Here is a 130784-nt window from a genome sequence, read left to right on the forward strand (position 1 = left end):
CCAAAGAATCCAAGGCAAGTGATCAATTATCTGTCCTCATCTTCTTGGACCAACCAGTAACATTTGATCCATTTTAAACCACTCTTTTTTGGGGGCGCCTGGGTGGCTCAGTGGGTTAAGCCGCTGCCTTTGGCTCAGGTCGTGATCTCGGGGTCCTGGGATCGAGTCCCGCATCGGGCTCTCTGCTCAGTGGGGAGCCTGCTTCCTCCTCTCTGCCTCTCTGCCTGCTTGTGATCTCTCTCTGTCTAATAAATAAATAAATAAATCTAAAAAAACAAAAACCACTCTTTTTTTTTTTTTTTAAGATTTTATTTGTTTATTTGACAGACAGAGATCACAAGTAGGCAGAGAGGCAGGCAGAGAGAGAGAGAGAGGGAAGCAGGCTCCCCACTGAGCAGAGAGCCCGATGCGGGACTCGATCCCAGGACCCCGAGATCACGACCTGAGCCAAAGGCAGCGGCTTAACCCACTGAGCCACCCAGGCGCCCCTAAACCACTCTTTTCTTGAAATGATTTGTTTTTAATTGGCTCTAAGATAGCACATGCTCTGCATTTTCCTTCTTCCTTCATGCCCACTCCTTAAGTTTTTTTCTGCATGTTTGTGCTGGTTCTTGGCTCCTCCTCCACTCTCTAGCCTTTCTGGGAAAGTGCCTCGGGCTTTGCTGCTCTAACTGGCTTTCCCACTCTGTCCAGTTTCACCTTTTAAAATGCCATGCCAGGGGCGCCTGGGTGGCTCAGTGGATTAAGCCGCTGCCTTCGGCTCAGGTCATGATCTCAGAGTCCTGGGATCGAGCCCCGCATCGGGCTCTCTGCTCAGCAGGGAGCCTGCTTCCCCCTCTGTCTCTGCCTGCCTCTCTGCCTACTTGTGATCTCTCTCTGTCAAATAAAATAAATAAAATCTTTAAAAAAAAAAAAAAAAAATAAAATGCCATGCCAGCTTGAAGACTCCCAGATTTGTATTTCTAGCCCTGACCTCTACCTTGAGTTCTATTCTCATATATCAAACTGCCTGCTGGCTGTCTGTAGTTGTCCAGAGTAAGCATCTCACTAATAAATTTCCTAAAGAACTCTTGATTTTTGCCCCACTAACTTCTCTTTAGCTTTTTCCCAACTCAATTAATGACATTTTAATCCACCCTGCCATCAGGTCAAAACCCTAGGAGCCATTCTTAATGACTCTTTTCACACCCAACATCCAATCTGTCAAGTTTTGTCTGTTCTGTCTCCAGAATCCATTCTCTGAATTGTTCTCACCCACTCTACTGCCACTACCCTAGTCCAATCTACTATGATCTCACTCCCTGATTGCTGCCGTAGCCTCCTCAGTGGGCTTCCTGGTTCTGCTCTTGTCCCCTACAGGCCATTCTCCAAATAGGAGAAAAGTCGTCTTTTAAAAACATCTATCAGGGGTGCCTGGGTGGTTTAGTTGGTTAGGCGTCTGCCTTTGGCCCAGGTCATGATCCCCAGGGTCCTGGGATCCAGCCCCACATCCGGCTCCCTGCTCTGAGGAGAGCCTGCTTCTCCCTCTCCCCCTGCCTGCTACTCTGCCTACTTGTGCTCTCTCTCCTCTCTGTCAAATAAATAAATAAAATCTTTAAAAATATATATTTAAAAATGTGTATACACACACCATTCATTTACTTAAATATACTTTCATTGCACTTAGAATGAATTCCAAATTCCTTCCAATGGCCTAATATGATCTATCTCCTTCCACCTCTCCTAATTGAGTTCTCACCACTTTTCCCTTTGTCAGTGCACTTGTATTGTTATGTAGCACACACATGTACCTGCTTCAGAGCTCTTTTCTCATTGTTCAGGGCTCTGCCTGGCTGCCTTCCCATCGTTCAAGTCTCAGCCACGTGGTCATATCCTTGTCACATTCCTGAGCAGCCCCCATGCCCTATTACTGTGGAACTACTCCATTCCATGAAAATTATTTGGAATGTACGCATGTGTTACTTGCCTATTATCTACTCCCTGCTCTGTTTTTCCTCCCCTGATGTGGTCTGTAAGCTCCAACAGAGTAGGGACTTAATTTTTGTTTGCCACAGAATAGGGGCTCAGCAAATACGTCATGAATGAATATCCTAAATTGCCATTTTGCTGAAGTATAAATACTTTAAATTAGAGAGGATATTGACACATCATGATGTAAAGTGGCTAACTGCCCAGGTTGGCTGGAACTGAGGGGCTCCTGGGATACAGAACTTTTAGGGCCAAAACCAAGACAAGTTGGTCTACCCTTAGATGTGCACCCTTAGATATGTCACTAACAAAACTTAAGTTGGAAAACAACACTGAGTACTGTTTAAGGGCTCCTAACTGGTTAACATTTTTTCTTAGTAAACATTTATTGAATGAGATTGAGCATAGTAGAGGAAAAGGAGTAAGAATGATGAAAGATACATTAAGCAACACTACCTATTGTGAAAACTGGAAAGATTCCATGTAATACAAGGGAGTAAGCCAAACTGGTTGGGGGGTAAAGCTGGATGGAATAAATCAAGTGATAACAGACCTCAAATTTCCACGAGAATAATGTTTTGGCTTTGACAAAAAAAAAACCTCAAGAGACCAGGGGCGCCTGGGTTTGGCTGCCAAAGCGTCTGCCTTTGGCTTGGGTCATGATCCCAGAGTCCTGGGATCAAGCCTCGCATTGGGCTCCCTGCTCTGCAGGAAGCCTGCTTCTCGCTCTCCCACTCCCCCTGCTTGTGTTCCCTCTCTTGCTATGTCTCTCTCTGTTAAATAAATAAAATCTTAAAAAAAAAAAAAAAAAAAAAGAATCCATTCTCCGCTTTAGAACCTACAAGTCTGTGTACTCTGAGGAAAATGAAAAGTAAGAACTGAGTTGGGCAATCAGATTTTTGAAATATAAACTGTCAGTTTCCTCCTTCCTTCTGCCCATCCCAAGCAAAAAATTTTACTTGTTTCACTTCCTCAGCATAAAGTGACAGAGCTAAACAAAAAAATAATAAAATAATAATAAAAGATAAAACACACACACAAAAGAAGAGACAGCTGAAAGCCCCTAGTCTCTCATTTCAGGATTCCAAAAGCCTAAACCCTTTAAAGTGATAATGTTAGGTACTTCTGACAAAATATGTGTGAGCTAGCAGTGCTCATTCAACCAACAAACATTTATTGAACACCCACTAAGAGCCCTACCCAGCCTTGGGTGCCGTATATATAGCAATGAACGGACCAAGTCCCATCTCGTGGAGCTTTTTAATGGATGTATAGAGGGACAAACAAATACATCAGGTAGTGACAATGGCATAAAAACAAGTCAAGATAACAGAGTTACAGGGACAACTCCCTGGGTGGCAGGGTAGGAGATGGGTACCAGTATAGAGGATGTCCTGATAAGGCTGCATATGCGAGATGTAAGTGGAGAGGAAAGAAGCCACGAGGCTCTCTGGGGGAGAGAGTGATCCAGACAGAGGACGATGTTCGATGTTCGTGTCAACTCTGAGGCTAAAAAGTTCTAGGCAAATGCGTACAATTTATATGACCATTCCAACAAATGGTGATACCAACAAAACCTCATCTGAAATAAAGTCATTTTTGTTCAATTCCTTTCGTTAAGCGAGGAAGGTAGTGCAGGTGGGCCCAGATGAGCAAGGATGAGAGAGGCAGGTGATGGTCCCAAGGAGCACAGAGCATGCCCAGTGGACAGAGAGGGGACCAGACCAGTAGTAGCAAAGTGAGCAGAAGGTGATGCTGAAGGAAACGGGAAACATTCAGGTTCTGGATATATTCTGAAGGTTGAACCAGCAGGACTCATTGGATAAATTGGATGTGGGGTGTGGAAAAAAGAGTAGGCAGGGTGAGTCCGTGGTTATTTAACTGAGTAACCAAGAACAGAGCTGTCGTTTAAGGTGTTAGGAAGACCGCAAAGAACAAGTTTGGGAGGGAAAAATTAGGAGTTGACTTTTGGAATGTGAGATGCATATCTAGTTGACAATCCTGAAGAGACAGTGGATATATTATCCTGGGGTTCAAGAGAGATCTGAGCTGGAGGTATAGATTTTGTTTTTTGGGTTTTTTTTTAAGATTTTATTTATTTCACAGAGAGAGAGAGAGAGAGCACACGAACATAAGCAGGGGGAGCAGAAGGCAGAGGGAGAGGGAGAAGCAGGCTGATGGATGCGGGGCTTCATCCCAGGGCCCTTAACCACTGAGCCACCCAGGCGCCCCTGGCAGTATAATTTTGAAACCATCAGCATCCGTATGGTATTTAAAACCATGAGGCAGGAATAAATTGCTTTTAAGGAGTAAGGCTAGATTAGAGAACTCCCTGTGTGTGTGTGTGTGTGTGTGTAGTGGGAAGGGGGAGATGGGGGTGCAGCTAGTTCAGAGGTCAGGGAGAGGTCACAGAATCAGCCAGAAATAGGAAGAGCCACCCGTGAGGATGAACAGGATGAGGTTAGGCGAGGCATGTAAAAAAAAAAACTTTTCACAGAGAAGAAAGAGTAGGGTATATATTGGGAAAATTGAGCACCGCATAGAAGTTGGTGGAGTACAAGGTTAGAAATGAAGGTGAGTGTCTGCTGGACTGAGGAGATCAGACATTAGTCTTTGGTGCTGGAGAGTCCCAGAGGGTTTCAAGCAGCCAAATGACATTTTCCAATTTTCACTCTAACAGCGCTGTAGAGGATGAATTCTTGTTAAGTGGGAGATGTTAGAATCAGGGAGACTGTTTAAGAACCTAAGGCAGGAGAGTGTGAGAGGAAAATGTGGGTTTTTTTGTTTTTTGTTTTTTAAATTAAGAGGTGAAGAATAGGCAGGTCTTGGAGGAGAGGAGTGAGGACAAGTCTAGCATGGTCACTCATCTCTGCCTGTAGCACTTGGTGGATGGCAGTGTTGTCACCTGAGCTCATAGTGATACAAATGACAGGTTTGGGGGATGGGAAGAGAATCAGTTCCGTATTTTTGAGGTATTTAGGTATGTTTACCACAAAGGTAAAGCTACATATTTGAAGGCTAGGGATATAGATATAGCCATCAACATAAACATGATAGGTAAGGCCATGAGCATCAGCCATGGAAAAAGTCAGCACTTCCATTCAGTTTCATAGAAGACATATTCTATTTTGCATGCCCATCAGGAAAGCATAGGGTCATTTCAGATATGAAAATAAATGTAAACATCTCAAATAAAATATTAAGTAATTGAATTTTAAAATGTTTTTATTTTTAATTTAATATAATTTAATTTTAGAGCAAGAGAGACTATAGTGGGGGGAGGGGCAGAGGGAAAGGGAGAGAGAGAGAATCTTTTTTTTTTTTTTTTTTTTTTAAAGATTTTATTTATTTATTTGACAGAGAGAAATCACAAGTAGATAGAGAAGCAGGCAGAGAGAGAGAGGGGGAAGCAGGCTCCCTGCTGAGCAGAGAGCCCGATGCGGGACTCGATCCCAGGACCCTGAGATCATGACCTGAGCCGAAGGCAGCGGCTTAACCCACTGAGCCACCCAGGCGCCCGAGAGAGAGAATCTTAAGCAGGCTCCACACCCAGTTCGATCTCACCACCTGAGCTGAAATTAAGAGTTGGACGCTTAACAGACTGAACTACCCAGGTGCCCCTGGATGACTGAATTTAAAAACAATTATAGAGCAATGAAACCATTCTGTATGATACTATCTATAATGATGGATACATGTCATTATAAATTTGTCCAAATCCATAGAATGTACAACACAAAGCTGAACTCTAATGTGAACTATGGACTCTGGTTGATGATCATGTGTCAATGTAGGTTCATCAGGTGTCAATAATGCATCATTCTGCTGGGGGATATGGATGGTGGGGGTGGATATGAACTTGTGAGCGCATGGGGTGTATGGGAAATCTCTGTACCTTCTACTCAATTTTACTGTGGTCCTAAAACTGCTTTGTTTGTTTTTTTAAGATTTTATTTATTTATTTGACAGAGAGAGAGGGAACCCAAGGAGAATGAGTGGGAGAGGAAGAAACAGGCTTCCGGCCGAGTGGGGATCCCAATGCTGGGCTCAATCCCAGGACTCTGGGATCATGACCTGAGCCAAAGGCAGAGGCTTAACGACTGAGCCACCCAGGCGCCCCCTAAATCCGCTTAAAAAAAAAATAAAGTCTATTGGGGCACATGGGTGGCTCAGTTGGTTAAGCGTCTGTCTTTGACTCAGGTCATGATCCCAGGGTCCTGGGATCAAACCCCTGGGATCAAGTCCTGCGTCGGGCTCCTTGCTCAGCAGGGAGTCGGCTTCTCCCTTTCCCTCTGCTCCTCACCCCTGCTTATTCTCTCTTTTCCTATCTCTCTCAAATAAATGAATAAAATCTTTAAAAAAATAAAGTTTGGGACGCCTGGGTGGCTCAGTTGGTTGGACGACTGCCTTCGGCTCAGGTCATGATCCCGGAGTCCTGGGATCAAGTCCCGCATCGGGCTCCCAGCTCCACGGGGAGTCTGCTTCTCCCTCTGACCTTCTCCTCGTTCATGCTCTCTCTCACTGTCTCTCTCTCAAATAAATAAATAAATAATCTTAAAAAAAAAAGTTTATTTAAAAAATCATGAGCATTTAGAGTTTATTCTATCAATGCAAGAACAGTTTAACATCAGGAAAATCTAAAAAGATTCCTCACAGTAACAGGAGAAAGGAAAAAATATATCACATTATCTCAGTATACAAATAAAAAGGCATTTGACAAGTTCAAACCAATTTGTAATTTGATTTGACTTGATTTTTTATTTTTTTTAAGATTTTATTTATTTGTCAGAGACAGAGGAAGAGAGAGTGCGCAAGCACAGGCAGACAGAGAGGCAGGCAGAGGCAGAGGGAGAAGCAGGCTCCCTGCCGAGCAAGGAGCCGGATGTGGGACTCGATCCCAGGACCCTGGGATCATGACCTGAGCCGAAGGCAGCTGCTTAACCAACTGAGCCACCCAGGCGTCCCTGACTTGATTTTTTAAAAAGTAATCTCTACACTCAACGTGGGACTTGAACTCATGACCTGGGGGTCAAGAGTCACACGCTCTTTCAAATGACCCAGCCAGGTGTCCCCCAATTTGTATTTTTTAGGGCTCAGGAAACTGAATAGTAGAAAATATCCTTTACTTCATAAAGACGCTGCTAGAAGCCCACAGGAAACATAATTTTTGTCAGAGGGGGGTGCCTGAGTGATTCATTTCATTAAGCCTCTGCCTTCTGCTCAGGTCATGATACCAGGGTCCTGGGATCCAGCCCCATCTCTGGCTCCATGCTCAGCAGGGAACCTGCTTCTCCCTCTCCTTTTGCCCCTCCCCTTGCTCAGGCTCTCTCTCTCTCTCTCTCTTTCTTCAAATAGATAAATCTTTAAAAAGTTTTTTTGACAGAGAAACGTTAGTCTCAAAAGAAAGCAAGGATGTCTGCTATTAACACAATTGTGCAAACAGTAAAGGCATTAGTATTAGAAATGACAAAACCATAATTATGTGCAGCAGAGTAACTCATACAGGCAGTGCAATAGAATCAAGATAAACTGTTGGAACTAATAGATGTTCAGTAAGGTTCCCAGACACATGATTGACTTACAAACATTAATTCTTCTCTACCAGTAACAACCAGTGAAAAAGAAACTGTAGAGATAAAACATATTGAAACAATGACTTAAGGGACGCCTGGGTGGCTCAGTTGGTTGGACGACTGCCTTCGACTCAGGTCATGATCCTGGAGTCTCGGGATTGAGTCCCGCATCGGACTCCCAGCTCCATGGGGAGTCTGCTTCTCTCTCTGACCTTCTCCTCGTTCATGCTCTCTCTCACTATCTCTCTCTCAAGTAAATAAATAAAATCTTTAGAAAAAAAAAAAACAAAAAACAATGACTTAAGTAATAATATAGGAAGGTCAAAGAAGTAAAGCAAGTAAATGTCAAAGAAGTAAAGTAAAATTCCTGGATGGTCAGGAACTTGTAGAGAATAGGCTTGGAAGACTGCCAGCAGGGAGGATCAGAGAAGAGGCATGGGGATGAGCCTCTCACAAAGGACGCAAGACTGAAGACACCTGCGTCTCACGTGACTGCCCACCAAAGGATGTCCACTGTCCCGGAGGCTCTTGATAATAAGACTGACAGCGTTACACGGTGTGTGGATATCAGTCAGTCTTTTGGCCCCATCATCTCACTGTTTGCTCCATAGGCTATGACCACAGTGGCCGTGGTGACGGGGAGGGAGGCTCAACAACGCACAGGCTCAACAACAAGGTTCAACGTCCTCTTACGAAGTCTGACCTGGTAATGCTACCGTTGACCTGCCAACTGAGACTAACACTAGCCCCCAAGATGGCACAACTGCCCTGGGAAACAAGGCAGCCAATTAATGGCAGTTGAATGAATTAGAAGCAGCAGATTTTCATTCTTACTGTGATTTCTTGCTGGAATAGATACATAGTCTGCACGTGGAGTCGCCTTCCCTGTCTGCTTCTGCTTGCACCACCGTCTGTGGCCTCAAAAGAACTGCGATCCCTAAAGCATTGCTTCTGATCAAAGAACTGATTGCACAGCAAAGCCATATACCCATCATGCAAAAGTGCCTGGGATACCTGAAATTGGACTAGTTTAATGGAAGATATGGTTATGAGACCAGCTGGCCACAACATCCGATCGAGGTGGAGTTCTGTTTCACAGGATGCAGTCTGTACATTGAATCAGAAAGCATTACATGATGCTATCTCCTTAGAGTGAGAATGCATAGGTCTGGGATTCAAAGGGTGAAAAGTAGGAGGGACTTCCCTCACTGCATATATAAAAACCCACTTGCAAAACTTGGGCTTCCCACATTGGCAATCTTGATGTCTTCTTGTCTAGAGCTCTTAATGCCCAAGGACAGGGAGTACTTCAACCAGCAGCACCACAATGATTCCATTGAATTGGGAAATTTCGGGTTCCTATGCCATTGAACCAAAAGAGGTTACTACTGATTAGAATGTTGATCCTGATTGCCAAGGAGAAATTGAGTGATTGCTACACAGTCAGGGAAGTGGGGACTATGGCTGGAACCAGGGGGTTTTCTGGGGCTTCTCTTGATACATTTCACATGCAATAGTTAAGATTAATGCAAAATTATGGCAAAAAAAAAAAAAAAGAGTCTGTATGATTTTGGACTTGGATCCTTTAGGATCACTACACCTGACAAAGATTCCTGACTAGCTGAGGCTGTGGCTGGGGGCAGGGGAAATACAGGATGAGGAGTGGGAAAATAAACCTATAGCCATCGGTTCCAGGCTCACGGAAGACAGAACCACTTGTAGATGCAAGGACTGCTGTAGCTTTGTGTATTTCTTCTCTTACGTGTGCTTTTTTGCATGTGCTGCCCGTTTTCTTCTCTCTCCTTCGCAATACAATTTTATACACAAGCTTGTCGCGGCCGGCACGACAAATTGACCAGGAACGTGAGGGTAAGAGGATGGTGAAAAGAAATTAAGAGACAAAGAGATGGGGGCAGGAGGAGAACCAAGGAGGATGTCCAACAGTGCCGAGTTTATTCAAGGCTGTGAGGCATTATAGAGCTAAAAGAAACAATCATATGAAAAGTATCTAATTTTAGCTGATTACTAAAGAGTTTGCAACAAGCACAGAAAATCCTTCAAGCTTTCCCATATCTATTTCCTAAACATCAATAGCAGACCTTCTAGCGCCAGATGTACTGACTTCAAGGCCACTCAAGACATAGTTTGTGTAAGCACAGCTCAGTCTTACAGCGGTGTAGTCTATAGCCCGTGCAAGGACCAGCCAAGAATTTCTGGCCCCAGCCAAATCGTCTCTATCTGACTAGCAAACGTGTGGGAAGTCACGTAGGCGAGGACCCAACACATAGCACACACCCTTTCTCAGGGCTACTCGACTTTATTGACCTAAGCCTTTTGTTCGGCTATTCAGCCTTTAAAGGAGGCACAAGTTCAGGGCCTGGTTTGGTTCTCGTCTCAAGCCTTACCATGGCCTCCCACACAAGCTATTCAAGATACACTGTACAGCTTAGTGTGATGGAATTTGGGGAGCAATTTATATGGCTAGTGAGAGATACAGTGATTGTTGGGTCTGTGCATCTTTTGCTCTGGGGGGAAAGGTGAGAGGGTTTTATGAAGGATACCTGTATCCTGGTAGGTGGAAACAGAGTTATTTAGTTCTTGCATGGAGGTTTCAATGTACGGAGAAGGATGCATATGGAAGCTGACAAGTCAGCGGGGCGGACATGCTGATTACCGATCTATTGCTGCTTCATTCCAAATCCATCCTTCATTGTCTCATTTTTGCTACTGGGACCTCTCTCTCTTGCCAACTGGCACAATTTCAAACTCCGTCATAAGGGACATTAGAGGAACGCTGGAAGAGGAAGGGGCTCTTCTTTCTGGTTCCGGTGGGCTCCTACCGGCAGCTCCCAGTGTGTGTGGCAATCCGCAGGAAGATTCCCGTTGCACCTCAAAGGTGCCATACCACCCCTGTTGGCAGTTTCTCGGTGAGTTGTGCGGTGCAGCTCCTCCCAATGGACAGCTTTCTATAGCGCCTGGACAGCAGCGTCCCAGTGAGTTTGGCCAACTCAGCACCAAACTCCCTCATCACCCAGTGGCAAGCCACAGCCACACCCCCTCCATGCAGTCTGAATCTCAGCTGGGGCGGGGGACAGGGAGGTTGGGGGGTGTGCAGTGGAGCTTTTTTAGCTATTGGGGTTATGGCTACTCTCTTTTTCTGCTATGCCTGCATTCTTAGTTTTCCTTACCCTTTAGAAACCAATTTTATAATTGGCTTCAATAAAATCTTTAAGATTCTATAAAATATTTTTTAAAAAAGATTATTTATTTGACAGAAAGAGAGAAACAAAGCAGGAATACAAGCAGAGGGAGTGGGAGAGGGAGAAGCAGGCTTCCCGCAGAGCAGGGTGTCCAATGCAGGGCTTGAGCCCAGGACCCTGGGATCATGACCTGAGCTGAAGGCAGACACTTGACGACAGAGCCACCCAGGAGCCTCAGGAGTCCATAAAATCTTAAAAAAAAAAGGGGGGGGGGAGGGTGGCACCTGGACGGCTCAGTTGGTTAAGAAGCCAATTCCCTGTTACATTAAATTTTCCTTGTTAAATCTGCTGTGTAGTTTCATTCCCTTGACTGGACCCTGAATGAAAGAATTATGATAATAGTATTGTAGTTATGATGAAAACAAACAAAAAAAAAGGGCTACACTTTTAGAAATGCATGCTGAAAAGCATATGGGTGAAATGTTTTAATGTCTGAAATTTTCTTCACTAATAGAGCAGCTGGTGAAGAGATAAGATGATTGTCCAGTATTGATAAATTTGAATTTGGGTGACTAGAATACAGAAGTTTATTACACTACTCTGTGTATCTGTATATTTGCCAAATCTTCACAGAACAAGTTTTTTAAAAAACTCTGAACATCCTGATGTTAGGGCACAGTAACTAAACAACATTCCAACCAACTGGGAGGCAGTTTGTGTTGAGAAAAATTGGACTTCTGCCCATTCCTCAACACCTCCAAGAAAGAAAGTCACTGTTGAGACACCTCTTAGCCCTCTCAAGGTCAGATTTAATTTAACCTTAGTAGAACTCTCCATGCCTCAGTTTCCTCATGGATGAAATGAAGATAATGAAAGGACTTACCTCATTAGAATTGTGAGGACTGCAGGCGACTACATTTTTAACAGTCATAAATCCACTGAATTGTAAGAAACACCCTCATTTTATGTACCACTAAGGAAAAAAATGCTATCAATTAAACTGTGGCACAATGTCTTCACTGTAATCCTGGATGACAAATGGATTAGTCACACCAGCCTCTTGTTGTTTTGAAATTTTCTAGCTCTTCTGAGGGATTTGGCAATTTCTCTTGCCTTCCGTGGCATTGCTTGACACGTGATAAACAGTCTTTTTCCTTGTAGTTTGGTGACAAACGGACAGCCTCTCCTACTTTGAGGTATATTCTTTTCTTAGGACCGATAAAAATTAGACTGTTAACTTTGAAAGAAAATATGGAATGACAGCCATGTATCCTCAAGAAGTATTTATTTGGCCAATATCAGATTTATGTTCACTGCTTTGTTTTTATGCCTTTCTGGGTACAGTAGATTTCTGTCTCAAATCAAACCAAAAGGGTCATATTTCTGAAGAGATTTTAAAAGGCAATTAAACTCAACATGGGTGGTACCAAACGGATACAGCTCCATTGAGTGACGGCCATGACCGAGTTCATGCGTATAATTCACAACTGACACCAATCCCTATAACTGTGACCTGCCATTGATTAAAGATATAGCCCACTGAGGAAAAAAATGTGTGGTAGGGTTGATGAAACACGCATTTCAAGCAAAGTTAGTTCATTGTCTGGCAATTCATACATGCTGGTCTTATTCCAAACACGTCTTGTAAAGACAGTGTTTTTCCTCTCAAACTGCCCTGTCTTATATAGTAGTTACTTGTCACATGTGACTATAAATATTTAAAAGGAGCGGCGCCTGGGTGGCTCAGATGGTTTCACATCTATCTTCAGCTCAGGTCGTGATCTCCAGGTCATTGGATGGAGCCCCACGTCAGGCTCCCAGCTCAATGGGGAGTCTGCTTCTCCCTCTCCCTTTGCCTCTCCCCCTGCTTGTGCTCTGTCTCTCTCTCTCTCAAATAAATAAAATCTTTTAAAAAAACATTTAAAATGAAATTAAATAAAATAAAAATTCAGTTCCTTAGCTGCCCTAGCCACATTTTAAATGCTCAACAGTCATATGTAACTAGTAGCTACCTACAGGCCAGAACGGATAACATTCTCGTCATCACACAAAGTTCTATTGAACAACGGTTTTCTAGGAAATTCTATCAATTATAATATCAAATTATATGTCATAATATCTTTATTTAAAGTTTTGAATCTTGCTTAAATTGGGATCAAGATGACATAGGGGAAGAAGGAAGCACTACCTCATTTATTCATCAGGATGGGTCTAGAATAAAGGATAAAGATAAAATTAGCCTTGCTGACTAGCAAATAGATTGCTGTCAATTTGCAAAATTCCCTATAACAGGTGAGTGGTTCAACAAGCTGTGATAAATCCAGAGCCAGGAGTACCACTTGGTGTAAAAAGGACACAACTTAGATGGAAACAAGAGTGTTACACTGAGTGAAAAGAAGCTAATTTCAAATGTCATACACAATCTGGCTCCATTTGTATGACATTCCCAAAAGATTATTATAGAGATGGAGAATGAAGAGAAATTCGTAATTTCGAGGGATCAGGAGTCTTGGAGGGGAGGACGGTGGGTGTTTAAAGGGAGAACATTAGGGAGACCCGCGTGCTGACAGGACAGTTCCGTATCGGGATTCTAGTGGAGTCCCACAAATCACGCGTGAAAAAATGGTGAAGAACTATAGGCACTCAGTGAACCGGCATCACTAACCTGCTTTTAATATTGTAGTGTTGTTACATAAGATGTAACCACTAAGAAAAACCAGGTGAAGGAGAATATTTGCAACTTCCTGTACATCTGTAATTATTTGTAACTTCCTGTAAATCTATAATTATATTAAAAGAAATTTAAAAGAACTTAAAAGAAATTGTTTTGAAAGAAAAAGCTAAAACAAAACAACAACAAAAAAACCCAAAAAACCAAGAATAAAGAAATCCCTGGAGGGAGAAGCCCAGTTTTGTGGATGGGTACCATATTGGGGGGGGGGGTGGGCACCAGGTTACGTTGGATTATCCAGATCAGCCCCAAACTGAGTCACAAGGGTTCTAATATTAGGGCACACGGGGAGGATTTGACAGAAGACAGAAGGGCAACAGGACCCTGGAGGCAGAGATGCAGCGGCAAGGGAAGGATCATCTGGACTCCCCAGAAGCGAGAGCAAGCAAGGAAGACTCTCTCCTGCAGCCTTCCGAGGAAGCGCTGTCCTGTCAGCACCTCAGCCCAGACTTCTGGCCTCCAGAACTGAGAAAGAACAAACAGGTCGTGGCTGTGGTAAGCCACACAGTGGGTGGGAATTTGCTCCAGCGGCCCTGGGAGTCTAACACCACTAGAGGGAGTAGCTCTGCAGTTGGGCCTGTGGGTTGGCCTCTCCCCATCCAGCCGGGGGCAGATGAGGAGAAAGGAAAACCCAGGGAACTCACCACCCGTCACTGCTTGGGTCCAAGTTCTCGAGCCAGTCTTTGGCCTTCTACCTTTCAGCGACTACTTGTACTTGTGTAGATAACGTGGAAGGATTTTAGTTATACTCAAAGGGAGGACTGGGGAAAGTACATCTACTTCATGTTTTTGGGAGCCGGAGTCCTACCTTGAGTTTTCACCCAATTTGCATATTCCAGTCACATTCGTCTTTTTAAACCATTCCACTGGTGATGTCATTTTCTTGATCAGAATTCTTCAGTGACTCCTGAGTGCCCATAAAATAAGCCCATAAACCCTTAGCCCAACATTCATTCCCTCCCCAGGCTGGCCCCATCCCAGCCTGTCTTTGTGGTCTGACTTCCTACTATGCTCCTCACCGGTGTTTCCGAAACCATGCTGTCTCCAATTCCAGCTCTTCGGGATGTTAAGAAATGTGACACTCACATGGGGCGGAGAGGAGAAAGGCTCTATTGTCCGATGTGTCCCGTGAACAGATCGACACAGTTGAGGCTGTTTATAATCACAGGACTCTCAAGAACTTTAATATGCTAGTGTACAGTGTGACTCTCCAAGAGACAATTAAAGCCTGAAGTGTCTCCCAAACCTCCTTGACCTTGACCATGAAACCCTTGGTACTGCTTCCATGGAAGCCAGTTTGTGAAACTCCTCTATTCCAACTTCCTTCTCTGATCAAACTCACCTATTTGTGATCATCTGGACTCGTTTTGCTTTCCTGCTTTGATGCACAGAAGTCTGGTGAAATCTCGAAGAAGCTGTCCTAAGTGCGGACCCACAACACATGACCCACGTGCTACTCAATTTTATGACATTTTGTGTTAAGTTGGTTTTTGAGTTCCCAAGTCCTAACCACAAACATTGTAAAAATAGATTGTTTGAGTTCTGTTACAAAATATAGAAACTATTTTTTAAGTAAGTCAATTTAATAATACTGCTAGATGACAGAAGCAGGAGCTCCCCTGGCCCAACGCCGCCCCACGCAGCTGCGTCTGAGCAAGGGCAGGAGTGGGCACAGTGTCCGCAGATGTGGGGTTGACAGGTCCCCTCTTCTTCTTTCCTTCCCCATGATGACTCACCCCCAGGTGGTCTCGGGGACCCGAGGGAAGGAAGCTGCTCATCTGCGCTGGCTCTCGCGAGCAACCCTGTGGTGGAAAGGACAGTGGCCGGGGAGAGCTAGCGTGTACCTACGAGGGAGCACGACCACTAAAGTCGCTGGGGAAAGGGACGTTTTAGCAGCAGTGAAATGAAAAGAGGAAGAGAGAGAATGGGGCCAGGCAAGTCTACCGTTTAAATCTGTCTGGTTCCGAATCCAGATGGAACACTGGCTGTGAGGACAGGTGGATCAGGGCCTTTGGAGATCGGGAGGGTCAGGAGAGGACAGGCTGACATCGAGTGTCATTCATACTTTGTCCTGAAAGAGTCCCGTTAGACATTTGTCCAGCGGTCTGTGGGCAAGTACCTTGAGCACATTTCCAGAGCAGGGGAAGCAGCCCATGCCTGGCCTCAGTGTTTGCTGAGCCTCTGTGATGGAGGACTTTTCCAGTGTGCAGACGACGTTGCTGGTAGTGCCCACGGAGGGCCACACCCCTGGCCTGCGGTGAATGTCACAACTCCCAGGGAAAGTGAGAGGAGCCTTTGTCTGGGTGCCGATGACTTCTGAGATGTCGTTAGAACAGGGGGCCAGCATGGGAGGACCTCAGGCCAGGCAGCCCCATCAGGTGGTCAAGGCCACCCACACAGTCAAGAGGCCTGTTCCAGGCTGTTCTGTTCTTCTTCCTCTGTCTGTAGCCAGCTCCAGTCTAGAGACTGAAAGTCAACAGGCACGTTAAAAATACAGGGGCTACCACTACACCCCGGGTTGTTTGTCTTCCTTGGGACAGCACAGTTTAGATCAGCATAATTTACAAGGAAATTTCAATCCTCTCATTAAGAGTAATTTTGTTATTAACGGCTACTCTTGGGCTAAACCTACGTTTTCAAAACCATACAGGAACTTTCCCTTGGCCTAGTGAGAAGTCCCTCAGATGCTGTGACCACGGAAACTAGACGGGGAGTTTCAGTATTACCGGCGGCTCACAGCACTTACTTATGCTCACTGTGGGTAGGTGGTTCTCAGAGCTACCTCAGCCACCCATTTCCAACGCTACCAGATGAAACGGCCGGATGAGACTTCCCTTTCCTCTGGCAGAAGTGCCCCTTGGCCATGAAATGCTCAAAATACGCCCTGTCAGGAGGAGGACACACAGCGACGCAGAACAGAGAAAGCCCCTCACCGGAGATGGACACCCGAATAAGTAAGAAGTGATTACAATCACCAGTGGTGTCCCGTCTGATTCCTCTGACAACTGAGAAGTCAGGGGGAAGCTAGCAGGTCACGGTCTTGGCAGGAAAGGGCCTTTCAAAAGCTGAGGAATGACTTCGGGTTCTCTCAGCAACGTAAGCTTTGCCTTAAAATGTACTTGTGTCTTGACTCACTTTTTGTCAGGCTGGCTTCCCTGTAACTAGTACTACCTACCGCTAAGCCCCCTAAGAGGGGGTGCTGTGACAGGGTCTGGCCCTGTCCCCCGAGTCTCGCATAGTACTCCCCACCCAGAGACACTCAGCAGGGAGAGAAAGACGTTCTCAGAATGACATCACCTCCCTTATAAAAATGGAGCATTGCAAGGGTTAAATGAAATACTGCACATCAAGTCCCTGTCCCCCTTCAGTAATTGTTAGCATGGCTGTGAGTAATAACATGTACTAGGAAATTGTTAAGCGTAGACTGAGACGGAAGACACGCTGGATTGCCTTTCCGTTTTCTTTTTCTGGTTTGCCAGGGAAAAGACGGACACGGAATAGTGGGGATTTACGCAGCCGGTTACCCTCAAACTCTGGTCCTGTTCTTTGATGGTGTCTTGCATTGCATGTTCTAGCTGCGAACACAGGGTGTGCGCTTCAGTCACCAGCTCTCCACTGGAGAAAAGGATCACAGTATTAGAAAATGCTTGTCGTGGTTTTTCCGAGATAACACTATTGTTTAGAAAACAGGCTACAGGGGCGCCTGGGTGGCTCAGTGGGTTAGGCCGCTGCCTTCGGCTCAGGTCATTATCTCAGAGTCCTGGGATCGGGTCCCGCATCGGGCTCTCTGCTCAGCGGGGAGCCTGCTTCCTCCTCTCTCTCTGCTTGCCTCTCTGCCTACTTGTGATCTCTCTCTGTCAAATAAATAAATAAAATCTTTAAAAAAAAGAAAACAGGCTACAGAGCTTTGGATAAGATTTTAAAAATTAAATTCCAATTACTTTGACCCCGAGGGTCTTCAAGTGCCAGGTCCTGACGAGTCATCTCACTGACCTTGCTAAGCACTTTTCAGAAGCCCACACCCAGCCATAAGTCAGCATTACCGTTCACAGTGGGAAAAAGAAAATCTCTTTTTAATTTAGAAGTTAGAAGTCAGTGAGCGCCCTCTGACTTAACTAGATAGTTGAATTTAATTCTCTCCAAACTGCCAAAATCTGAAGATATCCCATAAATCACCTGTTTTCCAATTTTTGAAATAGAACAAAAAAATTATGTAGACCAAGTAATTCCACCATTTCCACAGTTCCTTGAGATCTGTGAAAAAGTAAGTCCTGGGAACTGATTGAATTTGATCCATTCTCTCTTCTCTAGGATTAGAAATGCACCTGTCAGTTCAAGAACCTCGGTGGGGAGAGAGGGGAGAGTACAATAAGCCGCTGTCCTGTTCCAACCTCGGCTCCATGACACATACAGACAACCTGTGCTCCTGGAACGACTTCTCCAGAGCCTCCAGGATATCATGGGGGCACTATGGCCAGTGCAGGGAGACAGTGCCCTGGAACTGCTCACCTTGCAAAGCCTGACACTCTGCTGCAAGGAACACAGGCCACGTTTTTGCTCAGCCCCTTCCACGTGGCTCCTAACTAGGTTGAAGATTCAATGCCAGCTCCAGAGGGCAATGGGAGGGACACATGACCTGGTTACCATCCTTAAGCTCACTGTGGGTTGGGGAGAGTTAAGAATCTAAGGCCACGTGTTAGTACCACAACACACAGGCTAGGAACTCCCCCAAGCACAGGAATAGGACTTTTAAAACAGCTTTATTGAGATGTAATTTACATGCCATAAAGTTCACCCATCTAAGCTGTATTAATTGGATAGTTTTAGTATATTTACAGAATGACACAATCTTTACAATCTAGTTTTAAAACATTTTTATCATTTAGAAGGAAACTTTGTACCCGTTATCAGCTCTTTCCCATCGCCCCCCTCCACCTGCCCTAGGCAATCATTAATCTATTTTCCATGTCTGAAGACTGGGTCCCGGGAATGATTTTAACTGGGAATGATTTTAACCGAGAATGATTTTAACCATCGCCAGTGCCTAAGGCCAAACGCGAGTAGAAGGTGTTGAGGAAACTGCAGGGGGCTGAACTAGAAACAAAAACCCGCACAGGCGGTCCAAGAAGAGAGAGCTCTGTGTGTGTGAATGGTCAGGGCACTGGAGGAGGGGGAACCAGATATGGACAGCAGATATGTGCTGCAGATAGGAGGAAGTTGGCCAGAGGTTCTGGAACCTCAGTGAGCATCAGCAACCAGCTCAGGCTTCTGAAAAGCTGCCTGCTGGGCCCACCCCTGAGCCATTGACCCAGCATCTACATCTAACAAGTGTCCAGATATGGCGGCCGCTGCTGGTCTGGGTCAGATTTCCAGAACCAGCCGGCTAGGCCAAGAGTTTGTACGGGAACAGCAGATCAACCTGGAGAGTGGCTCCGAGGTGGCCGTGTAAGTCTGAAAAAGCTCAGCTTGGATCCTCTAGGGGAATGGGAAGCTGCTACTAGTTACCGGCCAAAACAGTAACTTGATCCAATGGCATTCTGTGAAGATTCACTCCAACAGAAAGGGCTTGGAGGTGGTACTCGACAGGAAGCAGGGAGGGGAAACATGCTGTTCACCACCTCGTGGCTATGGCCCAGGAGACTGGAGAGGAAAGCAAGGGAGTGGGGGTTGAGGACAGGCAGAAGGAGGCAAACTGTAGGTTGGTAACTCAGAGTGGTGGGGGGTGAGGAAGAGGCAAGATGACAGTGGCGTGGCCACCAGAGCATGCCCTGTGGGGAATACAGTTTTGAACAACAGATGATGGCTGACATGACTAGCACTTTCCATATCTTTATTAAGCAATTCGAAATCCAGGCCTCAGACAAGAAAAGTACTTAGCTAGCAAATTACACGGGAAAAGGAGAGTAAAATACCACATCTGCCTGGCATATGAACCAACACAAAGAAAAACATGCATGAAATCGTTAGATAGATGAAATGATCTCTCAATGATAAACAAGTATTTCGATTCCCATGCTCTCCCGATGTACCCGTGGCTATCACGCCTGGCAAGGAAGAGTGACCCACCTTTTCTTGATGGCCTCGGGTAAGCTGTTGGGGGCAGCAGAAGGCTGAGACAGCAGCTGACCCGAGTGACTGAGGCGAGAAGCATTCATGCTGTCTGGGCTTCCACTGACAGGACCACGGACTTTGCTCTGAAGGACAAAACCAAAAGAAAATCAACAGAATTTTGGAGCAAATGATCCCAACTTTGCATTCCCACCATGGTATTTTCTCATGAAATAACTGGTCACAAGACACTAGCTAGTCCTATAAATTATGACTCAACATCCCTTCTCATGACCACAGTTTACATTTCGGCTTAGAAAATCTTTGTCTATAGGTGTACTTTTAAAAATGATTTTATTTATTCGACAGAGAGTGCACACATGTGCAGAAGCAGAGGAAGAAGCAAACTCCCTGCTGAGCAAAGAGCCAGAACGCTGAGATTATGACCTGAGCCAAAGGTAGACACTATAGGTGTACTTTTTCTTTTTCTTTTTTTTAAAGATTTTATTTATTTATTTGTCAGAGAGAGAGGGAGAGCCAGCGAGCACAGGCAGACAGAATGGCAGGCAGAGGCAGAGGGAGAAGCAGGCTCCCTGCCGAGCAAGGAGCCGGATGTGGGACTCGATCCCAGGACGCTGGGATCATGACCTGAGCCGAAGGCAGCCGCCCAACCAACTGAGCCACCCAGGCGTCCCAGGTGTACTTTTTGATAAAAGATTCTAAATATAGGGAAATTTGAGTACCCGTATTCACAGGTTTAATTCATTAGTTTGACTGCTTAACAAACTCTAACAAAAGAAATTTAGACAGGGATGGTTTTGTTTTTCCAAGTAGAAGACTGAGACACACAAAAAGCTTCTAAGAGGCTTTCTGTGAATCGCATCATCTGTGGGACAGCCGAGAAGAAAAGCACAACGTTCTGGCCAACCCCCCAGGGCCCGCTGGCTGCTGCAGCCACTCTCCCTCAGTCAAGGTTAAACTAGGGCTCTGGCTGCTTGCAGTCCGCAGACGCGACCTACTGTCAACTTTCCCAGCACCTCATGTCCCTCCCCTCTCTGAGTCTCCAGCCAGTCGCTCATCTGGCGGGGGTCTCGCGATCTTCTCGTGGACCTGGTGCTGCCCTTGCTGCAGCCCATGTGACTTCAATCCCACTCAGCCCTGCGAAGTGGAGGACCAGCCCTGGTTCCACATCCTTCCTTCCAGCTGAATGTCAAGGTCCAGCTTTCACCTGTCAGTCAAGCACCCAGTTTCGCCCTGCGGCTTGTCGCCTATTGAGAGAACCAGCCGTCTGCTTCCTCTGCTCTGCCTGGGCCTGCGAGTATGGCGGAGGGCAGCCCTTCCACTGCCCTGTCCCTTGCAGCACAGGGGCTCTGTGACTCCAGGACCCACCCCCAGAGCGGTCCCTCCCTCTTGGGGGCTGAGGTCTGTCCAAGCCTCAAATCCGTTCTCCAGCTGCCATGAGGGATTTCTCTAGAGCCCAAATGTGATCATACCGTTCCCATACTTAACTTCCTGCAGCACGAAAGGTGCGAAGATGAATTCTGGGGTGTTTTCTATGCCTTCAGAACAAAGTGGGCCTGCATATGTGCGGCCCCTGCCTGCCTCCCCATTTCGTTCCACACGACAGCCTGCCCCCCGCCCCCACCAGAACACTCTGCGTGTAGCACCCAGAACACAGCCACTCTTTTAGGCCAACGTCCTGGGCCTCGGATAGAGCCAAGTCTTCGCTCTGGAAGGTCCTCTCCACCTACCCACCTAATTCCTACTCATTCTTCAGCCGAAGCAACACCTCCTTGTGGATGTTCCCCGTGCCTCCCTCCCCTCCAAGAGGCTCTTTTTGTTCATGTTACAGCCCAGCTTACAGCACTCGAGCTGCTGAACAATATTTCCTGCCCCCCAATTCAAATTCACTTCCCCGTGCATGTCCCTCCCCAGACTAGGAGCTGCCGGCTCAGGGCCCATGCCGCTTTCCCCCTTTACCTCCCATCTTCATCACATTCCTAGGCTCCGGGCACATGGTCAGGGCTCAGTAAACGTCACACGAATGCAGAAAGCAGATCAGGCCATCCCCGGGAGTACCTCAACTTCCCTCTCCTTCCTCAATCTTCTTTCCTTATCATCTTTCCTTTTTTTTTTCTTCCTTTCTTACAGGAGTAAACATCACCCACCCCTTCTCAAGGCCGAGGCATCCATGCATGTTCATCTCGCTGATACCCTGTTGTTCTCATGACTTGCAGACTCCACTGTCTCCTGCCCTTTGACACTGTGACTGTCCCGGCGCAATGTCCCCTTCTGCCTGGCCTACAGATCCAGCCCATGATCTTAGAAATACCACCCTTGCATCCTGCTTCCACCTTACGTGACTGTCGCCCCATTCTCCCCGTTGCTCTGTCAAACAGTGTCAGTGACTAAACCGGTCTTCATCCCAGGTAACCTCTCTGCAGCCTGCACGGCGCAGGTCTCTCTCCCCATCAGCTCTGGTTTCCATGGCCTTTACTTGGCTCTTCTCCTTCTCTGTCTTAGGCTCTTTTTTGTGTCCCGTTTTCTCTCTGAGCAACATGCAGCAGAATCTCAACTACAGTGACAATGGCAGTGGGAGGAGAATGCCTGGGTGGCTCAGATGGTTAAGTGTCCACCTTCGGCTCAGGTCATGATCTCCAGGTACTGGGATCAAGCCCCATGTCGGGCTCCAGCCAATGGGGCATCTGCTTCTCCCTCTGCCTGCTGCTCCCCCTGGCTGTGCTCGCTATCTCCCTCCCTCTCAAATGAATAAGTAAAATGGACAGTAAGACAGCAGGCACAGGAAGTATGAGGGACAGTACTGAGCAGCACAGACTTGGGTGAGGGTGAATCAGTCCAGCAGACATGCCCTGTAGTGAGCTGCATGGAGGTCCCCCAAAGATCCGCCCATGTCCTAACTCCAGGAAGCTGGGAATGTGACCTTAGTGGAAAAGAGGGTCTGCGCAGATGCAGTCAAGGGTCCTGAGAGGAGATCATCCTGGACTACTGAGAGGGGATCCAATGGCATGGGTACTTATACGTGACACCCAAGAGACAGACACAGAGAAGAAGGCCTTGTGCAGACACAAGCAGATACTGGAATGATGTGGCTGTGAGCCAAGGAACACCTGGGGTGTTCCGCCAAAAGCTGGGAGAAGCCAGGAAGGACTCTCCCCTAGAGCTTGCAGAGGGAACTCAGTCCCACCAACAACTTGGTTCCAGAACCGCAAGGAGTGACTCTGGTGGCACCTGACTACAGTGGCCTCAGGAAACTCATGCAGGCGGAAGTTAGAACACCTGGCCCTGGCCGGACCCCACCCTGCCAGCGGAGGGCAGTGAGAGAGGAGAGGTGGCAGCAGAGCACTTGGCCGTTAGCTCTGGGGCCCCTCCTTGGAGGGTGGTGACAGCACAGAGATGGAAAGGCCCTGAGAGGCTGGCGGGCTAAGGGCTGGGCCGCGGGGCTCACGCACACAAGCGATCTTCAGAAGATTCCAGAGTTCCTTCTGCCGCTTCTCCTGAAGCCGGACAACGGTCTTCTCATCTTCGTTCATTAAACTCACCACCTCTTCCACCTTGGGCAACAATTCCAGAGCCTTCTGCTTGCATACCACAGTTTTACTGTAAAGAACAAATGTGACAAACTCCAGTGGCATTGGGGCTGGAGAAAGCAGGAGAACATAATCCTTAGGAATTATGAATCCAACAGCAGCTGCGGGTAAATTTTCTCCAGGTTAAGTGAGTCAGAGGGGAGTGAGAAGATGACCCCATGTGCAGCCTCACTGCTCCTCTGAATTCCACCCTTGGGAAGGGAAGTTGGGGCTAATACCTGAGCTGCGTATAAATCACTCTCACTTTCTTCTCAAAGCCTTGGATGGCCTGGAGGAGCAGCCGGACCATCTCCTGACTGTCGCCATCCGTTCGCTGGTCTAGAAAGAGGGAAGGAGCCCACAGTTCCTCAAGGGGGCCGGCAGAGAGCGCCTACACCGTGCACTGACAAAACAAGGCCCTACATACCTCTGGGTTTCTCCCGTAGCCTCCTATAAAGCTCCCTTGCCTGCTCTTCTCTGAAACATATGAAGGAGAAATTCTGTTAAGATGCAAGGTCAAATAAGCACATTTGAAACTCTGCTTGGTGGGGGGCGCCTGGGTGGCTCAGTCGTTAAGCATCTGTCTTCAGCTCAAGTCATGATCCCAGGGTCCTGGGATCAAGCCCTGCATTGGGCTCCCTGCTCGGCAGGAGGCCTGCTTCTCCCCCTCCCACTCCCCCTGCTGTGTTCTCTCTTTCATGGTGTCTCTCTGTGTCAAATAAATAAATAAAATCTTAAAAAAAAACCCACCCAAACCATTGGTTAACTAATTTCTGCCAGAACAGTTACTGATTTTTAGAAGCAAGACTAGCATTGTCTTGACTGGAGAAAATTATCAGCCCTGGAGATGGCACAAGTGATGCCTCTAACAAGGAAATAATGGCCGCTGTCATCAAACCCGAACCATCGCTAAGGTTTAATGAGAGAGAGTCTCAGGAAGCGAGTTTCTACTCTGTCCCTTGGAATTTCCTGTCCATATGGCTTCTGCAATAATGACCCCAGTACCATCACTGGGCTGGGTCTAAGCCCAGAGTATATGGGCCCCCCTTGAAAACTCAAGCCCAAAGGCAACACCATCTTCTATCCCTTTCTGGCCTCAACACTGAAACTGGCTGATATTTTCAGCAGGGACTTTCATTTGAAAACTAAAGGAAAATAAAGGGTTAAATAATTGGAGAAAATACAGACTCCAGATCACCAGATTTCTGGTATTTGAGCTTCTGAGCCTGAGAACCCTAGTAAAGGCATCGGAGGGACCCGGCTGAGCCCAAGCCAGAGCTCCTGTGAGTCTGAGGCCGCTCGCCTGTTTCCCTCCCCACCTGCAGCCAGGGAGCTCCCCCTGATTCCCTTCAGGGAGGACGGCTTTGCCAGCACACCTTATCACCGCCGCCTGAATCAAGGCCAAATTCCTGATAAAGATACAAATGAGTGGTTTCTGGGTTCAAACTCTTAAGACTGGCCAGGCTCCTTTTCTGTTCTACTTTCTGGTCTCTGAACCATGCCTGGATCAGCGCGGGCTGCACGGACAGTGGTTAGCGTGGCGAACCCAGCCTCTGTCACAGCCTTTACAGTTTCTGAATGCCTGCTCTATCTGAATCGTGTGATTTGACCTTCACAGCTCTGTGAGGTCAGACAGTTCTGCTCTCCACTCAAGAGATGCGGAAATGAAGGCTGCGGCAACGGTGGTCTGGCCGCGCCCATCTCTGGAACATGCCACGACGCTTCGCCAGAGGTTCACAGGCTGCAAGGAACAGTGTCGCAGAGCTGCCCCGGTAACCACACCCGCACCCCTGGATGTTGGCGACACCCACACAGAAGCCTGTGTGGGGCGCCTGCGGATGGGCCTGCCGCCCAGGGCTACTCACAGGTCGTCCAGCGTGCCGCCCTGCTTCCGCCCCATGGGGCTCCTCTGCAGGTCCACGATGTCGGTCTGGAGCGCCATCATCCGCTCCACCAGGAGCCTCACCTCGTTCTCCTAAGGAAAAAGCTGTGCTAATGTCAACTGACGTAATAAGGGCCTTCTGAGGCGTGCGATTTCAGGGGCAACACCCTCCAGATGCACTGAAGACCCTCGACTGGCTGGCTCGAAGGGATGCAGTTTTGGAGTCCGATGGCCGGGGTTCTGAGCACGCGACCCTCACTTTCTAGCTGTGTGACCCAGGCCGCAGTCTCCTCCCTCCGCCACCCAACAGGCTTCTAAACGGGCCACTATGGGGTTGGGTAAGGTATGGCAGGTAAAGCACCCGGCAGCGGGCCTGGCAAGGAGAAGATGCCCAAACACATTCCTTTCTCTTCCCTTCGTTTGTCCAACCCCGTGGGGAGGCAGGCCCGGGCTCCCGTTGCAGAGCTTAAGGCGAGCTCGAGCCAGGGTGGGTCGCGGCACTCAGGGTCCTGGGGCGGGGGTGGTCATCTGTGTCATCTGTGTCAGACCCACCTGGAAGCACACGTGCCGGTACTGATTCATAGAAACTGATGTTCGGACACAGAGGTGAAGGTCCCTTCCCAAATTCACGGCAGAAAATGGAGAAAGGTCCAGAAAAGTCCTTGGAGCCTTCAGCCTTCCATTTGTGTGGGGTTCACCAAAGCTAAACTTACTTCCCTTACCTCACAATTAACGTTTTTCAGTGGTCATAGATTTATGCTGTCCTATGACTTTATGCTTGGGCTTTTTGTCCAAGTCGATTTTTGTCTTATTGATTTAGTGTCTCAACAAAACTAGGCAAAGCCCCTGGTGGGATGGAGCACTGATCATTCATCCGAGGCCCTTTCTAAGAGGAAGGGGTCTGGGCTGCCTGCAAGGACGTGCCCATTCTCCTCACTCACGGCTGCGCCAGGTCTGGGTGGCTCCTCCGTCTGCCCTCGAGGGGCCCGCTTTACTGGCTCCCACCCCAGCCTCTTTCTAGCAAGGCCTAGTCAAGGTAAGAGAGCACGACGAGGACAACCGGACTCATGATTTCGGACTCATGAACTGATCCAGTGTTTGAGGAGAGAGTAAGAAAAGGCAGTGAGAAGGCTTAGCCCCTCCCTCAGTAAGGACAAGAGTCTAGAAGCAGGAGTCTCCTACCCGCCCACAGAGCTCCACAGCCTGTTCCATTTCCCTCCAGGCCAGCAGCAGCTTATCTGACGCTGGGGGAAAAATAAAATAGGGGGAAAAAAAGAAAAACAAAATGAAAACACCACAAAACCAAAATAGAAACAAACAACTCAATTGTAAGAGGCAAAAGAAACCTCAAGAAGAGAAAAGAAAAAAAAAAGACAGGAGTCGTCTCTCCAAGCGGAATGCAGAGAGTTTACTCACTGATCCCAAACTCCGTTTGCTCACTGTACTTCTCCAGGTCAATCTGGATGCTGGTTTTAAAGAAGTCCAACTTGGCTTTGAGCTGCTGAGACATGGAAGCCATAGAATTCTTCATCTTGGAGAGGCAGCTATTATTCCGAAGGAGATTCATCCTGCAGGGACCACAAGAAACAGAACCTTCTGGTATCTCTGGGATCCAAATACCATTTCCTGGACAATACTGAAACCACCTCAAACACCAAGGCAGGTCCCTACTGTAATTATTATTGTCATAACAAAAGCAGCCCCCTCTAATCATAAAGACAATCTCCTAGCCCTCAGCGAGCATGCGGTTCTCTACCAAAACTGGAATTCAGCCCAGTGCCATGCCAAGGGCAACAACCCGGAGAGGGAGTTGGGCAGTCCCTGGCATGAGTCAGAGGAGTTTTGCTAACCCAAATTCCAAGGAGCTTTTCCAGAGTCCAAATTCAGCTCCTAGTTCAGCCAGCCCGGCCCTCAGTTTACACTCCTGCTCCATGTGCTGACCTCCCTCACCTCGTAAAGTCTAAAAGGGCCTCCCCCTCAATCCCGCCCAGCCAACCACTTCCTGCCCATCCAAACCAGTGTCTCCCTCTTGTCTCTCCTACCAGTGGCTTCTGGGCCCCTGCCTCCGCCACCTCCCTGTGGCAAAAGCCACCAAGCAATTTAAAATAAGTCCCAAAGCGCCTGGCACAGTACATGGCAGCTCGCTGTCCCTGCTGCAGCCGGTTACAGTCCTCCTTCAGGGTTTGGATGCTGTGCCAGACCTGGCCCCACACCTTCCTCAGCTGGAAGAAAGACAGGTTCCTCTTGGGCTCTTGAACTGGAACAGAGACATACATGACTGTCAGAAAATAACTGCCCTGAGGTTAACCATGTCCTGCCTCGCGACATCACTGGTGTTTTTACATTTTTTAGTGACTATGCAGGGCGCCTGGGCGGCTCAGTAGGCGAGGACCCCAGGTCTTGGGATCAAGCTCCAGTCAGGCTCCCTGCTCCGAGGGAAGTCTGCTTCTCCCTCTCATTCTTCCTTTGTCCTCTCTTTCTCAAATAAATAAAGAAAATCCTTTAAAAAAAGAACTACTATCCTATTGCATAACTTTTTTGGGTGAGAAGTCTGGTTACTGTCACACGTATTTTTTTGTACCCCATTAACAGCACCAGCATGGACCAGTCAATAAATACCTACAAGTATCGATTTGAAGAAACAGTTTGTGATCCATGTACAGACACTCACATGCATATAAGCTCGTATGTTTTCTTTTTTTTTTTTTTTTTTTAAAGATTTTATTTATTTATTTGACAGAGAGAGATCACAAGTAGGCAGAGAGGCAGGCAGAGAGAGAGGAGGAAACAGGCTCCCTGCTGAGCAGAGAGCCCGATGTGGGGCTCGATCCCAGGACCCTGGGATCATGACCTGAGCCGAAGGCAGAACCTTTAACCCACTGAGCCAACCAGGCGCCCCAACTCGTATGTTTTCAATAAATCTTTATAACATTTAAGGTCATATGAAGTTTTCTAAAAATTCAGCTTCAACCAGTAGTACTAGAACATGTTTAAATAGGCAGGAAGTCTGGAATGAAGACTTTGGACTCCTGATCTGTTTATTCTAAATGTGTGTGCGGTAGCAGGAATGGGGGATGCACCAGTATGTTCATCTAACACTCATACAATGGAATACCACACAAGCGTCAGAAATTAGGGGCTCAGGGCACCTGGTGGCTCTATTGCTTGAGCAGCCCACTGGGTCTTTCTTTCTTTCTTTTTTTTTTAAGATTTTACTTATTTATCTGACAGAGATCACAGTAGGCAGAGAGGCAGGCCGAGAGAGGGGAAGGGAAGCAGGCTCCCTGCTGAGCAGAGAGCCTGATGTGGGGCTTGATCCCAGGAATGACCTGGGCTGAAGGCAGAGGCTTTAACCCACTGAGCCACCCAGGTGCTCCAGTTCACTGGGTCTTGACTCAGGTCATGATCTCAGGGTCCTGGGACTGAGCTTTGCTTGGGGTTCTGAGCTCAGTGGGCAGTCTGCTTGGGGATTCTCTCTCTCCCCCTCTGCCCCTCCCCCTGCTCCCACCACATCCTCTCTCTCAAATGAATGAATAAATCTTTAGAAAAAAAGTTTTATTAAAAAAAAAAAGAAATTAGGGAGTTCTATATGAACCAACAGGGGATAAATCTCTAAAATATATTAAGTGAAAAAAGCAGGGGCAGAGCAGTATATGTCATATGCTACCATTTGTTGGAGAAAAAAGATATATATATATATATATATATATATATATATATATATGTGTTTATACATATTTTATAAATTAAAATGAGGAGTAAATGAGTAGAATACTCCTGGAAGATATACCCAAGAATCTGACAGAAGCAGTTTCTCTGGAAGAGACTGGGAAATTGGGAAGACAGGATGGCTTATTTTTCACGGTTTATTCTTTCCATACCTTTTGCCTTTTTTGTATTGCATACATGTATTAATTATTAAAATATAAACAAAACTTCGAAAATCTGAATTGATCAAGTTCAGAGAGCTGCAGGCAGTATTCTCTGTCCTGTGTTTAAAGTTCTACTGATCACGTTATAATTGAAGACTTTCTTTCCTCTTTTTTGGCTGGACTACTAAGCTCCAACTAAAGAAGGCTGCTCTGGGGACCAGATAAGCTCATCTCCTTGGTGTGGACCCCTCTCCTGGTCCATGTCTCTCCCTGTGACTATTTTTTTTAAGAAAACAGTGATGTTCTTACGGATACAGCTGACACTTTCAGGTTGGGGCCGGGGGGAGATCTGAGTCTCATAGGCGATTTTACTGTTGTCAAAGAGAAAGACGAGATCCATGTCCAGCGTGCGGCCCTCATTCAGCTGCAAAGGAACAAGAACAAGATGAAATCTTGTGGATCCCATCCCTGCTTTTTCCAAGTAAAAACACGGGGATTTCAGAGCGTTTCCCGCTGTTCACCAATAGCATTACCTTCAGCCGGCAAGTACCGAGCGCCCATGCAGCCTTTCTTAATGATGCCAGCCTAGGCTTTCCCGTTCCTGTTCCTTTTACATTTATCCAAACATAAGCCTTATTTACGACTTATTACTTTCTATCTATTCTCCATTGTCTTTACCCTGCACATAGATGTTCGCCATCTCCCTTCCTAGCCCATGCTTGTTTCTCCTACGTTGGCTTTCCCAGATCCTTGGGGCAGGGACTGTGGCGTGCACAGTGGTGGCTGTCCGCACGGTTCTGTACATGAGAAATACACTGGAAACAGCTTTGGCTGACACGGAGGAACGACGCATTGCTTGGCAACAGAGGCAACAGAGAGGCGCTGTGAGCGGACTGGAAGTAACAAGTCAAGCGTGGAGGGATTCGAGTCTCCCATTAGGCCACGCAGGGGACTGGACGTTCCAACTGAAAACACAGGCAGTGTGCTCCGTGTGACAAAGCAGAGCTGAAATCCCAACAGCTGGGCGGCACAGTGCGAGGAGCACAGGGCCTTCAGTGAGGAGCAAGGCTCACCTTGCCGTCTGAAATACACTGAGCAGCAGGCTTGTCAGGGATCAGCGCCAGCCCAGCTTCCTGTAGCAGCTCCTGGTCCTTCTCGGGGATTCCTGTGTCCTGCTGGATTCTGGCCTGCAAGCTCTGCAGACTCTCGTCTTCTGTCACTGGATAGGTGTGAATGATGCCTGTGACCATGTTCAAGATATGAACCAGCTGCAACACAACCCAGATGTTACTGGAAAAAACCCCATCGTTCCAGAGAGGCCCACCTATTTGCCTGGATCATCTGCTGCTCCGAACATTTCCCAGCCGCACAAAGAGAAGGGCCGGGCCAGCAGGGGGAAGGGAGCCCCAGTGCCGAGCTTCATACATTCTGGTCTTCAATACTCCTGTTTGTCCACAGCTACCGCCTCACAGCCAAGGTCACCTGGCCGGGGGGCAGGCACTCTCGAGGGGCCTCCCTTCCCACTGCTTGGATGGCCCAGGACCTGCTCTTTAAGGCGCTCTTCTTCTTCCCAAGCCCTGCCACCGCTCATGGGGAACCCAACCTGCTGCCTCGAGGCTAACCTGGCTCTGCACTCACCTTCAGGTTTAAGATGTCATCCAGGGCCTTGAAGCAGCCGTTGGGCCCGTACACAGGATCAGTGCCCCTCTGTCGTGGGTGCCACATGAGCATCAGCTGCAGCCACTTCTCCAGTCGCTGTGCCAGGATGCTGCGGAGAACCAGAGCACGGTGAGAGGGGACGGCTCCCGCGCCCTTCTCAGGCGGCCTCCCATACATGCACCGCTATACACAGCTGCGGCAGCCGACATGGGGTTACTGAAAATGAATTAACCTGAGGGAAAGCGAATATTTTCCAGTCAAACTGAGAATCTGGGTGCTCATCCCTTCTTGTCTGCTACAATAACCTCTGAAAACCAAGACTTCTCAACAGATGGGTCAACAGACTCATCTCCACTTGGCTGCATGAGAATGATCTATCGATGAAGCTCTTTAAACATTGCAGGCATGTCCCACCTCCAGGCAAGCCCCACACACAATCTAGATGCCAGTCTGCCAGATTTGTCAATCTGCCACCCCCCACCCCACCACCGAAATAAACACTCATGGTCCCACAACAAAGGTCACGCTCCTTCCCAAACACAGGTCCACCTCGTATAGCTGTTCTCAGCCTCCAGAGACCAACTCCCTTCTCACATGCCTTTGTTCCCCTCACTCCTTCCCTCTCAAACTTCGCTCCTCTTCATCTATCCATGTTCTGTACATCTTTCCAGATCCTTCCAGAAAGTTCCAGCGCATCTAAAGTCATTCCACAGAGTTCTAGTACACACGATACCTTGCTCCCCATTCTCTGAATACTCAGGGTAATTGTTATCCATGCTACTCAGTTGTGCATGACTGCACTGCTCTTTCTTTTGTACTACTACCAATGCTGATCTTACTATTTAAGTGTTCACATTCAGTCTCTAAGACTAGATTGTAATGCTGTTCAAACTATAAAGACTTGTTGACTGTGACACAGTACAAGGCTACACAAGAGTACAAAGAGAAGTCAAACATAATTCCCTACCCTGAAAAGGCTTCCGGTTGACCAGGAGATAAACCCTATGCAAAACTGATGTAACACACAAGGCAGAAGCCAGTAAAGGTGGTAAGAGGTATAGATAAATTGTTATGTGAATTTAGGAAAGAGGATTTCTAGATAGGATGAGGGGTGGTAATCCATTTTAAGTTTAAGACGGAGATGGTTATGTCAAGTCCTTAGTCATGGGAGGCTATCCTAATAACCTATTTAAAAGCTATTTGGTGCCATCACAGATATTTAATTGCAAAAGAGGATGAGAACTACATAGAGAAGCACCACTGGGCCTTACCTGTTGAGATTATTGGGGTAGGGTAAGGAGCTTGAAAACTTCACGGCTCCGTTCAGGTCCTCACTGACAACGATGTCCATCTCACTCTTCTGCCGGACTTTGGAGTGCCTGCCAACGGGTCATCTCCTTAATTAGAGCCTCTAAGTCACTTAGCGGGCAAGACACACTTTACATCTGTAACAAATCCACTTTACAACCGTATGTGATACCCATAGGTCGCGATTTTGTCTTTGGGTGACAGTGCCTCAGTATCCTGCTGGGATGGATTCTTTCGGAGCCAGAGGCTAGTCTGAACGACCTTCAGGGGTGGCGGCAGCGACCATCCCGCCCCCAGAGCGCCACAGCCAGCACCACCGACTCCTGACCTCACCCTTGGCATGTCTTCATCATTTCCCCTACTTTTCATTTTATCACTGGCAAAACTTACATCTTGACAGAGGATAAAATGAGAACTTCTGAACCAGGCTCACTGCACGCGGATCGCATAGATGGGAAATATGTGGGATGTGTGCCCGCACAACGCACTTCCCTCTAAAAGCAGGCAGCTCCACACTACCTCCTGCGGGGAAGGAGCTTTACATTTCCCAACTGAGAGAACTCACAGATGTGTGGATGCATCCAAAATAGTATTTGAAGGGACAAAGTGTTAAACCCAACTAGTTTCAAAGCTTTTCAGTGATGAGGAAAAGAAAGTAAGTGTGAATTATGCCTCAAAGAGGACCAAGTACTTTGACACTGAACACGGACTCCTTCCCACAATTACCCCATGTGGGAGAGCCTGTTTCTCGTCTCCTGTGCAGTGGGAAGGAAACGGAGATCCGCAGGGTCACCCAAGTTCACACAACTACAGTGTGGCAGAAATGGGGGACTCGAACCCCCATCTGCTGTTCTTTCTACTCTGTCTGAATGTCCCAGTCTTTCCTTTCCAAAAACGCCTGGGAAATTCAAACACAAATGTTTTAGTCCTGAGGGCTTCTCATCGGCAAGGGGTGAGCTGGACTGGGGGGTGCATGCAGGAAAGGCGCCGGCGCCGGTGCGAGGCAGCAGCTGCCGTTCACAGCTCCGGCTGGAACTGTGACTGTAAGGCAGGAGCACCAAGAGCGTCATGACGGACAAGTGAGACAGACGATCCTCTAACGGCAAACTTAGTCTGTCAGTGGGAAATTATAAACATAAGATAGTAAATAAAATGCTTATTGCTTAGTTCCTGAAATGTATGTCAAAGTAGCATTACAAGAAAATTACGAAGCTCAGATTGCATCTGTCCTGAAATTACTGTCCACCTGCCACCTGCGATGAGAGAGTGAAGTTTTTAAAAAGTCGTATGAGGCATTACAAGGCAGATGGGACAGACATTTCTCACAGACTACTCCACTGAACAGCTCCTGACTGGGCATCCAAGAGGGCTACCTGAAAGTGTCACCTGGTCTTCAGCACTGGTGAGCAGAGTTCTAAGAAGCTGGTTCTGCAGACAACGCACTTACATAAAGATGCTGAGACATTAGGCATAATGTTTTCAAATACTTGTCCTTCCAGTTCAAATGGATTTTAACTCACCTTGTTAAAAACAATGGAAAAACTCAACATTTGAGCTGCAGAAATGCAGTAATTCTTTGGTTTGTTAAAAACACTACTGACGTACAGATACTGTTATTTTTATGCTGGTTACAGTATCAGGTGTGACTATAAATGAATGAGCTAATTCCTCAATATTCCAGAGCTTATGCAGGTCAAGTATTGTTTGTTTTAAAACCAATCACCACAGGGGGGCAGACTCCTTAAGAGCAGGGACCCTGGCTGCAATCATCTTCCCATTGCCAGTGTTTGGCTTCTATATGTTGACTAAAATGGACTGCCATCACAAAAACCACTTTTCTGGAATGGATCTCCAAGGCTACATCTTATAAATAAATAATTCATGATGCAAATACCTATCCTTTGAAAAAGTTAATGTTTTCATTACTTCCAGAAAGGTATATAGAAAAATGGTAACAGCCAGTGCTGGCAGTGGTGTGGTGAAAGAGGCAGCTTGGTATGTTCCTGGTGGAAATATTATTTAGATAGCCTTTCTGTTGAGCATTCCTATACACATCAAAACCTTTAAAATGTGCGTAGTCTTTGATCAGTTAATTCCATTTCTAGGAATTATCCTAGGGAAATAATTAAGGACACACAAGGACACTATTCTTGGTGTTCTTTTAAGAAGTAAAAATTATAAAACACCCGTGCTTCCAGTAACAGGGGGATAAGTTAAAAAAAATTCCAGTACAGCCACTCAGCTGAATACCAAACAGACATTACAAATAACAGAAAAACATAAAGCATTTTCAATAGCCAGACTGAAAGGCAGGTTATATGAGGATGTTTGTAGTAATTTGTTTGTGGGGTTTTTCTGTTTGTTTGTTTGTTTTAAGGTATAGCAGATACACTGAAGGGCCTGGAGACTCACACAAACATTCATAGTGGTTGTTTCCGGATTGTGTGAAGGAAATTCTCATGTGCAGAAATGCTCTGGGAGCACATGCAAGACAGTTCATACTACACTATCACTGATGGAAAAAAGGTGTGAAACCCATAAATGAACCAACAGACAAACAGAGGCCAATTTGCTTGTAACCACCCCCAAAGTACACCAAAAACCAGTGCTATCAGGTGCCTGGGGTGGGGGTAAGGAAGCCAGGTGGCTGGGAGGCCGGTCAGAGAGGACTTCTCAGTGCATATTCTTCTATTACTTTTGGAAGCTCGAACCATGTGAACTTATTACTGCTCCAGAAGGACAAAAACTGGAAATCAAGACAAAATTTGGAAAAATAGTAGCATTATTTAAATTAGCGTGTGGCCTCTCAAGGAACACTCTGAGTGAAACTTGATTCACGGGAATGTCCATTTTTGAACTGCGCATTTCGGTAATGATGAGCCATCACATATACCACAAACCCTCGTTTTTGTAATTAAAAAAAGGTAAAGATAAAAGTTTTTTAAAACTTAATTGTCTCCTTTAGTTTTTTTATTAAAACATATTTTTGGGGTAACGTATTTATGTACATATTGGTTCCTATTTTAAGCCACTTTCTTGTGCTTTTGAAACAAAAATCTCCTTCACGGTACAGTAAAATATGTCCATAATACATTACTGCGTAAATACTTTTCATCTGTCATGTGTGCACGTCCTGTATTTGTTTACTAACACACAGCATCCTCAGTGGAAGTGCACCAATGTGTGCAACGGGCTGTGAACACGGCCATGCTGCTATTGCACACACACAGCAAACATTCACCCGGTGTTACATTTAAAGACGTTAAAAACTGCTCTATTTTTCTAGGACTGCAGAGCCTGGACCACCTGCATGCTGAGTCCTAATGGGACATCCTCTATGGGGGACAGATGATAGACGTCTCGGGCTGGGAGCACCCAGTAAGATAGGAACAGGTGAAGGGCATGACAAAGACAGAGGGACACACTCCCCCCTTCAGGGGGCACTCCTGGACCCACCCGCAGGCCCCAGTCCCTCACTCACCACTGCACAGGCTGCCAGTTAGGGAGAAAAGGGCGGAAGCCGGTGATGCACTCGAAAGCCAAGGTGCCGAAGCTCCAGTAGTCCACGGTCACCGTGTACTTCTGCTGCTCCAGGAGCTCTGGGGCCTGTGGGAAAACAAGTGCTGGGGAAACACTGAGGGGCTCCTGCTGCCAGGGGGCCTCTGCAGGAGGGGGCAACCTGTCCTTCTCGTCACGTCCCCCTCTTCCCCCGACTCCATCCAGAGAACACTGGTGTGTCCACTTGAGGGGGGAGGAGGTGACCACACGTGTAGCTGGTGGTATCTACAAGTTCTCTGTACCTCATTCACTCCTGATGCTGATACGAGGGCCCCCAGGGGTATTTTTAGGTAGGCCAGAGCACAGCATACACCCTTTCCTTGGGTGCCATGTCCAGATGGGAAGGTAGGTCACATACCACAGAGGAAAAGGACACCAGGCTAGGCACACCGCATGCATAACACACATGTTAAATGCTGACTGCGTCTCCTAAACCAATGTGCCTCAGGATGTGTGGTCATGCAATGGAACGGGATATTTACAACTGGGCAGGAAAAAAGCCAGATGCACGGCCGCTGTCCAAGCAGAGAGAGTTGGAGGGACCACGCAAAGCTTTGAAGCACGGTGGGAACGGAACCTGCCTCAGAAGAAGGCTCTTCACATTAGGGTTTGCGAGGAGACATACTAGGAAGGAGCATCACAAGCAAAGGCAGGGAGACTGGGCTGTACACAGTCTAGCTAGACAGTGTCACTTATGGAAGACCCAGAGAGTGCAAAGCACGAGGAAAAGTTGGGGGATGGGCAAATTAGTCTCTATATCTGGTTATGAACGTAAGTTTTAGTTCCTGAAGGTGAAGGATGTGACTGAGCACAGGCTCCCCCACTTAACTGTTGCTGAGCCCATGAGGATTTCAGAGGATGCTCAGAAGGACCTACATAATTACATGATACAGACACAGGACCCGAATCATAGCGCCCCATGGGTCACCACTCTGAAACCTCTATTCCATTGAGCAGGTCGTAAAGAAAGGGAGCCAGTCCCCTAGTTGGTGGGCTAAGCAGGAAGCAGAAATGAACTCAGACTTCAAAGAACCTTTTTCTTCTTTATTTAAGAACTAGATAAAATAGGGGCGCCTGGGTGGCTCAGTCGGCTGAGCAGCTGCCTTCAGCTCAGGTCATGATCCCAGGGTCCTGAGATCAGTCCCACATCAGGCCTCCTGCTTAGCGGGGAGCCTGCTTCTCCCTCTCCCTCTGCCTGCCATTCCCCCTGCTTGTGCTCTCTGTCTGGCAAACAAAATCTTTAAAAAAAAGAAAAGAACTCAATAAAATATTTAAACTCATTTAGCCCAGTGGCTTTCAACCTTTTTTTGCTTATTAAACTGCCGACCCTTTTTTTCAATCAAAATTTTACTGGTTGTTACCATCCACAGGCAATCTATGACCAAGTCTAACTGAGTCTCTTGCTAGGCATTTCTTGACTTATTTTCTACACCGTCATGCTACCAGCAGCTCTGAGCTGCTTGTCACAACAGCCTCCTTACCTCCCCCACGACTTACTCTTGTACAGTGCAATACACCCTCCATGCTGCATCAAGGGTGGTCCCTTCAAAGGTTAAACCGGATCCCTCTCCAAATTAAAACCCTTCAGTGTCTTTCTGGCCCTCCATGGACTACATCCTTTGCTTCATTTTCCTCTCCCTTCCCCTACCCCTGGCCCTTCCTTGCATCTACGCATCCTTCAGGTCCCAGACTAGGTGAGGGCCTCCTAACCCGTATTCTTATAACACCTTGCACTTTCCCTCTGTAGCACTTGTCACAATTTTAACTTCTTAGTTCTCTGTTGTAAGCGTGGGGTTAATGCCTGCTTTCTCGCTAACCTCTGAGCTTCTAAAGACCAGGGAAATGCTGGTCTTCTTTCCCATTGATCGCAAGCTCCCAGCACAGTGCCTGGCAGACAGACATAGACTATACTCAGTCAGGACTTCCTGAATGAATGAGTGACTCACATAGAAGCCCAGTATTCAGACCAAGTAATGTAAAGAAGGGGTGGGGGGGTCAGAGCTCAGCTCCTTCTTGCTGGCCCGAGACATGTCATAGAAACTGTGGCTTCTACAGACCAGCATGAATCTAGTCTAAACTCTTTATTTTCAGATAAAATACTGAAGCCTATGATGTTACAGGATGTGTGTGAGAGCACATGCTAGCAACGCCCTTCTGACATCAGAGAAAATGACCCCATCCTTCCATTGGGTCTAGCAAAAAGCACCAACTTGAACAGAGTATGTCTCTGTCATACAACAATTCCTATACATCTGGGAAGCCTCAAGAAAGCCAGAAAGATTTAGATGCCAGAAGGCAAGGATAGAGAGGAGCCACACACGGACAGCCACCAGGGAACCGCTGAGAAGCAAACATGTAAACCCCATTTCTTACCAAGTACTGCAGGGTGCCCACAAAGGAAGTACAAAGACTGCCCTGATCCAGTTCCTTGGCATATCCTAGGTCAATAATTTTGTGTATTAACTGGAAAAAAAAAAAAAAAGGAAAAATCGGGAGGATTATGAGGGTACCCTGTCTTCCTGTAAGAACTGATCGCTGACCAGAGCAGAGGATACTCTGAATTCCCAGGTTGTGTTAGAGCCTGAGTTCCTAAGAACCACTCAATACACAAGAAACCACCTTCAACACGGCAGATAGAGAGCAAGAGGAAATGTACACGGTAAAAATGCTCCAAAAAGTACATGTTCTCGTTTGCTCTGCAACTACTCACCAGAGGAAGGCAAAATGAACAGACTCTGCATCAGCCCTCAAGATTGCTAAACCTGCCATGATAATGTGAAAGACCTGCTCCGTGAATGCCCATAGTTCTCAAATCTTAGAATCACTGGCAAGAATGAGTGTGAACCGGGGACGCCTGGGTGGCTCAGTTGGTTGGTCGACTGCCCTTTGGCTCAGGTCATGATCCCAGAGTCCTGGGATCGAGTCCCGCATCGGGCTCCCAGCTCCATGCGGAGTCTGCTTCTCCCTCTGACCTTCTCCTTGCTCATGCTCTCTCTCACTGTCTCTCTCCCCAGAAGAGACTGAGTGGCCCACAGGTTGGGTTACTACATCCCACTCGGCTGAGCCCTTGCTAGTCTCCCCCAGCTAAAGGAACAAGGCTGCAAGAGGGCACGTGCTGAGCCCATGGGGAGGTAACTGCCACACCCAAGCAGGAGGGCCCCTGCGGAGGGTCCGCAAGACTGCAGTTTGGGCCAAGCCCTATGGGCAGGTACCAGCTCCAAATGCCTCCCCTGCGTCACAAGCAGAAACAGCTCAGAGCTGGTTTCCAGGTTAGCGTCAAAAGTTGCACTCTCGAACACACAGAAAACGAAAAGTCGATTTCTCGGAGGCGCTGGTCTCAAAGGCTGGGGCAGAGGCAGGAAGAGAAACAAGATTTTCCTTATCAGATTCCTGCAACTGGGGAAACTAACAATGTGGCCCATTCAAACTTGCCTCCACTAGCCAGCAAGAGCTTTTTGCTGAATTCTGTTTCAAATCAAAAGTGTTCCCACAGAATCAAAGCGAATACAAAGTCAAGGAAATGCAAATATAAACAAAGACACAAAGGGTGTTCTTTCTCTAGGAGAGCAGCTCCCCCGAGGCGGTCCCCAGGACTTTCCCGGAAGGTCACTCACTCTTTGCTCTCCTTGCTGCAGGACGATGTTTTCTGGCTTTAGATCCCGATGGATGATTCTGTTTTCATGAAGATATCTGAGTGCAGAGGCTGAGAGGGTGGAAAGGGGAGTCAATTTTCATTAAGCCTAAAAAATGTGCTTCACTTCAAAATCACCTGTCCTGTGAAAGATTGTGCCCTGACATGCACTCTGACTTTCAGTGCAGATTCGGAGGGAGGGACAGGGCCTGGGGCAGAAGCTCCCAGGGTGACGTGAAAGGAGTCCTGGTTACTGGAAAATCTGGAGAACAAGAATCTGACTTTTTCATACAAAGTCACCAATGAGTCTAGAGCAGTGGTCCCCAACTGCATTGCCCAGACCAGAAGCGTCTGAGCTTGTGAGAAATGCAAAATTCTGGGATCCCACCCCAGACCTACTAGCTCAGAAATGTTAGAGGTGTTTTAACAAGATCTCCAGGTGATGCTGATGAAGTTTGAGAAGGCGAACATCTCTGGTGTAGAGGCTCAAAAGTCTAAATTCCACAGGGAGGGTAAAGGAGAAGGGCCCTCTGGGCAGAGACCACTCTGCTCATCGGATCTGAAGTCCACGGATGTCCGAGCCGGCTTAAAGGAAGAAGTGGAAGAAGAGACTATGTGCACACTCCACGCACCTCACGGTTCAACATGGCTTTACTATGTGCTCAGTTCTCTGCTAGGCTCTGGGAGGTACATAAAATAAGAGGCATGATACCCAAGAGCTCAGAATCCAGCTGGGAAGGAAGGAAGGAGCCTGCGCGACCCTGGCTGATGTGAGCCTGTTGTACGGGAAGGTCATGGCGTACAGCACCGGGGCTCCTGTTGCAGCCGGGCTCCAAGCCCGATGTCATCTGCACCCATGAAAGAAGTTTAATAACTTAACAGAAGTCCTAGCTCATTGCACTACAAAAGACAAAAATGAGGAAATACGTGAAGGTGATAAAATTATTATTATTGGAGATGGTATGACTCTGTACTTAGAAACTCAATAGTCGAGGGGCGCCTGGGTGGCTCGGTCAGTTAAGTGTCTGCCTTTGGCTAAGGTCACGATCCCAGGATCCTAGGATCAATCGCAGAGTCAGGATCCCAGCTTAGCGGGAAGTCTGCTTCTCCCGCTGTGTCTGCCTCTGCTCACACACTCCCTCTCTGTATCTCTCTGTCTCAAATGAATAAATAAAATCTTTCCAAAAATCTTTAAAAAATTTTTAAAAATAAAGCAAAACAAAATGCCCCTTTCCACCTCTTCAGCCAGAAAGAATTTTAGATGAAAAATAAAGGGCAAATTTTCCTACATGGCTGGAAGGAGGAAAAATTGCCAGCCTTTTTGGGAAATATGGTAATATCTATTAAGTCTTAAAAATGTACATATTATTTGACCCATTATTTCTACCTCTGGTAACCTAGCTTATAAAGTCTAGTCATCTAGCTTATAAAGCTCCATAACATACACATAAGGATGCTTATTGCATGGCTTGGAGTAAAATACTTCGAAATAAACTGGAAGTCATCAATTAGGAACGGCTGACAAACGATGACAGAGCCACGTTACGGCAGACACCGGTCTCAAAATCTTTTAAGTTTACAGAGAATATAACTCAGATACAGATAATTCGAGTCAGGAGGATGACAAAGATGGCGGTTTTTTGTTTGTTTTAAAAAGGTAGTAAACAATGGGATGCCTGGATAGCTCTGTCAGTTATGCATCCGAATCTTGAATTCGGCGCAGGTAATGATCTCAGGGTCGTGAGATTGAGCCCTGTGTCGGGCTCCATGCTGGGGCTGGAGTCTGCTCGGGATTCTCCCTCTCCTCCTCCCTTTGCCCCTCCCTGCTTGCACTTTCTCTCTTAAAAAAAAAAATTAAATTAAATTAAAAAAGGTAATAAGCGAAGACAACACTAAGATGTTCAACAGTGAGGCTTCCTGGGCTGCCACTGCCCGCCACCTCTCTCTCTCTCCCTCATCACCCCAGACAGAATGTAGGCAAACCAGGGATGTGGGCATTTCCTGTCTTCTCTGCAGAGCGGGAGAAGGCCTTCCACAGAAACCAGATTGCCAAACACACTGCATAAAGCCTTTCTTTCCTGAAAACACATCTCAAAGTCCAACCCAGATAAACAAGTGACTTCCATCTTACTAGGGGAGTTCCATTGCAAAATATTTAGTTAATTATGAAACGTCTAATTACAGTTGCCCTTTTAACCCAGGCTTTGACCACACAGTTCCAGTATTTCATACTTGTTCCCTCTTTTTCTTTTCTTTCATAACTGAATACAGAGGACCAGCTTAGGTCCAACGAATGTCTGAATGAAGTGAAAGACACGTTGCACAATATTCCACTCTATCTTGTTCCCAATTGTATTAACTTTTAAAGACGGATGCTTCTGGGGGGCGCCTGGGGGACTCAGTCAGTTATGGATCCACTTTCGGCTCAGGTCATGATCTCAGGGTCCTGGGACTGAGCCCCGCATCGGGCTCCCTCCTCAGCGGGGAATCTGCTTCTCCCTCTGTCTCCACTTGCCCCCTTGTTCTCTCTTTCAAATAGAAAAATAAAATCTTTCAAAAAAAAAAAAAAAAAAAAAGATCGATGCTTCTGATCAGCACTTTCATTTGTTTTACTAATTTTTTCCTTAGAGAAAAAGAGTGCAGGGGTCGGGAGGAGGCTGGGGGGAAAAGGGGCAGAGGAAGAAAGAGAGACAGAATATTAAGCAGACTATGCTGAGCCTGGAGCCTGACTCAGGGCTCGATCTCACAACCCTAAAATCATGACGTGAGCCCAAATCAAGAGTTGGATGCTTAACCGACTGAGCCACCCAGGTGCCCCTGCGTTTCCCTAATTCTTTTTTTTTTTTTTTTTTTTTAAAGATTTTATTATTTATTAATCTGACAGAGAGAAATCACAAGTAGACAGAGAGGCAGCCAGAGAGAGAGAGAGAGGGAGAGGGAAGCAGGCTCTCTGCCGAGCAGAGAGCCCGATGCGGGACTCGATCCCAGGACTCTGAGATCATGACCTGAGCCGAAGGCAGCGGCTTAACCCACTGAGCCACCCAGGCGCCCCAACGTTTCCCTAATTCTTATTAAAGGATCAAGACAAAGGATAGTCAAACATTTGAATAACTGTGCAAACACAACCTTTCTGGCAGGAACAGGGCAGCTGAAGCAGATCTTGTGGCTGGCCGCCAGCCCTGCATGCAGCAACTCAACAAGTGTGCATGCTGACGGACTCACAACAGGCCCATTTTGGTATCTGACCAGAGTGTCAGGGCATGATCTCTAAACATGTGGGCTGGTCTGCTCCAAAGCAGAATGTATGGAAGTTAAGACGACACACTGTGTTTTGAGCAAGTACACACACCCTGGCTAACGAAACTCCTCTGAAGTCAGATGTGCACATCTCACTGTATATACCGCAGGCCACAAGCTGGGGAGATGTTCCAAGGAGCCCCCCAGGGATGGAGGAGACCATTCAGATCGTCCTGCAAGCACCACTCCGAACACAGGCCTGATCGGGAATTGTCATCTGACCCTCAGTGCGGACGGACGCAAGCTGCTAAGTGAGCCACATTAACAGCTGTCGATTCACGTTTAAGCAACTGTGCACAGCAAACTTTAACCCTCGTCTCAGGACATTTGTTCTCAAATAATTTTGTCAACTTTATATTGCATCTGGAAATATTGAATTCTTCAGGTATTATTACATGTAGTTTGCTGGAGTGAATAAGATAGTCGAAATTTCGATTGGCAACAACCAGAACAGCTCCCTTTACTGAATCCATCTGTAAAAGGCACAGCCTGACTGTGTTACATTTTACAAAACAGAACCTGAGGTGCAGTGTCACAAAATGAGTCAAAATTGTCTCAAATTGGGAGAACCTAATTTAATTGGATGGAAAATGAGAATCTGAGATGAAGAAAAATACTTTCGCACCTGAAAATCTGTTAAAACTCTAAACCCTTGGGGCACCTGGGTGGCTCAGTCAGTTGGGCTTCTGCCTTCGGCTCAGGTCTTGGGATCGAGTCCCACGTCAGGCTCTCTGCTCTGCTTCTCCCTCTCCCTGTGCTGCTCCCCCTGCTTGTGCTCTCTCACTCTCTGTTGGATAAACAACAACAACAACAACAACAACAACAAAATCTTTTTTTTTTTAATCTAAAGCCTTAGTGATAGTGATAATACAGGTGTATAAAAATTGAAAACCACGTCATAGAACATAAAGCCTAAAAGTTACTTTCTCACATTCTAATTCTAGAAAAGAGTTATATAAGAAGCACTGACTCTGTGAACTTCTAAGCTACACAGTGACACTTCCTAGGATAGACTGCAGAGAGGGTCCAGGTTAAGGATTTGCCACAGGAGAACAACAGCCTTCTTTGTTATCCTTGTCAGGAATGGCATCTGGGTAGTTACCCCAGCTTTCCCTTAGCTCACGAGAAGACACAAATATCTAACCGAAGAATGCGACACTCGAGTTCTTACTGATGAACCAGAATTTCAAATCAAAGCTCCCACATTTTTTCAGGGATCAGCCAGGACCAGCTAGATTTCCATGCCGAAAAGCAGTTTTGTAAGAGATGTACTGATAAATCCCTACTTTCCACACCCCAAATTTAAAGGGATTACTAAACTCCCTTAGGAACATTAATTGTTTGGGGTGCCTGTCCTTTAAGCATCTGCCTTCGGCTTGGGTCATAATCCTAGGGTCCTGGGATAGAGACCCATGTTAGGTTCCCTGCTTGGTGAAGAGTCTGCTTCTCCCTCTCCCTCTCCCCACTGCTTGTGCTTTCTCTCTCAAATAAATAAAATCTTAAAAAGAAAAAAAAAAAGGAATATTCTTGTTTGGGATACATTCCATAGAAAAGAAATGGGAGGATAAATGGACCAAAAACAGAGAGAGAGAGAGATTAGATTAGAAGTACAACAGGATGTTTGCTCACTCAATAAAAACTGACTATGTTAAAAAAGAAATAGGGGGCGCCTGGGTGGCTCAGTGGGTTAATTCTCTGCCTTTGGCTCAGGTCATGATCTCAGGGTCCTAGGATCGAGTCCCGCATTGAGTTCTCTGCTCAGCAGGGAGCCTGCTTCCCCCTCTCTCCCTGCCTCTCTGCCTACTTGTGGTCTCTGTCTGTCAAATAAATAAATAAAATCTTTGAAATTTAAAAAGAAAGAAAGAAAGAAAGAAAAGAAAAGAAAAGAAAAGGAAAGGAAAGGAAAGGAAAGAAAGAAAAGAGGTCCAAAATGGTGCCCCTGATACTAAGGCCACATCACCAACAGGGACTTAATGCCTAACCTAACTGGGCACTTGAGTGGCTCAGTTAACTAAGCGCCTGCCTTCAGCTTAGGTCAGGCATCCTGGGGTCCTCGGATCGAGCCCTGCATAGGGCTCCTGGTTCAGCAGGGAGTCTGCTTCTCTTTCTGCCCCTCCCCTGCCTATTTTCTCTCTCTAAAATTAAAAAAAGAAAAGTAAGATCTTAAATAAAAAAAATAAAAAGTTTAAAAAAGACCTAACCTAACTGCATTTTCAGCTTATCTTAGAAATATAATCTTAACTAGTTAGTCTAGAACTATCTGGTCAGCACTAGTGAGGTAATCTGCCTGACAGACCCCTGCTATCCCCCAAAGGAGGGTGACCTTGCCTGAAACAATCCACTCTTTGCAAGTGCCTTCTGTGTCGTTCCCCCTTCTGTCTAGAAGTGTTTCATTTTGTACAGCTCTTTGGAGCTCCTTTCTGTTGGCTAGATGGGAAGCTGCCCAATTCATGAGTAGCTGAACAAACTCAACAAGATCTTGAGAATTTACTCAGCTGTCTTCTGTTCTTCAACATAATTGGTGACAACTGTGGGATCTGAAGGAAACTTCTGATAACTTCGGGAACAACAAGAAACACAAACATGATACCCTCGAACCCTTCAAGTTCTCCTTGCGGTCCAAGGGCCATTGGTAAGTCCCTCTTGGTTGTGAGTCTGATACTTTGTACTAATGGGCGGTAAGATGGCTCCCCACCTCACAGGCTTTCCACAGATCCTCCATTTGATTGGCAACCCCAGCCCTTGGTTCAGTCCCCGGATTCCACGTTGGGAACTGCTGGCGGTTCAGCTCACAGTTCCCCATCTGTCCCCATTCTTTGGAGTCTACTCCTTTTGTCCTTTCCCCAGTCCCCAGTTCCACGTGAGGAATTGCTGGTGGTTACTCAGATTGGGTCCAAAGTGATTTGTGTAGATGAAGGCTACTGTTAATCTCAGAGGCCCAAATCCACGAAACTAGTGAGCACAACCAAGCATGTGAAAGCTGTTAGAACGCATGCTACCTAACTCTTGAGACTCCTGTGTCTTAGGCTAGTCACCTAACTAAAGAATAAATTGGTTACAGGTTGGGTCACATTGACACTAGGGCACCTGCAACCTCAAGAAAATGTCCATGTGATGAGGTATCCTGTACAGCACCTTATAACTACCAAACGAGCAACATGTTCCCCTTAGGTATTAGGTTGGCTCCAAGGGCATCAAAACCTTAGCTTAAACAAACAAACAAACAAATAAAAACCCTTAAATTCTGAAGAGTTGAGGGCACTACCTTCCAGCAACCTGCTTATTTAATGGTTAAGAACTATGATTTGGGAAGCTATAAATATCTATAAAAATAGTAAAATCTTACTAAAAAACAACCTAGAATTACAATGGCCAATGTGGGAAACATTCCAATTAAACAAGGTATCCTGTTCTATTTGTTTGATTTGGGAACCCTTGCTTTTAAGTGTACTTCTTAAAAGCAAGGGTTCCCAAATCAAACAAATAGAACAGGATACCTATTTTAACAGATGTACAGAAGCTTCCAAAAGGTTTCAAGAATCCAAAATAGCTTCATTGAAAGTTTCACTGCAAAAAGGCTAATGAAAAATCAGACACAAAGGCATCTAAAACACCACCTAGGGGCACCTGGGTGGCTCAGTTGGTTGAGTGTCTGACTCCTGAGTTTGGTTTGAGTTGTGATCTTGGGGTTGTCGGGTTGAGCTCTGCAGTGAGCTCCATGCTGAATGTGGGGTCTACTTGGGATTCTCTCTCCCTCTGCCTCTGTCCCTCCCCTGCCATGCTCCTCTCTCTTGCTCAAAAAATAAATAAAACACCTAGGTCTTCCGCACTGGACCCTTCCAGGGGCACGTGATCAAAAAGCTGGCCTGGAAATCAATGCTTTATTGGCAATCAAGTGGGACACTGGAAAAGAGGTTTTCTCAAAGGTTTTGGGCATGTCCTTCACATATCTGCCTCTGTAGGAAGGCCCCCAGTGACGCAACTCTGTGGGATTTTCTGGCAAAGTGCTATGTTATTCCCTTAACTAAAGGGAAACTCAAAACTAATGAAAATCCTTGCCAAGTTCTGGTAGACACTGGAGCTACATTCTCTTCTTTAAACCCCACGCAGAGTCTATAGATGGGACCCTCAAAGACTGGCAGAAGCCAGCTAAACTAAGAATTCCTACTAGAGGCTCTTCCTGCTGTCTCTCTCATCAGTAGAGAAAGAAAAAGGAATTATCTTCCGCAACCTCCCTGGGGAGGGCTCTTGATTCCAAAGGATTGTTCAATACTGCCAGGAATATTTACTGTTTGTTCTAGCTCCAACTTGACAAAATATTTGGGAAAACTTTATTTATTTATTTATTTTTAAAGTAATCTCTCTACACCCAACATGGGGCTTGAACTTACAGCCCTGAGATCAAAGGTTGTAAACTCACTGTGATCAGAACATGGCCAAATTGGAAGCTGATACTCAGAGGCTGATAGGAATTTTTTTTAAGGCCTTCTCCCCTAAATGAAAATAAAACTATGTATCCAGAGTGAAAGTAAAAAATTTCTGAAGCCTTTGTAGAAGAATTTGCTAAAACATTCCAAAGACAAACGGCTCCAAATCCAGAACACAGCAATCCTTTGACTTTGATCAGAAATCTTTTTCTTGATATTAAAAAAAAAGCAAATTAGAGATGACGCGGTTTACATGGGGAGATCAGCCTATGCTATCATTTAAGTTACAGCCCAGTTCCTTGAGAAATTAAGAGAGTCTGTCCTTCCCTTACAAATCTTTACAAAACCAGAAATGCAGCTCTGGAAGCAATTCCAAGTCCACCTGTCCTTTTTACCGACCCCAAACCTCCCCGAGTTTTCTCAGAAGTTTTGTAAGGAGTAGGAAAATTCAGACTTTAGGGAACAAAAGTACTTCTTTAAAAAAAATTTTTTTTAATTTTTAATTTTTTAAAGATTTTATTTATTTGACATAAAGAGAGCGAGAGAGCACAAGCAGAAAAAGTGGCAGAGGAAGAGGGAGAAGCAGGCTTCCTGGAGCCTGATACGGGGCTCGATCCCAGGACCCCAGAATCACAACCCAAGCCAAAGGCAGACACTTAATTGACTGAGCCACCCAGGCACCCTCAAAAGTACTTCTTAGAGGAACTTGCATTCTTTCCCTGAGCCTTTGAGAGAGAAGTGCTCTACCTGGTTGTCTCCAGGAACTCTCATCTAGACCTTCCCCAATTCCTGGGACTGAAGAAAGAAGTGCGGGGAGGCTATTTACAAATACAAATTGCTGTAGAGGCTCCCTTGTTCCAAATCTGGTCGGCAGTTTCCATACATTTACTTTTAAGGACAACTATAAATCTTCAGTGTATCCCCACAAATATTGGTAGAAAAAGCTTTAGACATCTAAGCAGATAACCTTATTTTATCTGCCAGAAACCTGATTTGGATCCAAATGCTCTTTTATAAACTAGTGAGTTTCGCATTCCCATACCCATCTTATTGCTAGAATTTTAAAGTGAAAGCTATAAGGGCTCTGTTGGCATATGCCTGTATGTTTACGGGGGCCTATACATATGTGTGTCATAGATATATGGTACATTCTTCCTCTGAACGGTACTGCCAAAATTCATGTGCAAAAGGGCTCTATTTAATCGGCTTAAAAACAAACAGGCATTTATATCAAGTATTCCTAAAATTCTCAGAAATAAAATAGAAATTAACCCCAATGCCTTTCAGGTTCACATGTTCTGAGAAAATATTCGGAATTAAAGTTAATTTAAGTTTGTTGACTCAATTAAAATAGACATGTCTTCAGTGTTGTCAGAATTAAATATAATGCCGACATACATTTAGTCTACATAGGTTTACAATTAAAATAACCTGATATTATCTACACGATAATATGATACAAACATATGATAGCTATATTATATCGTCAACAGGAAAAATGAGAGAATGAAGACTGACTTTGTCTAATGTCTCATGAAGTTTCCCTGGGTCATGAAACAAAAGTGTATGCTTCTAAAAATTATTAAATATATTCATACATTTGCCAACGTAATGAATACTGGTGTAACAGGCAGATCACAACTGCTTACGTGTTAGTTTTCACTAGAAACTAAAGTTTCTAAGGGTTAAAAATTCTAAATAATATGTAATCAAAGCTACTGGAAATCATAAGAGAAACATCTCTATACGCAAGGAAAGCAGGGTATGGTTTTTGGTAAGAAAAGGTTTGAGGAATGGAGAGACATTTTTATTGAGGGAGAAGACATTTTCTCCTAAAGTGAGGCTACTTATTTCAGAATGGAAAAGAGGAAAAACACAGGACAAAATCTGAATGTAAAAAAGATGTAGAAGGTTTGTAAAAAAGGAAATCTTGGGAAAGGAATTTTATGCGTGGTCAAGTTGGCTAAGATTAAAATGAATTTATTTGAACAAAAAAGCAGTTTTAAGATAAAAAATAAGCTGGTACAAAATTAGAATTTGGTTTTCTCTCTGTTAAAAGGACAAAGTTTTCTTGGACTATTGGTCTAAATGAAGTCTTTATGACCTTGAACTACCTGGTATTTAGCAGAGGGCTCCTGGAACATCTCAAAAAATTTATTCTCTCCATACAAAGGGGTAAGGAAAACTAACTGGGCTTATTTGCTATGTTAAATTACATGGAAAGCATTGTCAAACGGGGAAAATCCTAAGCTTGCTTTATTCTGTACTTGTGTAGGTATGCAAGTGTTCCAGAAACTGTATGAAATGCCTGGAAATCTGCATGTTCTAGAAAATTATCAGTAATAATTCTAGTTACTATCCTAAAATGTTGTTTATCACAGAAATTACTATATTTCTTTATCAAATGAACTCTCATCAGATCTTCAGTAATGCACATTTTTAAGTCTTTGTCACTTGCAGAGAGTTACTGTTCTACTCTGATGCTCTTCTGATGTGTTTCGGGCACCTGGGTGGCTCAGCTGGTTAAGCGCCTGCCTACAGTCAGGTCATGATCCAGGAGTCCTGGAATCGAGTCCTACACTGGGCTCCCAGTTCCGCGGGTAGTCTACTTCTCCCTCTGACCTTCTCCCCCTCATGCTCTCACTCTCTCTCTCTCAAATAAATAAATAAAATCTTTAAAAAAGAAAAAAGAAAGAGTTTCTGCTCAAGTGCTCCATCTTCAGAGAGAACAGGTTTGTACTTTGGGAAGAACTTCGGCAAGTACAGGTTTCTGATCACTTTAAGATCATACAACTGTCCTCGGTAAGAATTTCCAGAACACCAGAACCGGATTCAGGCAGAACAGATGTTAATTAAATGACTGGATGACTGGAGGAGGATTACGGCTTTTTGTTTGAGACACTGCTGGTTCCTCTCAATGTTCTGTTTTTCCAAATTTTTTAAGCTACCTCTGACTTACGGCAGTCTGATAAAGCATACCTTTGCAACAAAAGTATGAATGAAACATTTCCTTTTTCTCCCTACCTATTCCCTCCAGAATTCAGAAGCTCTCGAGCATTCTTTTCATGGTAATAGTTAGGTATTTGTGTAAATTCAGTAAGACTTGTTCTCCTTGTAACAGAACAAAATTAAAAACACGGGCTATATTACCGAGGACTTGACTGAAATGTCATATTTAAGAGCGATATATATAGACTCAGATATGACAGACAGTTTAAGGAACTGCTGGGAAAAAACACTTGGTATCTTGCTTATAAAAGATTCCTAGCAGCCTTACCAGATGAGTAAGAAAGGTCAGTTCCTAGCAGGCCCAGAAATCTCAGGTTATTTGGGGGAACCTTACGAAGAGAGAAATTCACCCAAATTATTGGTACTGCTGGTAAATTCTGATGGTAAGTCCTTGGAATGGCTTCCTGGCCTCAGAGGCTATTAGGAGTTCAATCTGATTCTTTATGAAAAGTTCCTTCCACAAAGCAGTCTTAAACGGAGCTTATATGACCAATCACTATTCTTGTTGCATTTATCTAAGTAATCAGGCCAATTTTAATGAAAACAAATTAGTTTTGTGGTAATTATTTTTAATTAAAAATGGGGGTAACTGTAAAGAAAAATGGTCTGCACTTTTGTAGATATTAGATTCTAATCCTGTTAATTTTCTTTGAGCTTCTGTTATATACCTGTAAACTGAACTGGATCCTGAATTTCTTCCAGTATCTAGCAATGACTCTCCCAACTAACATTTTTTTTTTTTTTTAAGATTTTACTTATTTATTTGACAGAGAGAGATCACAAGTAGGCAGACAGAGAGAGGGAGAAGCAGGCTCCCCACCAAGTGGAAAGCCCAATGCAGGCCTCGATCCCAGGACCCTGAGATCGTGACCTGAGCTGAAGGCAGAGGCTTAACACACTGAGCTACCCAGGTGCCCTCCAAACTAACATTTCTAATTTTTCTTCCAGCCTTCTTATTTGGAATCAAAAAGACAAAGACTGCCCTTGAATCCCTTGGAAGAGACTCCAGGTCCTCCTCACCACCCAGATGGCATCCAGACCCAGGGGCAGCTACATAAAATCACTGAACTAAGCCACCTGGCTTAACAAAGGGACTCAACACGGTCTTCGATTTTGATTTGGTATGGGTCTTGGGGACCATGGCTTGAAGTCCACTCTAGACATTAGAAATCACACTGTGTATAATAATCATTGTAATCTCCCTGGTGCACTGTATTTCCTCAAAAAGTTTTAAATGCATGTTCATAGCCACCAACCACCAAAGATCTGCCTAAGACTGGAATGTCAAAAAAAGAACGAGGAGAGCTACTGATTGAAAAAATGAGAACCTGAAGTCATGATCTGTGAATACCACAGAGATTCGGCAAGAAAACTGTAAGAACTTGAGAGCAATAGCTGGGAGAGGCGCTGATGTCTTAGAATTTGTTCACATCTCTAGGTTAAGCTGAAAGTCTAACCAAAAGGGAGGAATTGTTAAAAAAGAGACAACAGGACCCAAATGGAGTCACTTGTGCTAGGCCCACATCACCAAACCGAGACTTAATACCTAACCTAACTATAGATTCAGCCTCTCCCAAGAATGTAATCATAGTCTGGAATTACTGGGTCAGCACTAATGGGGTAATCTGCCTGACGGGACCCCTGCCATCCTCCAAAGAAAGGTGACCTTACCTGAAACAATCCATTCTTTGCTAGTGACTTCCCTGTCCTGCCCCCTTCTGCCTATCAAAGTCTTTCATTTCGTACAACTCTTCAGGGCTCCTTTCTGTTTGCTAGGTCAGATGCTGCCCAATTCATGAATCACTGAATAAAGCCAATAAGATCTTTAAAATCGATTCAGCTGAATTTTGTTTTTTTACATTTAATACTACTATGTATCAGTCACTCTGCTGTCACTGGCCTTTCCAAACAAAACATACTAGAAGGCCAAGTGTGAACATGTGGAGAAAGATTTCACCCAGCTGAGGGTTTCTTGGCTAAAAGAGCCCCTAGGACTAATCAGCAAGGTAACAAGACAGTCACACGGGTGCTGGAGAAAAGGGCACAACCATTCTCGTTCTTTCAGCAAGTACTGATAAGGTAGCTTGTACTTCCTAGGTATCGTGGAAAATGGGTCACGGAAGCCAAGGCATTTTCTTCACTCACTGCAGAGTCTGGCCAGAAGTCAGTCTCCACTGTCAAGCATGGGCTGAGATCCCATGGCAAGAGCAGAGAGACCAAGTACCAAGTCAGTGCGGGAGGCAGCAGGGGTGAGGCAAGCCAGGAGAAGGAGAAGCACGGTGAGTGACAGGTCAGGGCAGGTCTAGAGCTGTGTCCTGGAAGCCAGGAAGGCTGAGGGTCATCGGGGAGGTGCAGGAGCAGCGTTCTAAAGGGAGTGGCCATGAGTGCATGGTAGCAGGATGACTGAGGATCAGGGGCTTCTGAAAGCCATACAGATGCAGGGGATTGAGAGCAGTGTGAGTTGAAGAGGTATGGCCTTGAACGATGACGACAAAAGTGTCCTCTTCCAAAGCATGAAATGGGTGAGTAAGAAGGGGCTAAGGAGGCCAGGCGAGGGGTTAGGACAGTGATGTGCTCTGACACTGAAGTTGTGTGGGCGGCGGGAACAGAGAGAAAAAATGGGATATGTGACACGAAGGAGGGCTGAAAGGGTCTGGAGCCTTTGATCGGAAGGGTACAGAGCAGGAAGAGGGCAGGCTACAAGAGATGAGATTTGTGTCTGGGTTGCCGATAGCAAGACGGGCTGGTGACACAAGAAAGGGATGCTGGTAAGGGATCTGGCTTCAGAAAGACGTCTAGGACTTCCATTTGGTAATGACTTAGGGAGAAGTATATAGACACGGGTATGGAGTTGAGGCTAGAGCTCAGGGTTGAATGCACAGACTTTGGAGGGAATACGGTTGATAAAGATGTCGTGAGAACAGCCTGGCAAACGAATACTGGAGAGCAGTGGGCAGCCAGTCCGGTGCAGAGAAGGACAAAGGGGACGGAGCAGGAGTGATCAGAAAGCATCTGGGCAAACCTGGGTGAAGAGGACGCATCTAAGGGAGAGGTGAGAGACATCGGGCACGCAGTCAGGCTGGGACAGCGGAGAGGGCGTCAAAAACGCCCCAAAGACATCCTGGGGCGCCCATTCCGAAAACCAGCCTCCTGAATAATAAAAATGGAATATTTAGTTAGAAGGGACCTTAGAGACCACTTAGCTCAAACTACTCATTTTAAAGTTGAGGACACGTAGGCCCAGAAAGTTACCAGAGTTTTTCACAGAGAAGAAACAAAGAGATAAAGAGAACAAAAGGTGGGGCGCCTGGGTGGCTCAGTGGGTTAAAGCCTCTGCCTTCAGCTCAGGTCATGATCCCAAGGTCCTGGGATTGAGCCCCACATTGGGCTCTCTGCTCCACAGGGAGGAAGCAGGCTCCCTCTCTCTCTGCCTGCCTCTCTGCCTACTTGTGATCTCTATCAAATAAATAAATAAAATCTTAAAAAAAAAAAGAGAGAGAGAGAGAGAGAGACCAAAAGGTCCTTGACCAGGGTGACAGAGCTGGGAACATGGAGAAGCCAGGACTGAAAGCCAGTTGTCTTCTTTTTTATTATTGTAAAGCTCATTTATGCTTTCCAACATACTTTATATACCAATGATCGGAATTTCTGAAATCAGGTAATCCTCTTATGTCATAAAATCCACAGTTAGAGAGAAATACGAAATAGAGAGGTCACTTCTTTGATTCATAGTGTGAAGTTCTCTTTTCTAGAGCCCTGTGTTCTCTTTGAACCCCTCTCTGCTTTTTAATGTTGATGTACTGCTGCTGCAAGGAGCAGCTCCAATAGGGACCAGGATGGTCCCTGAGAATACAGCACAGAGGAGATGGGGAGCGGGATTCCTGAAGGTTCAGAGGACAAGATGGTCAGTCCCCACAGTGAACTGGCCATCTGGAGGATCAAGGAAAATGAACTCAGACTTAAGACCCAGTAAGGTGATGAGATCACACAACAGGGCCGCCCACGTGACTAATGGCCCAGGCAGGTCCCCATTAGAGAGTGAGTGTATCCATCTGTCCCTCAACCTCGAGTGCTCAGGAGTTTGTGCCTCTGCCAGCAGAAGGACACACACTCCAACATTTTCCAAAGGATAATGAGCAAAACCATTTAAATAGAGTCCACTTAGATGTAACTTCGTTGAGCTATTTTAGGGTTATGTGGAAATCCAGATCATTTCCGGCTGCTTCTGACCTGTCTCCAGATCTCTTACCAGCGTTAAGAGAATTTGTCTAGGGGCAGCTGGGTGATTCAGTTGGTTAAGCATCGGGTGTCCTGCTCAGTGGGAAGTCTGCTTCTCCCTCTCCTTCTGCCCTTCCCCCACCCTGCTCATGCTTGCTTGCTCTCTCAAATAAATAAATAAAATCTTAAAAAAAAAAAAAGTTATTTGTCTAATGGGTCTGTCCTGGCACACGCTCACCAAGCAATGGCTCATTTTCTCCTGTAGTATCTTCTTAGCCAATGTAAAGTTCATTGGAAAAATTTTTTCTGCCCATTATCTTGATGCTGTTCTCAGTGGGCATCTCTGTAAGGTTAGTGGCACAGAAAAGGCTACGTTAAAACAGGTTTAGGGCAGAGGAGAAGGTGATGGACTCTGGACCCAGGGTCAAGGGTGCGGCTCAGCCGCTTATCTAAAGTGGACCCAGGAGAGAACAGCAGTGGCAGCTCCAACAACGGAAACGTGAGGCCAGCACTTGGAACAAACTGGAACAAAATATGCTCAGGAAATGTTTCCAAATACAAAAGAGTTATGTTAGATGAGCTCCAAGAAAAGCTTTTGAACTCTGAGTGGTGAGATCCTTACAAAACAAAGAAATTTGATAAATCTTGTACTCAAGTCAGAAATGGGAATGAAAGTAAAATACAGGCTTATCAACCACCTCCACCGCAACCACAATACCGGGGGATGTGGCCGCCCCCCGAAAAGTGACTGACACAGGAACAGGTCTGACGGGTAACCATTTCCAGGAAGGGAAGTTTCGACAAGGCAACCAGCAGCCTGGCTTACCAGATCCCAAATCAGGGTGACTGAGGTTTTTCAAAAGGGATGCTATTAATCCAAATTAATAGCAAGGGGAAAGGAAATGAGAATGGAACAAACTTGCTGACCGCACGTAATGCTCAGAGCAGAAAATACCATGCTGGCCGCTTTTGGACTCACCTCATTTGATCCTCGTAACAATTCTAATGAGGTGAGTGCCAAGCTCATTCTACAGCTAATATAGAATATTCCAAGATGTTCTTAAAAACTAGGTAATGTGCCTTAAGTCACAATGCCAGTAAGTGGAGGAGTGAGTATTTCACCTGGGACTGTTAATTATACTGTGGCCATTTTAAAAAAAAATAGGTCCCTACTTACTTTAATTTCCTTTGGGATTTGCACCATTCACTTGACAGATATTTACAGAGAATCCGCCACATAAGATGCCACTATTGCAGATGATGGAGATCCAGTAAGGACTCGAGTCTCTGCCTTCAAGAATTTAATTCTAGTGTATCTGTACTTCAGGGCCGCATTGTGTCCAATTCAGAGTCACGAAGAGGAAAGATAGGGACTCAGTGACCTCAAGAATTCGAATGTTTATTTACCTACGGGAAAGCGGAACTACATATGCACTCGGGAGTTTACCAGCATTCATTATTCTGACCTACGTACGACTTAGACACACACCTACAACTTCAGTGCATGATATGAAAGCTGGCACACCAGGCAGTGGTAACTGGATACAAAATGTGCCCAGACCAAAGAAGACGCAACCAGTAGAAGCTCTATTAATATCACTAGAGAATCACTTGAGGAAGTAAAAGTTGTAAGAGGAAGTAGAAAGGTCTGGGTACTCCAGCCAATAAAGTTGAGACGTTCTTAACTATTTGCTGAATGCACAAATAATCTCATCAGTGAAAGAAAAATATTTGGGAGAACATTCTAAAAAATGACTCAAAGCTCTAACCAGAGAGAAATTAAAAAAATAAATAAAGTTTCCCATGAAGAGCAAAAGAATATTCCCCAACCTACTAATCTGCCATTAATGGAACTCAACAGAGAATAAATGAGTAATCCGGCCACTGGGGTAACAAGACGAGTACTGTCTAAGCAAAATGGCTTAGCGAGCTATGTGGCAAAGCTTCAGAAGAACAGGTAGGATTCTTAACCTATGGACTAGACCCACTAGGCAGACAAAGAGGGCCCTTCCATAGACCCACCCAGGCCAACTCATGCAGGAATCAGCCTGGCTAGTGATGGACGCCATTCAAGTCAGATAGAACCAGTGCAATGTCAACTTGTCCGCACAGTGTGCTCCATCCAGAGGACAAAAACATGGGAAACAGAGGGAGATGGAATTTTCTATGTCAAGATTGTTTGGATCCTAATTGATGTCATTGCTCTCTCTACCTTCATTTCCTTCTTGCCCACCCTCTGTGAAAGGTGGCACAGGGTAAGGGGGAGGCGGACCCACACTAACGAGGCAAAGTGTTTGAGAGACTGGAGACCCACCCACCCTTCCAGGACAAGAGTTGGAAAACAGGTTTACAAATGTGGCAAAACAGTAATGACTGGTGAATCCCATTGTGGGTTTCACTGTATTACTCTTTCAACTTTTCTGCACACTTGACATTTTCCAAAAAAAAAAAAAAAAAAAAAAAAAAAGGTTTGAGCCAACGAAAAGAAAAAAAGCATGCAGCTTCAAAGAGACTGCAATGGAGAGGGATGAAAATTGTACCAGTTCCCACGTCTAGGGGCAAACAGTGGTAAGCTCTGGATAACTTTAAACTTTAAATCTTAAACTATCAACTTGTACCAACAACCCTGGAGATTAAAAAAAAAAAAAAAAAGGAGGCTTGGTCAGGCCCTCTCTCATGTCTGATCGTCTGTCTCTCGGCTGGGGCCGGCCATGTGCTGACCAGCGGAGATCGCCCTCCGTGCTCCCTCAGAGCACGCACCAGGGTCCAGAAGACTGCATCTGAGTTCTGTGACCTGAGGTCATTCTTTTCCCCAATGTTCTCAGAGACAGAGGCAGACACCCTTGTCTGAGGACATAACGGCACCAAGGATTAAACGGGAGCAATTTTTCCTATGCCTATAATTGGAAAAAGAACTGCCAATGTGGAAGTGGAAAAATAAGTCGCCAAAGGACGAAATTCATTCAGATGACAACCTATTCCATTGCTGGCCATTCCAGGAAAATAGGGAGTGGAGCTTTTTCATGGGAAGGAAATCTGTTATTCTATATATACCATAATTCACTTCATGACTTAGTCCGGAAGGAAGGGAAATCTATTTGAGTTCAGCACCTGCCTGACTAGTCCCCTGTTGACCTGCCCACTCCGTCTGCGCCCCCTCCACCCCACCCTCTGTAAGGAACAGAGGACCAAAATAGCTCCCCTCTGTGCTCCACCAGGACTCATAGGCGCACCACACACTCTCCCCAGAAGGCACAGCCCGACCTCCAGGGCTGGGATTTACCAATGTCACTCAGCAAGGTGAGGATGGGTCCTTCCCGCAGGCCACAGCAGTTCTCAAACTGGTTCAGGTACTGTCAAGAAGGTGAAAAGAAGCATCAGAGTGAGCGGTCCCTGACCACCAACAAGCCCACAGTGTGTTTTCCCAGCTGAAGTCATCTGGGGGCTCACCCCAGGCCCCGGATCTGGGGACCTGGGTTAACAGGTGGCCTTAACAGCAGGACTGGCAGGAATTGGCCCAAGGTGGAGGAGGAGGAAGCAGAAGTGAGAACTCCCAGAAGTGCTAAGGCACTCACAGGTGAGGTGTCTGAGTCATTCTAAAAGGAGGGCTTTTCAGGCTCACCTGAGCTGCCCGTTCTGAGGGAGGCAGGCCAGAGGAATGCTGCTCCTGAGAGTCCCACAGAGGGCGGGGTGGAAGGCACTCAGTAAACTCCACACTCTGACCACTCCCCCAGCATGGCCAGTGGGACGATGATGGGGGAGTAGTTAATGAGCGCTTACCACGTGCTTGGGACCCAGCAAACCTCTGCACAGTTTAGCTCAGTGAAGCTCTACCTACATAGAGGCTGAGCTCCCACTGCCACCAAGGGAGGTCGGCATCTGCACCTCAAAGGTGAGGAGCCGGAGACCGGAGGGCTTCAGTAAGGCCTGCTCACACAGCCACTCCAGCGCGGCCCTGGGATATGCAGCTGAGGCCTGAGCTCAAACACTCGCCCTCTCTGCCCTCCCAGCCCTGGCTCAGTCCGCGGCTGGCGGCTGGCCTCAAATGAAAACCATGGAGAAGATAACTTCCCAGCTGAGGGTTATAGTCAGTAAGGAACATTTATATTCAAGAACACTGAAGAGCCCGTTTCGTGAGCTGGGCATACAGACTTCACTCTTTTCATCGGTTTTGGCTTCTACCTTTGCTCAAGCGCTGGCCTAGCTGGTCTCTTGGTGCCTAGGGGAGGAGGCTTTGAACTCTTGAGAGGAGGGAAAGACAGGCTCCCTCATTTGGAGAATAGAGGTCCCAGGCACTGTGGGCAGCGGTGCCTTTCCTGCACTACCCACCCTACCCCCCATCATGGGGGGCCCCACAGACAGAGGCCCCTCAGGGCGCAAGGGCTTCCTGCCTCCCCCAGGTCATCCTGTGCCCCGTGGCGGGTCAGTCATGCTACAGCGTGCGTCACCTTCTTCCCTGGCTGACTGGCTCTTTGCTGCCTGCAAGATCAAGTCTCAAGTTCTCTGCTGGGCTTCTGAGCCCTCCGTAATCAGGTCACATCCCACCAACTCCCATGCTGCCCTCCAAGAACCACCGGTTCCACTGCAACAACATGACTCTCTCTCCCATTTTAAAGAACCGCATTCAGGGCGCCTGGGTGGCTCAGTTGATTAAGCAACTGCCTTTGGCTCAGGTCACTGTCCCGGAGTCCAGGGATCGAGTCCCGCATCAGGCTCCCAGCTCCATGGGGAGTCTGCTTCTCCCTCTGACCTTATCACCTCTCATGCTCTCTCTGTCTCTCTCTCAAATAAATAAATAAAATCTTTAAAAAAATAAAGAAAGAACTGCATTCAGTAATCGGATGGTTGTCAAAGGTTAGGAAAATAAAGAGGAAAAGTGAAGCATTATCAACTTCCCCATTTCTCATCCGTTATCAGTCCCCGGCTTGTAGGTCACGCCAATGACTGTTCACATCCTGCTGTGCCACTCCCGCGACCTGCCTAGCTCCCGTGGCAGGAGAAAACCACTCAGGCAGAAGAACCCTTGTGGAAAGTTTCCTCTACAAAAAGAAAGCGGAAGGTGCCAGAATAGTCATGGAAACAGCACACGAAGCTAGGTCCAAGAAACTGCCATGTCAAGACAGAAAAAGTGCCTGGGTATCCTGCCTCCCCCCCCCCCCCCACCAAACCCCCCTTAATACTGTGACCCTTCTTCTAAAGTGAAGAGTTCAGGAGATGTGCACTAAGAGCAACCTCGTTTTCAACACAAAAACAACTTCGCTGTCCAGAGACAACTTTTATTTTGCTTCCTCCTATGTGGCATTCTTCAGCGTCCTGGGTGGAGAGGGGCCTGCAGTTGGCATCCCATGGGCTGTGACCCAAGCTCTTCCACACTGCAGCTGCACCAAGCCTGGTAACTCGCCTCACCAGCCTGGGCCATGGTCTACAGCCTTCCCGTGGTACCAGCATCACAGGGATGTGGAAAATCCAACAAGGCCAAGTACAAAAGCAGGCTGTATAAACGCGTTGGAGACCACGCTGGGGAGGGGGCCGGGCACAACCGTCTCTGAGACAAGGAAGGGCTGCAGGCACCGACCCTGCAGGACGTGCTCTGGTAAGGAGAAGTAAATGCGCTAGAGGGACGAACGCCCAGATGGTGAGTCAGTGGTGGCTCTGGAACAGCAGCCCAGTTCCCTGCTTACTAAGCCAGCTCCCTTCCTGCTCCACTCTGTGACCCTGTCTGTAGTGCGGCCACATCTGGGGGACAGAACCTTCCCCATAAGCACAGCGGTGACACGTACGCTGAAGGACGGCGGTGGCCCTAACATGCTCAGGGAAAGAAAGTTTGTTTTGGAACTGGTCCAGTCTTTCCCCATCCTCCAAACCTGGTGACTTTTTCTTGTCATTTCAGGAATCACCGTGCAGGACTTACATTCAGCGAGCCCCTCCCTGACTTTCCCGTAAGAGCTCCTGATTCAGTCCCTTGATTCACATCACGCACATCGCCCCACCCTGAGCACAGAAGAGGGGCATCTGGGAAGGAAAAGCAAGCCCGCCGGAGGCACCACAGCTGCCTGAGCTTCCTGACAAGGAAGGGGGCAAAAGTCATCCCTGCTGCTCCCTGCCCAGACGGGCTGCACCCAGCCACCCTGCGCCCAGCCACCGCGGAAGCCTCACCTTGCGGAGATCTCCTCCCTGGCAGTACTCCATGGCCAGCAGGGGCAAGTCATTGGGAGCCAAACTCTGCATCCCCTCGGGGACGTCCCGGGCAGCCACCACATTGGGGTGGTTCAGCCTAGGAAGGAGACAGCAGTGAGGGAAAAACCCAGGCTCTGGCTCAAACCCGCTCCCTGCTCCCCGCTCCATCCGTGTCTCAGCAAAGCTTTACAACAAAGGCCCAGACTAGCCGAGGGCCCCCCTGGGGTAAGTGGGAGGATGGAGGTCAGGCACAGACTAGTCACCTCGGCCCTGGGTCCAATAGCATTCACCCAGCTCTACTTTCAGCACCGTGAGCTCAAGGACTGTGAGGGCCTCAGGTGCAACTAAATTTTCTTAAGAGTGTCCCATACCAAGTCCTCACTGAACTTCAAAGCTGCTCTGAAAAGCAGAGAAAGTAGAGGGACTTCCAGCCTCAGGCCACTTAAGCAGGGATGGGGTGTGTGTGTGTGCATGTGCACGTGTATGGAAACAAGGTGATGTCTCCCTTTTAAGAAGTTCACGCAGGGAGCACCTGTTTGAGGCCTTAGAATGACTAGGTTGCTAAATGCTTACCTAAACCCCTCACTACCTGGGAGTACAGCGCCCAGCCAGGGCCTGACAGACCATCCCTGTCCCCCACTGGGGGAGTAAGTATCTGCCACCGGTTCACAGCAGGGAGAGCCATACACAGCCTTGGAACCAGAAATACAGGAGGGAAAAAGAGCATCTCTGCTGTGACAAAGATAAAGTCACGGTGATGGCCATTTTAAATTATTTAATACAAGAAATAAAACTGACCAAAAGCCCTTGGGAAAGCCCAGAGTTGGACACTAAGGGCCATTCCTCTAGAAGTCATCTGTTACCCTGATTGAGCTCAGGACTGAGGTTTATGACTTTTCCAGATACAGCAGGTGGGGCTGTTGCTCCAGATCCCAAAGCTCAGAGGGCTTCCCTCCAACTTCACAGCAGTGTCCCAAGGCCCCTCAGCTCCCCGCAGTCTCCTCGTCCACCTGCAGTGACGGGCCCTCACCTTCTCATGATCTGGATCTCCAGGCACCACCGCTCTCGATTCCGGGGGCTGAGCTCCTGCCGGCACTGCTTGATAGCAATCTGCTCACCTGTTTCCTGCAGAGAGCAAGCACAGGGAGGGGATGAGCAGAACTCACGACCAAGCCCACCAAGAAAGCCAGGGGTCGAATATGAAATTGTCTCCTTAGGGCCTAAAGCATGGATTGTGGGACCTCTGCGATCCCAAGGTCCACATATGTATCCTCTGATAGATGTCCCCAAGTCACTTGCCAGCGAGAGGCTGGCCTCCACACCCCCACCTCTTCCAGGACTTTCTCCCTTCTAGCCAACCAGAGTCTACACCAACGCCTTGTTTGGTTTCCACCTCCTCCGTGAAACCTCTGCTCACCACTCCTGCCGAAGAGATCTCTCACTTCTCTGTGCCCCAGCTGCTAGACAGAACCACAGGACACTGCCGGTATTGACCATTCTGACCCGATGGCACTTGCCATCAATGGCACTTGCCTGTGATTCAACATAACAGTTACTGCCACACTGCCTCCGTAGTTTATGTAAGAGTTTCGTTTCTCCAGAGAGAAGGCAAACCTAGCATGGTAGCTGGAACATGGAGGATGATTCAATTTAGCGTTTACTAGCTCTGTGACCTGGGGCAAAGCATTTGGTCAGACTCAGTTTCTTCATCTGTAAAATAAGAATGCCTACAGCCCCCTTTCGGAGCTATCCTGAAGCTCAGCAGCCAGCAGTGTCCAGCCCTTAGCAGGAGTTCAGTAACACTGCGGAGAGCAGAGCAGACCCAGGTCACGCAAGAACCCCGGCGTTAAGATCCCCTGCAGCTTGGCTCACCCTGGCTTTCCAGCCACTCTCCTGAGAGGCCCCCAGCCATCGGACACTGCAGCTGGATCAGACCGCCTGTCCAGCCCCCTGCTTCTCGGGTCTGCGCTCTTGCTTGCGTGGGAGCGCAGGAGCTGCGGGGCCCACTTCAAGGGGCTGTGGCTCTGCTCTCCAAACAGGCCACTCCTTCACACACACAGCTACCAAAGACTTATGTTCTGTAGAGTCACAGGGTTATTTTCTCTTTTCTTGGTTAAATTACAGGCTTATCTTCATGCACATTAAGCACTTCTCCAGTAACTAGCATGATGCCCTCAGCTGAGATTTTGTGAATGGAAGTGAAGGCAATCCGTAAAACATTTCTGAATAATTCACTGACTGCCTGGGTCCTGAGGATAACTCGTCCCTTTTCTTGGTCCTCTAGGCAGCACCAAGGAGCCCCAGGGGACAGACTGAATGGGGCGAGCCCTATAGCTACAGTGCTAGAGGCAGCAGGGACAGTGGCTCTGGCCTCCGGTGCTCAGCCCACCACAGGGGGCAACCATGCACTGCTGCTACCTCCTCAGGCCCCCAGGGGCCTCCAGGATGGTTGAGGCATACTGGGTGGCCCTAGCCATGCCTCTGGTGGCAGGGGCCTGGAAGCCGGGCCCGCCGTCAGTGAGCAAGCGGACTTTACCAGCATCCTGTATATTCTGGTCCGCACAGCGGCGAATGACCTCCCCAACAGCCCTATGACTAGGTGAGAACCACGCCTGCAGGATATTTCCACAAGAAAAGACGGCAGAACAGTACCAAAATTCTACTACTTGCCCAACTGAAGATGGATATCCTAGAAGCTGTAACAGACCATTTTCTTAGTTTTGTCATTTTAGGAAAATGCATCCCCAAAAGAATCCTCATTCTTCTAACTGGAGCAATTCATACAGTGCTGAATGGGACTTGAACGAGTCACGCCGAGGGGCACCCAGGGGGCTCAGTTGGTTGAGGGTCTGACTTTGGGCTGCCTCTCAAGTTATGATCTCAGGGCTCTGGGCTCAGTGGGTAGTCGGCTCCAGATTCTTTTCTTCCCTCTCCCTCTCTGCCACTCCCCCTGCTTGCATCTGTCTCTCCCTCCCTCTCTCCCTCTCTCTAATGAATAAATACAATCTTGGAAAAGACACACAGAGAACTGTGGCAGCCCTCCCCGCGTGCACACGACAGTCTCGCAGCAGCAGAACTACAACGCGGGCATGCATTTACCAGACTGGTCGTGATCCCTGCAGGAACACACACCCACCCAGTAAGAAAAAGGAAAATGAAGTCTCCAACCATGAGCACAAGTTGTCGAATAAAACCACTAACTCTCTTCTTGACAGACCAATCCCTAATCCGATATGCGCGAAAGAGAAGCTTCGGAAATACGGTGGAACCACCTTTTGCCTCTCCCAACTCGGATGCCAGAGAACAGGTTCAACACCTCTACGATCCTCGCAGAAGGAGCTTCTACCAAAGCCCAACGCTGCTGCTGCATGTCACGCAATTACCTCATGTGCCTACTTTTTCTTTTTTTTTAACAGGGCTACTGAAATACAATTCACGCACCGCACGACTGATCCATTCATGGTGCGCAGCGCACGGGTACGGGGGTATGGTTGGCATAGCGCGACCAAAGCCACACATCAATTTTAGAACATGTTCATCAACCACCACCATCCCCCGGGAAACCCCACATCCGCGAGCAGTCACTCTTCCCCCATCCCCTTGAGCAAAGGCAACCCCTACCTTTATGGATTCGCCTGTTCTAAACGTTTCACAGATGGAATCCCACGATATGGGGACTTTGGGGATGGCTTCTTTCAAGGCCTACCCATGCGGCAGCCACATGCCTGCTTTTGTAACGACACTCTCCCTGGTGCAGCCCGTGGCAACAGGCATTGATAACCGGGTCCTGACAGACGGTTCACACACTGCTATCAGAACCCCGATATTTGGCCCAGATCTGAGGCACTCCCTGAAGAGCTGACCTCTTCAAAACTCATAAATCCTGTTGCTAGTGAACCAACCAGTATAGTTGTAACAAGTGAACTCAGTAGAAATCCATCTAGTACTTTTCACAAGTTAGGGAACATGTGAAAATTCTGTTTCTTCACTGATGTACAGACTGGTGTTTAATCTCACAAAATGTTATACCCCCTACATCATGAATTTCCCAATTCCTGTCGGTTCTCAAACAGATTTAAATTTGCTTTCAAGTTTCACTTCCCCTGAGTGTTCAGACTCAAACATTTTTGCCCAATTCTAGGGTAACTTCATCAGTAGCGGTACTGACATGCCACTGGACATGCTGGTCTCCAGTCAGGTGGGATCACATGGAAACTGAGACTCGACTGCACAGTTCTAAACTGAAGGGCCAAGTGTCAAACAAGGTCACAGGGCTGAGGGAGTCCCTTCAGCAGGTAAGGTTTTGATGGACAGTCTGGTAAATAACAGTTTAGAACAAGATAATGCAACTCTTGGTCTGTTATCTCAGAAGGACTCAGAGCTTAAATCAAGATATTTAAGATCTGTACCTATTTTAACTTCAGTATACAGAACAGTGTGTTAGTTTTTTGCTTTGTTTTACTCCTGATATTAACAAATTGCCACAAATTGGGGCGCCTGGGTGGCTCAGTGGGTTAAGCCGCTGCCTTCAGCTCAGGTCATGATCTCAGGGTCTTGGGATCGAGTCCTGCATCGGGCTCTCTGCTCAGCATGGAGCCTGCTTCCCTCTCTCTCTCTGCCTGCCTCTCCATCTACTTGTGATTTCTCTCTGTCAAATAAATACATAAAATCTTAAAAAAACAAAACAAAACAAAACAAAACAAACTGCCACAAACTTAGTGGCTTAAGACCCAAATTTATGTCCTTACAGTTCTGGAGGTCAGAAGTCTGGTACAGATCTCACTGGGCTAAAATCAAGACGTCACCAGGGCCATGGTCTTTTCTGGAAACTTTAGGGAAGAATACATTTCCTTGACCTTTCCAGCTTATAGAAGCTGCCTGCATTCTTTGGCTCAGGGTCCCTCCCTCCATGCCCAAAGTCAGCAACGACCAGCTAACTCCTGTCACATTGCATTACTTTGGCACTGACTCTCCTGCCTCCCTCTTCCACTTTTTTTAAAGGATACATTTCATTTTACTTTATTTTATCTTATTTTATTTATTTGATAGAGACAGAGAGAGAGGGAACACAAGTAGGGGGAGTGGGAGAGGGAGAAGCAGGCTCCCTGCTGAGTAGGGAGCCCGATGCAGGGCTCTATCCTAGGACCTTCAGTTCATGATCTGAGCCAAAGGCAGACACTTAATGACTGAGCCACCCAGACACCCCTTCCACTTTATTTTAAAGACTTTATTTAAGGGGCGCCTGGGTTGGTTGGTTAAGCAACTGCCCTCGGCTCAGGTCATGATTCTGGAGTCCCAGGATTGAGTTCCAAATGAGGCTCCCATCTCCACAAGGAGTCTGCTTCTCCCTCTAACCTTCTCATATCTCATGCTCTCTTTCACTGTCTCTCTCTCTCAAATAAATTTTAAAAATCTTAAAAAAAAAATAAAGACTTTATTTAAGAGAGACAGAGATAGGGACAGAGATAGCAAGAGAGAACACCAGCGGGGAGGAGTGGGAGAAGGAGGGTCACTGCTGAGCAGGGAGCCCAGTGCAAGGCTAGCACCTTGGGATCACGTCCTGAGCCAAAGGCAGACACCCAACCCAGTGAGCCACCCAGGCGCCCTTCCCTCTTCCACTTTTAAGCCCCTCATGACCACACGTGGCTGACCCAGACAGTATGGGATAATCTTCCCACCTAATGTCAGCCAATAAGCAACCTTCATTCCCCTTTGCCATGGTGCCCTAACATACTGACAGGTTCAGGGGTTAGGATGCAGCCATCTTTGGGAGGGGCCATTATTCTGCCTACCACAGACAGTATGCTTCCTTCATAAAAAATGACAAATAGACCCCAGAGGTAGATTTATTAAGGGATTTAGAACATATTTTAGGTAATCTATCTACACATTGGATAATTGTAGACAATTGTGATCTGTTCAACACAAACACTGGATCTAACTCATAGCTGTTACCCGGCCCAACCCAGAGTCCAGGAATAGATGTCGATATCGAAGACTGATATTAACGACTGAAGATTTGATATCAGCCTCAGTATCCTCATGCAAACTAAGAAGTGAACTTCCCAATATGAATACTAAACATATTGTGGACTAAATGCACAGATACCAAAAGTCACTTTCTATTTGTGGACAGATCAGCTTAGTCCTACCGTTGCAGGGGAAATCCTAACAATTTCCGGGGCTTGGGAATGTCTCACACAGATATAGACACACTTAAACTTTTCTTATACAGCGGGCCTTGAGGCAGTATTCTAAAACATTCCAGTTTTCCATGAGTAATATTTCATTTGAAACAGAAACCCAAACACAATGACTTTCTGTTGCTAAAAACATTCTGGCTCTAGAAAGCAAAATTCAATTAAACAGTTCAAAATCAGACTAAAAATACCGGTTTTGAAAGCCTGGGGAGTTTGATCTTCACTAGCAATGAAACTCCAAGAGCAGCGGATGACTTTCTTTATTTGGGTTGGAACCTCCTTGAGTCTTAGCTCAGTTCTGTAGAAACCTAGACTTGGCCCAAACTGTATCAGCCTCCTACTTCTGGTAAGTGGACTCCTGGTGTGGAACAAAATTTAAAATCGGTCTGTATTTTGAGAAAATGCTGACAGGGGGCAACAGTGTTAGCCACAGTGAATACAATTTATCATGAAGGTCCCTCAAGTCTGTGATTCTTTTGTACATGAAAACATAAAACTTGTGTATAAAATGGCGGGGGGGGGGAGGTACCTCCTCAGATGGCTGAGAGCTACCAGAAGGCATGACAGTACAAGTGAGCTGGAGGCCAGTCCACTCAGGAGCTGGCCCAGCTTCCCAAAGCTAGCCTTCTTCACACGAGGAGGGGAAACCGGCTGAAAGCCAAGAGGTCCATTCAAACTCTTGGCTGGGAAACCTGTCTCCTGTTACCGTGGCAACCACCCAACAGGCCACTGTGGTAAAAGGGGCTAATTATTATTAACCAGCTCGTTCCTTCTCAGGCCTGCCCTCCAAGATGAACTTCAGAGAGGAAGTACAGAGCTAGGCCTAGAGAGATCCTCGGGACAGAACTCAGGCCTAAGAGTCAAAAGGTACAGGGTCTCTGACTACAGCTTCACCCCTGACTCAACCACATTGACCAGTCTACGCTGAGAAATCTCTGAGTTCAACCCACTCCCTTTGGTGTAAACAGCCAACACGCACAGTGGCCTCCAAACTCACCAAGACAGAGGCTTGTGGGGTGAGGTCAGGGTGTAACTCCTTCATCCTTCACCTGCTGTATGTGGGACACTGAGCCTGCTAGTTTAGCTTCTGGGCCTTTATCCAGAAGAGGGAGAGGGGACGCTACCCCTCCGTCAAAATGGGATGGAGTGCTCGATACAGAGTGAGCCTTGAGCAAACTACAGCAGCAGCATTTCCCTTCTCTGGCCTTGTGTCGATGTTACTCTATCCATTCGATTTGTCTTCTCTTCAGACTCTACAGTCCGTCTCCTTCCAAGATTCTGCTCAAGTTCCATTTCCTCAAGAAGCCTTCCCTCTCCCCTGAACACTCAAGAGAGAATATGGATAAAGCAGCGAGCACAGCTGGCAAAGGACACTCTCAATAAACAGCAGTCATTCATATCTCTACACAATTTGGTGCCCATATTTAGACCTATTTCATAGACAGCGGAGCATTCATTTTACCTCCTCAGAGCATAAACACACTGAAGACAAAGTGGTTTCTTTTTTCCCCCAATGGACCCTAGGTCTGTGCACAATAAATTCTTAGTGAACTGACTGAGGTCTTTACCACTTCCAAAATACACACATAAGCTGAAGTGAGCTTAATCTTGTCCAGTAAGGAAACAAGTCAAAGTCGGTACCACTTCATAGAAGAGTCGGTAACACCGTGCCTCTTAGAGCTTTACACGAGCCACTCCGTACATTACCTCATGTCATCCTCACAGGCGTCCTTTGGGAAACCAGGCAGCAATTCCCAGCCTCTTTCACAGCAAAGTGCACAGAGAATAGTGCAAGGCATCCTGGGACATGTCCAGATCCTTTCAGAAAGCCGCGGCCCTATTTCATGCTTAGACATGCTGAGAGCCAAGGAGATCAATATCTTAGCATCCTCAAAAATCCAAGGGGGGCGTTGGGCTCAAAGCCATGAAGCTGGCAAGAAACAGAGCCAGGACTGGAACCCAGGTATGGGTGACTGGGAGTCATGTGGTTTTCCCCCATATTCCCAAAAGGGGCTGTAGGCTGAGGTCACCCGGGTCATCTTTTTCTTCTTCTTCTGTATAGGTCTTCTTCTTCTGTAAAGGTCTTGTTGAAAACATCAGCCTATCTAGACCATACTGATAAATGGTTTGTGCTGACCCCTGGGCTGAGGATTTAAGGTAGTTCAGACACAGCAAGGACTGCCAAGGCCCATGCTTGGTAACAGATCCCAAAAACTCAGGGAAACAGGGATAAGGACATTTGGTACACTGCCCTTCCTCACTAAGAAATATTGGTTTTAGAAAGATTTACGCATGTTGTCTTCCAAATCAGAGTTTTCCCCTTAGCGTTTCAAAATGGTTTAAAAGCAACTTTTTTTTTTCTTTATTTGACAGAGAGAGAGATCACCAGTAGGCAGAGAGGCAGGCAGAGAGAGAGAGGGAAGCAGGCTCCCCACTGAGCAGAGAGCTCGATGCAGGGCTCGATCCCAGGACCCTGAGCTCATGACCTGAGCCAAAGGCAGAGGCTTTAACTCACTGAGCCACCCAGGTGCCTCTTCAAAATGGTTTAGACTGATTGAAGAAAACTGAAAATGTTCTAGGGGTGTCCATAAGCTTTGATCGCCTGCCATGGAAAAGCCACAAGCCATAGTGGAGAAAGCAGGAAGTTGGGATTTTCAGATTCCAGCTCTTTGTTTCCTAGCTTAGCCTCTTCAGGTAAATGACCTAACCTCTCTGTGCTTCAATTTCCTCAGGGGTAAACAGAAACAAAGACAACAGGCAGGCTCAGTTGGAGGAACATGGGACTCTTGATCTTGGATCATGAGTTCAAGCCCCGCTTTGAGTGTAGAGATTACTTAAATAAATAAACTTAAAAACCATAAAAGGTAACAGTTCTTCCTTTTAGGGTTATGCAGACTGAAGATAAAACATGTAAAATACCTAGCCCATTGATGGCACATGCTAGGTTCTCAATAAATGATAGGTCTGATTACTAGGCATCATTTATGTAACTGAGGATACCAATGCCTAGACTCTTTTATACAATTGTTCTTGTGATAAACTAAAAAGTCTCTCTTGTAGACAATATAAAGTATATGGACTATTAGAAATGTACACTGTTGCGAAGTATAATTATTATATACTGAGTGGAGTTAAGCTGTCAAAACCACTTATCCCACTATCTTTCTTCAAGACTCTGAACACTGGGACATCCACCAAAGAAGACACTACTCCTGTTCTGATCTTGGACATCAGCTAAAGAACTGCACCCACAGGAGACCTAAGAGTTTCCCCCACCCCCACCCCAGGAACAACCAGAAGGGTGATGGAGAGCTTCCCCGACTGAGCCAGGCTCATCAGCAAGGTTTCACTAGGTACTTGTGAAACTTGACTCCTCCTGCTCCCTCAGCCCTCACCTTCCACTCCCCCACTAAATCCTAAAATAGCTCTTAGATCTGCCCACTTCTCTCCATCGCCAACCACCATCAGCCCCATCCAATCCCTCACCTGTCCCAATCTCCAAAACCCACGTGATAGGGGGTGCCAGTGGTGTCCTGGTACCAGCTCTTCTGAGAGCGGATTGTTAAATATTCGGGAATTCGATTTCCCAGCACATCACTGCCTGGGCCCCTTCCAAACTCTTCCCACAGTCTGAGTAGACCCCCTTCCAACAGCTTCCTGTTGCTCTTCAGATGAAAACCAAAAGCTCTTGGCAGGGTCCCACTGTCACATTCTATGTAGCAGCCTCCCCTGCACCTAGCTCCCTTTGTCCTCCCTTCTGGTCCTGCTGACCTTTCTGTTCTACCTGCTTGCCAAGACCTGCCCCAGCACAGGGGTTTTGAATAGGCTGCTCGCTCTTCCTGGAACCCTCCTCCCACATTCTTAGACCGGCAAAGCCTGGCTACCTTCTACCAATAACTCAGGTCTGCACTTAAGAGCCACTTCCTTGAAGAAGCCTCCCCCTGCCCCCGCCCCAACCTCCAGACTGATCACACCTTCTGGTATAAGGTATCACTGCCATGAGCCCCTCTCCTGTGTCAGACTTATGATAGTTAGGAGCTTACATTTGTAATGACTGATTAATAGCTCTTTCCCTTTTCCAAAAAAGGAAAGTGACTGACTTTATGCACCTAACACACATATAACATAAAGAAAATTGCTATGGGAGAACTGAAAGAAAGCCAAAGCCAGACAGGGCCCTGGCTGACCAGGAACTTAGAGCCATGGCAAGATACATTCTTATACACAGACAAAAGGGCAGGATATGAAGCATGACAAATGATTGGAGCTGGGGAATTCAACAGAAGAACTAATTTTTATAGAATGAAGGAGTCCATGGGAGGTTTATTGAGGAGGTGGTCTGGAGCTGATCCTGGAGGAATGGGCAGAAGCACATAAAGCTGTCCAGGAAGCAGAGGCTTGTCCCAGAGAAGGCTCAGCCAACCAACTTGTTGGGAGCCAACAAGAGGAGGTAATGCTAGAAAGACGGGGTGAGGCCAGACTGTGAAGAGGCCTCAAACAGCAGAATGATGTGAGTTTGGCTTTTAAAAAATACAGATTAAAGAAAAGAAAAAAGAAAGAAAAATGATCAACAAAATGAAAAGGCAAACTAGGGAGAAGATATTTACAAATGATACAGCCAATAAGTAATTAGTATGCAAAATATAAAAAGAACTTACACAACTCAACACACAAAAAAACTAATAATCCAGTTAAAAAATGGGCAGAAGTGGGGCGCCTGGGTGGCTCAGTGAGTTGGGCCTCTGCCTTCTGCTCAGGTCATGGTCTCAGGGTCCTGGGATCCAGCCTCGCATTGGGCTCTCTGCTCGGCGGGGAGCCTGCTTCCCCCTCTCTCTCTGCCTACTTATGACCTCTCTCTCTTTCTGTCAAATAAATAAATAAAATCTTAAAAAAAAAAAATGGGCAGAAGACCTAAATATGTCTTTCTCCAAAGACATACAAATGGAAAACGGATACATGAAAAGATGCTCAACATCACTCATCATCAGGGAGATGCAAATCAAAACCACAATGAGATATCACCTCACACCTGTCAGAATGGCTAGAATGAAAAAGAGAAAAAATAACAGGTGTTGGCGAGGATGTGAAGAAGGGTGAAACCTCGTACACTGTTAGTAGAAATGTAAACTCAATGCAGCCACTGTGGAAAACAGAGTGAAAGTTCCTCAAAAACTTAAAAACAGAACTATCACATGATCCAGTAATTCCACTGCTGTTTATTCAATCACAGAAAACAAAACCACCAATTTGAAAACACTAATACATGCACCCCTATATTCACTGCAGCACTATTTATAACAACCAAGACAGGGAAGCAACCCAAGGGTCCATCAACAGATGAATGGATGAAGAAGATAAAGAAGATGTGGCATATGTGTAGAGGGATATATAGATAGATAGATAGGTATAGATATATATACACATACACAATAGAATATTACTCAGCCATAAAAAAGAATGAAGTCATGCAATTTGAGACAACATGGATGGACATAAAGAGTATCATGCTAAGTGATATAAGTTAGAGAAAAAAACATCACATGATTTCACTTCATGGGAAGTCTAAACAAAACAAATGAAGGAACAAACAAAAAAAAAAAGTAGAAACAGTGCTCGCTTCGGCAGCACATATACTAAAATTGGAACGATACAGAGAAGATTAGCATGGCCCCTGCGCAAGGATGACACGCAAATTCGTGAAGCGTTCCATATTTTTCAGATAATACTGGGTAGAAGTGAAGATCTGATTGTTTACTTTGTTTATTGTCTATATGCCTTTTAAAAAAATAAACTTGTTATGCAAAATAGAAAAAAAAAAAAGTAGAAACAGACTCATAAATACAGAGAACTGGTGGTTTCCAGAAGGGAAAGAGTTGGGGGACAGGTGAAGCAGGTGATGAAATTAAGAGATACAAACTTTTGGTACCATAGTAAGTCATGGGGGGATGAAAAGTACAGCATTATAAATATAGTCACTAGGGACGCCTGGGTGGCTCAGTTGGTTAAGCAGCTGCCTTCGGCTCAGGTCATAATCCCAGCGTCCTGGGATCGAGTCCCACATCGGGCTCCTTGCTCGGCAGGGAGCCTGCTTCTCCCTCTGCCTCTGCCTGCCATTCTGCCTGCCTGTGCTCGCTCTCTCCCCCACTCTCTCTGATAAATAAAATCTTTAAAAAAAAAAAAGAAAGAAATATAGTCACTAATACTGTAACAACACTTGGGGACAGATGGTGTTGATATCATCTATGGGTATGGGGACAGATGGTGAGAATATCACAGTGAGCACTGTATAATGTACAGAATTACCAAATCATGACACTGTACACCTAAAACTAATATAAAAGTGAATGCCACTACTGGGTATTTACCCTAAAGATAAAAATGTAGTGATCCGAAGACGCACGTGCACCCGAATGTTTATAGCAGCAATGTCCACAATAGCCAAACTATGGAAAGAACCTAGATGTCCATCAACAGATGAATGGATAAAGAAGATGTGGTATATATACAATGGAATACTATGCAGCCATCAAAAGAAATGAAATCTTGCCATTTGCGAAGACATGGATGGAACTAAGGGTATTATGTTGAGCAAAAATAAGTCAATTGGAGAAAGACAACTATCATATGATCTCCCTGATGTGAGGAAGTAGAGATGCAACATGGGAGGTTTGGGGGATATGAAAAGAATAAATGAAACAAGATGGGATCGGGAGGGAGACAAACCATAAGAGACTCTTAATCTCACAAAACAAACTGAGGATTGCCAGGGGGAGGGGTGTAGGGAGAGAGTAGTGGGGTTATGGACATTGGGGAGGTTATGTGCTATGGTGAGTGCTGTGAAGTGTGTAAACCTGGGGATTCACAGACCTGTACCCCTAGGGCTAATAATACATTATATGTTTATAAAAAAAATTTAAAACTATTAAAAAGAAAAAGAGGAAAAAAGTGAACTCCAACTATACTTCAATTAAAAAATAAAATAAAAATGAAAAACAAGGTTTTTGAACAAGGGAAGGAACTTGAAAGTAGTAATTTTAGAAGACCAATCTACATACACACACACACACATTTTTTCAGGCCCGTATCTATAAAGCCTGGAACAAATTCCATCTGACAATAGCTCTCCAAACTCACAGAGCAGACAGAGGCCATTTTAGTTGGAAATGACAGACATATGGCACAGCTGGACAGAATTCCTTTTGAGGGAAACCAAACATTTCTAGTTCAGCTGCTGCAAGACAGTTGCTGTGGTCAAGAATCTAAAAGCTGTGGCCTCTCTAGAAGCAGCCCAGCCCAGGTATGTATGTATGGCCATAGAATGATCTGACTCTTATGTTGTAATGCTAGGCCCGTGGTTATACTCAGACCAGAACACGTTTGAGCCAATTGTGTTTCTGTGGCCCACTCGGCCATAGGGTTTGCTGGAATACTGGTTTCCCAGCTGAATGTGGGAATGACCACCTCCAGAATTGTACTCTGCCCTCCAACTCTGGCTCCCACATTCCTCCAGGGGTCATTCCATCTGCTTAGAGCTAACAAGACTCAGGATAAGGTCTAGAATGTCTTCCAACTAACTGATAAAGATTGCTATCTGAAACGACGTTCTCCTGTGGCTGACCAGTAGCCTTGATGACTCTCCCAAGGGCTATTGCAGCTGGCTCCTGGGAAGCGGTGCACAATTTGCCATCCCTTCAGTCCAACAAGGGGCTCACCAGTCTCCAATCAAAAAAGCAGGTACCTTCCATCAAGGACTTCACAGGTCTTATTTTGGAGTCAGGAAGCTAACTTTAGTTATTTGGTGACTGAGGGTTCCCTAGAGCAGTGGTCTCCAAATTGGGTATATGTGCATCACAGTGACCCAAGACTGGAATCCAAACAAATTAAAAAGAAATTACACTTTTCTGATATTAGCTTTAGGACAGCCTCCTGAGTTTACTTCTCAGAAGGTAACACTTCACTTGTGGCCTCGAGGTACACAGAGGAAAATGAGCATTCCATAGGCACTGGTGGATAAGGGCTCCAGCTGAGGTAGATCATGGACTTTATTACCCAGTTTCAATAAAATGACTCTCATAAAATGGACAAGTACCTAAAGAGATTCCTGCGGAGAACTTCGGTACAAGCAAACAGCAATATGCAAGAACTAACTTCTATATTGTACGCAACTCATTTCAGACACAGGAGTAAAACAATGAGGATCTAATCAAATCTAAAAAGAAATCAGCCCAAATAACTCCAAATTATAAAAATTCTTTGAAACATGGGTTTTCATCCACTATTCTTAACGATAAAATTCTCACTTTCTCTTTTTTTTTTTAAGATTTTATTTATTTGACAGAGAGAGATCACAAGTAGGCAGAGAGTAGCAGGCAGAGAGAGAGAGAGAGGGAAGGAGGCTCCCTGCTGAGCAGAGAGCTAGATTTGGGGCTCAATCCCAGGACCCTGAGATCATGACCCAAGCGGAAGGCAGAGGCTTAACCCACTGAGCCACCCAGGCACCCAATTCTCACTTTCATATAGATCTGTATATTCCGTGCTGTGCAGTACTGCAAACAACTGGGAAGGCATCATAATGAGTACATATTTGAAATATTTTTTAAACCGATTTTTTAAACACTTAAATATATTTTACTACGACCATCCTTTAAATTGTTCTATTTTTGTATGTTTTGTAACATGCAATGTATTAGTACAGATAGCATGATGGTAGCACAGATATAATTTAAGATACATAAAACTGAGTCTGAAAACTTAAAATATTTTTACTATTTACTTGGGGAGCATAGTCAGTAAAGTCTGGAGATCACTAACTTAGAGTCAGTTCAGAAGCTCTAAGGTCCCTTTCCAGTTCCCGGTTCTCACGCTCTCGCAACAAGCCCATGGCCAAAGGTGAGGCCCATCCCCCCACCCAGCAGCGTGGGGCAGAGGCGATTGGAGGGAAACCTATCTTCTCCGCCTCCCCTCCCACCCCTGCTCGCCCTTCGCTCTTCCCAGCCCCACGGAGGCTCTACCTGATTGTGCCATCGGATGACATTTCCAAATCCCCCCGTCCCGAGTCGTTCTTTCATCTCCCAGGCCCCACACGTCTGGGTTGGCAGAGAAGGTGACCAGCTCATACTGATGCCGTGCTAACTCTGTAAGCAATTTGGTGTGGGGGACAAAGATTAATTAACATTAATTAAGAAAAAAGTGAAACTCAAGGCGATGGAGAAGGTAAGAGAGAACATGCGAGAGACGAAAAAACTCGGCTCGTTTTCTTTTTATAAATAAACCAGGGTGTCTGGTGTGCGGGTTTTGGCAGCGAACTTTTGTTTTTCTCGCTTTCCCGCACCCCCACCTCAGCTGTGGTGGAAGGAGGCGGGGAGGAAGGTCACTCGAAGGAGACGTTCTGCACACCCCCTGAACTCCGAGGGGGCCTCCCAGCCTGGACTCCAGCAAGGGCGCCCTGCCCCCGCCCATTCCGCTCAAGGCGGCAGGGACAGAGGCCAACACTGGGTCTCCCTACGGTCACGTGTGTCTTCACACAGTCCAAACGCATCGTGACTCTCTCCCAAAGCCACCACCTCCAGGAGGCCACCTGGAACCACCGGGCAGGGGCTGTCCCGGGCCGCCCCACTCCGACCTGCGCGAGAGAAAGGCTCGTATGCCCGGAAAGCCCGACTTTTAAACTCCACAGAAGTTTCTTCGGGAGCCACAAGGGAGGAGGGAGGCGCGAGCTCGCCGGTGCAGAGCAGACGGGGGTCTGCAGGTGTCACCACCCCCACCCCGCGGCCGCCCGGGGGACTCACCTGTTGGCAGGGGTGCGGGGCAGGGGAGCCGCTCCCCCGGGAGGGGGAGGCGGGGGCTGGGGCGGCGAAACCGGGGGCTCTGGCACCTCCCCGCAGACATTAAAATGCGGGAATCTTAAACCTGCCGGCCCAGCGCGACTTCCTCAAACACTTCCTGCTCTGACGTCACGGAGCACGTGGGCCGGGCCCGCCCTTAAAGGAGCCGCGGGGGGCGCTCGCCCAGACCACGCCCCGCACCCGCTGCCCGGGGGGCCGCCCCGGGGCACCTCTTCGTCCTCGCCCAGGTGACCCTGGGAGGGCTGCGTGCTTCTAGACGGCCCCCGTGACCTGGGCCCCGCGGCGCTCCTTGAGATCAGAGAGTGCCTCTGAAACGACCCGGAGCGCGCCCAACTCTCTCTGTACGCAGCGACTGGAACCTGCTGCGGCTTCTGGGACGGGGGAGATGGGGATTTCCTCCCCGGAGCCCTCCCGGGGTGAACGCCACACCGCTTCCTAGACTTCTAACGGGGTGGAATTTCCCGAGCCCTCGCCAGGATTTATTTAGGGACTGTTTACAAGAATTGCCGCGCCTCCTCTCCTCGGGCTGCGTCCCCTTTATCTGGAGGATTTGGGGCCCCGTGTCAAGAAGGATAAATCACAGCCGCACTCCCTGGAAGTGTCAGCCCCCACCCCCATCCCCTTAAAAAATGATATCAAGCGGGCAGGGGGCGGGGGGAATCTCGTAGTGCTAACGCGAAACTGCAGTTTCAGCCGCAGTGATGTAGGGAAATTGTGAGAGAAGCTCACAGCCCTGGGGGGTCACCGTTCAACTCCTACCTACTTGACATTATAATAAGGTCTTTTGCTATAAAATTTCTCAGTTCCGTGGCATTATGCTATCACACAAAGGTGGTGTGTGTTGGTAGATTTACTCAACCAGGAAAAAAAAAAAAGCATTAAAGGAAACCTGAAGATAATACACTACATTTATAAAATGTTCTCTGTACTTAGAATTCCTCATTCAAATACTCAGGACAACCCCTACACATGGGATAATAACTGCATTTTTTTTAAAAAAATATTTATTTATTTATTTGACACAGAGAGAGAGCAGCGAGAGGGAACACAAGCAGGGACAGAGGGAGAGGGAAAAGCAGGCTTCCTGCTGAGTGGGGAGCCCAATGTCTCTGGGCTCCATTCCAGGACCCTGGACTCATGACCTGAGCCAAAGGCAGATGCTTAAGTACTGAGCCACCCAGGCGCCCCTGCATTATTGTTATCCCCATTTTGCAGATGGGAAGACGGATGTGCAGAGAGGAAAATATGTCAAAGGCATGGGCTAGTAAGTAGATGAACTGATATTCCAAACCAAGTGGCATGTTCTTAGGTCCAAGCTCTTAATATCTGGTTAAAAGTATACCAATTTCAGAAGGAGGCAAACTGGATTTTGAATTCTAATACTGCTATTGACTACTCTGAGATTTTAGGGCCAATTACTTAACCACTCCAAGCATCCATTTCTCTTCTTTAAAATGTGGGCAACATTAGGTTGAATCACATGAAATTGCTTTTTTAAAAAATAAAACAGAAATGGTTGAAATACTAGCAACAAACATCAGTGGTTTCATCAGTTTCAGCCTAAGAGCAGCAGGGAAGACCGGAGGGCAGGCACGCAAGTCAGAGAAAGGAACCAACAGGGTTGTTGTAGCAAAGGAATGAATGGTAATAGCCATGCCTAACACTGAGGACACTCCCACCTGTACAGAACCTGAGGCTGAAGTTAACTTTTAGGAGCATATTGATGTTACTTGAAATGGTGGGGCGGGGAGCACACAGCAAGAAGGAATTCTTGAGACATCTTCAATGCAAAATGTGGTTTTATTGAAGCATGGGGACAGGACCCATGGGCAGAAAGAGCTGCTTCCCTGGGATTGTGAGGGACAGCCAGTTATATACTTGAGAGCTGGGGGAGGCAAAGACCAAGGGAAGTTTCCAAAAGGACTTTCAGATTCTAAAGAGGACTTACAGAATCTTGGAGACCTTGCATATTGTCAAGCCAAGGTTGTTTTTCCCTCTAGCAAAACATTAACATTAAGACATCTGGGAGTTTCCTGGAGGAATGTTATTCTCTGCCAGTTTCAAGTGTTTGTCAATGGGCTGTACGTTATAAGGAACTTTAATTTTATCTACATTTCCTTCTGCCTTTGTTCCCCTCATCATACCCCCTGAACAATTCTGACCCTTAGATCTTTAAGGTTGTTGAGGGTGGAAGGGCTTATCTTCTGTAACTTCTTCCAGCTAAATAGGGTCATAGAGGTATCCCTACCTGTGGGTCAACATTAGTCAGATGAGGAATTTATATGTATAGGAGTTATCAAAGTCAGAGGCAACCAAGCCAAGGTAGACAACATACATGAACATCCTTGAGTAGAAAGGATTATCTGTCAGTTGGAAGGCACGGCAGTGAAGAACTTTTGGCATCAAGCAGGGAAACACCAGAAAAGACAACAAAATAAGGTTAATATTATAATGAGAAAGAGGAGCCCAATAAAAATGACATTGATGGGGTGCCTGGGAGGCTCAGCTGTTAGGTATCTGCCTTGGGTTCAAGCGGTGATCCTTGGGTCCTGGGATTGAACCCTGCCTCAGGCTCCCTGCTTAGTGGGAAGCTTGCTTCTCCCTCTCCCACTCTCTCTATTTGTGTTCCCTCTCTCACTGTCTCTCTGTCAAATAAATAAATAAAATCTTTTTTTTTAAATGATATTGATAGTTAACTAAAATTTTACTCCAGTACTTTATTATCATTTAAAGAGAAATTTGAGATCTTCCACAGGTTCGCAGGAATAAGAAGACACGTTAGTTTGCTTATTGGTTTCCAGTGAAGGAGGTACAGGTTTTATTCTAAATCTAGGAGCCCATGAAGGTGCCCCTCTAATTGTATTGAAGTGGGTGTACATAATATGACCCGATAGGGGCCCTTCCATTTTGGAGTTAAATTTCCTGCTGTATTGGACTTCCAATCCTTTAAATAAACCATCTTTCTGGGGTTTATAAGGAGTTGGTTCCTAGTGACGATCAGGTCAGGTTTAGGGAAGATATAGTTTGCATATTCATTTAGAGATTATGAATTAACCTGGCCTCAAGTGAATAACTTAACAGAGCATCATACTTCCCATCTATTGATAGGTATTCAGTGAGAAACGGTTTTTCATATAGTAACTCAAAGGAACTTAACCCTAGTGGTTGTTTGGGGGCTATCCTCACTCAGAGAAGCCCTAACCAAAAAAATTAATCCAGTTTTCTTGAATCACAATGCTTAAAATAGAATATCTACAAAGATGTGTTATTGAAACATTTTCTCTGTAGTCTATAATCACCCTCCTTTTTAAAATCAAAGATAGCCAAATCAAGACTAATTCATTTGAAAAACAAGTCCAGTTGCAACAAACTTGGCCTTATTATTTACATAAGCTCAGAAAGAATAGTGATTGGCAATATAGATCTCTTAGAATCTGCTTTGCTGGAACTTTTTGTAAGGAATCTCCAGGTTGAATTTTAGTAGTGTCTCTAGGCCAGAAACCAAGCCAAATGCTTGCCTTCAGAGATGCAGTACCTGTAGATGTGGGCAAATTCCTCTTGCTCAGGTCCCCAAGGTATCCTGCAGTTCCTGCACCAGCCAGGAAGTGACATTTTTTACTCACCTGGTAAGGCTGCTGGAAATTCTGCAAGCAAGGTATCGGGCCAACATTTCCATGGAGCCCTACTGGCTTCATGCTTCATAAAGTCAGCCTTAGTTCCTTAAAGCTGTCGGGTCACATCTGAGTCTATGCAGGTCTCTCAAATGTGACCTTCCAGTCAAAGCCTTGGTCAAATAACTAATGTTTCTAATGAAGTCCTATACAAGGAGAACAGATTCTTTTTTTTTTTTTTTTAAGATTTTATTTATTTATTTGACAGACAGAGATCACAAGTAGGCAGAGAGACAGGCAGAGAGACAGGCAGAGAGAGAGGGAGGAAGCAGGCTCCCCTCTGAGCAGGGAGCCTGATACGAGGCTTGATCCAAGGATCCTGAGATCATGACCTGAGCTGAAGGCAGAGGCTTTAACCCACTGAGCCACCCAGGTGCCCCGTGGGAGAACAGATTCTTATTGAACCCATGCAAATGACTAGGATTGCCATGGAAGAAAGAACACTTACTGAGACCTTTTGAATTTTAGAGGGTTCCACTAGAGAGAAAAGTTAAATGCTTCAATTTGTTCCTCTGTGAACAATTTTATCCTATTTCTGTACGTCATGGATATCTTTTAAGAGAAAGTTTCCTTAATTTGGAAGAACAAAAAGTACAGAACCGGGAATGGAGTCACAAAAACCATAATCATCTCCTTCAGTTCATTTAGTCTCATGTTACTAATTCTTGGTTCCATGTGAAGGCAGTTTTTAGCTAGTTCTGTACATTTTTGCCAATTTTAGTTTTTGGATTTTAAAGATCAAAAACTTGTATTTGTCAAAAACCTTTTTAATGAATCTCCTTGAAGATGAAACACATTTCACGAGGAAATAAGAATAATAACTATCAGTGATAAAAGACTGAAAAACGGACATGACTAACGATCTGACGAGAGGTTACAAAAGAACTGACAAGGAAATCTGATCATTTCTGGGACACATAGCACATCAATTATCAGAATATAAAGTGATGGCCTTATACCAGAACGTATTAATTTGGGAATTGCATATAATCTCTAGAATACATAGCATTTACCCAAGCAATACAACTTAAGTCTTTTTATTTGTTTTACACTTCTTCCAGAGAAACTTAACATACCAAATAAACAAGCCTAATTGGTAAAAATAAGACTTCATTTATCATTTAAACCTAAGGAAGTATGTAAAAAAAAAAAACTCAAAAAGTTATAAAGCGCATGATTGAATAGTGGATTACAGATCATTACAAAGCTTATGACTTATTTATTTATTTAACCTTTAACCAAGGGACAATAAGAGAGTCAAAATGCAGATATATAGTGTTATATACGTGTTAACAAAACTTACCTCCTTTAACACTGAGATTTATGTAATCAAAGACCTGCTAACTAGTGCCTGGGTGGCTCAGTTTATTAAGCCTCTGCCTTCGGCTCAGGGCATGATCCCACAGTCCTGGGACTGAGTCCTGCATCGGGCTGCCTGCTCAGCAGGGAGTCTCCTTCTCCCTCTCCCTCTCTGCCTTTCCCCTGCTTGTGCTCACTCTCTCTCTCAAATAAAAAATAAAATCTTTTTTTTAAATTTTTTTAAGATTTTATTTATTTATTTGAGACAGATTTATTGACAGAGATCACAAGTAGGCAGAGAGGCAGGCAGAGAGAGAGGAGGAAGCAGGCTCCCTGCTGAGCAGAGAGCCGGATGTGGGGCTCGATCCCAGGACTCCGAGTTCATGACCTGAGCCGAAGGCAGCGGCTTAACCCACTGAGCCACCCAGGCGCCCCAAAAATAAAATCTTAAAAAAAAAAAAAAAAACTTCCTTTCTAAAGATTTGTGTATATAAACTTTATAAACTTCTACAACTTTTTTCTTTCAGAGTTGGTTCCTCTATTTCCATCAGTCTTGACTACACTTAGCAGAATTTTGCATTCTTGGAAAACTTAGTCTCCAGTAAAAACTAAATAGTAACCCATTGTGAACTGTTATGCCAGATTTTTTTCAATAGCAAATTTAAAAATACATTTTACAATTTTAAAAACATCAGTTTTTTTTTAATAGCATAATCTTTTAATAAAGCACAAAGCATATTTACCAACAGATCCACGTATCCTCAGCAATATGAAGTCAAAAGCACAAACCTAAGTCCGGTAATCAATACTTCAGTATTTTATCCCATTTGGAAAAAGCCTAGATGTCCTATGAATTCAATCCCATTTATTATCCAAGCAAAACTTTAAATTTTCAGTTTATCAAAGACTTTGAAAGCTCTCTTATCACTTACCCATGAAAACTTTGAGACAGACAAAATTAACCATCATTTAAGTCCTCTTTTTGCTGACAAATTGCAACAGAGACAACGTGAGCTTATCTGACCTTCAACAAACCTTCACTTCAGAGTCAATCAATTTGTTCCCCATTTTCAGTTTTTACCTGGGATGTCACTGGGGAAATCGGAAGTGGTTCATGTATGCAGGCTGCACCTGAGATGGGGCAGAGACAGGAGGAAGAGGGCGAGGTGAAGTGCTGCCAGAAGGCAGAGAAAAAGGGCTCCCGTTCTAACACTTGTCAGCTCAGGCAGATGAGCAGACACCATGTTTTTCTTCCCACCAAAGTGCAAATAGGTAGTCCATGCCAGGCCAGAGTAACAGTAAGGATAGAAATCCACCATGGTTTAAGTGACGCTCCAAAACATGTAGTCATTGCAGCCAGATTCTCTAGTTAACAGTCTCTGATTGGATTTTCATTACATTGGGTACTGGTTTCGGCTGGTTCCGAGTGGCGTTCCCTCGGCCAGAAGCAGCTAGATCAGGGATGTTGGGAGGATCACATTAGACCAATGAGGAGGAAACTTCACACGGGAGTCTTGAGATGGGCAGCCATCCTGATGACTTAGGTGACTGTCCCGTGCCCAAGACAGACAATTGTGTAAAAAGACAGAAACGAAGAGAGGGCATCAAGTTTCTGGGTCTTATTACCATTCTGGCCAGGGTACTAACATCCAAGCAAAAGGTAGGCTTTCTCGTCCCTATAGAGAAGCCACAGGCTAGAGGATTTCAGCCTGAGAAATTGACATGAAACTGTTCCAGTAAGACCACACTCCTTGAAAAGAAAGTAAAGAAAGAAGAGAGGAAGTACTCACTAAATTTTCACCAAGGCTCCGAGTCCAGATGAAAAGACCCGAAGCCCCACATAGGGTGCCGGCGTGCTATGGTTTGAAGTGGTGGAGTTCAGAGTCCACAGCCAAGAAAGAATTCTTGAGACGTCTTTGGTGCAAAGGTTTTATTAAAGCATGGGGATAGGAGTCATAGGCGGAAAGAGATGCTGTCCCAGGATTGTGAGGCACAGCCAATTATATTTTGGGGAGCTGGGGAAGTAAAGACCAAGGGAAAGTTTCCAAAAGGACTTTTGGGACACCTGAGTGGCTCAGAAAATTTTCAGTATACTGCAAACAGCTTTATGTATTTGAAAACTCAGGGGCATCTGGGTGGCTCAGTCTGCCTTTGGCTCATCTCATGTTCCCAGGGTCCTGGGATGCAGCCCAGCTTTGGGCTCTGTGCTCAGCTGGGAGCCTGCTTCTCCCAGTCCCTGCTGCTTCCCTTGCTTACTCTCTCGTTCTGTCAAATAAATAAATAAAATAAAACAAAAACAAACAAAAAAAAACCATTCATATGCTAAAGAAGACTCACAGGATACTGGAGGCCTTGCTATCCTCAACCTAAGGTTGCTTTTCCCTCTAGCAAAGTATCATTAAGGCAGCTGAGAGCTTCCTGGAGGAATGTCACACTTGGCTTGCTTCAAGTGTTTGTCAATGGGCTGTGGGTTACAAGGAAATTTAATTTTATCTACATTTCCTTGTACATTTGTTCTCCATATAAATAAGTCAAACCAAACAGGTGGGTCATCAGGCATCAGGTCAAAGGTGGCCAGGCCTACATACCCCAGTATTTACCATTTTGTGCTAATTAGCACCCTCGGTTTCAGAGCAGGAGGAGAAAGGAGCATGACTGAATGAATCCTTGTAAAGTGCTTAGAATCATTCCCGACACATTCCAAGCACAACATAGGTGCTTGTTTAACAAATAAACTAAGACGTATTTATTGAGCACCTAGATGTTCTGGGCCCTATATAAAGTCTGCTTGCCATACGAAATCACAAAAAATTTCTCTTTAGGGGCACCTGGGTGGTGCCTGGGTGGCTCAGTGGGTTAAGTGTTCTGCCTTTAGCTCAGGTCTCAGGTCATGATCTCCGAGCCCTGGGATGGTGCCCCTGCTAATGGTGGTGGTGGTGGTGGGGTGTCTGCTTCCCACACCCCACCTCCACTCCCCCTGCTTGTACTCGCTCATGTGCACGTGCTCTCTCTCTCTATCAAATAAGTACATAAAATCTTTAAAAAAGAAAAAGTAAAAAATTTCTCTTTAATCCTGTCACTTCTGCAAATCCCTATCCCTGAGAAACTTAGCAAGACAGCCACAGCCCTGCCAAAGACTTATTCTGCTCCATTATAATTTAAGAGTTCTCAATACCCAGCTCAAAATAACTTGGTTTTCAATGGAACATCAATCTCCCTGATAAAGTAACATATATTTAGATGTTTGAATTTTGGTGATGGCCCAGGAAGAGGCCCCCAGATTTTATCATATCCCACCATATTTATCATCTTAAGCCCTGTTTTCCCTCAAGATAAGACATGTCCATTGCCTACGTCTGGTCTCTATCCTGTTCTAGAGACATGAGCAGACCATTTACAAAAAATTATTTTCAGATAGAGCAAAAAAAATCACCCCTTTCCTTGCTGCTTTTTAGTGTGCTTTTTAGCAATGACTCTAGGTTAATCAAAAAACACCAAGCAGCTTGAGTGCCTGGCACAGTCCTGGGCACCACTAACCCAGGAGATACCAGCAATGTAACTCATCAGAGATACCCAGAATTGTATTGAGGACGTAAGATACACGGAAAGCCATCAACTGATGAGTAACAAGGATGAGGCAATAAAAAAAATCTGTCCTAATTAATTCTGTGGAGGCAGAACCATACTAGCGATAAGGATACATTTTCGAAAGGGTTTATTTTAAAATAAAATCTTCTTCTGAGGATAAAGCAAAGATAACTATCTTCTTACGCAATCTTTTCATGTCATCAGTTGAGAAAATTGTTCTCTCCCCTAATAGCAGCCAGGCAAAGCAGCACTGAGCTCTTTTGAGAGAAGAAAGAATTGTTTTCTGAACAATCTGGGAGCTGAGTCATACATAGTAAGAGAAGTAAAAAGTAAGTAAGAGAAGACAGATTAACAGATAGGAAGCCAATGAAACAGACCCCCAGCAACCGCCTCCCCCCTCAGCCGGCCCCTCAGAGAGCCAGCTCTGGTTCAGTGATTTCAGCAACTCTCATTATCTTTCCAATTTTGTTATACTCCAGCCCTGCAGAGAGAAGACTCTGCAAGTCCAATCTTGCTCCTTGAACCAACAAAAATTTTCTGCCAGAAAAGTTGGAAAACTCATTAGTTGAAAGACATGAAGAAACGGCTTTTCTTCTAGGGGAGCTGACAGGAGATGCAGAAGGGCTGGTGGAGAAGGAGGGTGGTCTTGAACTTCAACAGCCAGCGCCCTGGGGGGGGGGGGGGTCAGCACAGAGCTCGCTGCAAAAGAAGGAAGAAAAAGCCGCTCATTTCCATCTCTGTGAATGAGATCTGAGCCAATAGGGAAACTTCAGAGAAGCCAGAAGCAGAGCCTGCCAGGCCACCGTGCCTCAAATATTACGTGAAACACAGAAAGCTGAGGATTTAGGGCCCTTGAGTCACCCTTTCTGGAGGAAGAGAGCTGGGAGGAGGAAATCCCCCATGCTCCCTTCATTTTTCCACGCACGTGTTTTTCTTCCAGTAAATCAAACGAAAGAGAAAGAAATAACAAAAGGACAGCTGCCCAACCCTTGGCAATGGTGGCAGGGAAAAACGGAATGCAGGCTGGACCTGAGTGTTTATACCTATTAAACATACCTAGTAGGTGTCTTTCTTATCTCATTTTCATTATGAGCTTTTACTCCATAGAAGGTACACGATAGAGATGTAACTCAATGTAAATTTACTGAATGAATGAATGAATGAATGAATTGGCCAATGCAAAGACACTGTATTCTTCAGCACTTGATTATCCGAGGTGAGTGGAGTCAGAGAGACATGAGTTCTAATGCTGAGTCTGCATTTCCTTGGCGTTGAGAACTCAGACAGTTTACAAAATCTCACTGAACCTCAGTTTTCTCATCTGTGAAATGGGGGCTAATAAAACCTATTCCTCACAGTTCCCGGGTATAAGTGAGATTATATACATGAGGTGCCTAGCAGAGAGCCCGGTGCTTGTTAAGCCCTCTCTAAATGGTAGTTATTAATACTGTTACCTTTAAAATGCAATCATCCTGACTTCAGCTGAGATCCCTGTCTTCTGTGATTCACAATGAAAGAGTTTCAAACCTTTCCCTGCCCCTTACAGTAAAAGGGCAGTCGTTTCACCTTTCACATTTCTCCAGGAATTTGGTGTAGGAGATGGTGGTGTATGATGGTGGGTGAGGTGGGTGGCATGTATCTTAGTTAACCTTTGATTCTGACCTCCCACTTTTATAAAATTCTTTTTTTTTTTTTTTTAAGATTTTATTTTTAGGGATGCCTCTGTGGCTCAGTCATCTGAGCATCTGCCTTCAGCTCAGGCCATGATCCCGGGGTCCTGGGATTGAGTCCTACATTGGACTCCTTGCTCAGCAAGGAGCCTGTTTCTCCCTCTGCTTCTGCTGCTCCCCCTGTTTGTGGGCTCTCTCTCTAATAAGTAAATAAAATCTTTTTAAAAAATTATTTTTAGGGGCACCTGGGTGGCTCAGTGGGTTAAAGCCTCTGCCTTCGGCTCAGGTCATGATCTCAGGGTCCTGGGATCGAGCCCCGCATCCGGCTCTCTGCTTAGTGGGGAGCCTGCTTCCTCCTCTCTCTCTGCCTGCCTCTCTGCCTACTTGTGATCTGTCTGTCAAATAAATAAATAAAATCTTTTAAAAAAATTATTTTTAACTAATCTCTATGCCCAATGTGGGGTTCAAAATCATGACCCCGAGATCAAGAGTTGTATGCTCTACCAACTGAGCCATCCAGGCGCCCAGCAAAATTCTTAATCCCCCTTTTTAAGTAGGTCCCCCTTTTAAATAGTATTTAAATAAATACTGGGTATTTTGTTCCTACATGTCTAGTGCAGTCCTTCTAGGCACCGCTAATTTTTTTTTTAGAGAGTTCATCTGTTTGTGGAACCTGTTACCAAAGAGATCTAATCATAAAGAACAAAGTCTCTGTTATTATTGGACCCCTTGATTGCTTCTTTCCTTGCTTCCAGTTTCTTCTCTGGTACTGAGGCGGCAGCCATAGAGGTGGTTGGATCTCCTGCTGGGGCAAAGCACCAGCCCTTCTCCTCACCTGCCTGATATTGACATTGGCCAGGGTGAGTCACCAGGCAATAAGAAGATCAAATGTTTGGTAATAAGAGGTTTACACTGCCATCCAGATAGGTCATTCAGAGAAGTTTTCTCTGGTAATAGCTCTCTCTCTCTTACTGAGCTAGGTTTCCTATCTTAATTCTTTTAATAGTTATGGGGGTAGTAAACGTTTTTCTTGAGTCAGCTGGGTCCTGATTGCCTTCAGCTCAAAATAATGCAAAAGTCAAAGTGGCGTATTTTGGGGTCACGTATTCCAATCCCTGTCAAGGGCTGAGCGGATGCAGGTGAACTCAGAGCAAGGCCATAGTTAGCAGGTGAGCGCTAGGCTAGCCGGTGCCGAGCAAGGTGCTAGCTTCCAGAGGAAGTGAGGGCCTTACTCCTACTCGGCCTTCCTCGGGAGGTCTGAGCACCTTAGCACAGCTGCAGAAAGGGGGTTCCCACTAATTTTGACACAATATTAGTTTGTTATTACCTGCCTCCTCCAATACTGTTAGCTTCTTGCCTGCCTCTTTGGTGCCCAACATCACCAAGTACAGGCTTCCGTGTATTTATTAATAATAATAATAATAATAATAATAATGCATTTATAATTCTTTCTGTATTGGAAAAGTTGAATCAGTTTCGGGCTCAGGTTGCCATCCTGGGCTCGTGGATCCTGTTCTTTGGCCAGGCATGGAAGTCAGTCCTTTCCTTCCCATTCATCCAAGTGATCATTCACAGAAGGAGTTGGTATTTCACAGAGTTCACCAAAAAGTCGGGAGAGATGGAAGAAGGTCCATCACAGAGCCCCAGCAATTTGAAATTAAACATCGGACAACTTCTCTTTAGAAGCTCCTATCTCTACCACCTGGATTTTAGCCCCCACCAGCCCTTCCCCCAACTCCCAGACCTCCTGCTCTTGAACCAAGAACAGATCCTTTCTGGTTCCTGAGCAGTCAGCTCTCCTCATCAACAACCCCCAACCTCAGCTCAGTCCCAAAGAGGAGCCTGCAACCAGGGACTGTGAGACGCCCAGCACAGCTTCTAACTTCCATTCCAATGCCTTAGGCTCTAGCCCAAAGCCTGTCCTGTGTTGCTGCTGATGCCACATCCACCAGCTCCTAGCTGCAGCTTCTTGGGCTGACATGACATACTCAGACCCTCTGTGACCCCTGGAAATCTTCCCCTTGGCATGAGCAAGTTCTGAGCTAAACAGGCCATGTATGTGGTATCTAATATCTCTCTCTGTCCCAGCCCAGCCTCCACTTTCGGTAAGAAAAATGGACTCGGGGGCACCTGGGTGGCTCAGCTGTTAAGCGTCTGCCCTCCACTCAGGTCATGATCCCAGGGTCCTGGGATCGAGCCTCGCATCGGGCTCCCTGCCGGGAGGGAAGCCTGCTTCTCTCTCTCCCACTCCCCTTGCTTGTGTTCCCTCTTTCACTGTGTCTCTCTCTGTCAAATAAATAAATAAACTCTTTAAAAAGAAAGGAAAGGAGACCTGTAGTAATTTGCTATGAATTATGCCTCCCCTTAGAAGCTAGAAATGCCAATCTGAATCAATTCACACTGGTCCAGTGGGCAGGTCTGCCCAGTGGGCAAAGAGCGTGACCCAGAGGGATAATTCATTCCTTGGAGTAAAAAGAACTGTAGACCCCTATTCATTTTATTATCAGGAGATGTCAGATAATTTAAATACACAGATAATAGCTCCATTTTATTTTGGTCCTTTTAAAAAAATTAGACTTATAGAGGTATAACTTACATATAATAAAATTTACCAACTTTAAGCGTACCATTTAACGAGTTATTTTACAAGTGTATATAGCCTAGTCACTATCATGAGAAAATCACTCTATAGACAGGTCTATCACCCCAGAAGATTCCCACAGACTCGCTTGCCATCAACCCCTCCCCTCGCTCCTGACACCAGCCCCTGGCAATCACTGATGCAGTCACAGTAGTTTAACAGTCTGGCCCATTTTCACTTAACTTCTTAGCAATTTCTAGAGAACTGCTAAGTTGTGGTCAGAATGCTGGGTTGGGCTGGATTTCTCATGCTGAAGAGTCAGAGGCCAGAAATGACCAAAAAAACTGACCCAACAGGGTAGGGCTCCAGAAGAACGCAGGGCTGAGCTCGCTGAGGCGGGAAGGATGGCTAATCACGGAGCCTGCAGAGCCTGTGCCAAGAATGAGGAACAGAGAGGAAAGGGAAAAGCCAGTACACAGTCTGGCCAGGCAGGGGGCGGGGGTGGGGGTGGGGGTGTGGGGAGCACGGAGGAAGGCCACACAGCCCTCTGAGATGGGAAATTTAATCACCGACCCAGGCTGTGTTGCAATTCAACTGTCAGACCCAAATCCATCCCAAGCCCAGGCTGCCTTCAGCACTTCCTCTTGTCAGGCCTCGGTCCCACCGACCTGCCAGTCCCAGCTTCTCCTTTCTGCAGGAGGCTGCCAGCCAGGCTCAGGGCCACCAGATCGCCAAACAGGCAAACTGGGTCTTGGTCCCCAGGTTGCCCCACTTCCTGGCTTAGGAGCCCCGGGGCTCTATCTGAGTGCTTGGCACCCAACCCCTTTCTCCTTTCTCCCCTGGGCCTCCATCTTCAAGTTCAGGCCCAAGTGGGGCCCTTTGTTGGAGCATTTGAATTTTAATTGGAAGGCGGAGAAGAAGGAAGTAAATTAACAGGTATGGAACATCTTTTACCAGAGGGAAGAAAAAATTTGACAGGACGGAAGATGCAAAATGAAAAGTGAAAACTTTTCTCCAGGTCTTGATTTTTCCTAGCCTGTCCCCCAAGAGTCAACACTGTCAAACATCGTTTGTGTGTCCTTTGCACAACATAGAGAGGGGATATTGTTTAAAAGCGACATAATATACATGTGGTTCTGTGCCGACCCTTTGTTGCCCCAGAATTCATCTTGGAATGCTTTCCACACCAGCATATATATTAATTCTGATATAATTTCAAACTTATGGAAAACCTACAAGAATAATAGAACTCATGACCCAGAGTCACTAATCATTTGCATTTTACCCCCTCCCTTTTTAAAAAAGATTTTATTTATTTATTTGACAGACAGAGATCACAAGTAGGCAGAGAGGCAGACAGAGAGAGAGAGAGAGAGAAGCAGGCTCCCTGCTGAGCAGAGAGCCCGATGTGGGACTCCATCCCAGGACCCTGGGATCATGACCTGAGCCGAAGGCAGCGGCTTAACCCACTGAGCCACCCAGGTGCCCCCATTTTACCCCTTTTATTTAATCATTTTCTCTGTATCTATCTCTCCATTTACATATTATTTTTCCCGAGACATTTTAAAGCATGTTGGGGACACTGTACCCCTCCTGCCCATTTCCAGTGTATATTTACTAAGAATAGGAACTTCTCTTACGTAACCACAGTTTAATTATTACAATCAGGAGACAACATTGATGCCGATCCCTGATTCACAGTCTGAACTTAAATTCTGTCAGTTGTTCCACTAATATTCTTTTTAGCTATTTTTCCCTTATCCAGGATCACACATTGCATTTAATTTTCCTATCCCGTCATCTCCTTTTATCTGGAAAAATTCCCCAGGCTTTCTTTGTACTCCTTGACATTAGCATTTTTAGGAAGCACATGCCAGTTATTTTGTAGAATATGGGTTTGTCTGACGTGATGTTGTGCCCGTATCAGAGTAGAATCTCAGGGGGTTCAGGATGTCATTGTATCTCACCCACTACTGGTGCCCTGGACTTTGCTCACTTGGCTAAGGGGAGGTCTGCCAGATTTCCATGCTTGTAAAGTTATTATTTTCCTTCTGTAACTAAGGCGATTTGTGTAAATGTCTAATTCCTCATCAGACTTTCATCCATTCAACTCAGCATCCACTGATGACTTTCCTACTATCATCTTATAGATGGAATTCTACGTAAAGAAGGTGTTTTTTTTTAGCTGGCATTCTAAAAAAGAGCTTTTCTTTCTCTGACATTTATATATTTGTGTGTTTATATTAGTGTGAACTCTTAGATTCTTTTTTTTTTTTTTTTAAGAGAAAGCATAAACAGGGTGAGTGGCAGGCAGAAGGAGAGGGATAAACAGACTCCCCACTGAGCAGGGAGCCCAGTGCGGAGTGGGGGCGTAGGAGGTAGGGGGGAAGTGAGGGGGTGGGTGTCTCCACCCCAGAACCCTGGGATCATGACCCAAGCTAGCCAAAGGCAGACGCGTAACGACTGAGTCACCCAGGAGCCCCCAACTCTTAGATTCTTATATTATTCAATGAGTTAGAATCCAATGCCATTATTTTTATTTGTTTTGATAATCAAATTGCTCCGGACGGCCAGTGAAAGCCACTTCAAATTTAAGTGTCCTTTTGATCTGTCCCCATCATTCTTTGAGCACTTTTTTACATTCTGGCATGAAAAGATGTTTTAGGATCATCTTATACTTTCTCGACAGCAGCCCTGGAATCAGCCTTTTCTCCCCGGTGTCCTGGTTCCCTTTGGTGGAGATGATATTTGGAAACCGAAATCTGGCTGCCAGCAGCTTGTACATTTCCACCTAATTGACGTATCAGCCGAGTATTATTCTATGGTGTGTATGTAACATGATTTATATCACCCGTCCCCTCTCATGGACATATTTGGAACGTTATCAGTTTTTTGCTAATACAAAACTGTGCTGCTATGAGTGTTCTTGAATGTATATCTTGGCTTACATTTGGGAATATGTCCGTAGAGCAAATTTCTAGCAGTGAAAGGCTAGATCAAGTTTATACATTCAAAATATGATATGCTTCCAATTATTCCTTGAAAAGAATAGAAAATTGTACTGATTTCCATATACTCCCATCAGTGAGGTATGGGAGTGTCTGTTAGACCAAATCTTAGTAACTCTAAATACTTACAACATTTTAAAATGTTGTCAATTTGGCTGCGGTTTCCTGTGTTACAAGTGATACTGACTAAATTTCATTGGTTGGCCTTGTGTGTTTCACATTTTTTTCTCATTAGTATATATTTTCTTTATTCTTATTGATATATATATATATATATATATATATATATATATATATATATACCTTCCCTGTGAACTGAGAAAATTAGTCTTTTGACAAAATTTTTCCCAACTTATTTTCTGACACTGATTAGTTTTGTTATGAAAAACTTTTAAACATTTATGATAGCCCATTTACTGATGCTTTGTGGCCTCTGGGCTTTATATCCTGTTTAGACAAGCCTCCCTAACACAAGATTATTTTTTAAAAAAATCTAATTTTCTCTTTGTACTTTTATAGTTTCTTTCTTCTTCTTTTTTTTAAAGGGTTAGTAATCCATTTAGAATTTCTTTTTGTATGAGGCATAAGGTAGTGATTCAATACTTTCCCCCCCGCAAGGAGTTAGCTTATTGTTCCAGCCATTTATTTAAAAATCCATCTTACTGAGGCTCCTGGGTGACTTAGTCGGTTAAGTGTCTGCTTTCGGCTCAGGTCATGAGCCCAGGGTCCAGGCATTGAGCCCCACATCAAGCCCTACATTGGTCTCCCTGCTCAGCAGGGAGTCCCCTTCTCCCTCTGCCTCCCTTTCTCAAATATGTAAATAAAATCTCTAAAAATTAAATATCCATCTTATTTCTCACTTCATTGAGATGCCACCTTTAACAGAAACATCATTCTCATTTGTTTTGAGTCTATTTCTGAACTCTATTCTGTTCAGTTCAGCTTTCTCTTATTCTCCAGGGTCAAGGGTATTATCTTAATTATTATAGCTTCATAATATGTTTTAATATCTGGAAGATAATACACGAAGATAGTTATCCATCACTGCTAGTGACAAAAAGGAGAAAAGGTGAAGCGACTGACTCCAGGCTACAGAGAAGTTAGTAGGATGTGGAGACTCAGGCCAGCTTCTCATTCCCCTTCAGGACTTGTTTGATAAGCCCTGCCTTGTAACAGGGCTTAGCAGGTTCTGATGTCTCATGAGGATTCAGGAGAACATCAACATGGCCGCCTGCCCCATCCCTCCCTGCTCCCCCCAACAATAAAGGTCTTGCAGTTAATCTTAGATAGTAATAGATGTTTCTGAAATGTTGTGCTAACCAATTTTTATAAAGTGAATCCTTTTCCTATGAATGATAAAGAGTCCCTGTTGAAAAGAACCCTTTAAAGATCTCCTATAAAGGAGAGTCCTTTTGCGATTGTTAGATTTGCTCCTTCCTATGGGGGTCGAATGGGGCCACCGAATGTGGGGCCTCCTTCCTATGGGGATCGAATGGGGCCACCGAATGTGGGGTGACTGATCGGGCGGGGGCCAGCAGCAGTATGCGAGCCTGAAAGAATTCACGGAGGCAGAACAAAGGAGAGAGATGTTTATTTTCTTTTGTTTTGTTTTATTTTTAAAGATTTTATTTATTTTTCTGACAGAGAGAGATCACAAGTAGGCAGAGAGGCAGAGAGAGAGGAAGGGAAGCAGTCTCCCCGCTGAGCAGAGAGCCCGATGCAGGGCTCGATCCCAGGACCCTGGGATTATGACCCGAATTGAAGGTAGAGGCCCTAACCCACTGAGCCACCCAGGCGCCCCTAGAGATGTTTACTGAATACACTGCAAGCAGCAGTGGACAGGACAGCGAGGGAGAGAATGTCCCCACGAGGCTTCGGTGTAGGGGCTGTCCTTAAAGGGGGAAGGGGAGGAGGTATGGGAACGTATGGGATTTTCCTCCTTTGGTACCTGGGTCCAGCAGTAAGTAACCCACTGGTCAGCTCGGGCTTATGGCTATTTTGAAGTGGGTGACCTGATGGGTCTCTCTGTATTCAGCCGGGGGGGCGGGGATCTCTGTGGGTCCTTCTATCATGCTCAGCTTTCCATGGTTCAAGCTGGTGCCTAAAAGCAGTCTCTATACTTCACTTATCTGTTCTGGAATTCGTATTTGGAGAAGATATCAGGGCCTCTTAAAAAGAGGCACACCCGTCCTCTTACTATGGTCAGTATGCAGTGAGATCAAAGATATCTGTGAAAGAAGCAATAAGATAGAGATCAGAGTCTCCTGGGGAACATCCTTCTTATTTTGCCAGCATCTGATAGTCTCTGAACAGTCGCCTGGCAGAAATAAGCAGTCAGACAAATGATGGTATCAACGGTCTAAACAGCTAGTTCATCTTCCTTAGTCACTAAACGTGAAATTGCTGTGGAGGGACAGTCAAAGGGCAGAAAAACCGCTGGAGAAACAGGCTCTTTTACTGGGATGCTGTGATTTTCTGCAACAAGGTCAAGAAATATCTCTTATTCCCAGATGTTTCCTGGTATCGCAGAGCTAGGATTTGGTAAGCATCCATCCATGGCTGATCTGAGCAAGGGGCTTCATATAAATCCATACATTCATAAATCGGATCACCATACATAAGTTTTAAGAAATACACTTTTCCTGTTTAAGTGCATTTTGTAGGGGCGCCTGGGTGGCTCAGCGGGTTAAAGCCTCTGCCTTCGGCTCAGGTCATGATCCCAGGGTCCTGGGATCAAGCCCCGCATTGGGCTCTCTGCTCAGCGGGGAGCCTGCTTCCCTTCCTCTCTCTTTGCCTCTCTGCCTGCTTGTGATCTCTGTCAAATAAATAAATTTTTTAAAATGCATTTTTAAAATGTAAAGCGGTGTATCCCCGGGGGAATAATCAGAACAGTTCAGCAATGTCTAGTACAGAAAGTGAAAACGCCCAGAAGGCCACTCACAGAGATCGTTTTCTGCCATCTTTTTCTACTTAATACTATCAATATCTTGAAAATATATCTCTGTCCATTCATATTCTTCTCAGTAGTAGCTTCATAGCCCGTTGGATGAATGTATCAATTCTTTTTTTTTTTTTTTTAAGATTTTATTTATTTATCTGACAGAGAGAGAGAGATCACAAGTAGGCAGGCAGAGGAGGAGGCGGAAGCTGGCCAGGGAGCCTGATTCGGGGCTTGATCCCAGGACCCTGGGATCGTGATCTGAGCTGAAAGCAGAGGCTTTAACCCACTGAGCCACCCAGGTGCCCCAGATGTATCACTTCTTACCCATTCATGGCTCTTCCAAATGTCAGCCGTTATACAAGCAGCAATAAACATTCTTTTTTTTTTTTTTTAATATTTTATTTATTTATTTGACAGACAGAGATCACAAGTAGGCTGAGAGGCAGGCAGTGAGAGAGAGAAGGAAGTAGGCTCCCTGCTGAGCAGACAGCCCGATGTGGGGCTCTATACCAGGACCTTGGGATCATGACCAGAGCCGAAGGCAGAGGCTTTAACCCACTGAGCCACCCTGGTGCCCCAACATTCTTGAATATGTAATGGGACACCTGGGTGGCTCAGTCAGTTAAGTGTCTGCCTTTGGCTCAGGTCACAATGCCAGGGTCCTGGGATGGAGCCCCGCATAGGGCTCCCTGCTCAGCAGCGAGTCTCTTGCTCCCTCTCCCTCTGCCCCTCTTCCTGCTTGTGCTTACTTTCTCAAACAAATAAATAAAAATCATTCTAAAAAAATCCTAGAATGTGTACCTTTGCACACACGTCAAGAACTTCATAGACGTTCCTAGAAGTGGAATTGCGAGTTCAAAAAGTATGCAGCTATAAATGTTGTAATAGTTATTGCTAAACTGCTTTCCAAAAATGTTTATGTTTTCCGGCATTTTCCAGATGAGGCTCTTGCGCCAGATAAACTAAGGGATGCCTTTCCCCTCTTGGCCTCTTGCAGAAGAGTCTGCAATTCTCTTTTGATCACAATAAGATGAAACTATGGGATCCTGGAGACAGGGTCTCACTCTTCTTTTATTTTCTATCCGATGCTTACTAAGTGGTGTCCAGTTAAAGCCCACACTGCTCTCTGCCTACCCGTGGGATTGTCCACCACCCAACAGGTTCTCTGCCCCAGAGCTGGGTGGCCCCTGGACACAGCTGACAGGTGGCCAGCGGCCAGCGATGAGCCTTCGTGGACACAGTCAGTGGAGGTCCTGAGGGGATGGGGCATTTAGACCTGCCGCTTTCCTCAGATCAGAAGTTGAGGACCCCTGGTGTCATCGATCACAACGCTTTCACTTCTAGGAGGGATCAACAGGAAAAGAGAGAGCTACTCTTCACATGCAGAGAATTGTAAAAAGTGTGATTTCCAAACAAAGGCTTAACAGCCCCATTAGGCCAATGGTTTTCCCAAGGTCCTTTGATCTCGCACCCTGGGTACAAATGTACCTTCTGTCTGGGAAAAGGCACACAGACCTTGGTGCAGCTGCATTAGGAAAACAAACAGACCACAGCCTTTGTATCCCACTGACTTCCATTCAGAGGGCAAGTTCATTTGTAGGAGATTTTCCTGAAGACTTCCTATATATTGCTGGAGTGGCCATTATGGCAGTCAGTATCTGAACCCAGGTCTTACTGATTTAAAACTTACTCTAGGGAACAGACAGTCTTTTCAACAAATGGTCTTGCAAAAATCAGATAGCTACACACAAAAGAATGAAACTGAACACTTACCTTATATCACACACAAAAATTAACTGAAAGTGGATCATATACACCTCAATGGCAAAAAAAACAAAACAAAACAAACAAACAAAAAAAAAAAAACACCCAAATAATCTGATTTAAAAATGGGCAAAGGGGGGCGCCTGGGTGGCTCAGTGGGTTAAAGCCTCTGCCTTCGGCTCAGGTCATGATCCCAGGGTCCTGGGATCGAGCCCCGCATCGGGCTCTCTGCTCAGCGGAGAGCCTGCTCCCTCCTCCTCTCTCTCTGCCTGACTCTCTGCCTACTTGTGATCTCTGTCTGTCAAATGGATAAATAAAATCTTTAAAAATAAATAAATAAATAAATAAATAAATAAATAAATAAAAATGGGCAAAGGGACTGGCTGGTTCAGTCAGGGAGCATGTAACTCTTGATCTTAGGTTTGTAAGTTCAAGTCCCACAATGGGTGTAGAGATTACTTAAAAATAAAAATCTTTATTAAAAAATAGACAAAGAGGGTGCTGGGTCGCTCAGTCGTTAAGTGTTTGCCTTTGGCTCAGGTCATGATCTCAGGGTCCTGAGATCAAGTTCCACGTCAGGCTTACCAGTCTATGGGAAGCCCACTTCTCCCTCTCCCATTCCCCCTGCTTGTGTTCCCTCTCTTGCTGTGTCTCTGTCAGATAAATAAAATAAAATAAAATAAAATAAAATAATAAATAGCAAAGGACCTGAACAGACATTTTTCTAAAGAAAACATACAAATGACCAATAGGTACATGAAAAAGTGCTCAACATCACTATTAGGGAAATGCAAACCGAAACCACAATAAGATATCCCCTCACATTCATTAGGATGGCTATATTTAAAAAAAAAAAAAAAGGGAAATAACAAGTCCTGGTGAGGACGTGGAGAAACTGGAACCCTAGTAAGCTCTTGGTAGGAGTGTAAAACAGTAGAGCATCTGTGGGAAACAGTGCGGCAGTTCCTCAAAAAATTAAAAACAGCATTACCATGTGAGTCCAGTAAACCTACTTCTGGATACAAACCCTGAGTAGCCAAAAGCAGAGACTTGAAGAATATTTGGACAACTTTGTTCATTATTAACAATATGAAGAAGGTGAAAGCAACCCAAGTGTCCATTGACAGATGAATGGATGAACAGAAGTGGTACATAAACGTTGCGGAAAATTATTCACCCTTTAAAAAGGAAGGGAATTCGACCCAGGCTACAACATGGATGAACCTTGAGGACATTATGCTAAGTGAAACAAGCCTGTCACAAAAAGACAAAGACTGTATGATTCCATTTGTATGAGGTTCCTAGCAGATCAAACTCATAAAAATAGTGTAGATTGGTGGTTGCCCAGGAGCGTGGGGAGTTGTTGTTTAATGAGTACAGTTTTTGTTTTGTAAGATGAAGAGTCCTGGAGATTTGTGTTGGTGATGGTTGTCCAAAGATGTCAATATATTTAATGCCACTGAGCTATACACCTGAAAATGGCTGAGACGGCAAATTTTATATTTTGTGTATTTTACTACACTTAAAAAAATTTTTTTTTCTAAGATTTTATTTATTTATTTGAGAGAGAGAGAGTGAGAGAGAACATGAGCAAGGAGAAGGTCAGAGAGAGAAGCAGACTCCGCATGGAGCTGGGAGCCTGATGCGGGACTCGATCCCGGGACTCCGGGATCATGACCTGAGCCGAAGGCAGTCGTCCAACCAACTGAGCCACCCAGGCGTCCCAACACTTAAAAATTTTAACAGTCCACGTTAGCTCTCCTTCAATGTCGAGCCTACGTTGTCTCTCAAAAGTGTGCCCCACAGACCTTTAGTCTCTTAGAAGTTCAGATTCCTGGGCCTCGCCCCTGACTTATGGGATAGCACTCTAGGAAGAAGAGCCCAGGAATCTGCCTTTTTTTAAAAAAACAGACAGAGATCACAAGCAGGCAGAGAGAGGGGGAAGCAGGCTCCCGGCTGAGCAGAGAGCCCCATATGAGGCTCGATCCCAGGACCCTGGGATCATGACCTGAGCCGAAGGCAGAGGCTTTAACCCACTGAGCCACCCAGGCACCCCAGGAATCTGCCTTTTGACAGGTTCAGATGATTCCTAAGTCCACCAGTTTGAGAACCAGTGTCTTAATAGCCAAGTGGCCCTCTGTGTGAGAAAAGTGAAAGCCAGGACTTTGAAAATCAAATGGACCACAGCGCCAACCTGGCTCAGTGAGTGGAGCACGAGACTGGATCTTGGGGTTGTGAGTTCAAGCCCCACATTGGATATAGAGATTACTTGAAAATTAAAAAAAAAAAAAATTAAAAATGGGGGTGCCTGGGTGGCTCAGTGAGTCAAGCACCCGATTCCTGGTTTTGGCTCAGGTCATGGTCTTGGGGTCCTGGGATCGAGCCCCAAGTTGGGTTCCACATTCAACACAGAGTCAGTTTGTCCCTTTCCCTTCCGCTCTGCTCCTCTCCCGGCTCATGTCGCTCTCTCTTTCTCTTTAAAATAAATACATAAAATCTTCAAAATAAAATGAAACAAAAAACAAATCGCAAAGACATCTTGTTTTTGCAGCATGGGCCTGGTCCATCAGCAGCCTGCTTGCTGTCTTCAACACCCTCACCTAGAGGTTCAGGATGCTGCCTCACAGATGGGCCTCGTGCACAGCTGCCCTGGGTCAGGCCTGGTTCTGACATGAGGCCAGCCTCTCTAACCTGATAAAGTTGGGGGATCATAACTGTCCCACTAGGTTGGCATGAGGATGAAATGAGAAATAAACACAAATTATGCATTAAAGTAGTAAGCAAATATATTATTATTATTGCTATCATAGTTATTATTATTATCATAGAGTACTGAACATAAATCATTTTGGCAACCACACACTGTCAGATCAATCTCTTGAATGCAACAGGAGACCTTCCTCTGTAGGGTATAAAGTAGAGTGCAGGGATAGAGCTGGTGTGCAGCCCGGCCTGCTAGAGTTTAGGAAATAGTCCTCAAAGTCTTCCAATCCCTGGCCTGATTATAGAGAGCAGTCCCGTGTGGCTGGATAATCCATTCCTAGCTGATAATTTAATATACACTATTAATTGTAAATTCCTTTTTTGAATAATTGTTATTCCAACACAGGCACACAGTAAAGGAGATTAAAGGGAGCAAAGATTAAAGTGGAGCCTGTGGCTCTCGGTCTCTGGGTTGGGAGTTGGAGCCTCACACTGGGTATAGAGATTACTTAGAAATGAAATCTTAGGGATGCCTGGGTGGCTCAGTTGGTTAAGTGTCTGCCTTCGGCTCGGTAGTGACCCCAGGGTCACACATTGGTCTACTTGCTCAGTGGGGAGTCTGCTTCTCCCTCTGCTCCTCCCCCTGTTTGTGCTCTCTCTCTGGTAAATAAATAAAATAAAATCTTTAAAATAAATAAATAATAAAATCTTAAAACTAAATAAGTAAAAGAAGCAAAAAGCACTGGGCACACTTACATCAGGTCTGTTTGTCTAAAGCATCATTTATAACATCTTACAGTGCTGGGGCAGCGGGTATCCTCCCTTATTTTCCAGATGAGAAACCCAGAATGGACGGTTTTACCATCTTCTTCTCCCCATAGGGTGATTAACCACCTTGTGTCGAGTAGAGGTCAGACTAGAGAACTATGAGGCTCAGGATGCCCGGGTTAGTTTAGTCGGTTAAGTGTCTATCTTTGGCTCAAGTCATAATCCTGGGATCCTGGGATTGAGTCTCGCATCCAGCTCTTGCTCTGTCAAATAAATAAACAAAATCTTTAAAAAGAAAAGAAAACTATGATGCTTTAAGTAATCATAAAATTACCTGCTCATGTGACAAATGTACGGGCCTGGATTTCCATGTCTTGTTTGGATGGCCTCAACGTATGACAAACCTGTTGAATAAAATCATTAGTATTACTTAGTGAAAAGTGTTTCTGTATCATCCATGAGACCAAAACCTGATTACTGGAAGTAGTTACCCCCGAAAATAAGAGGAAACCTGTTTTGGATTTTATATAAGATAGTATAGCCTTCAAGTCAGAGTAGAATACCCCTACAGGGTAACTGCTAATAAAGCAAGATATGTTCAATAATTAAAGTCCGACACTGAGTTCGGTCCAATTTCTCTCTATATTCTAATTTGTCCAATATAAACAAAATTCTAGACCACAGGCTATTTTAAAAGCGCCAATATTATGTGTCCAATGTTCTTAAAATTATTTATCACAGAAGCAGCGTAATATATTCTTATTTTCCTGTTCTGAACACCAGTCCTTCACTGTACTCACTTGTCCTTACAATCTTCAGGTTCCCACCAGGCCTGTCCCGGGATCTGACTCAGCCTCACGCAGCACTCGTGCAGTAGCGCAAGGGAGCCCATACGAGGCTCGCGGACATCCTGACATTCTGCCGGCTCTCATGTTGATCAACAGTTAATATTGCTATTAATCCTAATCACGACGTAGGGTTATGGTTAGGACTGGAGATGTGTTAGGGCTCCCAGGACAGAGAAGACACAGACCTATGTTCAAAGTGAGCTGCCTGTTGTCAACAAGCCTGTTACCACAGCAGACATTTGTGAACATGACGACAGGGTGTCTCTGGTCCCCAGCGTGCTTTAACCCTCCTGGAGAGCATCGCAAGTACCAGAAGCAGCTGGGAGAGGCTCTGAGGACTAGAGAGGAAAGGGGACACCATTAGCAGACGTGGCATTGGCTTTATAAACTCAAGGCCATGGAAGGACTGTGGATGGCAGCAGCAGGTGCGACAGAATGAGGACGATGACCAGTAACAAGGCAGAATAGGTTGACATCTTTTTGGAAGGTGGCAGAAAACAGCCTGGGCCAGAGTGCTCCCCCACCCCTACAAACTCGACCACTGTTAATTGACCAAGCACACAGAGGGAGTTTTTATGTTATCTTTGTTATTGCTGTTAGGGGCCCTACCTCCTTTACATATCCTCCTGGCAACCTCTACCTTAATATCTCTAATTTTTCTATTACTTTCTGGACACAGTGCTGCTGTGGGGGAGGGGCTGTCTAATCAGACCACCAGATACCTGCAACATTGGGTCTGCTCAAAATCTTAAGTATTTTTTAAAAAGATTTTATTTATTTATTTGACAGAGAGACAGAGAGGGAACACAAGCAGGGGGAGTGGGAGAGGGAAGCGAACTTCCCGCTGAGGGAAGCCCCAGGCGGGGTTCGATCCCCGGACCCCGGGACCATGACCCAACTGGAAGGCATTTGCCCAACACTTGAGCCACCCAGGCGCCTCTGAACTATTTTTCAGTGCTAGACATTTTTCTCCCAACCATAGGATGCCCTTAACCATGTTTACTTCGAATTGATGCTCTTTATTTTGCCACCTTCGGGAGCCCCTCTACTTGATGCAAGTGAACAGCTCTGCGCTAAGGCGGAGTCCCACCCCTCCCTCCTCTTCCGCCAGATTAACAACACGGCTTTACCTTCGGCTCATAAACAGATGAGCGTCCACTTCCATACTAACCCCACCGCTTTCTACTACAAATAGCTAAGACTCTCCTTGGTTTTCATTTGTTTCCGGTTGTGTTTCTACCTGCTCCCTGAAACTGCTTCAAAATCTTCCACAGATAATTCTGCCATCTCTGTCATCTCAGTCTTGGCATTTCTTTTCTTTGTCTTTTTTTTTTTTTTTTTTTTAATTTGACAGACGGAGATCACAAGTAGGCAGAGAGAGAGAGGGAAGCAGGCTCCCTGCTGAGCAGAGAGCCTGATGCGGGGCTCGATCCCAACACCCTGGGATCATGACCTGAGCCAAAAGCAGAGGCTTAACCCAGTGAGCCACCCAGGTGCCCTAGTCTTGGCATTTCTTGATTGATTGTCTTTTTTTCATTCAGTTTGGGATCTTCCTGATACTTGATATGATGAGTGATTTTTTTTTTTTTTTAATCAAAACCTGGGCATTTGGAGTGTTACATTATGAGGCTCTGGATGTTTTTAACCTTGTATTTTAGCTCCCTGCTTCTGACATAATTCTCACAGAGGATCTTAATGTGAGTTGGTGGGGGTACTGCCTCATTACAGTCAGGAGAGGCTAGAAGTCCAGGTTTCCCACTCAGCTGATTTTTGTTTTGTTTTGTTTAGTTTGTTAAAAAAAAAAAAAAAAAGTATTTTATGGTAATTTTCAACCATACACAAAGGCAGAGAAAATCAAACTATGAACACCTGGCCATTCTTCATTCATCTGCTCCCCACACTTTAAAAAAAAAAAAGCTTGGGACACCTGAGTGGCTCAGTTGGTAGAGCGTTTAACTCCTGATTTAGGCTCAAGTCACGATCTCAGGGTCCTGAGATTGAGCCCTGCATGGAGCTCTACCTTCAGTGTGGAGTCTGCTGGACCCACTTCCCATCCCCACTCAACCCTGCTCTCAAACTCTCCCTCTCTCTCTCAAATAAATAAATTAATTAAAAAATATATTTTATTCATCCAGACTAAAGAATCCAGAATTGACAGAGATTACAAGTAGGCAGAGAGGCAGGCAGGGAGAGATCGGAGGAAGCAGGCTCTCCTCGGAGCAGAGAGCCCAATGTGGGGCTCGATCCTAGGACCCTGGGATCATAACCTGAGCCAAAAGCAGAGGCTTTAACCCACTGAACCACCCAGGCACCCAATAAATAAATCTTTTAAGAATAAAATAAAAAAATTTAAAAGCTGGATTATTTTAAAGCAACTCCAAAATATCATTTGATTTTACCCAAAAATAGTCAGAATGTATCTATCTAGATAAAGTCTTAAAAAATATAATCACAATACCATTATAACAAAATTAACAACAATTTATTAATATTCCTAAAGCCCAATCTGTGTTTAATATTACCCAATTGTCCTTGAAATTTTTTTTTACAGTTGGTTGGTTTGAATTGAGATCCAAACAAGGTTCATATATTGTATGTGGTTGATAGGTCTCTTAAGTTTTTAAAAATTTGATTACATTTTCCTATTCCCATCTTTTCCCCAGGCCATGTGTTTATTGAATAAAACAGCATATTAAATATAGATTTTCCTTTTGTATGGATTTGACTGATTGACTCCTTGGGTCATTTAGCCTGTTCCTCTGTCCTTTCTCTCTTTTTTTTTTTCTTTTTTAAGATTTTATTTATTTATTTGACAGAGAGAGATCACAAGTAGGCAGAGGCAGGCAGAGAGAGAGAGAGAGAAGGAAGCAGACTCCCTGCCGAGCAGAGAGCCTGATGTGGGACTCAGTCCCAGGACCCTGAGATCATGACCTGAGCTGCTCGGTGGCAGCAGCTTAACCCACCGAGCCACCCAGGCGCCCCTTTCTCTCTTTTTTTTTTTAATTGAAAGGTAATTGACATGTAATATTATGCTAGTTTCAGATGTTCAACATAATGATCACATATGTGTATATATTGTGAAATGACCGCCACAGTAAGGGTACAGCCTATCCTTGAACAATACAGGTTTGAACTGCGTGGATTCACTCTCATGTGGATTTTTAAAATAAATACAGTACAGTATTGCAAATACATTTTCTCTTACGATTTTTTTTTTTAAAGATTTTATTTATTTTAGAGACAGAGAGAGTGAGTGGGGGGAAGAACAGAAGAGAAGGACAAGAAGACTCCCCGATGAGCAGGGAGCCCGGATGAACCCAACATGGGGCTGGATCCCAGGACCCTGAGGTCATTTCCTGAGCTAAAGGCAAACACTTAACTGACTGAGCCCCAGGGGTCCCCACTCCATCTTTTATATATAAACATACGTAAATTTACATGTAATCTCTCTTCTGTAACTTAACCTTAAAATTATTCTTGGGTTCAAGTACTATAAATATAATCTAAATTAAACCTTGGATTGTGATGCAAACTTAGTAGAAATTTATTACTTCTTATTGTCTAAAAAAAGATTTTAAGGGGTGCTTGGGTGGCTCAGTGGGTTAAAGCCTCTGCCTTCGGCTCAGGTCATGATCCCAGAGTCCAGGGATCGAGCCCTGCATCGGGCTCTCTGCTCAGCAGGGAGCCTGCTCCCTGCCCACCCCCCACTTGTGAGCTCTGTTTGTCAAATAAATAAATAAAATCTTTAAAAACTAAACAAATAAAAATTAAAAAAATAAAAAAAGATTTTTTTTTAATTTTTTTTAAAGATTTTTATTTATTTGTCAGAGAGAGAGAGAGTGCAAGCACAGGCAGAGAGAGTGGAAGGCAGAGTCAGAGGGAGAAGCAGGCTCCCTGTGGAGCAAAGAGCCCGATGTGGGACTCGATCCCAGGACGCTGGGATCATGACCCGAGCCGAAGGCAGCTGCTTAACCAACTGAGCCACCCAGGCGTCCCAAAAAATAAAAAAAGATTTTAAGAATTTCTAGTCCCTGTTACTTTTTTAACAGTGGTTTTGTTTTTTCAGCTTTAGATAATGATAGCTATGTTTTGGTTTTAGATAATACTCGAAATTAAAAAGTATTATTATCGGGGCACCTGGGTGGCTCAGTGGGTTAAAGCCTCTGCCTTCGGCCCAGGTCATTATCTCAGGGTCCTGGGATCGAGCCCCGCATCGGGCTCTCTGCTTGGCGGGGAGCCTGCTTCCCTTCCAATCTCTCTGCCTGCCTCTCTGCCTACTTGTAATCTCTGTCTGTCAAATAAATAAAAATAAAATCTTTTTTAAAAAGTGTTATTATCTTGAATATTTATTTATAATTATTTTTTAAAAAGATTTTATTTATTTATTTGAGACAGAATGGGAGAACACAAGTAGGGTGTGGGAGGGGGGAGGAGCAGAGAGAGAAGGAGAGGCAGACTCCCTGCTGAGCAGGGATCCTGACATGGGGCTTCATCCCAGGACCCTGGGATCATGACCTGAGCCAAAGGCAGATGCTTAACCAACTGAGCCACCCAGGTGCCCCATATATTTAATATTTTAATTGTATTAACCCAATGACCACTTTTACGACATTATTCACACATTTGAACAAATTATATCAATACTCACTTTACCTTAAAATAGTTATTCTCAAGATGCGTGGGTGGCTCAGCTGGTTGGGTATCTGACTCTTGATTTTGGCTTGGGTCATGGTTTTGGGCAGTGTCAGGCCCCGCACTCAACAGGGAGTCTGCTTGACTCCCCATCAGTTATTCTCCATGCCCTTATCATGAGTCTTGTCCCTGGTCTTACATTTAGAAATGCAGGATAGATGATCACTCTTTCAAACCTGCATTGCTCAATAACCAAGTATTTAGGCTAATGAAAAGTGTTAAATTTTATTATAGTTCAGTAACCTTTATTCCTACTGCCCTTTTAATGATGTGGTCAATTTTGAAATTTTGAAAAAATGACTATGTACTTACTTAAATATTAATCAATTACTTTAAATATTTACCCTCATTTTTAATCACTATAATTAATTACTCTTAATATTATCAATCTGTTTGGGACACCTGGGTGGCTCAGGCAATTAAGTTTCTGCCTTTGGCCCGGGTCATGATCCCGGAGTCCTGGGAAGGAGCCCTGCTTTGGGCTCCGTGCTCAGTGGGGAGCCTTCTTCTCCCTCTCCCTCTGTAGCTCCCCCTGCCTGTGCTCTCTCTCTCTCTCTGATAAATAAACAAAATCTTTGAAACAAAACAAAACAAAAAACAATATTATCAATCCTTTTATGGAGTAAGAAAGCATAGAAGTCATGTCATGTTATTAATTGGATTGGTTAATACTATATTCAAACAGATGCACATATATCATCTCCTCCAAGTAGTTCCCTGTAACTGTGTTGAAAAAGTTAGCTTTGGGGTGCCTGGGTGGCTCAGTAGGTTAAGCCTCTGCCTTCAGCTCAGGCCATGATCCCAGGGTCCTGGGATTGAGCCCCGAATCGGGCTCTCTGCTCAGTGGGAAGCCTGCTTCCCCCTCTCTCTCTGCCTGCCTCTCTGCCCATTTGTGATCTCTCTCTGTCAAATAAATAAATAAAATGTTTTTTTAAAAAAAGTCAAGTTTGAATCATGGTTTGAAAAATTTATAATTAACTCTACTTCATAAGAGTTTGTTTTGTTTTTGTTTTTGTTTAGAGGGGAAGGAGACAGAGGGATTTAGAGAATCTTAAGCAGACTCCATGCCCTGTGCAGAGTCCATTGTGGGGCTCGATCTCACATCTCAGGTCATGACCTGAGCCAAAATCAAGAGTCGGACCCTTAACAAACTGAGCCACCAGGCACCCTACTTCATAAGCTTTTAGCTAATTTTTACGATCAACTGTATGCGGCTATCCATTTTAGGAACTTGAAGTACCTAAGAAATCACCCCGGTGTGGTCTCTGGTCATGACTGCCTTCTACTGTAGAATTCTTCCACCACTAACAGCCTTACCTCATTCCAGGAAAAGAGCAGGAACAGGGTTTGTTTACACTATCTGAATCTAATATCCTTTAGAGAAAATAAACAAAAGGAAACAAGTCAAAACAAAATGCTTAAAACCTCTGTTTAGGAGCCCAGACAACACTACTTACAGCAATCCACGAAAAAATTATATTTTAAAAATAGGTCCTCTTTCAACTTTTGATTTATTTAGAGTAATAATAATGCCAACTGGAATTAATCCAATCTGCTGAAAAAGATGTAAACAGGTGCCTGGGTAGCTCAGTCGGTTAAGCATCTGACTCTTGATTTTGGCTCAGGTCATGATCTCAGTCATGAGATCAAGCCCCACATCAGGCTCTCTGTGCTTAGTGTGGAGTCTGCTTGAGATTCTCTCCCTCTTCCTCTTCCCCTCCTCCTGCTCACTCTCTCTCTCTCTTCCACACAAATAAATAAAATCTTAAAAAAAAAAAAAAAGGTGCAGGGATGGCAAATAAGCATATGAAAAGATGCTCCTCATCATATGTCATTAAGGAATTACAAATTGAAACAACAGGATACCACTAAACACTGATTAGAATGTCCCCAATCTAAAACCCTGGCAATACCAAATGCTGGCAAAGATGTAGGGCAACAGGAAATCTCTCCTTCTTTGCTGGAGGGAGTGCAAAGGTACAGCCATTTTAGAAGACATTCCAGCCATTTATTAGAAAACTAAACATACTCTAACCATATGACCCAATGATCCTGCTCCTTGGTATTCACCCAAATGAGCTGAAAACTTAACATCCACACAAAAATCCACATCTGGACTTTTATATCAGCTTTATGTATAAGAGCCCAAACTTGGAAGCAACCAAGATATCCTCCAATAGGTAAAGGGACAAATAACCTGTGGTACATCTAATCAATGGAAATTTATTCAACTGTTAGTTTGCAACCATCCTGGGAGTTCCCAGCTATCATCTGAAACTGGTCCCTGTAGTCAAAAGACAGGGAGAGGATGAAGGAAGAAGCAGGCCCTCCAAGTTGGTAGGCGGCAGTTTTAATAGGAGAGGGAGCTTACATACAAGACCAACCTTGGATGGCAGCAAGACAGATGGATCCCCACAGTGTCCCCCACCACATCTTAAAATTTTACATCTCCATATAACTGGGTTCAGTCATGTACACTGCGGTGGTGTCTTCAAGACCACATCACTATCTCAACACTTTGTCGTTGGAGCAGCTTCTGAGAGCAAGAAAGGAAGGAGGAACCCACATTTCAAAGACGAGGAAGGGGTTGAGGAACCTCTGACCCCTGACCTCCAGCTCACAGATCAATTGGCAGTCATGTCTTTTTGGTGAACTTCCCCAATGTCAGCACTAGAAAGAAAGGAGCTATCAAGCTGTGATTAGACATGGAGAAACGTAAAATGTATATTAAGAAGTGAAAGAAGGCAATCTGAAAATGCTTTATACTGTACATTTCTAACTACATAGCATTCTAGAAAAGGCAGAACTATAGAGAGTGAAAAGATCAGTGGTTGCCAGCAGTTGGCGGTCAGGGAAGGATAAAGAGTTGGAGCAGAGGAGAGCTTTGAGAGCCGGGAAACTATTCTGTGTATTGTAATGGTGGCTACGTCTGTACATCAAGAGTGAATCCTAATGAAAACAATGGAATTTAGGCCCCCCCACCCCGCCCCTCTGCATTTCTCGTTTTTTCTTTCTCAAATAAGTAAATAAAATCTTTTCAAAAAGGTGGGGGGTGCCTGGGTGGCTCAGTTGGTTAAGCATCTGCCTGAGGCTCATGTCAGATCCCACGATCCTGGGATCGAGCCCTGCATTGAGGCTCCCTGCTCAGCAGAGAGTCTGCTTCTCTCTCTCTCTCTCTTTCTCTCTCTGCCCCTCCCCACTGCTCATTCTTTCTTTCTCAAATAAAATCTTAAAAAAAAAAAAAGGACAACAATGGACTTCGGGCAATGGTAATGTGTCAATGGACTTTCATCAGTTTTAAGAAATAAACCACTCCTGTAGGGGGATGTTGGGGGAGGGAGGCTGCATTGGCGGGGGCAGGGTGCGGGGGAGGGAATCAGGAATATATGGGACTTCTCTATACCTTCCTTTCAATTTTGTTATGAATCTAAAACTGCTCTAAAAATAAGGTCTGTTTTTTTAAAAGATTTTATTTATTTATTTGACAGAGAGAGAGATCATAAGTAGACAGAGAGGCAGGCAGAGAGACAGGAGGAAGCAGGCTCCCTGCTGAGCAGACAGCCGGATTTGTGGCTTGATCCCAGGACCCTGAGATCATGACCTGAGCCAAAGGCAGAGACTTTAACCCACTGAGCCACCCAGGTGCCCCTACATGGTATCTTTTCAAATGAGGGAGATGCTGTAATCCAGACATGGTTATAAAAACCTAAATAGAGTCTAAGAACTTGCAGCATATAATCTGTAAATACTATTTACTTAATGTTTGTGAGACATAAAATAAATCTTCATTTCATGAAAATCAATGCACAATGAAGATATGTACATGGGCACAAATGCACATGAGTTAGTTAAATATAAACTAGAAATAGTTTGGGGTCATCCCAAGACTCTGACATCATGACCTTAGCCAAAGGCAGATCCCTTACCATCTGAGCCTCTCAGGCACCCCTCCAAAGATTGATTTTTAAGTACAAATAAATGTTGTAGGGTGCCTAGGTGGTTGAGTTGCTTAAGTGTCTGCCTTCCACTCAGTCTTGATCCCAGGGTGCTGGGATTGAGCCCCGAGTCCAGTGATTCTCCCCGCTCAGCAGGGAGTCTCTTTCTCCCTCTCCCTCTGCTCTCCCTACCCTCATTTCACTCTCACTCTCTCTCAAGTAAATAAATAAAATATATTTTTTTAAAGATTATTTATTTATTTATTGGGGGGGAAGAGTAGGGGAGGGACAGATAGAAGCAGGTATCCTGCTGATCAAGGGGCCCATGGTGGGGCTTGATCCCAGAACCTCAGGATCCGGACTGAGCCGAAGATAGATGCTTAACCTACTGAGCCACGCAGGCACCCCAATAAAGAAAATACTTTTTCTAAAAAGTACAAATATTGTTGAAATTACTAATGTATCTTATAGAATAATTACCTTGCTTTGACATTCATGTAAATCACCTGATTTTATGCTTCACTACAGACACAGCATGCACAAACCTTCTGAGTTACTTTGGCTTCTACTAAAGCTGGACAATGGAAATGCCCTGATGGGCTTCTATAGGCTTGTAAACATAGAGGTCAGGTCTGACTTCGTTGTTAGTTGTGTATTGTTAGAATTGCATGAGCAAACCCCAGCACACCAATGAGAAACAGGTCTAGTTCACTGGAAACCTAAAGGCCCTAACACCAAGAACACCATTAGATCGCTCACTGCATTGCATTTGACCATGTCCCCAAGATCAGAAGTAATTTTTTTTTCTTTAAATCAAACAATAAATGAGGATTTGAGAGGCACCTTGTTGGCACAGTCAGTTAGGTGTCCAACTCTTGGTTTCCAGTTGGGTCGTGATCTCGGGGTTGTGGGATCAAGCCCCATGTTAGGCTCCTCGATTAGCGCAGTCTGCTTGAGGTTTCTGTCTCCATCTCCCTCCGCCCCTCCCGCTTGTGTGCTCTCTCTCTCTCTCAAAAATAAATAAATAAATCTTAAAAAAAGGATAAATGAAGGTTTGACGCAGCTGTCCTTAGAGTGGTAAATTCCATCCTAGTCGTTGAGTTCATGTCCTTGAACTAAACCAATACTTCCTTGTGTAAAGCATGTCTAAGATTTTTTTTTTAAGATTTTATTTATTTATTTGACAGAGAGAGATCACAAGTAGGCAGAGAGGCAGGCAGAGTAGGGGGGGTGGGGCAGGATCACCGCTGAGCAGAAAGCCAAGCATGTCTAAGATTTTAAAAGTGAAGTGAAAATTCAACCGACTTGGATAGTTCCCACTAAAATATAAATGAAGATATTTTGTTTTTTTCCCTTTTTTTTTTTTAGGAAAGGACGGGGTTGGAGGGTTGGATTTCAAACACACAGTAAAGTTGAAAGCATTGTGCAGTGAAAATCCTCAAACCTTCCACCTGAATTAAACACCTGCTAATATTTCGCCTGCCATATCGTGCGCCCTCTCTCTCTCAATCTCTTTCTGTCTCTGTCTAGATAGGTAGATCAACGGATAGATTAACAGATAGGTCAGTGGATTGATAGATGTTATGTTTATATTTCGTTATGTCATTTGAAAGTGAGTTAGTTATTGGCATTATGGTGGGATGAGACGTCATCCCTAAATATTCCAGCATGAGTCCTCTAAGAATAAAAACAATGTCCTACATAACTACTAGTACCAGTACTGTTATCACACCTGGACAATTAGTAATCATTCCATAACGATATCTCTATACAATCCTTATTCAAATTCCTAAATTGTTCCAAGAATGTTTTTATAGCTTTTGTTGCCTTGTACTTACTTGTCCTGTATACTTCGGTCTCTTTCAGTCCAGCGGTTCTCCTACCCCATTTTTTTCCTCAGTGACCTAGACCTTTTGATGAGCCCAATACAATTGTCTTATGGAATGTTCCATAGTCTGGATTTGCCTAGGGTTGTCTAATTGGCTTCTTGACAATTTTTCCCCTCCCTGGACTTCCTGTGAACTGGAAGTTAAGTTTACAACCTGGATTATACTCAGGTTGAGTATTCTAGGCAATATTTTGTGGGTGCTTTTGTGTGCTTTTTGCATTAAATTAGGAGGCACATACCCAGACTGTCACACAATTTGGGAGGGTGATTTCAACCGCTTGATTAAAGTGGTGATCACCAGGGGCTCCTGGCCTGCTCAGTCTGTGGAGCATGTGACTCTTGATCTGTAAGCACTGTAAGTTCAAGCCTCACGTTGGGTGCAAAGATTACTTAAAATAAAATCTTTTAAAAAATAATAAGGGGACACCTGGGGTGGCTCAGTTGGTTAAGCGGCTGCCTTCGGCTCAGGTCATGATCCCACCATCCTGGGATCGAGTCCCACATCAGGCTCCTTGCTCGGCAGGGAGCCTGCTTCTCCCTCTGCCTCTAGCCTGCCACTCTGTCTGCCTGTGCTCGTGCTCTGTCTCTCTCTCTAACAAATAAATAAAATAATAATAATAATAATAAGGTGGTGCCCACCAGATCTCTCTGTTGTAAAGGTACATTTCTCTTTATGATTCAGAATTATTCTGTGACCAGGACTTTGCTGCCATGAAAATATTCTGTTCACTAAAAATCTTTCCCCTAATGGTTTTAGCAACTATTGATGATCATGATCAGTGACTGAATAAATGATTACATTTGGGGGTACAAATTGGTAACTTTAAGAAAATGACTTTAATATTAGAGAATACATAAGCCAAGACCCTCATTAGAATTAAATGTTTTGGGGCACCTGGGAGGCTCAGTTAAGCAACTGCCTTCAGCTCAGGTCATGATCCCAGGGTCCTGGGATCTGAGCCCCACATCGGGTTCCTTGTTCAGTGGTGAGCCGCTTCTCCCTCTTCTATTCTTTCCCTCCCTTCCTCCCCTCCGCCCATCAAAAAAAAAAAAAAAAAAAAGAATTAAATACTTTACCATGCTTTATCCTAAACTAACAAAAACAATGCATTTTTTGGTGAACAATTGCTAGTAATGGCTTAAAACTCAAATCACGTGTGGTTCTTATATCGCTTTGAGAGTCTGTTCTGTAATTGGTAATCTTCTACTCCTGAGTTTCTTTGCCCCCATATCAGCAAAGCTTTCTTTCAGCAGCAGAATAAGCACAAGTATAATCATAAAACATAGCTATAAAATCACCTGAAGTTATGCTTTGCTACAGACACAGCATGCAAACGTTAGCATTATAATTAAACTTATACTCAAGTGGGACAATGGAAACGCCCAGATGGGCTTCCTGGGCTTTCTCAGAAAAAACGTGCAGCATTTGGGTTAAGAATAAATCAGCTATGTTCTCTAGAGCACAGAACTTATGAAAGTCTCCAAGGAGGATCTAATAATTAAGGAAAACTCTATAGGAGCATCTGGGTCGCTCGGTTGGTTAAGCATCTGCCTTCAGCTGATCCCTGGGTCCTGGGATAGAGTCCTTTGTTGGGGGGGGGAGGGAGGGAGCTGATGTCCCTATTTCGTGGGGGACTGCTTCTCCCTCTCCTTCTGCCCCTCCCTCTGCTTGTGCTCACTCTCTATGTCAAATAAATAAATAAAATTTAAAAAACAAAAAAGAAAAACTCTATAAAGCACTCATACATCACTTCACTCTCTCCTCAAGGAAAAATATGTACAAATCTAATTTTCTTATTTCTTACTGTCCAGTTGTTTGTTAAAGAGTACTGGTTGATTATCAGAATTGAGCCACTTAATTGATGTCTGCTGTTATGTTCACTAGGAATTTTTGGCAATACAAACGTAAATCATGTATCCCATTTGGCCTTGTAGAGGAGATGAGTCAGAGCACGGTAAGGAGACTGAAAGGGACACTTGAATGAACCCAGCTGTAACTTATTTATTTGGGGGACTCCTAATTACTCCAGACTACCCTTGTCCTTTCCTAAGTTGCATTACAGTGTGCTTAACATCTCCTCAAACATTCAAGTTCACTCATAGAAATGAAAAAAAAAAAAAAGATGGACGATTTTAAGAAAGTGCTGTAAGAACATGGCAAAGGAATTATGAAGGTAAACAAAAGCTAAAACTTGCAACTTTGGCATAAAAAATTAACCAGAACCATACACCCCAAATCTTACCGGTTTGAAATCCCGTAACTAAGTGAACAACTCATGAACGATTAATACCGTGAAGTCATCTATGTCGCAATATAGTGAGAAGGGTTATTAGTAAGGGATTCAGGTTAAACTTTACATGCACTTTCAGCAATAATGACCTCAAGTCTAATTTAACAGAAAAAGAAGGTGGAGGGCTTTCAAAATAGGATATATTCTTTTTTAATAAATAAAACTGCCAAAAATTCCTAGTAAACATAACAGCATGCATCAATTAGTTGCTTAATTCTGATAATCAACCAGTACTCCTTAACAGATCATTGGATACATTTGTAGAAGAAATAATGCTTATGTAAGTTAGAAATAAAAAAATAGGAATTGTGGGGCGCCTGGGTATCTCAGTGGGTTAAGCCTCTGCCTTCGGCTCAGGTCATGATCTCAGGTGTCCTGCGATCAAGCCCCGCATTGGGCTCTCTGTTCAGCGGGGAACTTGCTTCCCCCCGCACCCCCTGCCTGCCTCTCTGCCAACTTGTGATCTCCGTCTGTCAAATAAATAGATAAAATCTTTAAAAAAGAAAAAGAAAGAAAATCGGATTTGTAAGCACAACTTTATTAAAGAAAAGTAGGTTAGAAGGCTGAAGGTGAGCTGGGGATCAGGCGGTCTCCCATAGGTAGCAGGGAGCCAATGAATGTTCTGGGGGAAGGTGATAGTCTGAAGAAGGCTTTATTGGGAGATGAGCGAGAACCACTGTCTGGGCAATGACAGCAGCTCATTTGGGGCATCCTGGATGTGCTAGGCTCTGTGTAGGCCTGGTGGATATTCTTTCTCTGAACCTCACAGCCATTTTGCAAAGTGAATATTGTCCCCGATTCACAAACGAGGAACAGCCACAGAGAGCGTACACTTCACCCAAGGCAACAGTGCTGGCAAATTGGGAAACTAAGATTCAAAACAAGTGTGTTGCCCCTGAGGCTGGTGTTCTTCCCTTTATCCCAGGCGATGGCCATGAGGAAAGCCTGCCTTCTGTGCTTAGGAGCTGAGCTGAGGACCAAGGGCCGTAGGACTTCTGCTGTCTTTCCAGGGACAGGGGTGCACTAGAGAACTCTCTTCCCCCTGCCCAGCCTTTGCCACTTTACTAGCCGTGTGAACTTGGACAAGTCCCTTCACCTTCACTTTGAACCTCTAAAGGTTTGGCAAAGGAATCCAGAAACAGGACACAGGATATACGTAGCCTATGAAAGATGGGAATTTCAGTGGTGAGGTATTTGGCTCTGATTCTCAAATGTGTCACTTTAAAATTTTCTACTCTCACTTCCTTCTTAACTAACCACCCTTCATTGTCACTAGAAGCAGGAAGGGGACAGATACAGGCAAGGGGAAAAACCGTGAAGGGGGAGAGTTTTGTGGGGGTTAAGAATGTCTCTGGACTCAAACTAGAGCTGGATTCAGAATATATGAAGAACATTGCTTTTGAGGTTAAAGTCTGGGATTAGACACCATTTTTAAGTGCAGTTGCCAAATCATGTACTGCTGTTTCTCAAACTCAAATGTGCATACGACTCACCTGGGGATCTCATTAGACTAAAGATTCTGATTTATTAGGTCTGGGGAAGGGCCTGAGGTCCTCACACTTGGTGTCCATGCCTCTTGGGGTTGGAAGAAGCCAGACTTCTCTCAAGGAAAGACCTCCGTGAATGGCTTCAGAAGGTCTTATGGGGAGCAAGCGTGGAAAACTCAAATAAAAGACATTTGTACGAATGATATATTTTAATATTAATTGCTGAATTCACATATTTACTGAACACCTACCAAATAAATGCCTGGCACATATGGTGGAGGAAAAAGAGACCTGCTCTGGTGAATGACCCTCACTTTCAGAGAGCGGACCCAAAGAACCAAAATGTTCAGCAACCAAGTAACCAAGTAAAGTCAGCACAGGAAGGAGATGAGCCAGGGATGATGGCGCAGCAGGAATCTCTGGAATTCCTCTCACTTCATGACCTCAGGCAATAGAGAACAGCAGCTGGGCCCTGCGCCCCTTCCAGGGCTCAGACACTGGAGTGAAGGCACGCCCTTTCCCCCCCTCCCCCCACCCAAACCAGGCTTTCAGCTGGCTCCCGGCCAGCCTTGTGGGAACCCTTTGGTGCCAGGAGGGAGCTGCTGCCCTCCCCACCCGACTCCCCAAGGTGACTGGCCTGTGCCTGGGCTTCTCGAGAACCCATTTCCCGCACCCCTCAGGAGATCTCCCCCACCACCCAGGGGTTCCCCTGGTCCCCCATGAAGTCCTGTTCAACTCTGAGAAATCAGTGACATTCTCCAAACCCTTCCTGCTAGTAGGGGGAGGCCCTTGGCCATGGAGTAAGGGGGGAAAGGCTCTGCTGTGTGGGGAACTCACAAGGGAGAGCAGTGGTGGGGAGAGCCAGGGGTCTGGTACCGCAGACATCTGGGTTTGAAGCCTGACTCTGCTGCTTCAGGGAAGCAGAACACTTGAACTTTGGGCAAGTGTTCTTATCACAAACTAATCAGTCATACCAGATTATTAATAATTATGAGTTAATAACAGCGTGTTGGTCATATAATACTGACCTCACTGTGTTTGGCGAGGACAAAAGGAGATTATTTCTGTAAACTATCTAGAATAAAAGCTAGAACAGAGAAGTTTGCTCCTCTTCCACCTCTGCCCTGAGGCCAAAGACCAAAGTCTTCAATGTGGCTCTGAGAGCCTCTCTGGGCTGGCCCCCCACTCCTTCTCTAGCATCATCACTGGCTCCCCATTTCCCCCATCCCTAGTCACATGAACTGGTGCGGCCTACTAAACCCTTTGCTTTACCATGGGCCTCCCTTTCCAGTGAGGCATCCCCCCCCCACCCCAGCCCAGGTGGCAAAGTCATACTCCTCTTGTTCTACTCAGCAGCAATGCCTCGTTCACCAAGACTGTTCGAGTTAGCGTCTCCTCTGTGAGAGTGACATCTCCCTTCTCTGAGCCGAGCTGCACCAGGTGCTTCCTTTCATCCTGCCCCAGGACATTTTCGTCCAGCCACCAGGCAGGCTGCAGCCCATGGGCCAAACCAACCCCCCACCTGCTTTTGTAAGTAAAGTTTTATCAGCCAACAGGGGTTTTTAGCACACCTAGTTCAGGTCCTTACCTATTGTCTGTAGCTGCTTTCATGCTGAAATGACAACACCATGTAGTTAGAACAGAGACTGCATGGCCTGTAAAGCCTAAAATTTTTATCATCCAGCCCTTTACAGAAAAATTCTGCTGACTTCTCTAGTATCTAGTACAACTACACTGGTTTAGTTAGTATCATTAAGGGATCTGCTGTCATTAGTGGTGTTGACTCCTGTGTAACTGGAAAGTCTGAGTATAACTTTTTTTTTTTTAAGATTTTTTATTTATTCATTTGACAGAGAGAAATCACAAGTAGATGGAGAGGCAAGCAGAGAGAGAGGAAGGGAAGCAGGCTCCCCGCTGAGCAGAGAGCCCGATGTGGGACTCGATTCCAGGACCCTGAGATCATGACCTGAGCCAAAGGCAGCGGCGTAACCCACTGAGCCACCCAGGTGCCCTGAGTATAACTTTTGACTCTCCAAAAACTTAGCTAATAATGTAGCCTACTGTTGACCAGAAGCCTTACCCATAACATAGCAGTTGATTAATACCTAGTTTGTGCATTATTATATACTATGTTCTTACACTAAAGTAAGCTAGGAAAAAAGAAAATGTTATTAAGAAAATCTTAAGAAGGAGGGGCGCCTGGGTGGCTCAGTTGGTTAAGTGTCTGCCTTCAGCTCAGGTCATGATCCCAGAGTCCTGGGTTCGAGCCCCACATCAGGCTCCCTGCTCAGCAGGGAATCTGCTTCTCCCTCTCCCTCTGTTCTCCTTGCTTGCTCTCTCTCTCTCTGTCAACTAAATAAATAAAAATTTTTTTAAAAGCAAATCATAGGAAATAAAATATATTTATAGTACTGTACTATATTTATAAAACAAACCAACAAACCCTGAGTCTAGATAGACCCACACGGTGCAAACACATGTTGTGCGAGGATCAGCTGTCTAAACTTGTGTCCCCTCACCAGACTGTGACCTGATGGCAGAGTCACTTGGCTCTCGAACCCCAGCATACTGGAGCACACTGCCTGACACACAGCGAAGGATCCGTAAATGTTTGAAAAGTGAAAGACTGAGCTCATCAATCAGTGAATGCCTGTGTCTTCTTCTATCTCCCTGATCCCTAGGGGGAGTGAGGACCCACCATATGGTTTGAATTTAGAGGCACAGGATTTGTTTGACTGAGAGGAAGTTTCCCAGATCTCAGTATGTGTATCAGAATGAAATGGTAAAATGAAGTAGCTTTAGGGATCTGGGTCAGGAAACGTTCAATCACATGAAAAAGATTCAGTTTCTCTGTAAAAAGCTCTGAGCATGGCCCCTAGGATACCCCAGAAATATCAAACAGACAGTCTAGACAGAAGAACGTGGAAACCCGAAGTGGTGTGCACCTGCTTCTGTCTCACCTGTCTGAGGAAGAGTTAGTCAGATTTTATAAAGAGGGAAAGCAAGTGATCCAATCGGGCAGCCATCAAGTGATAATGACTTTGTGCATTCAGTTGGCTGGGGCTTTTTAGACCTATTTTTGTGGAGGGTTATACGGAGCCTTTCCTCAGGTAGACAGCATCTTTTACCCTGTGATCGTATTTAACTTTGCCTAATTTCATTTCTTTGGGGCAGTAAGATTTATTTCCTGGTGTTCTGCAGGGAGAGGGCTGGGCAGAGGCACCCTGGTGTCTCAGATCAACCACCAATAGGTAGAGTCCTGGTGGACTGAGAGCAGTGAAAGCACCAAAGGTAGGCTAAACCAAGTGAAATCTAGGGCTTTTTCTAATTCTATAATTCTGCCAATCTTATTTGGTTACCCTTGGATTTGGGAGTACAAAACTCCCTTCACCTCCACGGACTCAGGTAAAGGATCTCAGTTCAGAGAGAGACTAGTATCTGTTCTCAAGGAGTAGCATGTTGTATCAACTGCCTTTGTCTTTTTTTTTTTTTTTTAAGATTTTTATTTATTTGAGAGAGAGAGTGCATGAGCAGGCAGAGGGCCAGAGGGAGATGGAGAAGCCAGCTTGCTGAGTGGGGAGCCCGATGTGGGGCTCGATCCCAGGCCCCTGGGGTTAATGACCTGAGCTGAAGGCTTACCCGACTGAACCGCCCAGGCACCTCCTGCCTTTGTCTTCTTGCACCCCTTTCTGCTTCGTCTGGTAACAGACCTCACTCTCCAGGCTGCAGAGACAGACAGAGGACCCCGGCCAGACCAGTGCCAGAATCTTCCTTAGGTAATGGACTGTAAGAATTTGAGCCAGAGCTATTATGCCCACGTACCCCAGAGACAGGGAGCACCTGTCAGAGTGGAGCTGTCATGCAGAGAGTGGAGAAGTGACACAAGCAAAGACCAGGGTGCATTGCCCATCAGGTCCACTGACCCCCCAAAAAATCTCCTGTGCTCAAGGTGGCTTGGGGTAGGTGGGTTTAGCTCACTAGCACAGGCAGCTGGCTTGCGCAGGCCCAAAGTGCTGCCTTGTTAATGACCTTTCCGTTCTCTCTGGGACAGTCTTGTCGGAAGTCCTCACGGCGGTTGCACAGGCAAGCGCTAGAGTCCCACTGGACTGAATGCTGTCACTCACCAGCTGTGAAACACTGGGCAGGTGACTGCCGCTCTGGGGGCTTCAGGATTCTCATCTGCAAATTGGGGACGGTCACAGCACCAACCTCACGGGATTGAATAAATACATGTGACGTGCCTGGGCCCGGAAAGGGCTACGTAAGAGATAGTAGCTATTCGCGTGCAGCACAGTGACCTCATCCTCCTTTTACTAACATTTAGAAAACGCATTTTAAGATGATAGCCAGATCAAGGGAGCCAGGGGTGGCGAAATATTTGACAACTGGCCAAGAAGGGCGGCAGGACCCCAGAGGAAGCCATGCCTCACCTCACTGGCCTGCAGGGGCACAACAGGTCATACAGGATCACAGAATGGCACATTTGCGAGTGGCAGAGTCACTCTGGGATCTAAAACCTTAGGAAAAGAAAAATGCAGCTTTCTGGGTTCCCAGGAGTGTCCTTTCCCAAGGGGTGTGCTGACATCAGCTGCGGGGTCCAGAGCCTTCCTGGCATCTATTAGAGCTGGGAGATGTCAGAGCGTGATACATGGTCCCCTTTCGGTCCCGATGGTGTCAGGACATTCCTAAACGATCGTGTCTGACTTTGTGTCCAACTCGAGCCGGACAGAACCACTTCAGATATATATACTTTTTTACTGCTTCATCTTGCATTATTTATAGAAATTCAGCATTCAGGCCCCATTTCCTGTTTAGGACCTGCAAAGTGCTTAAAGGAAATGATACATGTTAGCCTTTTGTGGCCCTCTGTTCCCTACACGCTGACCTTCCAGACAGTTAACCCCACCTACGTGGCTACCCGACCCTGGGGTGGCCTGAACAAAGTGCCCCGAGCCGGGTTGGGGGGGGCGGAGTGTGCAGAAGTAGCTCTCCTTCCTGCCCCAACTTCCCTGCCACCCACCCGCCTCTGTGCTCTGTCCTCTTCACAAAGCTACTTCATAGGGAATCATCTTCCGTCTTACGCGGCCTCCAGGCTGGCTCAGTCCCTAGAGCATGTGACTCTTGATCCAGAGTCATGAGTTCGAGCTCCACCGTGGGCATAGAGCTTACTTCAGGGGGAAAAAATTTGACTTCTGTTTACGTAACAGTGTTTCGCCAATTTTCATTCAACCCTCCAAAACTCCTCTGAAAATGGGCAGTGTTGGATTTCATTCCCATTTACAGATGGGGAACCTGGCTCCAGGAACTCAGGGTGCTTGACCTCTGGAACATACCAGGGCTATAACTGGCCGTCAGAGCCTCCGGACGGCTACAATCCAGACGTGAGCCTGTCCATCCCACTGTTTCCTGTTGTCTCTCTCAGCTAGAGGGCGGCTTCCCAGCCTGGCCCCGTGGCAGCAGGCAGGGCTGTTGCCTGAGCAGAGGCCAAGAGGCCCGGCCACCATGGTGAGGCTTATGTCCAATGGGAGGTCACATCTACAGGGACAACTTTAATTACTCTGGCAAGGGCATGCCTCTGGCATCTCTAGGGATGGAAAAAGAGTGATCCGTCCCCAGGCTCGACAGGGTGGAGGCAGGTGGGAAGGGGGAAGCGCCCCTGCAGCTGCAGCTCCCGGGTCTTGAGCCCCTCTCCGCTGACCAGGAGGCTGTGGTGGGCTCAGATGAGGGGTTCCTGGGGGGCGCCCCCTAGATGCTGGGATCTGAGCTATGCAGGGCAGGTCACAGGACTGTTCCCATTAGTGAAGGAGACAAGCAGGGGAAAATGTAATAGGCAGTCTCAGGAACATTCTGTGGAGACAAGAGCCCGCCCCACGGCCTCGCCTTGAGGACTTGAAGAGCTCAGGGGTGGCGTGTGCTACAGGAAGCCACGAGGCCTGCAAGCTACCACAACAGGATCCCTCTGACCAACGTGCCAGGAGAGTCTGTTTCTGATGTGGTGTGGGTTCTCCTGCTTGCAGGACAGACAAAAACATCAACAAACTCAATCATCGTTTTGAGATGCCTCTTACGGGAGGCTGATGCTGGCTTCTCTGCTTGGCCGTTGACAGGGGCCAGGAAGGAGGACGGCAACCCTGCCACGCGGCGTCAGGGCTGAAGCCCAGATCTTATTCTGGTTGACCTTATTGGGCTCCCTCATGAGCGAGCAGCTCTGTGGCCACCGGCAAGTCCTCTCCGGGCCTCAGTTTCTTGCTCTGTGAATCGGGTGTAATACCTTCTCTGTCTCTCTCCCAGGATGTCACATGTTTGAAGAACAGACGTGAGAGCGTATATGAAAGAGCTTCGTAGCCCACAGAGCACGAGGCCAGATCAGTTATTAGCACAACAACATGGCGGCTCAAGCCAGGCTCCCATGGGAGATTTTGGCTACTCCCTGTTTAAAGTCTCCTTCCTCTCACTATCTTTTCTCCAAATAGGTACCATCTTTGGGTATGAGAGCTGTGATGTGGTGACATGGAGGGCGGCATGATCGACGCCACGCTTCAGAAATAATTCGTATGTCCCTTTATGACTCAGATTACCTTCCACTTCCCCAGCGACCACCTTCCTTCTCCTCTTCGTGTTACCTGCCCCCACAGCCTTGCGGGTTGCCATCTCCTGCTCCTCAGATCTCCTGGCTCTTTGGCGCCAGTCCTCCCTGTCCCTGAGCACTTTGCTTTCAGCCAGCCTGGACACAGAGCCCCACGGCTCAGGGACCACCAGTTGCTAGAAATTCTCATCTTAGAAAATCTTACTCTAATTCCAAGGTTCACACCTTGGCACTCTCAATGCTCTCTAAGGAGAGACTCTCCTATTCCCTGGGTTTCCAGTATTATTTCAAAGCAGTTGCTTTTCAGATCTTTAGCTATTACCTCTCCTATGCTGTTAACCCTTTGGGGAGTCTGGTTTTTTTTAAGTTGGTATCATAGGGCACCTGGGCGGCTCAGTCGGTTCAGCGTCAGACTCTTGATTTCGGCCCAGGTCATGATTCAGGGGCGTGAGATGGAGCCCTACATCAGGCTCCATGCTCAGCCCATGGGGTCTGCTTAGGATTCTTTCCCTCACCCTCTGCCCCTCCCCCACCCACTCACATGTGCACTCTCTCGTTCTGTAAAATAAATAAACCTTAAAAAAAAAAGTTGGCATGATAGTGTTTTCTAGCCTGATGTACACATTCTTCACATTCCAAGGTCATTTCTATATTAGCCCAAACACATGAAACTGTAACTTGGTGGGTCTGTGGCCCTGACCCTGTTACAGCTGTGATGGTCATGACAGGTAAGTACAGATTTATTTATTTGTTTTAGAGAGAGAGACAGAAAGAGAGAGAGAGAGAGAGTAGAGAGGAGGGGCAGAGGGAGAGAGAGAGAGCAAATCCCAAGCAGACCCCCCGCTGAGTGCAGAGCACGACAGGGGGCACACAACCCTGAGATCACAGCCCCGAGATCATGACCTGAGCCGAAACCGAGAGTCAGACGCCCAACTGACTGCGCCACCCAGGCGCCCCCACAAAGTCTTTCTTTTTAACTGGAGGTCAGGTCAGAATATTCAGATCAACAGGAGCTGTGTTCAGTGCCCTGAGTTCTGGCAACTTCCCTCAGTTTCTAATAAAAGCTGCAGACTGAGCCACCTCATCCCTGAACCAACACAGTGAGATAGGACAAGTGACATTTGGAATATGTGTGACTAAAGGCATCAATCTAAAATCAAACAGGAAACCCTGTATCCCACAGATAAAGGCTGGGGGAAAATTTTGATCTTAGATTCGCACAGATTGGTACAAATCTGTCACAGGGATTAAAAAAAAAAAAAGCTGTACATTTCAGTCAGTCGTGATTTCAAAAAGCATCTTGTAAAACATGCATCATTTCCCCGAGGTGGAGTCTGGAGACGCAGAGAGCTGTGGAAAGCTACACCAGAACTTTATTCACTGGGCAAAAATGTTTGACTCAGGAAGAAGGCCACCAGGGCACAGTGCTGTGATGGCGCAGCGGGAAGGTGGGTCCAGTGTAAACAGTATGTTCCTGCTGCCCCAAACACGTGCTGTTCCCCAGCTGGTGACCAGAACTGATGCAGAGCCTGCCCTGTGTAATCATCCGGCCTCCCCTATCACCGATGAGCTCATCGCAGAGGTGAGGGCTGGGCGGCTCTCTCCGAGGAGCCTGCACCACCACACACGGCAAAGACCTCACACTTTGGGGTCAGCCTAGGGGCAGAAGGGATGGAGGGATCTGTGCCCATTTGGTTTTGGTTATTGCTTTTTGTTTCAGAACAAAAAGAAATGACAGGAAGGCTGAGAGGAGACAGATCAAAGACTTCCAGGAGGCTAACAGGTACAAAGGCAGAAACCAGTGCTCCGACATTGGCCCCTGGGGCAGCCACTTCTCGGTGTCCTCAAGTATAAAGTAAGGGATTAGAGTAGCTCAAGTCATTTGAAATTAAGCTGAACACAGACACCCTTAAAATCATAAGATTTTGGGGGGTGCCTGGGTGGCTCAGTGGGTTAAAGCCTCTGCCTTCAGCTCAGGTCATGATCTCAGGGTCCTGGGATCAAGCCCCGCATCTGGCTCTCTGCTCAGCAGGGAGCCTGCTTCCTCCTCTCTCTCTGCCTGCCTCTCTGCCTACTTGTGATCTCTGTCTGTCAAATAAATAATAAATAAAATCTTAAAAAAAAATCACAAGATTTTGACAGAATACTTACAGCTATTGATGAAATTAGACCAATTAGTCTCTGGAAAATACCCCACAAGGGGCGCCTGGGTGGCTCAGTGGGTTAGGCCGCTGCCTTTGGCTCAGGTCATGATCTCAGGATCCTGGGATTGAGTCCCGCATCGGGATCCCTGCTCAGCAGGGAGCCTGCTTCCTTCTCTCTCTCTCTGCCTGCCTATCTGTCTACTGTGAACTCTCTCTGTCAAATAAATAAATAAAATCTTAAAAAAAAAAAAGAAAATACCCCACAAAACTAAGTTCTTCTGTATACATAAATATAATATTAAGATACAATTTTATAATATCAGAAATGGCTGTATTTTGCATTTTCAAGTAAATATTCTTTTAATTAACAGACTTTTTTTTTAAGAAAAGTTTTAGGTTCACAGAAAAATTGAGCAGGAAGTACAGAATTTTCCCATATACCCTCTCTTCCCTGACACAGTCTCCCCCATCATTAATTTGTGTTTAATGTGATTTTTTTTTTTTTTGAGAGAGAGTGAGAGCGAGAGAGAAAGAGAGAGAGGCAGTAGTGGGGGGTGGAGGAGCAGAGGGACAGGGAGAGAGATAATCTTAAACAGGCCCCACACCCAGCACAGAGCCTAATGCAGGGCTCAATCTCACGACCCTGAGATCATGACCTGAGCCGAAATCAAGAGTCAGACACTTAACTGACTGAACCACCATGGTGCCCCTGCAAAATTGCTTTTAAAAGAAACAAATATTATTAGCATTGGCTTTTTTTCACAGGAGTGCCACTAATATTGCTTAGAAGAGAGTACAGAGTTGCAAAAAATGTTTACAAAATGGCTTATTAAATCACCAATTTGGGCCACCTGAGTGGTTCAGTTGGTTAAACGTCCACCTTTAGCTGAGATCATGTTCCCGGGGTCCTTCCATTGAGCCCTGCATGGGGCTCCCTGCTCAGAGGGAAGCCTGCTTCTCCCTCTCCCACTCCCCCTGCTTGTGTTCGCTCTCTCCCTGTGTCTGTGTCAAAAAAAAACACCAAAAACCAACACCTGAAATCACCAATTTTATGTCACTTTTCTCAAAGTGTTTTCTTTTCTGTGTTACTCTACTTGAGCCAAATAATACTCCCATGAGTTTATTGCTCTCAAAGAAGCTAAAGCAGAGGGCAAACTGGCCCAGAGTCATCCAACTAATTTTGGAGAAAAGAGACAAACTTCCTGATTTAGAGCCGCAGGCCCTGGCCAGCAGCCCTCACCAGGGAGCCAGTGCAGGTGGACAGCTGCTTGTTTACCCATTCTAGAAGTCTGAAACTGGAGGTCATGTCTCAGAGGTGAAAGGGGTAGCTTAGAACCAAGGACAGGAAGTTGTTCTAGAGAATCAGGAGGGAGAAACTCAATCCGCTCCAAAAGGGAATTGACTGAAAGTGAGATGTATTGAAGAAGAGTTAGAACAAATGCATGGGTGGGCGCCTGGGTGGCTTAGTGGGTTAAAGCCTCTGCCTTTGGCTCAGGTCATGATCCCAGAGTCCTGGGATCGAGTCCCGCATGGGGCTCTCTGCTCAGCAGGGAGCCTGCTTCCTCCTCTCTCTGTCTGCCTCTCTGCCCACTTGTAATCTCTGTCAAATAAATAAATAAAATCTTAAAAAAAAAAAAAAGAACAAATGCATGGGTAACTTTGTAACAGGTTAAGGAGAATTCCTAATCTTCCAACAAGTTGTCCTAGACAAGCCTGTCCTTCCGCTGCCTGTGTCAGAGAGACTAGACACAGTCACACTAGCTTGGGTGCACTGTGGAGTCAGCAAGTCTCTTTTTATTAAAACAATTTAAAAGTACCAGGAGAGGAACTGACAAAAAAATCACCAAAAAGTACAACACTCAAACACTTGATTTTCTCTTCCAGCCTTTATTAGTACATACATGGGGTGTTCACCTGGTTTATATTATAGTGCATAATACAATTTGTTTTCTACTTCTTTGGGGTAATTGATAATCAGCTTCGATTTTCTATATAATTATATTATTAATCATCATAATGGCTATGTAATATTGCATTATACTAACATACTAGTACTTTATTTTTGGACATAGGTTATTCTTAGTTTTCAGATGGCCAAAATAAAGTTTTATACCTACATTTTCTTCTTTAGGAATTTAAAAAATTTATTTCTTTGTGCTACATACAATTGACCCTTAAACAACGTGGGTTTGAACTGCATGGGTCCACTTATATGTAGACTTTTAAAAAAATGCAGTACAGTACTGTAAATGTTTTTTCTCTTCCTTATGATTTTTTTTTTTTAAGATTTTATTTATTTGACTGAGAGAGAGAGCGAGAGAGGGAACACAAGGCAGGGGAAGTGGGAGAGGGAGAAGCAGGCCTCCCACTGATCAGGGAGACCGATGCAGGACTCGATCCCAGGACCCTGGAATCATGAGCTGAGCTGAAGGCAGACTCTTAATGACTGAGCCACTTCGGTGCCCCTCCTTATGATTTTCTTAATAACATTCTTCTCTGGATGACTTTATTGTAAGAATACAACATGTAATACATATTACACAGAAAATATGTGTTAATCAATTGTTATCGGTAAGGCTTCTAGTCAACAGTAGGCTCTTAGTAGGTATTTTGAGGGGGAGTCAAAAGGTATACAAGGATTTTCAACAGGGTGGGGGGTCGGCACCCCTATTCAGAAGTAGAATTACTTCCCCAAGAAAATAACCCAATTTTTACCTTTTTACTTTTATTTATTTATTTTTAAGATTTTATTTATTTATTTGACAGAGAGGGAGAGACAGTGAGAGAGGGAATGCAAACAGGGGGAGTGGGAGAAGAAGAAGCAGGCTTCCCACTGAGCAGGGAGCCCAATGCGGGGCTCCATCCCAAGACATAGGGATCATGACCCATGCAAAAGGCAGACGCTCAACAACTGAGCCACCCAGATGCCCCTGCCTTTTTATTTTGAAATAATTTCAAATTTATAGAAGAGTTGCAAGAATAGTACAAAGAACTCCACTACCATCTCGTGAATGATTCTTTTAAAAAAAAAAAAAATTATTTATTTATTTCACAAAGAGAGAGAGATCACAAGTAGGCAGAGAGGCAGGCAGAGAGAGAGAGAGGGAAGCCGGCTCCCCGTTGAGCAGAGAGCCCAATGCAGGGCTTGATCTTAAGACCCTGATATCATGAGCTGAGCTGGAGGCAGAGGCTCAATCCACTGAGCCACCCAGGCACCCCTTGTGAATGATTCTTAACAAAACAACCATATTTAAAGGTACTTCTCAGGGTGCCTGGGTGGCTCAGTGGGTTAAGCCGCTGCCTTCGGCTCAGGTCATGCTCCTGGGTTCCTGGGATTGAGCCCCGCATCGGGCTCTCTGCTCAGCAGGGAGCCTGCTTCCTCCTCTCTCTCTCTCTGCCTGCCTCTCTGCCTATTTGTGATCTTTGTCTGTCAAATAAATAAATGAAATCTTAAAAAAAAAAAAAAAAAGTACTTCTCAGGATTCCTGGGTGGCTCAGTTGGTTAAGTGTCTGCCTTTGGGTCAGGTCATGGTCCTGGGATCCTGGGAAGGAGTCCTGCGTTGGGCGCCCTGCTTAGTGGAGAGTCTGATTTCCCTCTGTCTGCTGCTCCCCTGCTTGTGCTCTCTCTTGTGCCCAAGTTTCATACCCGAGAGACCACCAAGGAGCCAACACCTATGCGATCACACAAGGGTTTAGTCAGAAAGCTTGGGGTTGGGCCCAAGTGTACTCAACATAGCAGAGTAGGGACTTGGACCCTGAGCTCCGTTAAAGCAGGGGTATTTATATGTTATTTTAGGGGATTGCCAGTAGGGGGTGTGGACCCTGTGTCTCAAGGTCCAGTTTCTGTTATCATGCGGAATACCTGGTTGGCTACTACTAGGGTGTTCTGTGGTTTTTCTTGTAACTGACTCTTGTGCCATTTTGCGGTTTTCCCCGAAACTAAAGTTCAGCCCCTGTAGCAGGGGCCTGAGATGGCTGCCAGAGCTAAGATGGCTGCACTTGTGCTAAGGCTAAACTTGAGATGGGTCGGCCTCATTTTTCTTGGCCTCCACACTCTCTCTCTCTGTCAAAAAAATAAATAAAATCTTAAAAAAAAAAAGAAAGAAAGAAAGGAAGAAAGAAAGAAAGACAGACAATTCACAGGCTTTCAGCCTATTCGATGTTTCTCGGTGTTTATGTGGAATTCAGGTCACTGATACGGCTGAGCAATCTGAGAGTCTCTAGTTGGGGTGAAGGCATAGTCAACGAATATCATGTAGCACTACCTCACATCTGTTATGATATCAACCTCACTCCCCCCCACTTTTTTTTAAAGATTTATTTATTTATTTGACAGAGATCACAAGTAGGCAGAGAGGCAGGCAGAGAGAGAAGGGGAAGCAGGCTCCCCGCCAAACAGAGAGCCCAATGTGGAGCTTGATCCCAGGACCCTGGGATCACGACCCAAGCCGAAAGCAGAGGGTTTAACCCACTGAGCCACCCAGGCACCCCACAAACCCACTCCCTAAAAACCTCGATGGCTGGGGTGACTGGGAGACTCAGTCGGTTAAGTGTCTGCCTTCAGCTCAGGTCCTGATCTCAGGGTCCTGGGATCGAGCCCCATACCGGGCTCCCTGCTTGACGGGGAGTCTGCTTCTCCTTCTCCCTCTGCCTCTGCTTGTGTTCTCTCTCTCTCTCTCAAACAAATAAAAAATAAGATATTAAAAAAACCACCCTGATGGCTAACAAAATTAAATCTCCCTAGATTGTACACAAAATTGCTGTCTTCTGGTCCCAAACCATCTTGTCCTAAGGCTCTTGCCCATTTCTCTTTTCTTGGACTTCCCACAGACATCACATCATTTCTTAGTCAGACCGCTGGGGTCTCAGGGCCATCCTTGTTCTCATGCGCCATCCCTGCGCCCACTCCCGTGATAAGGGGTCCCCACTTGTGACTCACACAATCTTCAAGGGATGGGGGCCGCCAAGAAATTAGGCCAGCCTGAGAAAGCGCTATAGCAATATTTCCTTCCGGTTTCCCTGAGCCCATTTTGTGTCCGTGTTACTTGGGCCTGCGTCTTAACTTCTCTTCCTGGAAAGCAAAGGGTTTGGATAAAATTTTCCCAGGATGTGATTTCACCAAGATTTCTTTTTTCTTTTTCCCTCCTCCGCAGCAATCCCTTGACTAGAATCAAGGCCCCCATTGTCATGTATCAGCTTCTCTACACCTACCTCCTCCTGCTCAGGCTTCCCCGAAGAACAATCTCTTTTTTCATAGGAACACAAAGGCCCCAGTTCCTAGGTTCCTAGGGAAGTATAATCTGCTCTGTCATTTGGGTGTATTGTAGCAAAGCTGCAGGGTACCTCTTGGTGACCTGAAACCTTTCCTCTTAATCTCCTGGTCCCTCTTGGTGTACCCCTCTCTCCCTCAAGACCTCAGTCCTGCAGTTCCCTGGAGGCCAACAGATAGTTCCATGCTGGAGACTACTTTGAAGGCCTCGATTAAATTAGCATTTTAACTGGGGGCTAAAAACCTACCGGAATGCATTTCTAAAGGTGGGATTGTAGGCACCCTGACAAGGGGTAGGAAAGGACTCTCCGTGTCCGCCCCTGGATCACACCCTGTAATATACACCATGTAACATACAGCGTGGTATACAGACCCTACTCCACTGCTCAAGCTTAGGAGCCAAAACCCAGACTCCAATCTCCGTATGATCTAAGGATTTAAACGTAATTGTTGAGGAGCAAATCAGCCCCCACAGGAGTTCAGATGAAAGACCCCTCCATCCCTGCCCAAACCTAAAGGGCAGAAAAAGCTGCTGGCCCTTATCACGGCAACCTATATTACAGGGAAGTGGGACAGAGCCACTCTCTTACCTGATGTCCGAGCTCTAATGCTCTGCAGCTAACTTGACACCCCTCCCCCCCCACAGCTACATAAAAATATGGAAACACAGTTTGACTTTGGACACGCCTGCCTTACTTCCCCTCCTCAAAGTCAGCTCTCATCTCAGCTTTCCTCAGAATCTTTGGCCTCTCCTACAAGAGCTGGTCCTCCCTCAATTTCTGCTGCCCGCCTCAGCCTTCTGATCCCTCTCCTGGCATCTCTTCCTTCTTTCTCTCACACTGCCTTGTCTAGGCCAGACCTCAACCAACACCACAGATGCCCCGTCTTGAGGCCCGAGATACACTGGGGAGCGTGTGTCCGGGGCCCTGCTCTAGTCCACGCACCGCACCTCCGATGCGCTAGCTCGGATCTAGAAAGCCCTGGCTCTGGTCACGTCCTTCATTACTGGTACCGCTGATTCAAGCCTGCTCCTTTTCCTTATCAGTCATCTGCAGGGTTCTAACAGGTCAAACAGGTTGTGCATTTCCAGGAGCATTTACATTTAAGAGCAAATTCCAGAACAGGGGAAAGTCTCCCTCAGTCTAAGGGATGGAGAGCCAATGTTAGAATTGCCTGTTAAGGCTGTGCAGAGAAAGAGTTTAGACAGAGCACTGGCTCAGGGACCCCCTGCCTTTATTCCACAGCCCCATCCAGGGAATGCTGGAGCCGAGAAGTCCTCGGCCATCTTTTTTTCTTTTTTAAAATTAATTAATTAATTAATTAATTTTCAGAAAAACAGTATTCATTATTTTTTCACCACACCCAGTGCTCCATGCAATCCGTGCCCTCCATAATACCCACCACCCGGTACCCCAACCTCCCACCCCTGCCTTCAGCCATCTTTGAGAGAGAAGTGAGATG

General features: G+C 45.6%; 1 protein-coding gene and 1 non-coding gene across 4 annotated transcripts; one reads left to right on the plus strand and one right to left on the minus strand.

Annotated features, from left to right (window-relative positions):
* Positions 1-15010: 15010 nt before the first annotated feature.
* IKBKB (inhibitor of nuclear factor kappa B kinase subunit beta) lies at positions 15011-76507 on the minus strand. Of its 3 annotated transcripts, XM_059155880.1 has the most exons (22): positions 76134-76500; positions 75357-75479; positions 61176-61270; positions 60125-60242; positions 57252-57321; positions 39001-39089; positions 37760-37849; positions 35310-35434; positions 31792-31899; positions 30500-30629; positions 29935-30129; positions 29171-29285; positions 27123-27246; positions 26406-26557; positions 26172-26233; positions 24973-25082; positions 23535-23584; positions 23347-23446; positions 22991-23138; positions 19539-19666; positions 16997-17087; positions 15011-15938 (listed from the first exon to the last, which is right to left on the minus strand). In XM_059155880.1, exons 2-22 carry the CDS (start codon positions 75459-75461, stop codon positions 15873-15875), a joined length of 2271 nt encoding a protein of 756 aa, XP_059011863.1. In that variant the 5' UTR covers positions 75462-75479; positions 76134-76500; the 3' UTR covers positions 15011-15872. The 3 variants fall into 3 exon arrangements, with proteins under 3 accessions (XP_059011863.1, XP_059011865.1, XP_059011864.1); XM_059155882.1 differs by lacking the exons at positions 75357-75479; positions 76134-76500 and adding an exon at positions 74084-74102; XM_059155881.1 differs by lacking the exons at positions 15011-15938; positions 16997-17087 and adding an exon at positions 18214-19112 and having other exon boundaries at positions 76134-76507.
* On the plus strand, positions 71955-72061 carry LOC131820709 (U6 spliceosomal RNA). Its single transcript, XR_009349745.1, has one exon. It is a non-coding gene; the product is annotated as a U6 spliceosomal RNA (small nuclear RNA).
* Positions 76508-130784: the final 54277 nt, after the last annotated feature.

The sequence above is a fragment of the Mustela lutreola genome, chromosome 18, assembly GCF_030435805.1.
Source record: "Mustela lutreola isolate mMusLut2 chromosome 18, mMusLut2.pri, whole genome shotgun sequence".
In the NCBI taxonomy this organism is placed as follows: Eukaryota; Metazoa; Chordata; class Mammalia; order Carnivora; family Mustelidae; genus Mustela; species Mustela lutreola.

What these genes read in the sequence shown, in the direction of transcription:
- IKBKB (XM_059155880.1), bottom strand. Translation starts at nt 75,461, where the DNA reads ATGAGCTGGTCACCTTCTCTGCCAACCCAGACGTGTGGGGCCTGGGAG. An exon ending in TACCCCAATAATCTCAACAG is followed by an intron (nt 30,630 to 31,791) that starts GTAAGGCCCAGT and finishes GGTTCTCCGCAG; the next exon opens with CATCCTGGCACAGCGACTGG. An exon ending in CTGTGGAGCTCTGTGGGCGG is followed by an intron (nt 25,083 to 26,171) that starts GTAGGAGACTCC and finishes CTTTTTCCTTAG; the next exon opens with GAGAACGAGGTGAGGCTCCT.